The sequence below is a fragment of the Mesoplodon mirus genome, assembly GCF_964341445.2.
Source record: "Mesoplodon mirus genome assembly, chromosome: 6".
In the NCBI taxonomy this organism is placed as follows: Eukaryota; Metazoa; Chordata; class Mammalia; order Artiodactyla; family Ziphiidae; genus Mesoplodon; species Mesoplodon mirus.
In genome coordinates, this window is record NC_138982.1 from 1,221,462 (window position 1) to 1,365,640 (window position 144,179).

The following is a 144,179-nucleotide window of genomic DNA, read 5'->3' on the forward strand; positions in this document are numbered from 1 at the left end:
CTCCCTTTGCACTGTAACATGAGAGAGAAATAAACATTTATCATATTTAACCCACTCCTTGTTACAGCAGATTCTACTACTGTCAAATGTGTGGAGAACAATGCCGTAACCCATCAGGGCAGTCCCGTGTCCAGGCCTCAGCTGAAGTCCACCTGCACTTGATCCTGATCAGCTCCCCTGCAAATTTCCCCTCGTCAAAGCTTCCAACTTTCATGTTTATCAGGCCCCCATCCAACCTCTCACTCTCAACAGTCCTGTCTTATGGCACAAATGTGGAGACCACCAAGCAGGGTCTCCCACCATGTTCTACACACCCCTGCAGTCCTCTCCTCTTATCTCAGTGGTTGGTGTCCTTTTCTCTGTGCTCTGATTAGACTCCCTGGATTAAATTCACAGCTCCACTACATGCTGCCTGTGCAACCCACCTCAGCCTTCCTTCCCTCAACTGCAAAATAGAGGTGACAATACTACTTAACAGGACTGTGGGGACTAAATGAGATAATGCATGAAAAGCAACTAGCACAATACCTGACACATAGTCAGCAATGGGCACCTGCCACTAACATCAGTGAAACAAATGTGGCCACATCACTACCTGATGGAGGCCCTCCACTGAATCTCCGTCACCTACAGAACACAGTCTAAACCTCTCAGCATGTTAGGCCCTTCGTGACACATCTGCCGTTTACCCCTGGAATCTTCTCTCTTGCTACTCTCTGCCTTGAACACTATGTTCTAATACCAAACTGCCCACAGATCTAAAAAACAAAACAAAACAAAAACCCATTCACGGAGTAGACACATATATATTAAAGTGCCCACTTTTGGAGTGTTAGTGACTACTCCAATACTCTACTACTATTCCCCTTCCTGGAAAAAAAAACACCCGCCTCCCTAAAAATCACCATGAGAAAAAGCCTATTTTTCATCCTGTGTCTGGGAAATGATACTGAATTCAGTTTCCTAAAATAAAAGTTAGGTTACCCTTCTTTCAGCTTTAAAATGCGATGCTACGCTAAGATGGTTATGGGGAAAAAAGCAATCTTTATATCTACTTTTAAATCTTATTGTTTAATGCACATGAAATGTTGTATCCCATGGAAAGGGAAGGAGGTTCCTTTCAGAGGGACATTTGACACATGAGCCCGATGGTGAGGCCGGCAACAGGATGTTGAAGAGTAGGAAGACGGCCAAGGTGGCCAGCAAGGACAGTGGAGATGGGGGCAGGCCCTCAGGGCGGAGCCAGTCCCAGATTTCCACAAAGCGCGCAGCACCTGGCTGCGGCCTCCCGTCTCTTCCTCTTCCTGCCTTCCCAGAACAGGCAAGAGGGACCCTAGGGAGTACTTTCCACGAGACAGGAGTCTGCTTAGCCGACCAAGAATGCTTGGCAGGTCACATAAAGCTGCCCTCCTTTCAGTCAAGTCACCTGTGGGTCTTTCTAAGGGGAAAAAAAGAGCAAAGGCCAGAGGGACGCTGCCTAGAGATCCCAACACAACACTTAAACACAGGTTTATCAGGACACTGCACTTCCTGACGAAGAGATTACGGTCAAGTCAAACCCATTCTGGCCTGAGCAAGTCAGAGTTAGAGGAACTTTATTCAGAATATGAACTCTAGTACTTTTCTGGGGCCAGGGCCTATGACCAATTCCTCCTCAAGTCTACAAGAGTGTCCAGAATGTCCTGTTCTCTGAGTTATGTAGACAACATCTAAGGTGTTCTTTAGATATATAGTAAGTAATGCTATCACCAAATAGTTCCAATTCAAAATTAACAAACCTTATATGACTGCAAATAGTCTTTAAAAAGGCATATAAAATACAGTCCAATAGATTCATGTGATGTTTCATTAAATGAATAAACAAATGTTTAAGATCTTTTAATAAGAATTTTTATGGAGACAGATAGCTAATCTCTAGCTTACTTCCAAAGGCCCTAGGTAGTCAGACCATGAAGCTAGAGGAAAGGCACCTGGTGGGAGATACTGCAGGCCAAACACTGAGGAGAACAAAAATATCCCTGCAAGGCCAAATCTATAAAGTGGTGGCAGAATTATGGACTCGTGGAAAATAGTGGGGCCGAGGCCAAAGTAACAGCGATCACGATGGAATAGTAGGGTTTTCTGGACATAGAGGCTAAAATGTTACCTGGTAATCCCTACCAGGCTTTCTCCTCAAATAATGGCAGTACTTACCAACCTGAAAACTAGCTGACTGGGCACTCTCTACATTGGCAAACACTCCATAACCACTGCACCTCCTCTCATACTGACAATACTCTGAAGCAGTGATATACTGCTAAAGGAGGCCAGATACCAGTCCCTTACCCCATTTCTGCACAGGGGCAGACATTGCTAGCTGCCCACCAACAGCCATCCCTACTTTCCTACCAACAGAAGCCAAATTTTGTTCAAGGTAAGACTGTGCTCAACTAAAATGTTTCCTCAAATGTGCATAAACTGATGAATGAATAGTGTATATATATGTGTATATATATATATACACACATATATATATCCATTACAATGGAAAATTTGGCAATAAAAAGGAATGAAACCCTGATACATGCTACAATATGAATGAACCTCAAAAATATTATGCTAAGTGAAAGCAGCTAGACACAAAAAGTCACATATTTGTATGATACCATTTACATGAAAGGTCTCGGATAGGCAAATCTAGAGAGACAGAAAATGGATTTGTGGTTGCCGAGGGCAGGGGTGGGGATGGAATTAGGAGTGACTGCTAATGGGCATGGGGTTGCTTTCTTTTTGTGTTGGCAAAAATGAATTCAATTGTGGTGATGATTGCACAGCTCTATGAATATACTGAAACTCAGAGCTGTACACTTTAAATGGGTGACGCGTGAATCAACTCTCAATACAGCTGTTGGAAACAATCCAACCAACCCGATTCCCCAAGATGCTGGACTGCTAGGGGTGCCCACGCGCTACAGCTCCGTCCAGTAGGGTGCTGGTGGAGGTACACTATGGGAAAGTCGGCACCTTCCAAGAGACTCAAGTAACTCATGCCTTTTGCCTTTCACCGTTTTCTCATCTTCTTGCCTACTAAAAGTCTAGGCCCTGGGGGTTCCCTCACAACAAAAACATGTTAAAGATGACAGGGCAGCAAAAAGGGAGGCAGCGGGTAATGGATGATATCCTGGGATCAGTGCACGAGCCCTGGTTTGCCTCTCTCTGGAATTGTTATGGGAGACAAATAAACCTGTATTTCATTAAGTGATTATAGTTGTATTTCTATCACTTGCAGCCAAAGGCTATCCCTAATGATGCACGCCTATGTAACATCAGCCTGGGCTGATTCTTGGAGCCAAGAAGGAAAAGGAAAAGAAAAGTAGACTCAGAAAGACACAAAATAGTTGATTCCAAATGTAACATTCAGACACCATGGAGTCGGCGTTAATTTTTTTGTTTAAAGGGTAAATAGTTATTTTCAAACTATACATGTTTTTCCCAATTCTTGTATACCCCCAAGGGAGTGCTTACCCCTCTCTAAAAACAAATCGCTAAAAAATGCTTTAGTTTTAAAATACTGATGAACCAAATACGAGCAAATGGCATATTATTATTATTATTTTTGGAGGGCCTGGTTCTTTATTTCAAAAAGACAATTATCAATGTTCAGGATCAAAACAGTGACACTATTGGTTTTTCTTTCTCCCAGTCGGCCCCCAAAGAGACGACACCAAAGGAGAGTACATTTTAAGCCAGTTTTGCTGTAGGATGCACACCTAACTGACCTCACTGAAACCTCACCAAAAAGGGGGGATCGGGTAGGGAAAGAAACTTTAAAAGATCAGCACGCTGCCGGCCCAGACTGTAGAGAGCTCTCATAGCCAGGTGGGGTGACCAGTGTGCCCCAAGCCCAAAGAAGCAAAGTTTCACAATACTAGAAGATTTAAGAGCACTTTTGTCCATACGCTGTTCAAGCTTTCTCCAGCACTGACTGACACAACGTACACTGAGACGGCACTTGTACAGACAGCAGCTTCAGACCCAGAAACGGGGATGAGCTTCGTGTGGCGAAATCCGTGGAAAACAGGAGAGCAAAGGAGTGGTCACCTCAAAAGAAGGGGCACATGATCCATTCTGCGGGCGGTGGGGAAAGGCTTAGAGCTGGGACAAGGATTTGGCCTCAGAGGTCTCACCACCTTAATTTCGTTTGGTCACTTCTGATGGGAAAAAAAAAAAGTTGCCCCAAAATACTGTAAAGCTGAAAATCTGAACAGTGTTTGTTTTTGTTTTTGTTTTTGGCGAACTCCTTCTGGAATCACCTTTCTGGTTTGGCAGGGACTTTTTGCAGAGCAATGAGGTTTCCCAGAATGGAGCCCTTCTCTGGGCTGTTTGGCTCTCAGGAAGGCAGGCCCAGACCTTTTCCCTCCTCTACGGAGAGGGCAATATGCATTAAGCTGAAAAGTTACCTTCCAAAAGTGAGAAAGGGATTAGACTGCTGCTTCAGAGCTATGGAAGTATCTGGGATGTTTTACCAATGGCTGCTACATCAATAACAAAAAAGGTAATTACAAAATGTGTACATCACAGCATGCTTTTGAAGACACTTAGCATTGTGCTCACATTCCCTTAAACGTTGTTCCCAAAGGTGCTCAGCCTCTAGCCCAAATGGAATCTCTGGGGACGGGCAGAGAGTTTGGCGAAAAGGACCCAGGGGTGGGGGTGGGAGACGTGGCGAAAGGAGAAAGCAGCCTTCCAGTTAAAGATCAGCCCTCAGCTTAGAGGTCAGCTTCAGGAAGGCGGGCCTCAGAGGGGCCAGAGGGAGGGGCGGCGCAGGGCGGGACTGGGGCGCCCCGCATCTCATCCAGGCCAAGCAGTCTGGTGCAGCACCCTCTGTGTACAGAGGTGCTCCTCCTTGGTGCATATCAGTTCATCTTCCGAATCACCAACTGTCTTTTCCAGCTTGGCTACCTATCTCTCGGCAAACGCAGCACGGGTCTCTGCCTCCTTGAGTTTATCAGTAAGCTTCTCTCTCTCTTCCTCGTATGTCTTCTTTTTGAGAGCACTCTTCTTCAGCAGCGCTCAGACACTTCAGCTTCTGGTCCATCAGTCTGACCTGCTTATCCGTCTCTCGGCAACGGGACTCTGCCAGCTCAGCTCGCTCGTCTGTGCCTTCCAAGTCTCCCTCAATAACCACCAGCCTAAGAGCCACCTCTTCGTACTTCCTATCTGCTCTTCTGCAGTGTGCTTAGCTTCTTTGAGTTGGAGTTCCTGGAGCTCCAATTTTTCTTCCTCTTTTAAGGCTCAGTTTTCAGTAACCTTCATGTCTCTCTCGCTGTCATCAGCAGCTTTCTCGGCATCCTCCAGCGTATTCAGGACAGCGGCCAGGCGTTCTTGAGCGCAGTCCAGCTCTTCAACCAGCTGGACCCTATGGTTCAAGGAGGCCACCTCGGCCTGTTCCCGGGCCGCCTTTCTCCTCCACTTCCGCAGGAGGCGCTCGGCCCTCTCCCCCGCGTCCCTAGCCTGCTGCTGCGGAACCCGGGTCTTGTGCTTCACCGCCTCGGTGGTGGTGACCCCGACCATGGTGCCGCCCGGCCCCTGCTCGCCTTCAGGTTCCTGCCTCCTCTGCCCCGAGCTGCAGTTGCTTCTCCGCCAATGGCATATTATTATTTGCTCAAAGAGGAATCATTTAAACTATAATCGATTCCCAATTTTTTTTTAAAAAATACGTTTCTAACATCTGTTCTTTGAAGGTTAGAAGACATCTCCCATTAAACCCTTTAGGCCTGGTCAGCCTTAATCCTTAAAGAACAGCACTCTGAGAGAGAAAACAAAGGCCCAGAGTTTCAGTTTACTTATATATACAATGTATGTTCTCAGTACACTTACGCATGATGTTCATGTGTCCCAGAGGATTAAGTTCAATGTTATTCTGAACTATTAAGGGCAAAAATAAATGTAGAAACAAAAATTATTAACAAGCAACTGTTTATGTTTTTCTTTTCTAGCCCCATAAATTATATCACCTCCTTTTTATCGTATGGGTGGGGGTGCAGGGCATGGGAAAGTAACACCTGGAAAAGAATCTTCCACTCAAGTCAGTGAATTACTTCGAGATGATTATTTCATGTACAACTCCAAATAAAGTTGACCTTATAGAAGTATGAAACAGAATCTGCAATCAGGCTGTTTCTGTGACCAAAGAAAAAGAAGGGAAAATGAAGTATCAATGAAAAGGTGGCTGGGGTGGGGCTGGGGGGTACTTAAGCCAGCTCTGGGGTGCGATATGGTCTTCCCTACCAATCTGTCTCTTTTTATTTCATGCTTTATTGGTTTATATTGCATAAAACTTTAACCCTTTAAATTTGAATATAAATATCACATTATAATAGAACACAGTATTTTAAATGAGATGTTTTACAGAGTTACCTTTTTTTTTTTTTTTTTAAGCCTAACTGCTCTCATGTGCAAATTTAGGTGTTTTTACTTACCAATTCACTAAATATTCAACCCTACCATGTGTCAAGCACTAAGTAAGCCGTGGAGATTCAGACCTGAGTGAAACACAAGTTTCTATCCTCAAGAAATATAAACAGCCAAGTGATAAAAATAAGCCCCCATCTTAGCTTTGTCAGAATGTAAACCCAGGGAACAAGGCTGAAAAGCAACTATGGCAGAGCCTGGAGGAGCGGGGTGAGGTGTCAGGGGAGTTTCTTGGGCACCGGGCAGTCTGGAGTAGAGTGTGGCACAGGCAAAGGAAAGGACACACGAAACAGCACCACGCTCAGGCAGGAAAGTGGTAAGCTGGTGAAGCAGGAGGGGACACAGCAGAGACGAGTGGAGGCTGTGTACACCTAGGTGCTCTGAACTCCACTCTGAAGGCTCTGGGAAGGGGCTGAACGGTTCTGAGCAGGGACAGCTCAGTTTTAGGAAGCATTGCTCTGGCAGAGGCTGGTTGGGTGGGATACAGACCAAGGCCAGGCCAGCAGTTTCAGGGCAAGAGGCCAAAAGATGATGACGGTAAGCAAGACCATGGTAGGTCTCAGGTCCTAAGGAAGCAACCTCAACAAAGGCAGGTTTTCATATAATGGAAACGTTTAAAGCTCTGTGCACCACTTCCCTTCACCCTCGCATTTTCCCCCAATAAAAACATAACCTTTACCATGAGAGGCTGGTGGCTAGAGTGGAGAGGCTTTCATGCTGCAGATCAAATGACAAGAACGAAGAGTATTCCACACCCAAAGGGATGTTTCTCCCTCTGCTCGCTCATTCCCATCACCAGTGAAACATGTCCTGGAAAACAAACATGCCCCGTGCCTGCCCCCGCAACCCCCCACCCCAATACTTCTTTGATCTCCTCTAGTTCTGTTCCATTTCCCTTCAGAGCAAAACTTTCAAGTAGGGTCTCCACTGTCCCACCTAGTATTTACACTTCCACTTGCTCCCATCCCTACTGCTTCTGTCAATAACTGCATAATGCCCAATCCCACACAGGCTTCTTCTTCCACTTTGAAATACTTTTCCTTTTAGATCATTTAAAGTTGGAGTTACCAGGACCCTGTCCCAAGACCTCCTCTCCAACTACACTGGCTCCCGAAGCAAGTTCATCCAATATCATGGCTTTAAATATGGTCTGTATGTTACACTCCTACATTTATATGTTCAATGAGACCTCCTCCCTGAGCTGCAGGTTCTCATCTATCTACTCAAAATCTCCACTTAGATGACCAATTGGCATCTCGAACATGGCTTACAACAAATTACTGATTCCCCCTGCCAAAGCAAAATCCTGTTCCTCCTAGAGTTTTTTTTTTCCCATCTCAGTATATAGTTTGGCCATACAGCCAGACCATATGTTCAAGCTCCAAACCAACTAGTTATTCCTGATCACTCTCTTTCCTTCTCCACCCCACCCTCCAACAGCCAATGGATCCAGGTCCAATCTGCCCCTCCCAATCTCCTGCACTACTCAAATTAGTCCAAAACCACTAACTTTTCTCTCCTAAACTATGCAACAGTTTCTTATAGTCTCATTGCCTCCACCCTTGCCTTCCTACAATCTAATCTTCAAAAAAATGTTGGCATAATCTTCTGTAAACTGCAAATCAGATCACATCACTCCCTTATTTAAAAACTCCTTGACAGCCGCATAGCACAGGGAGATCAGCTCCAGTGCTTTGTGTCCACCTAGAGGGGTGGGATAGGGAGGGTGGGAGGGAGATGCAAGAGGGAGGGGATATGGGGATATATGCCTATGTATAGCTGATTCACTTTGTTATAAAGCAGAGACTAACACACCACTGTAAAGCAATTATACTCCAATAAAGATGTCAAAAAATAAAATTTAAAAAAAACTTAAAAAACTCCTTGGATGAATCCCACTGTACTTAGAATATAAATGTGTCCCACAGCTTACAACCACCTCCAACCCTGCTCCAATGTCTGTTCCTACATCTCCCAGACCTCTTCCCTAACTACATTCTAGCCACACTGGCCTCTGTTCTCTTCTTCCAGTGGCAGCAGCTGGTGGATGAACAGAAAGGGCTGACACTGGAGGCCAGCGCATTCCTGCTTTAATGCTTCTGCAATTATGTCCCTTCTGCCTGGATCTTCTCATAGGTGGCTTTTTGTTACTCAGATCTCAGCTCAAATGCCACCTGCTCAGAGAAGCCTGACTATAGACATGTAAAGTTATTCTCTATGATACCACTCTGTATTTGTTTTTATAGCACTTACCAAAATCTTACGTATGTTCATTATCTGCTTCTTCTAACCAGAATGTGAGACCTAGAAAGGGAGGAACATCATGTCTTGTTCCCTGCATACCTTGAAGGCCCAGATATACAGTGGGCACTCAATAAATACATAATGAATGAATAACCCAATCCTCCTTGCTTCTATAAGTAAAATTTTCTTACAATGGGGGTGTTACGAGAAAGGAGAGAATATATATAATAGAGCTCTTGGTCACTAGAGCCAGCTTATACCACATCAGTGCTTTGCTAATTTGCTTCTTTCCTATAAAAATTACATTTTCTACAAAATCTATTCAGTAATATTCACAAACCACTGGAACAAGACCAGCCATGGAAATCTCGTAACTGCTCTTTTCATTGAAGTCAGTGACTCCAAGTAGTTCTGCAAGAAAAATCTATTTAAAGTCTTAAACCACCTCTAAAACAAATATACATACATAAAAGAAAACAGCTTACAAACAGAGATATGGTTAAAGGCACCACATATCCAAGCAAACTGAGAGCACCTCTTACTGCATGCTAATTTGGGACAGAAGTCAATGACAGCACTTTTCTCTTTGAACAGATCTTGTGCACAGAACTGTGATATATAAAAAATGCACGAACCTGAACACATAAAAAAATGCACTGAATGTTGGAAGGGATGCTAGAGCAGAACCACTCACTTCATGTGCATAATAATACATAATAAATGCCATAAATAAATATTTGTTGACTGAATGCCTTCTAAGATTGCAGCTTGTCAACCAAAACTTCTGTAACTTACAAAGTTCAAAGAGCTTTGAAAAAGCTGGCCCCTTAGGGGGCTGAGTATTTCATAAAACCAAAGAACCAGTGTTAATAAACGGCATACAGAAAGACCATGCTCTTGGCCTGCTTCTGACAGAGCACGTACCATGTGAGCTATCTTCCCAGATGTGCTGCTGATTCATAAAGCTCCTTTAAGAACAGCCAAAGCCTTCAACTGCTATGCATTCTCTCCTGTGTACCTGTGAGAATGGGAGCAGAGGCAGGCCCGTGTACGCCCAGCTATTAAAGAGGTCCATTCAGCTCTGCCTTAGGCCAACTCTAGCCAAGTATAAATATATACATACCCGGAATTTAACGGCTCTGGAGAAAAGTTTCAGTGCTGTAATATTTCCTTGTAATAATCATCTCAACTTTTTATTAGAACCTGGAGGCTGAGCAGAGTCAGCTGCACTTGTGTTAGGGCTTGGGAGTCTGAGTGAGACACCCATGAAATGAAACAGGGCTATCTAGCTGTTGTGTGTTCAAAGACTTACCAGACACAACCAATCATTCATTATGAACAATTTTCAGTACTGTCATAATATAAAACAAATCCTTTAATTTCTCAGGTGTTTTTAAAAAAACATTTTATACTTAAGCCAGCCTCAAAGATAGGTACAGAATCTACCTGTTTACATTTTTTTACTCAAAACAACTCAAGCACCCATTCTGTGCATGGCACTATTCTAGGTGCAATAAAAGGAATTCCTAACCTTAGAAACAAGATTTCACTTTCTGGAATTGTGTTATCTCCTTTTCCAGAGAGTAAAAATAAATAAGATCGCCACTGTTCACTACTGACCTGCCCCAAACCCACTTCTGGCTCACAGAAATGCTAGGTTCTGCCAAAATTAAGATGTTTCAATGAACTCAGCTCCTACTTCCCCCAAAATAAAAAAGGAGAACTCCTTTTCATTAAAAAAATAAAAAACAATTCTCCATGGAAGGGCAGTTTCTGTTTCTAATAAGTATTTTTCTCTTTTTTTCCCCCTCTAGCTTTTCTTTAAGTTTTCTTCCTCCAATATTGCCTTTTCCTGTACAAGGCAAACCGACATCTTTTTCTGTTTTTCTTTTCCTAAGAAAAAGTACTGCATCTTGAAGAGAAACCATTCCCAAGACTAGTGATAAATATTAAAACAAACAAACAAAAAAAACTTTAAAGGTGAATCACCTACATTACCTTGATGAAGTAAAAAAATAAAAAGCAGTTGCACTAAGGTAGCTATTCCAAATATCTGTGTTTAAACAATTTTAGAAACTGTTTATTTATTTTGTAAGAATGTACCCCCTAGTCCAAAGTTAACTATGTTTAAAAAAATTTTTGGCCAAAAAATTTACAAAAACATTTTCAGTTCAACCTAATGAAAGTGATATCTAGAAAATATTTGACATCATTAAGTCTGCCTTAGATAGTTCCGATTCTAAAGCATTCCTAAGGCACGGTGCTCTGGAAGACAAATGTGCTTCTGCGGCGCTGCATGGCGTATGCGGCATCCGTGACTGGCTGCAAGTGAGCCCTGGCAGGCTCCTTCCTCCTGATGCTGGGGGACTGTGAGAGGAGTCAGACGTAGGCCCCCAGGGCTGCATGGAACTCTGTAAGACACTGGACCAGCTGCTGGAACTTGGGCCTCTCCTCCGGATCTAAGGCCCAGCAACAAGCCATCACAGCAAATCTGCAGAGTGACAAGACCAGAAAATTTGGCTAGTGATGATATAGTACTCCTAACCTTTTGGTCAATATGATACCAGTTATGTTGTCTATCTAAATGTGGGCGTGGAGAGGACGATATATTAAAAAAATCAATCAATATTACTATCTGTTGGCAGAGCTAAAATGAGTTATCTGGATGATATCTGTGGATTTCAATTCTAAAACATGTCAAAATATACCAGCAAATAGAGATTGTATATAACTACCTAAAACACAGTCAAAATAATAACCTGTGTTATCCTGCACAGTTGACTCTTAAACAACACAGGGGTGAGGGGTGCCAACTCTCTGCATAAAAATCTGCACATAACTTATAGTTAGCCCTCCATATCCCCAGTTCCCCCTCATCCGCATATTCAACCAGCCACGGACCATATAGTACTGTAGTATTTATCACTGAAAAAAATCCACACGTAAGTGGACCCACATAGTTCAAACCCGCATTGTTCAAGGGTCAACTGTATTTGAGTTCTGAAAGAAAGAACTTGGAAAAAGAGGAACCTTTAACTAAACTGTAAGAATCCTGGATCTATAGCAAAATCTGTGCAAAAGCTGCCACCTTGCCACAGTATAAAAACCTTCAGGGGATTCTGGAACTGAGACTCAATCACCCCTGAACAGCCTCCTGCCCACTCCGATCCCATTATATGGGAAGACTAGCTATGTGATAAAAGCAGGAAACAGGAACTATCCCACTCACCAGACCAGAACATCTTCCTTATACGTATATCAGTTCATACCAGCTGGCAAGGCACAACAGCAATGAGAAAGGCTCTTTATAACTAAGGATGTCCTTAAGGCTGTGTAGGTCCTCACTCTACACAGGAAAACCAACAGTGTTCAGTGTTTTCTCACTATGTACATAAGTCTCTTGGATTAGATTCATCACTACAAATATGAGATGCAAAAAGTCCTAATGTCAAATGCATTAAAAAGAATGAATGAGTCTGGCTGACTTTGTAGTTTCTCTACAGGAGTATAATTCAAGTCCAAAGAGGCATTATTCTCAAAAGGGAAGTCTCTGTATGAGTATGGACACCTGTTCTTTTTCTTTTATCCAAACATCATAAATGGAATGAAATCCATGTCTTCAAGCTCAGAAAAAACTTACAGTTCATCAGGACAGTTGATCGGCTGGGCTATTCGGTAACCGTCTTTCAGGTACGCGGCCATCTCAAACGGGTCGATGTCCACGTAGGGCGTTTGGCCCAGAGTCATGAGCTCCCACAGTGTCACTCCAAAGGCCCACTGAGAAGAACAGCAACACCGTGAGGGGATATTTAAAACAGCTGTCAGCGTGCTGCTGCCTGTGGCCAGGTAGGGACCAAAAATAGCAGATTGATCAACTCTTTTTTTTTTGGTGGCATGTGGGATCTTAGTTCCCAGACCAGGGATCAAACCCACACCCCCTGCATTGGAAGCGTGGAGTCCTAACCACTGGACCACCAGGGAAGTCCCAGCAGATCAATCAACTCTTAATGAAAGCAAAATGTTATTTATAAAAAGAAGTCTACCATACCCAGTTAGATTCTCTTGTTGGACAGAAAGGAACATTTTAATGAAAGCATCCTTCAATGTGAATATCATTATTGTATATTCTAAGGTAATCAGAGCCATTGGAATTATTTTTACTGTTGATTACAAGCCCCACCACCCAAAACTGTTAATTAGGTCTAAACTTTTCCTAATATGTAAATGTGTTACTTTAAATACCATAGCTAGTCTGCATAGTTGAAAAGTGGAAAATGCAAATCATGTAAAATATAATGTCATGGATTTTTACTATATTCAGATAATTTAAATTAACAGATGAAAGTATACTGAAAGAATATCTTCCAACCTTGCTTGGGTAAAATATCAGATTTATTTAAAATCAACGTGTAAACTATTGGTAGGAGCAGACATCATAGGCAGTGGCAACAGTGCTCAGTCATGGTCCAGCCAGGGCTCCTCAGTTTGCCTGGGGCTTCTGGGCAGTGTGTGGACGGCAGGACTATGTCTCCACAGAGCGGCTGCCACGAGGCAGAGCAGGACCCAGACCGGGGGCCTCCACTGACGTGCTGCCACGCATGGGCCTTGCGGTCAGGAGAGCTGAAGGTGCATGAGGAGGAAGATACCTGTGTACCACGCTATCGTGGTTATGAATACCTTCAAGTTCTAGACATTGTTTTTTCATGTTTCTTTTTTTTTCTCTTTTAACGTTCACAATGAACCTATGAGAATCACCGGTAGCCCAATTTTACAGATGAGGAAACAGGTTCAGAGAAATAACTTGCCCCCAAAAACAAAGTGAAGGGGGGAAAAAAGGAAAGGGAAAAAGAGGAAAAAAACACACGAACAGGTCTGTTTATAAATTCTAAGCACAATGCATCAAATTTTAAGTTATTTTGTTCAATAATAATGAAATACTATCTAAAGTATACAGATTTTTTAAAGCCTTATATTTGTGAACAATAGTTTTCTTATTATAATCTAGGCAAATACGGAAACAGTGGAATGATACCTTAGAATATTTTTTAAAACTGTCAGTGGAGAATTCTATACTAAGCCAAAATGTACTTGAAAAATGAAGACAAAATACAGTTTTTCAAACAAAAGCTGAGAGAATATGTCACTGGCAGACCTACACTTCAAGACACGTTAGAGCAGTTCTTTATGTGGAAAGAAAAAACACCAGTGGGAATTTGGATCTATACAAAAAATGAAGAGTGCTCAAAATATATGAACAACAACTAGGTATTTTTTCCTCATTTAAAAGTTTCCTTACTAGACTGTTTAAAGCAAAACCCCATGCACTATGGGGTTTATAACATAAATGGAAGTAAAATGTATGCCCGTAATAGCATAACGGCTGGAAGGGGATGAGTGGAAATACTGTATTGTAAGCTGCTTATATTAAACATGAAGCGGCATAATATTCGAACGTAGAAGGTGTACACTGTAAGCCCTAGGACAGGTTTCCCACCTTCAGCACTAGTGACACCGTGGACTGGATGAGTCTCTGTCGTGAGAGGCTGTCTCGTGCGTGGCAGGATGCTTAGTTCAGCAGCATCCCTGGCCTCCACCCACTGGATGTCCCAAGCTGTAATAACTGAAAATGTCTCCAGATATTGCCAAATGCCCCACACCCCCAGGAGGGAGGGTGCAAAACTGCCCCCAGTTGAGAGACCCTAAGCCAGACTGATGAAAGAAAATAAAAAGACACAAATAACCAATATGAGGAAGAAAAGAGGGAACATCACTACAGATCCTACAGACGTCAAAGAATATTATAAGCAACTCAACTCTATGCCAACAGATTCAATAACTCAGATGAAATGAACAAATTCCTTGATATATACAAGTTACAAAATAGATACAAGAACAAACAGAAAATCTATACAGCCCAATATTTCTTAGAGAAATTGAATTCGTAATTTAAAATCTTTCCACAAAGAAAACTCTGCATCCAATTTCACTGGATGAATTCTATCAAACTTGAAAGAAAAAAATACAATATCAGTTTCCTAATACAATGTTAGTTTCCTAGGGCTGCCATAACAAAGTACCACAAACTGGGTGACTTAAACAATGGAATTTGCCTCACAGCTCTGGAGGCTAGAAGTCCAAAATCAGGGTGTTGGCAGGGCTACACTCACTCTGAAACCCAGAGGGGAGAACCCTCCCTTGCCTAATCCTACCTTCTGGTAGGTGCTTTGCCAGCCATCCTTGGTGTTCCTTGGTTTGCAGCTGTAGTACTTCAATCTCTGCCTCTGTTTTCACACAACATTCTCCCCTTGCATGCCACTGTCTCTTCTTATAATGATATTGGTCATATTGGATCAAGGTCTGCCTTAATTATGACTTCATCTTAACATTATATCTCTAATGACCCTGTTTCCAAAGAAGGTCACATTCTGAGGTATAGGGGTTAGAACTTCAACCTATCTTTTGGGGGAACACAATTCAAACCACAGTACAATCCTACAGAAACTCTTTCAGAAAACAGGGGAGGATGGAACACTTCTCAACTCATTTTTAGGCCAGCATTATCCTAAATACCAAAACCAAAGAGTTTAGCTTTTTGAAACTTAATTATCTTTTTATTAATTGTTACCATTAAGGGAGAACAACGGCCATCCTTGAGGTCTGTGCTCTGGGAGGAGGGAAAAGACAGGGATCAGATGCAGATGGATGTATATTTTTAAAATCTTCATAGAGACAGAATCTACCGGAATTTCCCTAAACCTATTGGCTTAAGGGGAATCTTCTGTTCTGCTTAAAAATGGAAAAACGATTTCAAATTAATAAAAGTTAAAGGAAGGTGCCTGCTGACATACAGGTGTTTGTCTTTAAACTTTATATGAACTTTTAATAATGACAGTAATTAGTCATTGTAATGCTTAATTTTTAAAATAGTGTCCAGGGCTTCCCTGGTGGCACAGTGGTTAAGTATCCGCCTGCCAATGCAGGGGACATGGGTTCGAGCCCTGGTCCGGAAAGATCCCACATGCCGCGGAGCAACTAAGCCCGTGCGGCACAACTACTGAGCCTGCGCTCTAGAGCCCGCAAGCCACAACTACTGAAGCCCGCCTGCCTAGAGCCCGTGCTCCGCAACAAGAGAAGTCACACAATGAGAAGCCCGTGCACCTCAATAAAGAGTAGCCCCCAGGGCTTCCCTGGTGGTGCAGTGATTGAGAGTCCGCCTGCCGATGCAGGGGACACGGGTTTGTGCCCCGGTCCGGGAAGATCCCACATGCCACAGAGCGGCTGGGCCCGTGAGCCATGGCCGCTGAGCCTGCGCGTCCAGAGCCTGTGCTCTGCAACGGGAGAGGCCACGGCGGTGAGAGGCCCGCGTACCGCAAAAAAAAAAAAAAAAAAAAAAAAAAAAAAAAAAAGAGTAGGCCCCACTGGCCTAGAGAAAGCCCACGTGCAGCAATGAAGAATAAATAAAATCTTTATTTATTTATAAAGCACCCAAAAAATAAAATAAATTTAAAATTTTTTAAATAAATAAATAAAATAGTGTCCAATTGCCACAGGGAAGGTAGTTCACTACACAGATGGAACAGAGCCCAAAGAAGTGAAGCTAGTTGGAAGGGTGTTCCTACCCCTTATTTACAAGATGAGACGGGTCTGTTCTTATTCACTGATTGTGGTAGCAGCTTCGGGGAAGGAATCATCAATCCAAACTAGATTTTGGAGGAAGAAACGATAAGAATTGGTAAGAAGTGGATACTGCCACTTGATGAGTAACCCCATCCACTGACAAGGGATGTTCTACAACTTCTGACTGCAAGACTTTCATGGTAATGCTGGTGGTATCTGAGACCTGGACTGTACACAGGTACCATAACAGTACAAAATATATAAGATGACTTTTAAAAAATACTTCTTTCACATTGTTGTATCCACATTATCACTAAGCACCCATCTCAGTTTCTTATGTTACATATTGCAGCACTAAGAAACACCAAAAAAAGAACAATAAAGCCAAAGGGAAAGTTGCAGTTTCATTTCCTTACAAGCCAACAACCAAAAAAAGTGATTAATTACATGTTGGCTCACCAACCCTCTAAAAAAAATCAAGACCAAATAGCACAAGGATAATTTGTGGAAAACTTGCTCTCTAAAGTCTTCTGATAACTGAACCATTTAAAATTTAGACAGACTTATTCTTATTCTCTTGTTTGACGTCTTTGGAAAGGGGGCAATGAGAAGGTCAGCCTGTTTTTTCCAGAGTTTTATAAAACTTTTATAAAAGGCTCTTGCTACATCCATTTAAAGAACATGTAGAGAATAACAGTGTTCTTCTATTCATCTTATTTCTCTTCTCCCAACTTGTGTTATTTTACAGCTTCTTAATATATAGGATACAAAATTTTTTTTCACTAACAACATATACAGATGTGACTTGTCAAAAAGTATATAATACTCGGGACTTCCCTGGTGGTGCAGTGGTTAAGAATCCGCCTGCCAATGCAGGAGACATGGGTTCGATCCCTGGTCCGAGAAGATCCCACATGCTGTGGAGCAGCTAAGCCTGTGTACCACAACTACTGAGCCTGTGCTCTAGAGCCCGCATGCCACAACTACTGAGCCTGCGCACCTAGAGCCCCCCTGCTCTGCAGCAAGAGAAGCCACCACAATGAGAAGCCCGCACACCGCAACGAAAAGTAGCCCCCCGCTCGCTGCAACTAGAGAAAGCCCATGTGCAGCAATGAAAGACTCAACGCAGCCGAAAATAAGTGAATGAAAATTTAAAAATAAATTTATTTTAAAAAAGTATATAATAATTGTTTTTTACTCTTTGATGTAACGTTCACTAATGTTGGGACTATTCAGAGATTTCCATTCTGTTACTTCAGGCTGACCTCAATATATTACATATGATGAGAAAAAAATTTTGTCCAATTCTAAATGATCTCATCTGACCATAGCAAAAGCATAATCAAGTGTTTTATGGCTAGGCCTTTCTGTTAACACTAGAAACCTAACATCCCTTTCTCATATATGGAAATGGGTTCAGATGACCAAAGTGGAATTAACTTAATGTGGGACAAGTGCTTTCCAAGCTTGAGTAATAAGAAAAATCACCTGGAGTGTTTGTTAAAATTACAGATTCCTTAGCCCCATCCTAGTAATTCTGAGGCCTGGAACTCAATACTTTTAAGAGTCCTAGCTGGGTCTTAAGATCCTGCAAACGTAGGAACTAGTCTTAGATGTGTTAGCAGTGGTGGTCAGACAGCAAAGACAGAAGACAGTTTTTATGTATTTTTATTATAGTATGGCCAACATACAATAAACTGTCCGATTTGATATATTCTCACATATGTATACAGCTCTGAAACAACTGCCACAATCAAGATAATGAACATGTCACTTATCCATCACTTCCCAAAGATTCTTACAGCTCTAATCCTTTCCTCCCAGTCCTCCCACCACCGCCCCACTATCTCCAAATAACCATTAATCTGCTCTCTGCCACTAACATTAGTTTGCATTTTCTAAAATTTCACATAAATGGAATTATTAAAACTGTACATTCTGTCTAGCTTCTTTCACTCAGAATAACGATTCTGAGATTCATCCACGATATATCGACAGTTCATCCCTTTTCACTGCTGAACAGTAGTTCATTGTATGAATACAGCAGTTTACCCACTTACCTGTTGATGGACATTGAATTATTTCCAGGTTTAGCTACTAAAAGTAAGGCTGCTATGAACATCTATGCCCAAGTATTGGTAACGACATATGCTTTCACTTACCTAGGAGCAAAATGACTGGATATGGTATGTACGTGTTTAATGTTTTAAGAAACTGCCACACTGGGAATGGTCCCTGGTGGTCCAGTGGTTAGGAATCTGCTTTCCAATGCAGGGGGTGCAGGTTCGATCCCTGGTCAGGGAACTAAGATCCCACATGCATGGGGCAACTAAGCCCACGTGCCCCAACTGCTGAGCCCACAGGCCTCAACGCGTCACAACTTCAGAGCCCAGGTGCTGCAACAAGGAGCCCTCGTGCCACAACTAGAGAGAAGCCCATGGGCCACAATGAAGATCCTGCGTGCCACAACTAAGACCCAACGTAGCCAAAAATATATAAATTTAAAAAAAATTATTAAGGATAAAATATCTCATACTTAAAAAAAAAACAACAACTGTGAAACTGTTTTCCGAAGCGTATGTACCATATTACATTACCATCAGCAGTATAAGAGAGCTACCGTTCTTCCACATCCTTGCAAAGACTTCAGTCTTCAATTTTAGCCATAGTAATGGGTGGGGAATGGTATTTTGTTGTGGTTTTAGTTTGCATTTTCCTAATGATTAATGATGTTAATCATATTTTCATGTGCTTATTTGCCATTTATATATCTTCACTGGTGAAGTGTCTGTTCAAATATTTTGCCCATTTTTATATTGGGTTGCTTTTTTATTACAGGTTTCCCCTGCTATCTAAAAGTAGAGCATTCCTATGAAAGCTTTTGTAAACAGAAGTGCCATAAAGTGAGGCAGCAATTACTTTAGAACACATCTTACTAACACATGCACAATATAAATCGAGATAAATCACAGGTGCTCACAAGCACAGTTCGAAGCCATGGTGGCTTGATGCTGAGATGCTGAGTGTAGTGTCTGGGGAAGGAGCTTGGCGGGGCCACTCTCACTGCCTGGGGTGCAAGATGCCTCTATAATGGCTGCTACAAAACAAACACTTGAATGCTATTTTTTGCTTTTCACCTTTTTTTCTGTAAAACCAAAAATCTTCTTTGGATTCCTCTTGGTTTGTGAAAACAGGTACTAACATAGGTCTTTTGTAAAAGCGAAGTGGCATAAAGCAAACTTTTGAAAAGTGGGGAATACCTGTACTGAATTTTTAGAGTTCTTTATATATTCTGCAAATATGTCCTTTACCAGATATATGATTTGCAAATATACCCTGAGTGTGACTTGTCTTCTCATTCTCTTAACACTATTTCAAAAAGTACAAGCTTCAAATTTTGATAAAGTCTAATTTGCTCTTTTACAGATCTTGAGTTGGTGTCTTGTCTAAGAAATCTTTGCTTAAGGCAAAGCTCCAAAGATTTTCTTCTATTATTCTCTTCTAGAAGTTTTAGAGTTTTAGGTCGCGCACTTAGATCTGTGATTAATTTTGAGTTAATTTTTGTACATGGAGCAAGGTATAAATTGAAGTTCATTTGTTTTGTAGCTGGATATCCAGCTGCTCCAGGACCATTTGTTTAAAAGAGAATCCTTTCTCCATTGACTTGCCTTTGCGCTTTTGTTGCAAATTAGTTGTCCATACATATGTGGGTCAAATTTTACATACTCTATTCTGTTCCACTGATCTACCTATCTACCTTAAGGCCAAGACCACAACTGTCTTGATTACTGTAATTTGAAATCAGACCTGTAACTTTCTTTTTTCAAAGCTGTTTTGGCTATGGTTCTTTGCCTTTCCATATCAATTTTATCAATCTGTCAACTTATACAAAAAAAAAAGAAAAAGAAAATTAAAAGCCTGCACAGATTTTCTTCAGAAATGTGTTGAATCTATAGGTCAACTTGGAGAGAACTAACATCTCAATATTGAGTTTTCTGGCCAACAAACAAGGTACACCACTCATGTAGGGCTTTAATTTCTCTCAACAGTGTCTCATAGTGTTCACCATATAGGTCTTTCACAATTTTTGTCATATTTATTCCTAAGAATTTCATATTTTATGATGCTTTTGTTTTTAAAAAACTTTAATTTCTGATTTTTATTAGTATGTAGAAATACAACTGACTTTTGTACATTGATCTTATATCCTGTAATCTTTCTAAACTCATTTATTAGTTCTAGTAGCTATTCTGTATATCACATTGGATTTTCTCCATAGACAATCAAGTTGCCCACAAATAAAGAGTTACTTTTTCCTATGCAATATTTTCTTGCCTTTTATTTCCTTTTCTTGCCTTAGTGTACTGGCTAGAACCTTGAGAACAATACTGATGAGAGTGGGTGCCCTTGTCTTGTTACTGTTATTAGGTAAAAAGAATTCAGCCTTTTAGCATTAAGTATGATAACAGCTATAGGGTTTTATTTTTGTTTTTGTAGATGCCCTTTATCAGACTGCTAGGAATTTTTACTAGAAATGAATTTTGGATTTTTTTCTAATACTTTTTCTGCATCTACTGAGATGATCATATGGTTTTTCTTTACTATGTAATACAGTAAACTGCATTGCTTGATTTTTCAAATGATTGAAAAAGCTTGTATTCTTGGGATAAAGCCTATGTGGTCATAGTATCATTTTTAAATATATTCACGGGTTCTAAACTTCTGTTTAATTTTTGCATCTGTGATCATGAGTGATAATGATTTGTACATCAGCTTCAAGGTAATGTTGACTTCACAGAATGAGTTAGAAAGTATTCTCTCCTCAACTTTCTGAAATTGTATAGAATTTTTATTATTTCTTCCTTAAATGTTTGAAGGCATTCAGCAGTGCCCTAGAGTTTAATCTAGACCTAAAATTTTCTTTTGGGGTAGGTTTTTAACTAAATATTAAATTCTGGGGGAATTACCTGGCAGTCCAGTGGTTAGGACTCCACACTTTCACTGCTGAGGGCCTGGCTTTAATCCCTGGGTGGGGAACTAAGCTCCCACGAGCCGCGCAGCAAGGCCAAAAAAAAAAAAAATTTCAATTTTTATATGGCTATTCAGAGTATCTACTTCTGGAGTGACCTTTGAAAATTCTTATCTTAAGAAGAATTTGTCCACTTCACCTACGTGTCTAAATCTATTGGGAAAACGTTGTTCATAAGATTCTCTTACTATTAGTACCTGTGAGAGTCTTTAATACTATCATCTCTCATTCATTATACCGTTAATTTGCAACTTCTTTCCTGATTAGTCTGGCAAAAAATTCATCAATGATATTCTCAGAGTTAAGCATTGGTTTCACTTGATTTTTCTCTACTGTTTTTCTTTTTCATATTTCACTGACTTCCATCTAATCTTTATTATTTCCTTTCACCTACTTACCTGGGATTTAATCTGCTCTTGTTCTAGTTTCTTAAGGTGAAAACTAAGGTCACTAATTTGAGACTTTTCTTCTTTTCTAATATTGATGTTTAATAGTATACATGTCGCCCTTGAGCAGCATCCCCCAAATTTTGAAACGTGTCTTTACTTTCATTCAATTCTAAGTACTTTATAATTTCCCTTTTGATTACTTCCTTGACACATGGGTTACCTGAATGTGTATTATTTAGTTTCTAAATATTTGAGGATTTTCTAGATTCCTTTTTGTTATTGTTGTTGTTTTAATTTATTTTTATTTTTGAGTGCATTGGGTCTTCGTTGCTGCTCGCGGGCTTTCTCTAGTTGTGGTGAGTGAGGGCTACTCTTCATTGCGGTGCACGGGCTTCTCGCTGTGGTGGCTTCTCTTGTTGCAGAGCACGGGCTTCAGTAGTTGTGGCTCATGGGCTCTAGAGCACAGGCTCAGTAGTTGTGGCACACGGGCTTAGTTGCTCCATGGCATGTGGGATCTTCCCAGACCAGGAATTGAACCCGTGTCCCCTGCACTGGCAGGCGGATTCTTAACCACTCTGCCAGCAGGGAAGTACTAGATTCCTATTTTTGATTTCTAATTTAATTCCATTGTGTTCACAAAACACTACTTTGTGTGAATTAAATCCTTTTAAATTTACTGACTTGATCATGATCCAGAATGTGGTCTACCTTAGTAAATATTCCATGTGAACCTGCAGATATGCATTCTGCTGTTGTTGAAGTGTACAATGACTATATAGAAAGTGCATTTTGACTGCATTAGGTATTGAATTTAGTACATGTTGCTAACTCAACTTCAAAAATCAGCAATCTTTAGGCACAGAGTGTCCTACATGACTGAAAAGAGACCAAATCTGTCCTAGGATCTAACAGTGGATGCCTACCAAGCCATCACACATACCTCCTATATATGGTACTTTCCTCCACTGTATCAGATGCTTAGACATTGCTCTATCAGAACACTGGGGCTATTTGAAGGGGATATTAAATAGAATGATAAGGACAAGGCAGGAAAGGAAAGGAAGGACATGGTCACAAGATCTCTTAAGGAAAACATCTATTCTCAAGGAGAGCCAAATACAGAAAATAAATTGAGAGCAACTACTTGATCACAAGACAGGAACTGGTCACTCTGAAAATATATTAACTGTTCCTAAAGTAAATCCATTTATTCCTCATTCCCAGGAAATATTAGGACTATTTCATAACACTAAACAATATTTTCTTAATGTTAATAAAATTAAACTTTAAATCTTTATTTCCTAAAGTAATGTCTGAATGATTTTTTCACCTCTCCAGCTTTTTTCTAATGTTTTTTAATCAATTCATCTTAACATGAATATTTAAATAGTAAGTCTAAGATTGTTGATGTGTAAAATGTACAACCATAATGGAAACAAATTAAATAATGGGACTCTAAGTATTATTCTAAAATTAATAATGAAGAAATGGAGTAAAATAGAAAGTTTTCTATTCTTTTAAAAATAATAAGCATTCTCTGAAAACTATAGCTCTCTCTGATACCACAGTAGTTCAGAAGACCTCTCTTCATGGGCATATTATGAATGTGAGTTTCTCCTGCGCAAGTCTGTTCAGGGTTGTGGCAGTGACTTTCCATGGCACTGGGCAAAGAGGAGCAATAAGAAGCACTCTGCAGCAAACAGAGTATCTGCATAACTACAGATTTCTCTCCTTCTTCTGGAGATAATCTCTAATGTTCACAAAAGAAATAATGTCACGGAACACACTTTCATATGCCCTGCACCCTAAAAACTGTTCAAATACCTTAAAGGATCTCCTCATTGCCATAAACCACGCTGATAAGACTAACATGGAAATCATTTCCTTGACTTGTTTTTTTCCCAAGAAAATGCTTTGTAAACACAATGTAATACCATAAAGGCAAGAAAACCACCAAGAAAAAACTCTTAATTGTGTATTCCTGATTGCATTCAGTCTCTTAATAGAAGGTAGCCTCTTACAGAATTATGTTAGCTACTATAACTAGCTAAATAATTCAAAGAAGACATAAATCAAGAAATCTATTTTCAAATAAAGGAAAAGAAAGTCACCAAGAAAGATCTATGGCAGTACCACATCTGATGAAAACAGAATAAAAACAATATCCAGAAATTCTTAATAATGGCTATGATGATGTCATATCTTAGAATAATATGAGAGATTTATAACTAGTCAAATCTGGTTGTGCATATTTCCTAAGTTCAAGAGTTAAAAGCTGATATTAACATTATAATAATCTTGACATAGTAAAATATTGAATCCTTCCAGTAAAAACTGTTAAAACACAACCCAGAAATGCAATGTATTATTTTTAAGACAGAAAACAGTAATGTGTTTCCAAATAAATCAGGGAGAATTTTTAACTATAAAGGAATGCAAAAATGTTAAGAGTCTTTTAAAGGGCAGAGAAAATGTTCCCTCCAAGGCAGTAATATCATTTGTTAGATGCTACGTTAATAGCTAAAATATGTATTTTACATGTGTAGATATTCTGGGGCGAATGGGGTTACATTACTTATTTTGCATTTGACTCTGAATGAAGTTTTACAGCCCAAAAGTAGAATATTAAATGTAACTTTTTAAAACCCCAACTTTTCATAAAGGAAAAGTGGAAACACAGCATAACGATTATGTATACACATTTCAATACAAATGTTAAAAAGCAATTTAACATGTGTGCTTCAACATAAGAATTCAAAAAATACTCAATCCCACAAAACAGAAAGGCAGGATTTTTACACTAAATAGCCCCATCACAGTCATAGGAAACAGAACAGTATTCCCATTCCTTTCAATCTCAATTATCCAAGGCAAAAGATATTTAGGGGAAAAATACATTTTAAAGGAAATGAATTTATAAGAATCTAAAGAAGAAAAATCTGAACATTTTAGGAGTTGACCATGTTAAACGTGAATCAATGTGGGTATTCTCACCATCACATTCTAAGTACAGCTCAGAAGAACTTGGGTCACACAGACGTTTCAAGGAAGTTTATGCCAAGACATGCTAAAAGTGGTCATGATTTTAAAGTAATTCTCCTGTTAAGGCAAGTTCTTACACAAAATATGTGAACTGTTGCAAAGTTTGTAAAATATCATAATTGTAAGAATAACTAATTCTAAGTATGATTTTGAAATATTTGCTTAACCAATCCATATATCCTCTACATGGACTTTACCAACTAATACAGCACAGTGTACCCAGCTGAAGAGATGTAGATCACGTTGCTTAGAAATGTATTATTAACTTTAGTCTCATTAGTTGAAGTGTATCATCTAATTTCCACTCTGGAGTTCCTGTGAAATATGCGATCATAAGTGTTATAAAAAAATTCCTAAAAAAAACTTCCTATCACTGTTTAAATATACAATGGAATACTTACATAGAAATAAGCAAATACATTAAATTAAGCATGCATAGATTGGGGGCTTCCACTGTGCAAGCTAACAGTACTACTGGCCATCTTGCACACCCCTCTGAAATATTACTTATCAATATTCCTTTTTCTAAGAGAATAATCAAACAATTCCCAATCTCCTTGAAGTTACATGGCATCTTTGTATTATAGACTGCCATCTAAGAAACATCTTCTATTTCCTGCCCAATAGACTAGTTTTGGGTTCACCACAACTGCCACCTCATTTCTATAAGGCAACTATGCTATATTTCAATGAGTAATAAAATCATAAAATTTTAAAATCAACCATTAAAAAGAATATTAACATCCCAAAGAGATGAGTGAATTAATCTTTAAAATCAAATATGGAATTATATTTTCAAAGAAGATGTGAGGAAAGTGTCTTTTAGTTTTCTACATTCAAAAATGTTCAGATGCAGGCTTTTCTACTAAAGGGGTGGATTTGAAAACCATGTAGCTCTAATTCAACTGATATTATGTTTTAGAACTATGTTCTAAAACCAAAGTTAAACTCAATATTTTCCCCATGAAAACAGCTTTGCTTAATGTAGAAACTGGTAAAGAATTCCACCTACAATTCAGAACTTCTGAATAAAGATTTGGCAACCTGAAAAACAAGCACGTGAGTATAACTGGTCCTTACTGTCATTCAATACAGCAGCTGTTTGCTAGCCTAAATCAAGCTCTGCTTTCCTTTTTTTTAAACATCATTTGAGAAAAATAAACATCAAAAACAAAGAAAGCAGTCCCTCCTTCCCCCAAAAGAAGTCCAGGTTCTCTTTAGATAACTATGAGAACTATGTAAGTTGCTTGGCCTATTTGTATTGCTTTACTTGGAATTTTAACTTCTTGACATTAATGTTAGAGAAGTTTTATTTTATTATCACAGCTCTGGAAGAACAGACTAGGTCTAGTTTCCCACTGCTATACAAGCTGAACCCTCAGGGCTCTGTGTCTAAGAATCAGGATTTATTCCTCCCACCTCCACCCATTCTCCAAAAGGCCCCATGCCTCTGGCTGGGAAAGACTGTGGCAACAAGTTTCCATCCACTATTAACTTTTGCAGCTGCTCCATGAAGCAGAAAACATCCTTCGCATCATCACTCATATCTATTCTGCCTATCTCACAAGTGTCAGGTAAGTTTTTTTTCTTTTCAGAGAGTAGTTGATTTTAAATTAAGTTAAAACAAAGTATTTTGAAGATATGCATAATGAAAGACCTTCACTTACAGGAAAAAAGTTTAAAAACTATATATGTAACTTGTTCATTCACATCAAGTGAGCACATTTCATCAAAACACTTGGTATGCAGAAAGGCACAATATATCAAATAGCTAACCTAGCTCCCGAAAAAGAAAAAAAAATTAAATTAAAAGACTATAATAACAAGAGAGGGTTCCTCCCTTAACAAACCATTTCAAGGATTTTAAATTGGAAGATTAGTTTTTCAATAAGGTAATCTTAGGTAATTTCAATTACTGAGTGTAGTGGATTGAATGGTGGCCCCAAAGATATGTCCACATTCTAATCCCCGAAACCTATAGATATTACCTTATATGACAAAAGATGTGATTAAGTTAAGGACCTTGAAAGTAGAAACATATCCTGGATTATGAGATAAATCCTAAATGCAATCATATGTATCACTGTAAGAGAGAGGCAGAGGGAGTTTCGAGAGACAGACACATGGAGGATAAGGTGATATGAACATGGAGCAGAGAGATGCAGCCACAAGCCAAGGAGTGCCAAGAGCCACCAGAAGCTGGGAGAGGCAAGGACCGTTTCTCCCTTAAGGTCTCTGGAGGGAGCACGGCCCTGCCTACACCCTGATTTCAAACATGTGGCTTCCAGAATTCAACTGTGAGAGAATAAGCCTCTGCTGTTTTACCACCAAGGTTGTTGCAATCTGTTACAGCAGCCACAGAACACTAATACACTGAGGGAAATTGTGTATTAAAAGAGTAGTCCTTAACCCACACAAACTTAGTAAAAGGGAAACCCTATATTATAAATAAAATATATCACTGAGACACAAGATATAATGATATGGTAAGCCCAATTTTTATAGCTGAAACTTTGAAGCAAATTACTCTATAAAATTTTACATGTAACACTAACAGGTATTGAGTGATACAGGGGGACCTTATAAGCAGAAGTTTTACCTAATCTCTAAATATTCAGCTATAATAATAAAGTGCATTAATCAAGAGATAGGGAAATACATTAATTTTCCAAATCAAACTAAAAAAGTGGCAGAAATTAAAAACAATTAAAATGCCTACAAAATACACGCGAGTAACTGTGGCTTCTGAAACTATACATCACTAAGTGTAAAGGATCCCACTATATGATCTGCTTGAATAGACAGAACCACCCAGAAACTGACAAAAAGGAAGAGAGTGACATCTGGGGAACTGTAAGTTACACAGGCCACAAAACTCGGAAGAGGTCGTTTGAAAAAAAGAAAACAATAAATCTTTACTATCTGACAGCCACCTGGTCATTCTGAGACTTAAAAAACCCAACTTCAGTATCATCACCTTTAAAACCGGGATAGTGTCTGCCTATCTCATAGTGTTAATAGCCCCCTCACAGGTTATCGTGAGGATGGAATGAGATTACACGCAGTGATGGGCCATGGTTTGGGGCACAGCTTATCTCCACAAACTAGCTGACAGTTAGAAAGCTCACTATACTTGCTTTCTGAATAAGACATTTCAGGGAACCGTTACCAGATTTAAACAACTGAAACACGTTTTAAAAGCCTTTGGAGCCTCCTCCACTCTGCTGGTATCTGGGGGTCCCAGCACTCACCACATCACTAGCACTGGAGAACTCGTTATTAACCAGACCTTCGAGAGCCATCCAGCGAACCGGCCTGTTTTCGTTGTCTCCCAGACAATGATAGTCCATAGGGAACAAGTCTCTGGAGAGGGCACTGTCTGTGATCTTAACTTGAAGTGTGTCGTCGATGCTGAAAAGTAGACATGAACATCAAATACAATTGAATACTGAAAAAATATGAACCACTGTCACTCATAAATACAACACAGTTCCCACTGTGACTCCTGGAGAGATCCCAAATCCAGGGAACACTAAACATCAAATGACAGTGACAAGCTCATGGCACCCACACGCAGTTCCTAGCAGCCAGGTCTCTGTGGATGACTTCCCTTCTGGCCAGATAGCTCATTCCACAGGCAATCTGAATAGCCATGTGGACCAGGTCTTGTTGAGAAATTGCCTGTGGTAACAGAAAATGACAATGTTTGCAGTTAGCACAAAAACGTTGATGGTAGTTACTTTATTCCACAATCTTACTCCATCCCAAAGTACACCTACACATTAAGGTTTAAAAAGCTACTTCTTGACCAAGAACACGTTCCCATAGCTTCCTATACTTATACCTACTACAGTACTTAACACTCTGTACTGTAATTTACCGTTTCCTTCACTCTCATCTGTGAGGTGTGTCTCCCCAACATCCAGCATACACAGTAGCAGCTCAATAAACATCTGTTCAATGAATGCTGAATTCTAAGGGTACTATTACCAATGTTTATTATTCAATGACTTGTTCTTTTCTTTTACAACACTAAGCTTTTATTAGGTTATCCCCCGGGGACCATTTTCAAACTAATGCTAGTTTACAGCTCTCTCTGATGTGCTCCTCCAGAGCTAGTGTGCCAGGACTGTAGGTTGAGGAATGAAATTCTTCCCCAGGTGATGCTGGCAGGCTATGGCTGCCAACCACTTGCTGGAAACCCTGGCTGCCAAATTATCACCCACAATCTACACCTCCAGCTACCACCAGCTTTTTTTTTTTTTTGTACAACATGGACCAAATGGCTCTGTAAGGTCTATTTCCATTCCTAGAAGGGAGTTCTAGTACAAGTACCTCCAAAGAGTTATGAGGAAAATGACTGAGATGGTGTCACAGAGGGTTTGAGGTGATTATGAATAATACACAATGGTTATACATGGAAAACCTTCAGCATCAGCAGAGTGTAAGCCTCAAGACAGGAATCAGAAACCATCTCCCTCTAAACCAACAGGTTAGCAGTATCTTCTAGTTCAACTTGAGTTTCTTTTTACAGACTTCTAAACAGTTTATATATAGGAATGTTAACATCTACCTTCAAAGATATTATTAGAAGCTACTGGTAAATAATTGCTATTTGGGCAAATATTTCTCACCTGTGGATTATTGGCCTCTACTAATTTGCACTGCCGTAAAAACAATTTAAGATTCCCCCAATTCATGTAAGGCAATATCACCATGGGCTTTTCTCCTTCTTCTATACAGACATGGGTAATAGGAAGAAGATTTCTATAAAATAATAAGAAATCAGGAGAAACACAAGTGAAATCTGAAACTTCAGGGGGTTATTTTTAATAAAAAGTAATAAAATAAAGATAACCTAAAACAAAACAAGAAAATCTCAAACTTACTTAAAAACATATAACCATTAAAAATGTAAAATTATAAATGCTCTTTTAGACTAGACTTTAATGTTTTCCACATATCCACTTTCTTGATAGGGAAAAATTATAAACTCAGAACTTGTTTCCTGTGGACTAGATTCTCTTAAGACACACTCTACCCACACTAAATCTCTACCCTAAAGGGTAATCAAAGGGACCGAAAAAATGACTTGATCATGAGCATATGATAACAGCCCATTTGGTTCATTATCACACTTAAAAAAAAAACAAGGGCCCCAACGCAAGGTTGCAGAAAAGAATATGATAATCAAGAGCTTGAAACTGTCACAAAATGCCAAGAAGCTCTTAGCAGGTCACATGGGATTTCTAAATCCTAAATTTACCATTTACTGTCTGTGTGACCATCTCTCTTGGCCTTAGTTTCCATACCTCTAACATAGGGATCCCACCAGCCATACAATGTTGCTGTGATATACAAATAAGGCCAAGCACGCAGTAAAAAAAAATCTTGTTCCTTTTAAAATCTCCATGGCACACATAAATACTTTCATCCTATTGCCTAATGACACGTTTGCCATTGGTACCTGGAAATAACTTAATTTTTCCCCAGGCTATGTAACTTTTTACATAATTACCTCATTTCCCCCACTAAGCTGAAAATTCCTGGATGGCAAAAACTAAAGTGAACTCCTTTTTTACACCCAATGCTTTGTACTCTGTGCCACAGAAATAAGCATTTAATAAATATTTGATAAGTAACACCAAACAACAACCTGAAAAACATTCTTCCTCCTTAACTTGGAAAATTCTGCCTCTAAGGATATTAATAAGGAAATATTATTACACATATGAAAGCTATGCGAACAAGGATAGTTAATGCCGTATTACTAGTAAAAGCTGCAAACAACAAGATTGTCCCAAAGTAAGGAAGTACAGCCAAATAATAGGACAGTACGTAACAATTAAACAGTCACAAAGGGGTGTTACAAGAATATGAGTAAAAGCTTACTTATAGGAACGCAAGATACAAAAGTCACATATGTTTGCAGGATAATTACAAGTATGGGGGCAAATACAACTCTGCAGAGAAGTATGCCAAGAGCTGTTGTTTTTGAGTTGTGAGACTTTGGATCATTTCTACCTTGCTTTTCTGTATTTCCTAAATTGTCTCAATTGAGTATGTATCTCTTTTAAAACCACAGTCACACAATTCTGGCCTAACAGTGCAGAAGTGAAAGCTGTGGGCCCCCCTCCTGCTGTGCAGAAGTTACTAACAGGGAAAGCACTGACCCTGAGGAGCCGGGAAAATGAGGACTCAGAGATCAGTAAACCTGTATGCGGCAACTTCTCTGTAAGGCTTCTGCTTGCCTTACAGCCCAAGAGTGGCAGTGATGATTAGTCCCACTTTACAGATGAGGGAATCCATGAAGGGGGTAAGGGGTAAGGTAATCTGCCAAGGAGAAACAGCAAGCACATAGAAGGAAAAATTCAGTCTTCATCTGATTCTAAAAACCTTGTGCTTTCCACTGGATCACTGGACATTCCCTCCCAGGGGAGCAAGACAGAGCCTGTTTTCACACCAAGTCCCACACATACTAAAATGACTAGAGCAGGAGGATGGAGGGAGGGGGAACTGGAGGAAGGCAGTCAAAGGTACAAACTTCCAGTTATAAATAAGTACTAGGGATGTACTGTACAACCTGACGACTACAGCTAACACTGCTGTGTGATATACAGGAGAGTGGGTAAGAGAGTAAATCCTAAGAGCTCTCATCACAAGGAGAAAATTTTCTTTCTTCTTTCTTTCCCTTTTATTGTATCTATATGAGAAGATGGATGTTAGCTGAACCTACTATGGTAATCATTTCACAATATATGCAAATCAAACCATCCTGCTGTATGTTTTAAACTTATACAGTGAGGTATGTCAATTATTTCTCAATAAAAGTGGGAAAAAATGACTACAGCAGGTGAACCTACCATGATTTCAGGAGTAATGTGAAGAGCTGCCCCATCTCTTTAACCCTCCCAAAATTAATTCTCTGCACCCTTCCTCATGACTGAAATTCACTGGGCAAAGTTAAAGGAATCTGACCCAAACACAGGAAGTTTGCTGGATGAGATCAAATCATTTATTCTATCACCAGAGGATTAAACGCCCTCCGGGAGAAGTAACAAGCTGCATGAAAATGTTTCAAAGAACAAACGGCTGCTCTTCATTCTGCCCAGTTTATAAAGGAAAGGAAGATAAAGAGGAAGATCTGGGATCTATAGGAAGAGTGGATGAGGCAGAAGCAGGTGCTATAGAGGAAAGGCAGGTTCTGCAGGGACTTGAGGCAAGAACTGGTCCAGTTCTCAGTCTTGCCGAGCGTGCCTGCAGAGTGAGAGCCGTGAGGCGTTCAGCAAAGTGCCCATCATCAGGCACCCTTGGGCCAATGGAGAGTCAAACTACAAGCAGAAATAGCTTGAGTACTTTTTATAAAGCATGTCTGATGGAATTTAAATAGATCGACAGCTAACTTTTATTTATACAGCTATTTTAACTTATAATAAAAATTATTCTCAAAAATTCCAGTGGAAAAAGGAATGAAAAGAAAGAATTTCAAGATGCTTTAAAATATTTCAACACTTTAAAACTCTTAATCATGGAATGTTAAAACATGAAGTAAACATGATGAATTACATACCAAAACTAGTTTTTTAAAAAAGGTAAAATCAGAAACCAGGTGTCATTTCTTGCTGAGTGTACTGAGTTTGCTTGATAAATTCTATGATCACTGAAGATCATTATTTCATTTTTAACCCTCATGCCTAGCAGTGTTCCAAGTGCAAAATGGGCACTTAATGAATGAGAACGTATGCATACACAGAGCCATGGACAGTCTAGACATCAGGGGTCAAAAGAAATGTGTTATAGGCCCTAGTCCCCTTAAAAATGAAATAAATTGCTACAGTGAGTAGAAAGAACCATATACTTTCTACATACTGACAATGTGTTTTTGCTCATTAAAAACCAGGAGTCCTGGTATCACTTTATGATGAGGAAGAACAATTAACCAGGATCAAACCATAACTTGCCTTTAGAAGACATTCCCTGATCACTGAATGTACAGTAACAAATAACCCTAATTCAGTATAGGTCATCCTATTCCACCACCTAAGTGTATCCCGGGGCTAGTAATTCATCCTAGTTGGATGCTGGAAAATCCTATAGCTTAAAGCTGCCTGAGAAAATGCTGCAGATGCTTGCTCTGAACGTTTTTCAGCCAAAGCACCTTTGGGCTACTGTGGATATAAAACTGCTTCTTGAGAAAATCCTGGCTTTGTCTATATTTATCCCTGCCACCCACTTCTGTGCTGATGTGGTACAGACATTTCATCAAGGTAAGAATACTAGCTAAGTACCTAAGTACTAGGTTAACATTACATACTAGTATTAAACACTCTGGTTCTTCCCGCTAGGGTCAGCATAATAAATCAAGTACTCCCAACATTGCCAAAAAGGACATTCCCAATTGATCATTACCCAGTTCTTGCTTTGTTACTCAGAGGAAACAAAATGTGTGGGGTTTTTTTAGAAAATATAGTCTAAAGGGTAAGTTATCTATCCATTCCTCTGCAAATGAGTTCTATTCTTGGAATGAATCAGTGAATCAGGTCAATGGAAGGTAACAATCTTAAACCACATGACTTTAACCCTTCAAAAGGACATCTTTAGTCCCTCATTACTGTCTGGTCAATTTTTTTCAAATGTCTCTGGCTTTTTTATTTTCAATGAAACTAAAAAGTGTATCTGTTCATTATCTTAATCAATGTCCCAAGTATATGATAAGGCTAATGACATCTGTCTCAGAATGTGAAACCAGAAAAAGTTTTCTCCCCAAGAAACATGTACACTTCCTTCCCTTCTAATACTGAGATGTATCAAACTTTGTTTCCTTCAGCCTTGCTTGCCCAGAAGCTGAGTTGTTTTATGTTCAATCACAGTAAAAATAATTGTCTCCTTAATATTGGCTTATTTGTCTTCTTTTCCACCATCAAAATGCCAAAAAACTCAGTTTCATTTTCATTACCATTTTATTGATCTTACTATAGCTGCCTTCTTTTTAGGTTCTCAAATTCTTTTGACTATGAACCAAAGTATAAATAAAATTCAAAAATAAAACTCTGCATAGTCATCTTATTTTTTGGCAGAACTCAAGTAACTGCTCAAAGTACACAGAAAAGCACAATGCATAATGCCTTTTGCACACATCACTTTCTATCTTTTTTTTCCCGGAAGTCCATAAATATCTTCCAACAATGACGGTCACCATTCCATTTTTTAAACATATGTGATCAAATTTTCAGTAGGCACCCAAATTAAGCTGACTCTGTATAGTGCTTTAAAACAACAACAAAAACCTTGCCCAAACATTGATACTGAACATTTTGATACTATAATTACGCCCTTTTTGGCTCAGAAGATAGAATCTCGTTATAGCTCTGTGAAAAGGACCGATATAAAGCTTTTAAAAAAAGTTCTTCATATACAGAACTGTAAGTATTTTTTAAAAATCATACTGCAAACTAATGATAGGAGACTGGTTAAATAAAGTGTGGTGCATCCATTCAATGAACTACTATGCAGTCTTTTTAAATGTGGATGTGAATTTATAGTTACTTACATGAAAAGTTAGATACATTGTTTTGCCATATCAAGAAGTGTGTTAACCTTGTTAAAGATAATGGTATTGTGATTATATAGAAAAATGTCCTCAACTTTTTGGAAAATGCATGCTGGAAATGCCTTGAAAGTGCTGAGATATCCAATTTAGTTTAAAATATTTCCACACTTGCAAATATCTATCTATATCTACCTAAATAGATGATAGATACATAAACATGCACAGCAAAAATGGCAAATGTTAACCACCAATGAATTCAGGAGGTGGGCTTACTGGTGTTTATTATTCTTTTCTTCGGTGCTCTACATGTTCAACATTTCATAACAAATATTTTTTAGCATATGTATGTCATTATCCTACTTTTTAAAGGGAAAGATGCACATAAATATAAACTCCTTCCTGAAAGCTCAGCTATAATTATCCAGATGTGGGCTTACATACTCTTCTTTATATTTTACTGTGTTTTTAAATTTTGTGCAATGAGCATGCATTTCGCTTTTACATTCAGGAAAAAATAAATTATGCTATTCCAGAAATGCTTTCTATTAACAGCACATTACAACATTCTTAAAACTGTAGCATACAATGCTACCATGCTCAACACTTAAATGCTGGGTGGTTTCTCCTCTCACCTGTGATGAAGACCTCGTAGCTTACAACTTTCAGTGAGCATCATTGTCACCTGAATTTCAGAAGCTTGATCTACATAAAGAAAAGGACACTGTCATATATAGTATGATAATATTATACATATGACATCAATATTTTCTGGTATTAGTAAGTAACTATCTCAGACTGTATGGTAAATTTCATTAAAAGTTACAGGCAAATCTAAATAGGTCTAGCCTAAAATTCTATTGTAGTAGGTACAGTCTCACTGACAAAGTCAACATCTACAGATGCCATTAAGGATAAGTTTGACTACGTAAAAATCAGAAATTAGTAAGGTTCCAGAAACAAAGTAGACAAAGTAATAACAGACTGGAAAAATATCTGTAACACATAAGGCATATAAAGGGCTGATTTCGTCTTTCCCCCCCTTCTTTAAAGAACTCATACGATAAGAAAAAAAACTGAAAAAGAGGCAAAGGATATAAACATATAGTTTACTAAAAAAACAACACAAATGACCAGCAAAATTAAAAAAATGACTTTCTGCCTCATTCCTCAGTAAAGAAATGCAAATTAAACGAGGAGATGCCATTTTCCTCATCAGATTGGAAGAGACAAAAAAGTCAGCTACCTGTCAGTTTGGGCAAGAGTGTGAGGAAACAGGCTCATCCACAGTATCTTGGGTAGGTGGGGGAAACAACATCTAACAAAATTTTTAATACCTTTTACCATCATCAATCCCGCTGCTAAGAGTCTACTCACAAAAGCTCATCTATATATAACATAACAAGAATACTGTTCAATTATAACAGCAAAAAAACTCAAAACAACCGAAGACCAAAGTGCCCATCACAGAGAACTAGTTAAATTAGCACGTAAGAATAATATGTAGCTACCTTAAGAAAAAAAAGTCAGATTTACATGTACTGACAGAGGAAAATCTGCAAGACATATTAAATTTTAAAAGCAAGATGAAAAACTGTGTTTGTGCAATCAGTTATATTTCAAAATCGAATTTATTTGGAAAATTAGATATATTTGGCTGTGTTTTTCTTCTTACTCACAGAGGGAATCATAAGAAATTGTTTATGGTGGTTATTTTTAGAGATACGAGAATTTACATTTTGCACCTTTCTGTCCTGTTTAAACTTTCTAACCTTACAAACATAAAATTAGAAAAAAATGACCACAGGAGTTCTGACTGGAGATTGTGGTGCATTTTATTGTTTTCTTCTTCTTACCTCTATGTGGTTAAACAAATAAAAAGTACTATTATATTAGTAGAAAAAGATTTAAATTTTCATATAATAGCCCAAATTAGCATGATTATTCCATTTTATTTTTAGCTTCTGAACTCATGGTTTTTGGTCCAGGTAACAAACAGAACTAAAATTGGCTTTTAGTTCAATGTTTTTGAAATAAAACATGATAATGCAATTTACCAATATCTTTAGCCTGCACCTTCAAAAGAATTTGAAGCCATTAAATATCTGCACAAATCTACAAGGATGCCTCCTCTTATAGGGACCACTATTTTAATAAGTATAGAGGATTTTCTCCCCTGTCTGAAAAGAACATTTCCATTAAGTGAATAGTATATTTTCATTATAAAATTGAAAATGAGTTTTAATTTTTTTAAATGTTTTTTAAATATCAAAAACAAAATTAACAGTATACCCTTAAAAATACTTTCAAAGAAGCCAATAATAGATTTGTATGTCAACAATTTAAAAAATAGTAATAATAATTTATAGATCTTCTGATCAATGCAGTAAGAGGGAGAAGAAGATAGAAAGATGGGCAAAGCCAAGATCCACCTCCCAGCCCTACCTAATAAAATGCTAAACCAACAGTAAAGTCCAGACCACTAAACTCAGGCACCATGATTATACACTCATTCCTTAAAAGTGGAGCTGTCAAAGCTGAGAAACAGTAAATTTCATTTACTTCCAAGACTAACCCGTGGAATCACTCCCTCTCTCATTACGTGATATTAGTGTTCCCTTTCCAGACAGCTTCACTTAGTTAAAACTTTTGTAGGAATACAAAATGGGTAGACAAAAAGCCACAGACTTGGAATACTTGCTACTTCTTTGAAAAAGCACTTTACCTCAATGTCTGCTGAAATAAACTCTAGTTGTTTAAAAACTGCTTAAAATTTAGGAACATTTAGTAAATGGCAGAATATGCCTTTTTACTCTTTCTGTAATCTAAATAAGTGTTAATAAAATTATGGCCAGAACTATTTGGGGGCTGAAAGGATCTTTTTAGAACTGAAAACTAGTAATAGTTGGAGGTCTGTACCAATTTGGTAAGAGTTTACCTTCTTGTCAACTGGTACAGAGATCCAAGTAAAATGAAAGGTAATTTCAGGATGTGTCATTTTTTGCATAATTTTTTAAGTTTTTAACTTTGATAAGCATGTTCTATTAAGCAAGGGACACTTGAGCTGGATAATGAGCTAAGGAAACTTTGGAGAAAAAATAATTTTATACATTTAGTAAGAAAAAATCATTTTCCTGGATTCCTTACCCAGTCTGGTCCTAGTCTTATAACTTTAAATACTGAAAGGTCTATCTTTAAGACGTATATATTTGAAAAGAATACTATACAATAATTTACATTCTAAAGTTACAAGAACAAAATGATTTTTAAAAAACCCTACTTATTTCTAATTTGTAAAAAATTAGAAGCTATAAAAGAAAACAAAAACTTAATACAAATAACTTCAAATTAATTAATTTATTTCATGGAATTCAATTTCACAACATTCACTGTGTGAAATTCAGATTCCTAATTTCAATCTCTGGAAATTTATATTGGAATATCCATTAAGTCTCTGCGAAAAATGATAACTTTTAAGAAGCCAAACTCCAATTTCCTGCTTATGCCTAAAGGCAAAGGTAGGGACTTCCCTGGTGGTGCAGTGGTTAAGACTCCATGCTCCCAATGCACGGGGCCCAGGTTCGATCCCCGTCAGGGAACTAGATCCCACATGCATGCCACAACTAAGAGTTCACATGCCGTAACTTAGAGTTCGCATGCCGCAACTGAGGAGTTGGCGAGCTGCAACTAAGGAGCAGGTGAGCCGCAACTAAGGAGCCCACCTGCTGCATCTAAGACCTGGTGCAACCAAATAAATAAATTAAATAAATATAAAAATAAATAAATAAATAAATAAAGGTAAAGTAACTGATCTTTTAAAAAATTATTTTTGCATTTTTAGCTGTACTTCTAATTGTATAGCATGTAACAAAGCATACATATTTGTGAAAGAACTCTGTGAACTCTACGTAGCTTCAATTAAAAAATAAAAATAACATTCCAAAAGAATAAATCTCAGAGACACTCAATCATGTGGAGTGATCTAACAAGTTTAAAGCAAATACCGTGGTCAGTACACGTCCCCTGTGTTTCCCACTCAAATCATGACCATATCTTGGCTAAGGACTCACTATGCTTTCTCTTGTTTCCATCTAGCTCAGAGAGAACATTATAATTACAGTGGTAAGACACAGAAACAAGCAAGTGACTACAATTCAAAGGTACACGGAAAGAGAAATCTTATCTTGTGAAACAGTCCCAGTATCTGCATTGTGTTTTCTTATCACTATTATTTCCTTTCCCCCCCACTTCCAATCCTAAATCAACCCAATTCTATACAGAAACCTCTTTTGTTAATTCAACATTCCTTCAGAACAAATTAATAATATCCCAGTTCTAAATTATCCATAGAATATTTACAAACCACAGAAGAAATATTAGAATTAAGGGGGAATGTTCCCTTTAAAAAATGGAGAAACTGTAACAAAAGGCAGACATTATTAAACTTAGGGCTCAAATTTTACATTTACCAAGAGTAATATGTAAAGTATCCTTCAAAACTAGTCAGAAAACCTAGTGGGACCAAACCTAAAATTCAATCTTTAGAAGTGTTTTGGGGTTAGGAGAAGTGAATGAATAAATTCATTTTATTAACTGTTAACTTACTCACTTAACAGTAAGTTACACCATCTGTTTAGAAAGAAGGAAGTGTGTGTTTGTAGCATCCTTAAACAAGCAATTTTGCTAAATTAAAAGAAATTAACGAAGTTTTTTCGTTAGATTAGTACAACCCAACTTTTTAGAAACAATAAACACAAACCCTTCATACTCCTAAGAATTCCTTTAACTAAATTTAGAAACATAAGTTCTTATAAATTAACTTTGTGAACTTCACAAAATTGTTACCTCCTACTCATAAAACTGAATTTAATTTTGCCCTTAATTTCTGCATTTGGAATGCTAAATTTGTTTTTCCAAAATTAATAACTAGTTATTTCAACTTACATCAGATACTGTCAGACGTTAAGCACTCTTTAAATTACATTTTCTCTCTTAAAATGAGCAAATAGACTTACCTAAGAATTATTTAAGCGTTTACAAAGCTTAAATATACAAATCAATTATAAATCATTAAAATTCTAATATTATAAAAGGTCTTGCTAATTTACCAGTATTAGGCAATAAGCCATATAAAAACATATTCTAGTATATGTTGATAGGGAATCTCTAAGTGAAAATTTTATATAAATCAGTAAGTGAAATCAGTAAGTGAAAAATTAAGCATCACATTTCTCCAAAAGGAGAATATGTGAAAATAGGTATTCTGTTCATGAAAATATAAACTATCACTACCTTTTAGAAAACAATCTGGCAACAACTATCAATATTTTAAATGTAAACACCTTGTGGGGCAGCAATTCCAACTACAGCTATACCTGCAAAACTCTACCAAGAAATAACACACACACACACACACACACACACACACACACAGAGAGAGAGAGAGAGAGAGAGAGAGAGAGAGAGAGAGAGAGAGATTTTCTGCAAATTATCTATAACAGCAAAAAAAAGGGAGGACAGGGAGTGAGAGAAAGGCAAATAGCAGCTATTCACATAAGGTTCAGTGGGTCTGGGGGTCATTTTTTTTCTTTATAAGTCCTCAGTATTGAGGGTGGGGGCGGGTGCTGAGATGGAGGGAAAACTACTATCAATGTTTTTTAAGAAGGAAAAACCAAAGAATTTTAACCTAGGAAAAACATAATATTAGATATAGCAAAAATGAAGTCAAGTGGATGCAGTTTAATTAGAAGCCTGAGTAATATCTGATAAATATATAATGTCTTAATTTATTAGTTTCTATTTTCTATACCTTAATGAAAACAACATAAATCTCCTAAAAGGTTAGACTGTATGAGCTAAATTAACACAGACTGATTAATGATTAAGGTCTGGCACACACTGAAAATCTGAAACAATTTCGCTGTCATAAGCCACCTTAGACAGAAAAGCAGTATGGAAAACAGGATGGGAAATAAAATCCTACCTTTAACTGTTTTTACAAATGCTTGTTTTTCCTTATTTGGATCTTTTTCATCTACTAAAATCCCATGGAAAATACGCCCAAAAGTACCTAAAAGGAAAAATAATAATTATTGAGATCATATGATGACATTCATAAAATTGTAAGTACAAAACTTTCTGTCACAATACAACTTAAACATAACAAGGGAAAATGGGATCAACATTACTCCAGCCCTAGCATAAGAAGACTCAAATCTTTGTTTTTTAACGACTGTTAAAGGCTCTTTTTAACTACAAAATATCTTAACTTGCCTTTTGAAATACCAAATTTAAACTACATATGAGAATTCATTCTGAAATATCCTAAATAAACTAATGATATAGACAGGAGCACTGGAGCTCAGTAACGGGGTATCCGTAGAGACATTTACGAGTTTCTAGGCTTAGCCTCAGAGCAACGACAAAGGAGAAAAATGGACTCTCCTCACACATTCAAAAACACCAAAAACATCTGCTCCCATTAATTACTATTTGCCACTGGAGACAGTGCAAGCCCCTCCCTTGGCTGTGACTGACGTACAAGCATCTCAACCAAACAGATGAATCCAGGATGACTCACATGCGTCCAAAACATTCCAAACTGAGTTATGGAAGGGGGGAAAAGTAATTATCTATTGAACACTGGAAGAGCTCAATAAAGTAGTTTATTATTCATCTGTCTTCTTCTTTCAGCATGCTCCCCAGTCAATACCCTGAAACTCAAAAAAGCAAGCAAGGACCAGCAAGAGGGGAAGGGCAGGGTACTATCTCTCAAACACCTACCATGTGTTAGTTCATTTAATGAACATCAGTTCATCTAATCTTCGTAACTGTCTAACAGTAGACAACGGAGTCCAAATTTAGAGAAGAGGAAACTGGACATGGAAAACAGGAAATGATTTCTCCAAGGTCACATAGGTAATAAATTGTGGGACTGGGATTGGAAGTTGGGCATAACTCCAATCCCCATGCATGCGCCTTCTGCTAGAACCCATACACTTTCCATCACAGAGAGAATTACTTAGAATGTTTCAAAGAGGCCTGCTAGGTAGTGATCATCTTCAGACAAGAACTAAACAGAAAATATACTTTAAAGGTGACAAACACTAATAATCATGCCTTAATATACTTGAAAATCAACAATTGCACCAAAGCTGTCCATATTAAGGCAAATTGAAAAATCTAAAGAAAGGGAAAATAAAAATCAGTGTTATAGAGGAAACAAATTGTGCACTGCTTTCTATCCTTAAACTCAAAATGAGATGAAATTCTTAAATTCTGAAACAAAAAAACTTTTATACTACTAACATTAAATCTTCCTTGAAAACCTGATTTTGAGATAATAGATACCTTCTTGGAGTACATCTTTTAGAGTTATCCTCTCCCTGGATATTGCGATATCCTTCACCTTAGCTTTGGCCTCCAAAAGAGTGACACTTCTCAGGTCATTCTTCTCTATCCGCAAGGTAGGATAACCTGAGGAGCCAACAAAGCCAAACCAAGAAATATAAATACCCTTATTATGGCATCAGGGTCAACTAGTTCAGTTAGAACCTCAGGACTCAAGTCACAGGAATGAATGAATGCAAGAATCATAAATGGAAAAAGGCACACACACGAACAGGGAGAATTACTTATAAAGGCCATACTAAATTTTAAAGAAACACTTTCCCACCTATCCCAAAATCTTAAAATGCAGAATTAAAACAAGAAACACTAAAAATAATATTATATTACCACCACTTCAATTGCTTTTCAGCCAAATGAAACAAGCTTTGATTCATGGAATTTAATTTAATCCCTCATATGGACTGCTTTTCTCTCCAAAGATTTTCTAATATAGTCTCCTCACAAAAAAAACCTTTTCGAATGAAGAGGTGTTTGTAAAAATATCTCTTCTAAAAAAAAATATATAATTGATTTAATCATTCTGGCATCCATACAGCCTAGTCATACCACTGTGAGATTCATATTTGTTTTTCGGTTCCCTTAATTCCCATTCATTCTTTTTTTTTTTTTTTTTTTTTTTTTTTTTTTTTTTCGGTACGCGGGCCTCTCACTGTTGTGGCCTCTCCCGTCGCGGAGCACAGGCTCCGGATGCACAGGCTCAGCGGCCATGGCTCACGGGCCCAGCCACTCCGCGGCATATGGGATCCTCCCAGACGGGGGCACGAACCCGTATCCCCTGCATCGGCAGGCGGACTCTCAACCACTGCGCCACCAGGGAGGCCCCCATTCATTCTTAATATGATGAGAGCAAAACAAAATTTCTGGCCATAAATTAAAATTCTCATTGCACACAAAAAAAAGTCAGAATAAAAGTTAGTGTTAGCAAGCAGAAATTGGAATGGTATCCCCACTGGAATAGTATTTTGGGGAAGAAAAATCCCTAAAGAATGGGTGGACTTGGACAATGGTCATCAGTGGCTGCTAGAAGAACTACATGGAAGGCTTTGGAAACCTTTATAATGGATGGATTAGGCTGACAAAACCTGATTCCACTAATCAGCACTTTGACCATGATATGTCTAGGTGTGTGTGCATATGTGAGCATTTATGAGTGCATTTATGAGCGTTTAATCCTTCCTGGAGTTCTCTGAGTTTCCTCCATCTGTGGACTGTTGTGTTTTGTTATTTTGGAAAACTCTTGGCTATTTTGTCTTCAAGTATTTTTTCCGCTCCTTTCTTATTTATAGACAAATGTATTTCCATTGGGTTTTCTTAAAAGCACTATTTGTTTTTATCATACATAAGAAATGAAGTATCTATCTCCTTAAGGTAATGTCTACAAAAGAAATAAACTTCTTATTGGCAGTAAATAAAAAAATTTGTCCACAAATAAATGTATTTCCACTGACCTTTTTAAAATGCATTTTGCTTTTACTACCTACCTCTTTAAGGTTATATCCACAATCAAGAACTGACTCTAATGAGCAAATCTTGACAGCTAGACATTAAAAGCAATGATGTGTTTCTTATAAATAGTTTGGACTACTCTCACATCTATCATTATATTTCCTGAGGAACATACGTCTTTCTTTCCTTGGTGGAGATGTTAACTGCTGTTATGATTCCTCTCAGATTTCTTTTAAGCTAGAGTGCCCCCTCCTTCCCTTTCGTTTTTCTTGCCACATCTTATTAAAGAAACTGCGTCAATTATCCTGGAGAATGTCCAGCATCTGCCTCTTCTAGTGTCATCTAACTTGTTTCTCTATCCCTGTATTTCTTGTAAACTGCAAGTCAGTTTTACAGCTTTGATTAGATCCAGGTTAACTCTTGGAGGGGGAGGGGAGACAAGAATATTCCATCTGGGAGCACAAAATACTTAGCTGTCCTACTTTTAATGACGCTAAGTTTCAGTAGTGGATTCAGGCGGTGACACTCTGATCCCTCAAATGGTAAAGTTCCCTACCTCCCTTTGTTCGTATAGTTTAAAACACTGACGATCTTTTCCTGAATCAAATATTTTATTAGGGGATTCAAGTATGATTTTCTAATTCTGCCACTCCTTCCACATTTATTAGCTGGGATTCTTCTGTAAAAAAAAAACATTTTCCTTCATAAACCAGCACTATCTGGTTACTGTGAAATAGTTCAGATAGCCAGTTGTCAGAGTAAGGCATTATTGGTGCCTTAGTTAACTCCGATAATGACCGATTTTTCTAAAAAGTATCATTACGAACTTGTGGATATTTACACATTTTTACATTTCACATTTACATCAATCCACTGCAGTCATTATTCTTTCTGATGCTCAATGGTCCCAGTTTGGGGAGCTCTTGTCTTTAGTAGCTTCCTGGATTTTTGGCTCAGCAAATGTCCCAGGTTTATCTTACACATTCCCGACCCAGTCCTGGAATCATCCGTTTCTCCAAAGAATCCTGGTACTTCTTAATGAGAAACAGTACTGAAAGACCACAAGAGGGCACTGGGTGAAGAACAGATACTCTTTAATTTTAGTTTACTAGAGAATAAATGTCAGCCCAGGGGAGATAATAGTTAATTGCCTACAAGAACCTCATTAATCAATGGCAGCACTGAGTTGAGCCCTGACTTGTGGTCCACTGTCTATCCTGATGATTGTGTAGTTTCTTATTTGTATGGTGACTGAGTCCTCATTATGTCTAAATTATACTCTAAGAATGATTATTTTCCCCCAAACATCTACATGTTACAGTACAAAAACGTTCATGAAAATCCTGTTCAAAAAAAGGAAATCAGACCCCATTCTCAACTCTAACGGCAGCTAGTTTCCCATCATGATCAGAAAACAATGTAAAGCCCTAACCACAGCCCATGAGACCATCAAATAATTCATTAAAATCCAAGTCTCTGCCTTCATAGAGATCAGTGGCTTATTCTATGTAACTACCTGAAAATCCTCCTTCTGAATCTGTGTAGAAACGATTCAGCAGCCCTCTTAATACAGTCTACAGAAACCTCTCCAAAACTAATTCTAGCAATTAAACCTAAAATGTTAATACTCCAATTTTGGAATGTTTCATTCAATGCTCTAGAAAGCAAAAGTTAAAGCCTAATTCTGTACATGTTAGATACTATGTACGCAGCATGGCACGCGTCCCACAAGTAACTAACCACACAGGACCAAGGAAAGACAGAACATAGACCATCTCAGTAAACCATCTTTAGAACTCAGTTAACTCTTACTGGTGACAGGAGTTGCATTGTTGGGTGTGTCGGCTCTCAGGTACTGGGTCGTCTGGGTGGACGGCTGAGACAGCCCTTGGGAACCACTGCTGGCACTGATGCTGCAAACAAGTTTTGAGAGAGACACGTGGCGAGTCAGCTTCACTGAGAAATTTCCTTTTTCCATACATACAAAATGCATGTAGCCATTGTAACCAGCTTAAACCCTAACGGAGATCACAATAATGCATGGATCTCTATCACAAATGTTCCATATTGAAATTTTAATCTGCCTCATAACGTAGAGCTCTACTTTTTTCCTTCCTTTCTATCTCCACGACCACCAGGCAGGTTCTTCATGTCACAGTCATTCACAAATGTGATATTCCTCAGACACCATAGTTAGCAGTCCTGAACCTCACAAAATGTTATGCTAGTGAACCATCTCTTGGGAAAAGAGCTCATGCCACTCAATTAGATTGCTTTTAAGAAAAGGAGTATAAGGACAGGCCTCTTTTTAATGATGGTCCAAAATCAAATGGCCTACAGATGATGAAGTATGAAAGCAAATCAAACGTGCCAACGTGCTCAAAGCTTGGGAAGGGACTCCCTACCTGTTTCAAATCTGTTGAATCGTATACATTTTGCTTCTTCTTCTTCCCCAATCCCACATGTTTAGAATTTACGGAACTTATTAGAAATCTCTAGCACGTGAAGCATTCTATTATGCCATATTCTTTAAGTAAAGAGGAGACCCAGAAAATGGGAGGCTCAAATAAATGTGAACCCCATACTCAAGATTACTACAGATTAATGAATGTCCTTTTGTCTTGTCAGTGGATGACGACCTTATCCCAGGGTCACCCTTGCACACATTCCAATTTCACTGCCTCAGCCCTTGTACTTTTGCAGCAGTGGAGAAGTGAAGCATAGAAACTCAGCACGAAGAGTGAAATCACAGGCAGGATGTCATCCCCTCAGGAGGAAGGTCTACCTTTCCATGCCTCCCTTAGCTATAGGATCGGCAGAGTCCCATAAGAGGCTCCCAAATTTCCTAAATATGAAAATCATTTAAATGACCACACCCCACAAAATAGTTCTGTATTTTCATAACCTGATGATTAAAAAAACACACAATGATAAGAAGCTGCTACTCAAAAATTGATCTATATAGGTCTACACATAGAGCGGGTATGGGACAGTACAGTGAAGAGATGTAGAGCATAACCTTGAAATCAAAACTGCCAGCACTACCATTTATTAACTAGCTGTATGACCTTAGGCAAGATGCTTCGGGAGCCTCAAATTCCTCGTGGATAAAATAACCATAATACTACCTCCTGAAAAGGTTGCTAAAAGGATTACATGAAAAATATAATCCTTTTAGGGCAATGCCCTGCCCTCAAACATACACTTACAAATTATTATTACTAATTATGCATATTATTACCAATATTATACATCCTTAATTCCTGGAACCACCAGGCACCTGTTTTTGGAGTTCTGAGTACACACTACTCAAAGACCATGTCGGAAATCAAATCTGTTAAAAAGTCCAGGATTCAATAATGGGGAGAGAAGAGAAGCATTATCATCCCCAAAGAGGGGGGGAGTAATAGAATACAATTTACTTACCCATAAAATGGGACTAAGAAAACCTACCTCCCAGGATTTTTGTGAGGCTCAAGTTGTATAATATACGTGAAAGTACGGTTCAAATATTACCTGCAACCAACGTACAGGTTGAATAAATATGCACAGACCCCGAATTATGTACTAGTTATTGTGTTTCTCTTCAGCAAGTCAACAGCAGGTGGCACTCTTGTACCACCTCAGAATCCCTGAAAAGCCTGGGCATACAAAGACGTTATGCGCTCCTCCATATTTAGTGGTCCCTACAATGAGCACAGCACTAATGTTAAGCGATGAGAACAAACCTTTGAAAGCCCAGACTTACTGTTATGAGAGAAGCACGGAGCAGTTGGGGATCGACCCCTGATACCTATTAAATTCAATATCTACATAGCTACATCACATGAGGTAGGAAATGAAACAAAAATGTACACTTGCTAGCACTTAATAGTTTAACACCAGTCTAAATAAATTATCTCATTTGACTTTCATAAGCAAGTAAGATTAGTTATGAAGACATTAACCCTGCTTTAGCGTTCAAGTTAGAACTTAGGGCAAAGATCATCATTTTCCTTCAGAGCGCTTATTATGATTTATATTGCTCTATTTTTCTGTGTAATTCATTTATTTAATTATTCATTCAAAAACTATTTACTAAGTGTATACTAGATGCTAGATACTGTGCCAGGTGCTGGGGATACAGCAGTGAGCCTAAGAAACAAAGATCCCTACCCTCATGAAGCCTACATTCTAGCAGGGATTTCTGGTTTAATGTCTATCTTGCCCAAGCAGACTGTAAACTCCATGAGGGCAGGGAAAGTACCTATTTGTTCACTCCTCCCTTCCCAGCACTTAAGCCAGGGCCTGGCACAAGAGGCCTCAAGTGGGCCCAACTCTTAGTGAGAGCTCAATTAACACTGAATCAATCAATCAATAAACAGAGAAAAAGACCCTTCCTTGGAATAGAAAGCTATAAGCCACACAGAAGAGTTGCTGCTGACATGAGCTATTGATATATACTGAAAGAGGGAAAGAGTTACTGCTCTAACAGAATGGTTTCCTGTCTCTCTCTACTCATTCCTCATTCCACAAATTCTTCATGCAACATTCATTCAGTGATACCTGTTAGACACTGAATAAGGGGAATCCAGAAATGAATAAGGGTAAATAAAAGGGACCGTGTCACCAGTCATGGCAAGGGTGATGGGGCAATGCAGATAATGGAAAATGAAGATATTGCCAAATAACAAGTTCAAGTATCCCACAAAGGAGTGAACTCTCCTATAGTTGCAAGCTAACAGGGAAAGACTACAGTACAGACAGGGTGCAGGCCAATCCCTCTGTGGAAGGACTTTACAAAAGCTCTGCATCTCCAGAATACACTCATCTGGTAGAACACAGAGACTGAAAAGATGAGCTTACGGTGTCAGGAGAGGGAGAGTCACACACTTGGGCTCCAACTGCCCCTGGCATGAGCACACCTCAGGCAGTTGTACTCTCTGCCTCTAAATAAGCTCTGTGTGTCAGAGGACTCTGGCTCCTGAGTGTCAGGAATGGAAGAACTCCCTACCACCTCTACCGGCCATGGGTTCCCTCAAGCCTCACAGCGCTGCTGTGAGGGTGAGGAGGATTCATGGATGTACAAGCACATGGAACAGTGCCTGGCATATAACAAGTGCTCTACACAGTCACAATCCTGAGCTACTACGACGCGTCCCTCCTGATGCCCGGCCCTGGCCCTAGCAGTACAACCCTGAAAACGTTACGGAACCCCTCAAGCCTGTCTCCGTGTCTGTAGAGCAAGGACAGTACCACAGCCGTCAGTGGCTGTGGGTGTCAAAGGAGATAATACCTGTGAAGTGCTCGGTACAGTGCTGGCAAATGGCACTCACTGAAATGGCAGCCACTGTTATCTCAGTGGCCCCAGTGCAGAGGGAAGCAGCAGTGTCTCTGAAATGCTATCACATTACTGGATGGGAACTTTCTAGTCACCACCATTAGCTTGCCTGGCATGTAATAAATAACAGCTACTAGAATAGGAAAGAGCTGAAGGAGAAACTAGTCCATCACTACCAACACACTGCAACTTTCTGAAAAGAAAAATCACAATAACGGCACTTACTGTATGCCGGGCTTGTTCGAAGAGCTTACGCTTTTACTTCACTAAAACTTCGCAACATGCCTACGAAGTATGTGCCATGATCATCTCTGCTTTAGAGATGAGGAAAACTGAGACATAAAGCAGCTACAAAACTTCCTCTATCTGGGCCACAAAGCTAGTAAGTAGCACAGCTAGAATTCAGACGTGTGCTGGCTCCAGTCCATGCTCTTAACCACTAGGCTGTACTCTGAAAACAAGCGATGATGAAAGCTGCTTCTATTCAGGCAACGTCTGGAAACATCTGACTGAAAACTAGAGAACTGGAACACCAATTCATGGGCGGTAACAAATTATTGCAGCAGCAAAGGTAATAAGCCCTATGGATTCTGAAGTTCTTGCACAACTCTGATCTCTGGGTTCAGAGCGCCCCCACACAAGCACGCATGCAAGGAGAATGTGTTCATCAAGACAGACTACTAAATGCCATGCCTTCCAGTGACCTCTAACTCTGCCATATCCCCTCTCAGAGTCCCATCAAAATGTTCCTGCTACTTCACTGCCCCCTCAGTTCTTTCTCTACAAAACCCGATTCTAACTAACACAACCATATATACAAACACCCCATCCGTGAATTTCCCTTCTCACTCTGACCTCCTCTCTCTTCTTTCTCTACTCAGATAAAGAAAGTGTAACAGAGGGGACAGAGAGTACTCAGGGGCAGGAATTAATCCAGCCAGGATCCCCATCCCCTTGTGCTTTTGTTTCTGCCACACATATGCTTACCCGCTGTATGTATGGCACCACGTAGGACTGAGGAGTCAGCAGTAAGACACACTGCTCCCTAACTGGGAAAAGCTTACATTCTAGCAGGAGAGACAAGTACACAAAAACTGATTTTAGAAGGAAAAAGTAAAATAATTGCTACCAAAAAGAGAGAGACAGAGAAACGGAGAGGGAAGGAGAGAGAGACAAAGAGAGGAGGGAGAAATTGATGGTTGGGAGGCTTAAAAAAGAGTTCATGAAAGAGATGGCAATGGAGTTGAAATGTGAAGAATGGTTTGAACCAGTGGAAAATGCAGGGAGCCCTGTGCGCAAAGGAAGGCATGAACAGAAGTCCTGAAGGGCAAAAGTGGGGAACAAGTAATCATTTAACTGGAGTGTGAAGTAAGGATGAGAGACAAGGCAGGCTCACCTCCAGACTGTAAAGGAGGGTGGCCTTGAAAGCCAAGTCACGAAGCTGAGAATGTCTTCAGTCAGCAACTGGGAATCACTGAGGAGGGAAACGAGAACTGTGCACTAGGAAAATAAACCTGTCTACGATTCCATCTTTACCTCTCACCCTATCCTGGCTATAATGTCCTCCTGGTCATCTGGACTCACCCAGGCTGGGATGAGCACTTGTTTTATTCCCACACTATACTACACATACCACAGTCAAATTTACAAACTTTTGTAACACGGGTTAATGCCAAAGATTAAATACTTGAAGCCATGAAGTGTATCATTATTTTTTTTTTATTCCGAGCACTCAGCATAACATCTAACCCAGTGTATCTCAAAGCCTACACATTAGACTCACCCAGAAAGCACTAAGAAAAATACTGATGCTCAAACACCACCCTAGACCAATGACATCAGAATTTCTGGAAGGGGGTACCTAAGTGCTGATGTATTTTAAAAGCTTACCCATGACTCTAATGTGTGACCAGGTTGAGAACTAATGATTTAAATCATAGCAGGTTCTCCATAAATGTTAATAAATTGGGTGGATGGATGGATGGATAGAAGGATGGATAGTGATGGAGGGACAAACTAGGAGGAAGAAACAGGGCTATTTCAAAAAGGTACTAGGAGTCTAGAAGAGAGTCATGTCAAAGGGGATGGGGAAAGAATTGATCTCTACTACTTCTCCAGCAACTAATAAACTGATTTCTGACTTCACAGATTTTTAAAAATAAAACCAGAGAAACACAAAGACAGTATTTTTCCCCTTGGCTAGGGCTTAACCACCCTTCTTCCGCTGCACCACTGTGCACCAGTGGGCATGGGTGTGTGTGGGCTCCCATGTAAATGCAAACAACTGCTTTTATTCTTTTCCTTTCCCAGAATATATACGATACCTGTCATCCAGTTCAATCCTTTTCATACTATGAAGGTGCAAAACAGCTAATATTATTGCTACAAGAAATATTACTGCACAGCAAACCCCTACGCTGATATAAAATACACGTGTAGAAGTGGTTGGAGCTGCATGTACAGGATCATCTGAAATAAAAATGAACAGCACATTAAGCTTTTTCAACAAATATCATCAATTGCTTTGTGACCCAACATACACAATGAGTACCCTGTTCTTTGTCAAAGATTTTCACTTCATGTGTCCATTCTTTGATAGGATCCGTTACCAGTGGCATGTTGACGTAATTCACACAATTTAAAAAGTGCTTTTGTTGTAGTAAAAAAGGGATTTTAAATACAGCTTTTGGTTAATGAGTAAAACTTACAAGTGGTATACATATAATAAACCATCTATAGCAGTTCTGTGCAATAGGGGAATGCTCTATAGGGTGCATTCCAAGACAGCAGCCACTGGCCACTTGTGGCTGTTAAGCACTTGAAATGTAGCTAGTACAATGGAGGAACTGAAGTTTTAATTTTATTTCATTTCAATTAATTTAATGTTAAATAGCCACACATGGCTAGTAATTACCATACTGGACAGCAAGCTCTACAGACCCTTCCTCAACAGTGACACCTGGTACGGAGAGATCAGACATCTTTGTTGCCAATGACCACTAACTCACAGGGGGAGGGATATACAGTAGAGCGACCCACAGGTAAAACAAACAAACCAACCTTTCATCTTTTTCACTTTTGAGAGTAACAGAAATTATTTTGCTTATCTGTTTTTAAAGATAAAAGCAGGAAAACAAGACTATACTCATGAAATAAAATAACAGTCACCTTAATATTACTCAAAAAGAAAGAAAGCCTCAGCAATATGGGAAATAATTCAAAGACACAGAGACACATGTATACACATACACACAGGAGCAACTGAGAAAGAGACACAGAAACAAAGATCCACATGATAAGAGCAAGCAGAATGGAAGACAGAGAAATAGAAACAGAACTGGTGTAACTGGAGATTCATGTAAGTTTTGATGAGTACTCACATCAGAATTCTAGTGAAGAATTTGGGTTTTATCCTAAATGATATGGGAAGTCACTGCAAGGCTTCAACCAAAGGAATGATACACACGATCATACTTGAAAATAAAAGAAACAAAGATGACTCTGCATGCTGTATAAAGAACACTGTGGGGAGAAGCAAAAGCAGAAGCAGGAACAAATCAGGTTACTCCAGCAGTCCACGAAAGAGAGCAGTGGCCTGGACAAGAGTGTTATGGTGAAGGTGAGAAGTTCATGGATTGGGAAGCAGAGTCAACAGAGTTTGCTAATGGACTGAACCGGGGTAGAAAGAAAAAGAGGAAGCAAAGCTTTGGCTTAAAGAATTAGGTGGATAAGGTACCTTTACAAGGAGAAAAAAGAAGCAGGCTGGGGAAACAGAGAATCAAGAGTTTTGTTTTGTCCAAGAGTACCTAGTACACATCTACGTGGAGATGTCAAATTGACAGAAATACAAATGTGGAGTTATGGGGATAGGTCAGGACAAAAGATAAAAGTCATAGCTTTCAAAAACTTAAAAATACGATTGCTTTCTAAAAGTTAAACTTTGAGACAACAAATAATAAACCAGAACAGATCAATGCAGAGAGACCGAGTGGCTTCCAGGGCAGCTAGACTTGACAGCAGCCTGCATGAAGGTATGACTTTCCTTAAGAATGCCACAGGCCGTTCAACCTTGAAGGGGTGGGAAAGGAAGGTCCCAAAGGCTGATGTTGGCAGTATCCGTCTCAGCACACTCCAAGGCAGAGGAGAGGGTACCGCTCTTCTGGGCAGGTCCCCAAATGCGCCCCACCTGACTACCTCCAAATCCCAAGGCTTGTGTATGCACTGTTCCCATTCCCTCACTTTGACATTTCACCTGCCACCACCCAGTCACCCTTCAGGTCTCAGACGAGATGCCACCCTCCTCAGGAAGCTCACCCTCATTCCCAGAGGAGGTAACTTGCCCCTCTCCTCAGGATTTCCAAAGCCCCTTGTGCTGGCCTCGTCACAGCCTGCCATAAGATACTGTCGTCACTGGGACTGCAACTCCATTTCCTCCGCTACATTAGAAACCCGTGGGGGCGTACAGAGTGTGCTTGGTTCACAGTTTAATCCTCTGCCTCAATCATACCACCTGGCACATCACAGCCTCTCGGTAAACGTTAGATGGATGAATACACAGAAAGGGAGGGGAGGAGAGAGGGAGCAAGGAAGAGGCAGACAGAGACCAAGGATGCGCAATACTGGATTCTGCTTATCAGAAATAATAACCCCTACTAGCATAAAAGAGACGGATAAAATCACCAGAATTTTACAAGTGAAGTTGGAGAGCAGCAATAGTTTAAAAAATAGTTTTATTTTCTTCTCAAAGACAAATCCGAATGAAATATTTCTAAAAGGCAGACAAATCTCATATTATTTTACCTTCAGAAATGGTCTACTTTGAGACAACCAGATGCTCTGTGCCTCTTGAGGCGATGAAAAAGATAAAATAGGAAGCACATACTACCATCTATGAACTATTCTAGCCAAAAGAGCTGGTTCTCAACCTAACGAAGTACAAAATCTAACTACCAGTTTAGAAGAGAGAAAAACATGTTAAATGACACCACAAAAATGCAGATGTGGAAAATTCTATGAGACAAATGACTCAATTTCTTCAACAAATAAATGACAGTGAAGGGAAAGGGGTGGTTTCTGATTAATATAAAATACATGTCAACCAAATACAGTGTGTGTAGGCTTCATTTGGATCCTTATTCAGGGAAGAAACTATACAAAGACAATTTTGAGACAATCAGGTTAATTTGAACATGGACTAGCTATCAGAAGATATTAGGAGTTAATTTTGTTACATGTGATAAATCAAATACAAGTGAATAGGTGTTGGGTGATTGTGGCTTATTTTTTTAATGGCCTTTTAAAAAAGTTACCTACCCTGAAACATTTATGGGGTGAAATGATATGATGCCTAGGATGTGCTTTAAAGTACTACTCGATCCTTCCCCACCCACGCACCCAACTGAGAAAGGAGGAAGGAATCAACGGTACAGGACTGGCAAATGTTGATCATTACTGAAGCAGGGTGATGGTCACATGGGGGTTCATCAAAACATTCTCTTGACTTCTGCATACCTGAAATTCCCTCCCCCGATTTTGTTTTAGTTTACGTCCATAAAAACAATCTAGTAACATTTTAAGATACTGCTATTAAAATGATTTCAGGAAGAGTAAGAGTTAATGATGTATCCATGTCAGAAAAGGAAAAAGAAGTCTAAGTTATATGACCTTATACAACCATTATCAAAAAATAAAAACCTCCTTCAAGTTTCTGCTCTGTAGGTTTAAACAATGTGGACATTTAAGCCTGTATTTTCACCTGGATGAAACTAGCTGAGGGTTACATCCAGGCCATGAATTAGATTTTCTGTCCTTCTGTTAAACAGATGAAGATCTTACACATATTTCACGTTCATACTTTAATTATGACCATTTGAAATGATGATATAAATTCTTGCTTATAAAAGTTTTTTAGATCACATGAAATATGTACGAATTTTGCTTTACAAAATTTTCAATATTCTAATAGTTTCATCTGAACATACCAATCTACAAAACATCAGTGAAATAAGCAGCATGGCGTCATTTAATCTTTTGACAAACGGGAAACCACAAAACATCCAAGCTACACAAAACCATGTTCATTTGCAATCCATCATTTTTCATCCCTAATGATGGAAAAAGGTAATACAGCAACACTTACAAATAGTTCTGCTAGTGTTTTTGTCCAAGGATGAAGTTTTTACTTCTTCAAGTTCTGAATTAAAAAGGAGATAAAGGATGCTTTAGAAATTCTTTCTTTTCCATGAAAATCCTTAAATACCAAATTATATTTTCTGAATTTTTTCTCACATAGCTTTATGTTCTAACAGAAGTCCCTGAACTAAGTAACAAGGTATTTGTTGCAAGATAATAAATATATAGCTAGCTAGTGGGAAGCAGCCGCATAGCGCAGGGAGATCAGATCAGTGCTTTGTGACCACCTAGAGGGGTGGGATAGGGAGGGTGGGAGGGAGACGCAAGAGGGAGGGGATATGGGGATATACGTATGCATATAGCTGATTCAGTTTGTTATACAGCAGAAACTAACACAACATTGTAAAGCAATTACACTCCAATAAAGATGTTAAAAAATATATATATAATAAATGCTACATTACTATTCTGATAATCATCACTATATTCATCAATCAATAGTCTATGCCTGTATCAGCCAATGGGTATTACTTACAGATAGATGCTCAATGAAAAAGGGTTTCTGTGGTCAAGAAGTCTGGGGAAAGCTACATACTATAACCTCTGTGGAGGTTCACAGTGCACATTAGCAGAGTGCAAAGGCTCTGAGGAGTTTGAGAGTAACAAAACCTGTCTGATCCAATAATTTACACCCTCATAAAGGAAAATTTTCTTCCCAGTAACACCCATTAACATTCTATACAGTACATGTATGTTTTCTGTGGCAGACAGTTTTCAAAATGTAGTAAGCTGGAGAATCATATAAATATATTAGGATCACATATTAAAGAGTCATGACTGTAAACTGGATGATTAGGGCGGCCAGAAGTATGACCACCAAATAAAAAGGGTGGTACTATATTAAACTTAAGTCTAAAACAGAATAGAAAATTACATCAACTGTTAATTTTCATGTACATATTAAAGAACATGGAGAAGGTATGGGATTATTCTGAATATCGGCTGATCATTAACCTTAGTGGGCTCCGCAGACCCCAACACACTTGTCCAACATTCTGCCTTTAAGCACTAACAGATGAAGCGCCGTGGTATAGGCAACGCCACCTCCCTAGGGGCCAGGAACTACCTGTTCTGCATTCCTCACTGACTGCCTATGCACGCTTAGGTGACCACTCCAGGTCCCAGCCTCCTCATATTATATAACGACTAGGTTGAACTAGAGTCTCTAAAGTCTTCTTTGGCTTTAAAATTACATGAAGGTATAACTGGATATGCAAGAACTGACAAATGTATCAAAACACCAAAGCTAACAAGGGACTAACTTTTCATTATAAAAATGTCCATTCTGACGAGATCGCGCATTCAGGGTGGTGTGGCCATAGATTAAAAATGTCCATTCTGGATAAAGAAGTGCTGAAAATACATGTGCATGCACGCACACACCACACACATAATGGAATACCATTTAGCCATAAAAAATAAGGAAATCCTGCCATTTGCAACAACATGGATAGACTTTGAGGGTCTCATGCTAAGTGAAATAAGTCAGACAGAGAAAGACTATGAGATATTCTATGATGTCACTTATATGTATATAGAATCTAAAGAATCAATTTTTTTTTAAATCGTAAGAGATCAGATTTGTTATTATCAGAGGCAGGAGGGAGGAGGAACTGGAGGAGGTAGTCAAAAAGTACAAACTTCCAGTTATAAGATAAACACTAGGGATATAACGTACAGCACGTTGTACTTTATATGTTATTTAACACAATATATTAGCTGTATGATATATGTGAGAGTTGTTAAGAAAGTAAATCCTAAGAGGTCTCATCACAAGGAAAAAATTTTTTTGTTTTTTTGCTCTCTCTTTCTATTGTATCCATATGAAATGATGGATGCTAAGTAAATTTACTGTGATAATCATTTCAAAATGTATGTAAATCAAACCATTATGCTGTACACCTTAAACTTATACAGTGATGTATGTCAATTATATCTCAATAAAACTGGGAAAAATATACATGGAGAGTAACTGTTTACTTTATATTTACTCTAAGTAAAAGATTAAATTAGAGCTTAAAAAAATGCCCATTCTAATGCAGTACAGCTTTTTTACTGGCATGTTATCTGGACATTAGCCATTATAACTCATGTGCTGGCCTCAGGCATTCTCATAACACTCAGCACTAACTTTGGCTAGGAAATGTGTTAAGAGACAGTTTGCCAAAGAAGCAAGAGCACGGGTTTGCAACCCATCTCCACCACTTAGCTGTCCAGCCTTGGCAAGTTGGTTGGATTCTCTGAGCCTCAGCTTCCTCCTCAGAAAACGGAGATAATGAGAGAACCTACTGCCTAGGGCTGCTATAAGCATTAAATGGGTTTAATATGTGTAAAGCACTTGGAACACAGTAGGCACTCAGCAAGTTTAGAGGGGTTTTCTTTAGCTTTTTTTCCCCCTATCTTAGATACTAACCAGCTCTACCAATGTGACTTTGTAAATTCAGGTCACTTTAATCTCTCTGGAACTTAAAGTGAGTGGGTTGGACTAGATAACCTTTAAGGAGAATTCTAAAATTCTTTGATCTATGACCTAGTATGCTGAAGCTCTTTCATATCCACTGTAATTTCTTGAGTAACAGATTATTCAAAACCAAAAACTACCAACATGTATTAAGTACCCACATATGGTATTCCAAGTTTCAGGTTATTAGCTTCAATTAATCTAAAATCAACCAACCAACCAACCTCTTGAAACAAGTTACTATGCCATTTTACAGATGAAAAAAACTGAGACTTAGGTTAAGAAACCTGTTCCAATTATGCTGTCAAGAACAGAGCTGTAATTCTAACGCAGGTCTTTCTGGCTCCAGGGCAATTCTTCTACATAACGGTAATTCATAAAGGAAACATAGTTAACACCCCATTACTCAGGGGTCCCTATCAAAATTACCTGATTTCTTTACCTCTTCAGCCACTAGTGCTATTTCACATTCCTAAAGGAAAACATCCTTAGCAATTCTGATGAAAATTTTGAGAAAGCAGGAAATGAGTGGGGCCTGAATGAGATTCCTGGCTACAAGCTATCTCGGTGATTATTTCGGAATTTCATCAGTTAGTGCTTTCTTTTCTCACTTGCAACTATAATCAAGATTTGATCACAAATCTGTAAAAAGATGACAAAATCTATTTTTGACCTTCTCACATCTATATAAAACACATACTTTGGTAAATAAATTCCTTACTTTTGTAGCACATTTTCCTTCGTTTAAAATTTAAGACTGTGAAGTTTTTTGAAGAATTTACTGTCAAGTTGAGCTGCATTAGTATCATAACCTCAGAATCTACTTTGCCAGTACAGGAAAGCTCGACCCGAAACACTGTTTAAAAAAAGAAAAAAATATATTTTAATTTTCTAAAAATCAACATTAATGCCCATTGAATAATTTAGAAGTCATTTTTGTTGCAGTAAAACTAAAAATAATACATTTACCTAACATACTAAGCAGAAACTTTCAGAGAACTTATCTTTAGACTACACAGCTTTGGACATTAAGGACTTCATTCATTACAGATATAAAAGTTAGCATTAAAGGACACACCAAGACATAAAGGAAGAGAATTATTTTCACATTTGCTCATGATTTTTAATGTATCACTTTGTCTCGTAAGTTCTCTTATTATAATGTAGTGAAGCTACAGAATCATAAGGCAAACCCAACTACCTCATCAGTCACAGTCAACAGGAACAACAAAAAGTACTTGATACAAAAGGAAAGACAATTCACCACCAAAACGCAATGATGTATTATTCTTAATGAAGAGATTAAAAATAAACCTGTAGATGAAACTGATAAATTCTCAACTATGAATTAAAAAGAAAAAAAAAACCTTTCTAAACAGAAACTGGCTTTAATCAATGAATGTAGCAAGGGGATAACAGACTTTGGTGCACATTTTTTTTTTTTTCAATCTTTCAGTTTAAGACTCGTTTTCTACAAATTTAGAATACATCATTCTACCATCTACATCAGCGTATGAACAATATGGGCATTTTTGAATTTCTTTACTGGCCCATAAAAATTAACCAGCCTTCCCATGTTTTCTTAAAGCTTAGATTAATGAATGTCACTAATAACAGTGAGTAAGACTGTCAAAAAAGTTCCATAACACTGGGGCTTATACTGTCAAGTTTTAAAATTTTTCATTTTCTTTAAATCTCACATCTTCAGAAGCCTCTCTCAAAAGGCTGGCTCAAAAGTAGTTAAATTGGTGTAAATATGACACTTAAATGATTTACTCAGACATGTCCTGAGTGCCTATCCTGTTGCAGATGTTATGCTAGGCACCAAGGGTAGACAGCTGAAAAAGACAGCTCCTGCCCTCAGGGTGGCACACGCTAGAGGGAGAGACAAAGAATTACAAGATAATGTGATCAGTTCAAAACAGTTAAATACAGAAGAGTTAACAAATGGAGGGAGAGGAGGCAGGAAAAGGAGAGTACAGATTTTGAGTCTTGCAGGATATTTAGTATGAATAGAAATTCACAAGCAGGAAAGATGAAAAAATGGTTCTAAATACAGAGACCAGCTTGTGCAAAGGCATGGCTCTGAGAACTACATGTAGCATGGCATTGCTGGAACACTGGGGCAAATGCAGCAATAAGGTTTAGACAGGCAGGCAGGGGCAGATGGTAAACACAGCACACTGGCTGGGGAGTCTGCAATGTACTCAGCTGACTGGGGTGGCGGCGCTGAGGGGCTTGGTATCACACGGTCGGAAGTGAGTGTTCGGTGGTTATCAGGGCTGCAGTGTGGGAACTAACGGAAGAGAAACAAGACCAGACAAAGGGACCCAGCTGGGGACCAACAATGCATATACGGAGACAGAGGAGAGTTGAGTGCAGACAGTTCTGGAAAGGATGGAAAAGAGGAAATGGTTTACACAGTCCAAATAACCCCTATTTAAAAAAATTACTTTTCAAAGTACTTACGCGTCTGATACCTACGTGTGTGCGTAGAACACTACATTATCAGTAGTTTAACTGTTCTTTGAGAGTACATGGGACACAGTTAAAAACAGTATGTTAAACTCTGTCCCTGCGACTCACCTGATAAAGTGCGTGGAACTTCCCCCTGAGCAGAAATGTTGACCTGGGGCATGTCCATAGCCACGAAATTGTCTACTTGGAATCCCAGCTTATATTCAACCTGTAAAATGGAGAAATAAACAAACTGGATCCGTCATAACAGAAAAGGCACCAACAGCTTGACCTCACTGATTCAGGTCATTAACTAATGAATGCATGAGCCTTTCATAAGAACAAATAATCTAGCTATTTTTTAAAAAGTCCAAATTGTCAGAAACAGTGCTAGGAATGTTCCTTTTGTTTTAAACAGTTGAGGAAACCAAGCCAGGGAAGTTGAATATATGCAAATTAGCTAGAGTGGGAATCCAGCTCAGCTGCGTCTGATTCTAAGACTTTTCCCCACCAGACTGCATTGCCTCTTACATGACCCATTAGATTACTGTCTTGGGGGTGTGTTTATTTTTTTCTTCCAGTTTTATTGAGATGTAATTGACATATATCACTATATAAGTTTAAAAGGGTTACAGCATAATGATTTGACTTACATACATGATGAAATGCTTATCACCATAAGTTTAGGGAACATCTATCATCTCATATAGATACAAAATTAAAGAAATAGAAAAAAAAGTTTCCTTGTGATAAGAACTCTTAGAATTTACTCTCTTAACAATGTTCATATATAACATACAGCAGTGTTAATTCTATTTATAAGGTTGTACATTATATCCCTAGCACTTATTTATCTTATAACTGGAAGTTTGTAGTACCTTTTCATTGCCTTCATCCAAGTCCCCCTGCCCACCTCCTCTGGTAACCATATATCTGATCTCTTTTTCTATGTGTTTGTTTGTATGTTTGTTTGTTTTTGAAGTATAAGTGACCTACAACGCTATATTAGTTCCGTTTATGCAACACAGTGATTTTTTTCTATACATTTCAAAATGATCACCAAAATAAATCTAGTTACGTCACCACAAAGATACTGTTTAGTTACTGACTATACTCCCCACGCTGTAAATTTCATATCCTTGACTCTTATTTTGCACCTGGAAGTCTGCACCTCTTAATCTCCCTCACCTATCTCTCTCCTCACCCTCTACCTTATCTCCTCTGGTAACCCTCTGCTTGTTCTCTGTATTTATGACTCGGTTTCTGTCCTGTTATGTTTGTTCATTTGTTCCTAGGAATTTTCAATTGGATAAAAACTCAATCCAGTAAGCCACCCTCTATTTCATGCTCAGAACAGTACCACCACTCTCCTGTACAACCTGCCATCTAGGATTCAGAAATTCTCCTGACGACCACAGCCACTGACAGAGAAGCCCTGGAGAGGCAGATAGATATGAAGAGCCAAGGGGCTGAGATGTATAATTTACAGACCATGACTAGTCACCAATGTCTTCTCTATCTGATAAAAGCCAAGCTCTGAGGGCCTGCATGTGACTGGTGGATGAAGGTCTGTTCTACAGACCCACTCACCTCACAAGCAGATTCCCAGGTACAAATTTCTCATAGAATATCTAAGCCACATTCTCTAGTCCAGCTTTCACCACTGAGAAAGTTTATGTTTGGATGCCCATCTAACCTCTGGATCTGTTTCTCAAGTGATTCAGAATCAGGACAGGAAGAGGGGTGACTAGGAAGATGTCCTGGGAACACCACTATTCTCTATCAGTACCTGGCCTACATAGGTGGCTTAATAGAACCAATCAGCATCAATCAATAAATATAGTCCTGTGGCTAGAGAGATGTTCATGAAAGAAGGAGTTCAAACTGCAAAGCAATAGGTGAAATTCAGAATGGCTGCCACCTTCAAGACCTTCAATGAGGCCTTATATTTCACGTTACTCTTTGTCCTGCCCTTGGGGACTCAATAAGAATGGTACCCCTCTCCCATTCAGTGGTCACAAGGGCTTTTTGGTGCAGGTTGGGACTGGCAGAAGCCAAAGGGCAATGGGTTAGGAAAACAGTAGTAGGAAAGAGGTTCAAGAAACCATTCTTCAAGAAACTTAACTAGGAAGAATGCAATCAGGTAATGGTGGGGAGCAGGGCTGGGGGTGGGGGGTGGGGTAGATTTCAAAGCCTTTCTTCTTTTTTCAATGGAAGATACTCAAACGTGTTTATATGCTAATGAAAAAAACCAACAAAAAAAGGACTTAACAAAGAGGAAACAGGGAAAGAGTAACCTTCCAGATTATAAAAGAAAGGATGGACACCTGAGTATTAACTGGGTCAGGAGATGTTTAAACCATGGATAAGAAGGGCTCAATCCAATGACTGTAACTCCCCCTCTAGGTTTCTCTTTTCACACTCTACTTGAAAGTCCCAGCACGCCGTAGGGGGTATGCAAATATTAAAGTATTGCTTTACAGTTAAGATAGGTATACAAACAATTGTTAAAGGCTGTATTTGGTAAGTGCCATGTTCACAACAAAGGGAATGTTCTTGCTGTTGCACATCAGTGACTTAGTGGCACCTTGGCTAGAAGTGCTCCCTCTCATCTTAGCATACCGAAACACCGTCACTGCCACCAGGGGGTGCGAGAGAGCTGCAGCCCAGCAAGTCTGGGCCAAGAATGGGCAGGCTTTCCCAGCAATACTCATTGACTAACATTAAGAGAACGCATTGACTATATCCCTATATCTATGCTACCTCTAAACAGGGCAATACATGAAGGGCAAGTGCATGAAAAAAAAATCAAGCACAGTCAGCAAGAACTGGATTAGAACCATGAGACTGTGTGACCATTAGGTAAATTACTAACTTTTCCGAGTTTCAGTTTTTATAAAATGAGGCTAGTAGAACCATGTTATGAGGATCAAACAAAATAATTAAGATGACACACCTGTCAGTCTGGCACAGGTCCCCTCTGATAAACGCAGACCCCAGTGGCATCAGCAGTCATTCCAGAGTAGCTACCCTAGGCCCTGCTGCACTTCCCCGTAAGCACCAGCCTACTCCTGACCCCAGAGATTCTGACACAAGTTTTCCTATGCCCTGCCAAGAACAATACTGCAGCCCTTCTGTTTTGTCCCCCATCTTGGGAACGCCACTATTCTAAACAGCCTCCCATACTCTCAGCCTCTTCACAAGTGTCTTCCCCACCTTCTTCCCAAGCCTGGCTTTCCTAACCCTCAACCCTCAGGGCCTAGACAGCAGGGTCAGCATTCTTCCAGGATCATTAGGTCCTACACACCCCTTCCTCATGCAAAACCCCCTATACTCTGAAGCTCCCAACTTCTACTCCTAACGGCTATTTCTCACGCCAACATCATCAGTGACACACAGGGACTCTGCAGAGGCCTGGGCGCTTGGCTCACTCTGTCTCCTGCCATCTTCCTGATGGCTTCAATATTAACATTCAGTATTCCTATGCACTGAAGAATTGCCCCATAATCAAAACAAATGCAAAAATCCCACTCTATCAAAGATCCCATCATAACATCTGATTCCTATAAAACCGGTTCTTTGTCTCCAACACTCTGATTCAACCAACATTCATGAAGCACATTTGTAAGCCAAGGGCTATGCTCAGAGTTGGGATGCAATAGCCAATAAAGCTATTTCCATCCTCTCCAGCCTAGCTAGTGACCTGGTTTCAGTTTCCCATAGACTGTGCCCCAAAGACTAGTTACCGACACAGTCATATTGCCCTCAGGACCCTGACCACCTCTCACTCTACTTCTGCTACCCAGCACTGCTGGGGGAAATCACACCTGGAAGAGAAAGTTGCTCCTACACAAAGGTGACCCGCGGCTTCAGGGTAGGCCGTTAATCCTGCTCAGCAATCCCTTCCCCACTCACCCCTCTCTTCCTGGTCTTCTCACTCCAAATCTCACAGGATCCACAGCTTCACCACCTGCTGCCCTCCCCACTCCCTTCTCTCAGACAATGCTCGTCCCCTTCGGCTGGCACACAGGAGCCCCTTCTGCCTTTCTTTTCAGCTCCAGGCAGACCTGTGAGAACACTCCACCTCTGTGCACTGGTCCCAAGGAGAGACCTGTTCTCCCCTCCAAATGACAAACGCTTCTCTCCTCATATACTAGTTCTAGCCCATTTTCTCCTTGTATACTAGTTCTAGCCCACTTCACCACTGATGGGATTTTGTATCATCAACTCATCTCTCTCACTCTCCTGTATCTTCATTTTCTCCCATATGCCCAATTGCCTACTAGACATATCTACCTAATAATCTTACAGCTCTCAAATGTAGCAGATTCAAAAACCAAACTTATTATGCTTCCCCACACTTGCTGTCTCCTTTATTCTAGGTCTCAGTGATTGTAAGCAGAGGCACAGCTAGCCAGGGACCAGAACCCCTGGGGCAGCAGATAAAGCCAGAGGCAAACAGGGTCAAAGGCCTTAACTGCAGTGCTGAGGGCGGGAACAAGACTAGCTCTGGAGAGTCTCAGTGTGGCCAGGGGTTGGGGGCGGAGAAGGGCAGGAGAGAAGTAAGCTTATGAGTGGAGCTGGGGAGAGTCAGGGGCACGGGGAGAGGTGGTGAAGGGCTGAGTAAGATTTCTGAAGAGCCCATACCTTTGGCCAAGAGCAGCCTGGAACACTAAGAAGTGTGAAAGCACCATGCCTGCCCTTTGCTTCCTCCCTTTTGGATGCACTGCCTAAACATGAAAGGCATTCCAAAGCAGTTCTCTTCTCCCTCTGGAACCTTCAGAGTATAAAATTTTAAGTTGCAGTTTCTGGGGTTAGAAACTGCCAATTATTAAAGGCCAGTTTTTTCCTATTTTGGCATGTATCGCTCTATATCGAATCTCACTTGCCAATGATCCTCTGAAGAAACAGATCTGCTCTAGAGCTAACATTTATAATCTACTGGAACAAAGGAAATCTGAACAGCAGTTGTTTATCAGAAAAAAGAATGAGCCAAAATACTTCAGAAAAGAAACTAGAGAAAATATAAATATTTGAATAAGCTAAGAAATAAACATTTTTGGTAATCTTCCCTTACTTGGAAACAAATGGCAATTGCAAAGAGGCAGCTGCTGAGTAAAGCCACTTCCTTTTGGAACACAGTACAGATTTAAAGTGAATACACTTGCCTACAGCCAAATAGGCTTTTAATTTCTCTGAAATTACCAGAGGTGCTGCATTTCTCATAGAAACCCCACTCTGCAGGCGATACAGCAGGCTGAGCCCCAGGGCTGCTGTAGGAACTCTGGACAAGTTCCCTGCAGACCCTCCTGACAATGATGAATTCCTGAAACCAGATAACAGCTATGGGATGGGAGTGAGTGCGGATTGTATTCTGCTACATTTTGGTATATTTTTGCCTTTCAGCTATCTAAAATATCTACTGACACTTAACAGATGCAGTTGCATGTTTTTTCTGGATATTGGAGAATGTTCTGGAATACAGAAGAAACTAATTATTTGTTAAAGCCACCAGTAGTCTTTTTTTTTTTTTTTTGAGTGTGTGGCCTTGTGAAAGACAAGCAACACCAGAGTTCTCATCCCATCTGGAAATGCAATTAACCCATCATATTTACCAACCACTCACTAAGGCAGTGTGACACAATGTCATGAATAAGACACAGCTCCAGCCTCTGAGAAGACCACAACCTGTTTGGCAAGGTAAAAGAGAATCACGTATACACTGGAGAACACTATTATCAAAAGCTTTGATGTGTTAAAACTAATGTTAAAATATCTACAATGTGAAGTGAAATACCAAGAGGCCTGGAGATCTCTGGAAGCAAATACCTCATCTTCTGGCAATTCTTAAAAAGCAAGAACTACAAAGTGTTGGAGCCTGGGAGCCATGGCCCTCCTTCTGAAAGTTCCTGATTGCATCCCAGAGCCAACATGATCAGGTGAAGAACTCTCCAACATGTCTCTCCTGGCCCCTTGCATGATTTTCCCATTTCAAAAAAATACACACACCCACACACACACACAGATGCTTGTCTACGCACAGACTGTCTTTAGAAGGGGAGACTAGAATCAGGTAACAGTGGTTGCCAATGGAAGGGGAACTCGTGGCTAGATTGTTTGGGGATGGTACTAGGAAAGTGTAGGGGATTTATGTTTCACTGTATACCCCTGTGCCTTTTGCACTTCGTACCACATGCATAAATGAAATACTCAAAAGATTAACTTTTAAAACAGACAAACTTCAATTAAACAACTGTGCTAAATAAAATCACCGAAGAGATTATACCTAAAACTGGAATTAGGAGCTGCAATGGAGGCCGAACCTGAAATTAGATTTAATGTACAGACGTTCCTTAGTTTTTTACTATAAAACGTTTTAAGATATAAGATGATTAGCACTTTCCTCTAAATTCTTACACCTGCTACAGATGAACTGTGAAATAAGTTTAGCTATATGTTCAAACTATGAATTCCATTCATTTTTCCAAATTTACAACTTTATTCAGACTAAAATATCTGGAAAATCCCAGGTGTGCAACTAGTTTGTCAACTAGCTTGTCAAGTGTACCCAACCTATGTTTTCACACTTCTAGATACAGGAATCCACCTCTCCTAAAGCAGCACATTCTAACTTTGAAAAGCTCTAACTGTTCAGAAGTTCCCCATTTGTTGAGCTGTGCCCTGTGGCTTCTACCTGTGCATCTCTTCCACAGTCGGTTAAGGAATACCTGTAACTAACTACCAGGTGCTACACCAGGCACAAGGGACACAGAGAAGGACAAAAAGAGGTTCCTACCCTTAACATGCTCAGCACCTTGGAGGGAGACAGACAAGAAAATCAACTACTAAAATATTCTTAGAGTATGATAAGGGCTATGAGGGAGGAAAGAGAAGGTCACTGTGGGTACAGCAAAGGGCACTTGACATAGAAGAAATAGAGGTGACACCAAGTGTAAGTTTTGAGATAAAAAGAGTAATGAGGTAAAGAATGAGGAAAGGGCATTTCTAGCAGAGCAAACAGCAGCAATGTAACAGGGCACAGGGCATTCCAGAAATTGCCAGACACCCCCCCCCGAAAAAAATGGCAGTAAACAATTAGCAGGAGGGCAGGCAGAAAAAGAAAAGGCAGGGATGAGATCATGAAGGCTCCCTAAGAAATAGAACTTTATTCTGGTGGCAACCGAGAGCCCTAGGACAGCTTTGCAGGGGGTACAGCAAGAGGTCAGTCCAGAGGCAAGACCAGTTAGAAGACTATTTCTGTATCTAGTTAAGAAACAATGAAAGCCCAAACTAAGGATGAGGCATTAGTCTCGAGAGAGATAGGAAACAAATTTAAGGTGTAATTATGAGAGAGAATAATCTGGACTGGGAAGGTGAAGGAGGAGTCTAGGATCCCTTCTAGGCTTCTGGCCTTGACGTGTAAATAAATGTGATGGCCTCCAACAAGTCAGGGAGCTTCTGCCTTACGAGGACTATCATACCAGCAGGAGCAGTCCACGTGTGCGCTAATGATGGTATTTAATACCCGCCACAGAAGTCGTTTAGAAATGATGCTCTACAAGATAATGTGAAGAACATGAACGTACAACAGAGCTATGCCAAGGCTCCTCCTAATCCACATGTGCCCACGCCAACACTGCTTCCCGTTCAAACATATACATTCATCTGAGCCCCTTCTTCTATCCGCTCTCCTCCACTCCAATTTCCTCCTTGTGACAGGCTCCTAAAACTCCTCAGGCACCCACTATCAGCAGTCAGACCCCTGAAACTCACTCCAAGTTAAAAAAAAAAAAATTAGTGTATATTTTTAAAAACGAATGAAAAGAGAAGGTTTAATTCTGTTCAATTCTAACTGCCACATCCCACACTGCCTTTTTATTCATAAGTCACTACTCGTACACTTGCCCAGAAAATATTCTCATGGTATATCAGCATTTTTTTTCCCAAGTGGGCCCAGAAACAATCACATCCTATTCAAAGTCAGCAGCTTACCCAGAATAGAATCTCTACTATTTCATTAGATTTTTCACTATTTTAAAATATATGTATTATTTGTTTTCATATTCATCAACATTAAAGATAGGAAAAGTAACAAAGGACTAACCATCAATTTTTTGGAGAATATAAAAAGCTTCTCTGCCTGAAAGATTCACAGAAACAATGGATCTCAGAGTTGCAAGGGAACTTAAGATTCAAGACTGCCACTCCACAATGTTTAAATTCCTTCTACAGCACTACCACCAAATGGCTACCCAGTGCAGATCACCTCTACCAGTGAGAGGAAACAATCACACTGGCTAAAAGTGAAACCTAGTTCTAAACACAGGTGCAAAAATTAGTGGTTGAAAGGGTGTTGCGTTACGGGATTTTAATATATAGTTTCAAATTATTTCCCCACGAGTACCTGTTCATTATAAAGGAGAGAACTTTATAGTAGAGAAACCTGGCGAACTGTGTGACCACAGTTCACATCAACAGTAAGGGGACAAATTGACATCGTGTGCACTGTGGAGGACAGCAATGCTGGAGTGTCACCACCAAGGAGACATTCCGGAGTCTAACCGTAAGGAAACCTCAGACAACTCAAACTGAGGGACAGTCCACTGGCCTGTATGTTCCTAAATGTCAAAGTCAAGAAACACAAAGAAAGGGCACAGGAGAAAAAAGGGCTATAAAGAACATGATTGGGATAACGGATGAAATATGAGTTCTGTAGATTAGATAATAGTATTGTGTTAATATTAAGTTCCTAACCCTGTTCTTAGAAAATATACACTGATATATTTAGGAGTAAAGGGACACAATGCATGCAATTCACTTGCACACAGTTCAACGGGAAAAAGTATGTGTGCATGAGGGTGGGGAGAATGAGCGAATGAATGATAAAGTAAGTAAATGGAGCAAAAACCAGTGACAATTAGTGAACCTGGGTAAAGGATATTCTTTGAGAATTCTTGGTACTGTTCTTATAATTTTCTCTATGTTTGAAATTATGTCAAAATTAAAAGTTACCCGCCACAAATAATAATGTCACACAATGTTATATAAGAATACTGAAAAATGTATTAGCTGTTTCCTTGAAGAGTCCAGGTGCCTACCCATTCAAACGAACAGACCTCAGATTAAAATGTCTCAGGTGAACCTTTTCTGAATTACCTATATCATTTATGCTGGCACTTCAGTACATCCAAGTTACCATCTACTATATGTTCTTAGTTCACATGAAATTTCTCCCTCTGTTTTTGCAGATTTCACCCTAAAGAGATCTATCCACTCCTAAAAGAACACCCCCCAAAGCAATAATGTTGGACAGTTGAGGTGCTCTAGACAGCAAGGCACATATGCTTTACCCAGGATCCAAGCTAATTCAACTTTAATCACAGAATTCCTGCAGCTATGTTTTAATGCATGTATGTGTATGTGTGTACATTTCTCTAATGTACATGTGAGTATATATAATAATGTGGATATATGCATATTTATATAATCATTTTTACTTATCTGACTGGCAAACAAATATACTTAAAATATTTCGCATTAAATGGTGAATTGAAAGAAGCACTCTTATTCACTTTGTAAGGAATGTTGGCTTATTGGTACCATCTTGGGAGAGGGAAGGGAGAAAGAATATGACAATATCAATCAAAATTTTCATCATGCACAGTCTCTGACCCAGTCATTTCACTTCCTGGTCACAACGTACTACTCAGAAATAATGCCAAAAGTACACAAAAATTTCTGAACAAATTAAGATGTTCTTAATGTATGTATACATACATACTCATAAACATTCACACACCCATATTTTTTGCTTCTATATTCATCAATAATAAAGTTAGAAACAGCAACAAAAGATGAACTATTAATTGTTTTTACCATCCTTTTACCATGGATTTTGCCTGCCAAATGAAGTGAAGAAACTATTTGTAATAGTGAAAGGAAACATTGTTTGAAATAGTAAAATGCTATTAAAAATCCATGCATCAATGAGGCACTTAACAAATAACAATACATCGTACATCCATATGATATCATATTATAAAGCCATTAAAGAGACTGAGTTAAATCTGAAAGTAGAGAAATAGAAAGATGCCAAGACATAGTATCAGGTGGGGGAAAAACACTGTACAACACGTGTTAGAAAATCCCCTTTTTGTTTAAAAAGGAAAAAGAAATGAGCTTTGAAGTATACCAAATTATAAACAATGATTACTTCTTGGTACAGAGGTACAAAATCTTAACAGTTCTTAAAACAATTCTATAATAATTGATTTTCCCAATAACCATTATTGTTTTCTAAGTAGACAAAAAATGATCTATATTAAAGTGATCAAACTTAAATGACCTGCAACAAATATAAGGACAAATACCACTTTATAATAATTTTAAAATAAACTGTACAGTAGGTATTCTTATTTGTTTTCAGTAGCAAGAACTATTTTTATTTCCCAAATAAAACCCTACTCAGAAGCTTATACATAATGCTGCCAAAAGAAACTGAAGTTGATCGGGGGAGGCGGGCTCTACATTCAGCCTCTCACTCTCTGACCTAAGAGAAAACTTATCATGTTAGAGGAGCCCAGACAGTCAGAAGACATGTGAAGAATTCAGCAACAAGCAAACCAGGCAAGAGGTTCGTCATAGTTACACACAGGTGCTTATGTGTGCTGTACCTGACTTTTACCACTTCTCCATAAATGGGAGAACTATATCCAATACCTCAAACGTGTCTGAAACACCTCACTTACAAATTCCCCCACCCCTCACTCATATCACTTCACCCTAGCAGCACAGTCATTAACAGGTCCAACTGTGCCCTCTTCAAGCTAAAGCTACATCCCTATTTGAAAAGCTTGAAAAGATGTAAGTGTTCTGCCATAAGCTAGTCACATAAATGATGACTACCTTCATTTCCAAGGATTTGAGAAAGTCTAGAGGACTAGGCTCAAGATTTAAAATAGAAATCTGAAAAGATCCAGTACTGCTACAGCCCACCACCCACTGACCCCCTTGTGCGGTTGGCAGCCCATTCCTCAGATACAGTCCTTGCCTCAGCCTCTGGGCCTGGGTGGTCCTGTCTTGGCATATTTGGTTGACCGCTCTCTTACCTTGGACTTTGCATGCCAAGTGAAGTGCAGGAAATTTGTCTCGCTGGGTACTAACAGGTTAAAGGATAGGGCGTAGTGACTAATAAGATCATTTCTCACATAATAAAGTTCTGCATCAAGACCTAGAAAAAAAATAGGGAAAAAAATTAAATGCCCATAATACCCTCAAAAGCATTAACCATCAGTATTTCAAATACTGATTATTATAAAAATAACATTGATGTACAAATGCACATCACAAACATATCCCACATGTGCTGCCTTACAAAGTAGGAAGAACACGGGATTTCATCATTGCCAACAAGGATTAAGAAACTGAGACTCAGGACAATTAAGTGGTCCTCCAGCTAAGCACAGGGGTGCTGGAGCCACAACTCTGGGAGCCACACTGTCTTCCGAGAACCACCAATGTGACACACTTCCTTTTGGAAACAGACCTTCTCAGAGAAATGCCTACAAACAAAAGCCCCTTAACCCCACAAAACTGATGAGGATTTAGGAAGAGAGACAGGCGCCTGGGTGAAAATATTAGTGTGAACCAAGGCCTCAAGACCCCAGCCAGAGATGACCTCGGCTTCTGTCAGTACGACATGCTGGCTGCTTGGACGGCATGTTACTAAGGTACACTCACACCACTGCCACACAGACACACGTTCTCTTCCCAATCTGAACTACAAGGTGGAGAACACCATATTTCTCGTATTCTTGGGACAGTCCTCTGCACAAAGCAGATGCTCAGTAAACACTTGTTAGACAAGTTAGCACTGCAGATAAAAAGAGAAATAATCGAGATGCCTGAGAAATGTTGGAGATTTCAAATCTCACTCATTGCCATACCACTTTCTTGCCCAAGGTCACATCCAACCTCAAACACACATCACATTTCTCAATTAGGTGATACCCCTTCTTAAAATAAAAATTTTAAAGGCAAAATTTAATCACCATCTTGAGTGGAAAACCAGTAATTACTGTGAAAAAATACAAGGTAACCAAAAAAAAAAAATCAATTAAAAGGAAAACAAAACATTACTAAATGCTAGCTAAATACTGTGGCCTACACCAAGGCAGTGAGCCTCAGCCCAGCTCATTGTTTACAAAAAGGGAGGAAGGGGATAATAGGAAGTGTTTGAGAGAGGTTTTCTCTACGATAACCCAAAAGAACTGAAAGAATGAAAGCAGAGAGTAGCAGGGAGTAAGTTCTCTCAATTGATTGACTGTTATTTAAAGTTGGGACTAGGTGTCCCTCTGGTAATGCATGACACATATTCCACACATAGGAGGGAAAAAGGTACAGGGGAGGCCAACTGAAATGCATATTTCATACTTACTGAGCCTTATACCATGAGTCTAAAACACCTTGTGGTATGCAAAGAGGTCAAGGTGAGGCTCTCACACCTCCTAAGATACAGATACAGAAATGAATAACTCTGCTATAGGCATTTCTCCTGTAAAATTAGTTTTCTCATTTCTGAACTGAATCTAATACAATCACTAATTCAGAAATGAGATTTGAGGCTTACATAGGGGAAAGTTGCTGCACTGGTTGAGCAGCACTTCTTTATTGATCCTATAGAGGAAACCAAATGCGATGAGAGAAAGTTAGAGGTCTTCTGCAAAAGGCTCTCCCTGCCAGCAGAACAGGAAGTGCTAGCAAACAACTGGGGAGGGAGGACTGGTGGGGCTGGAGAAAGGAGGGTAGGGGAAAGAAAGTAAGAAGGTGGGAGAGAGGTGGGAGGGAAATGCAACAAGAAAGCTGGGTACAAAGAAGGCCATCAGCAAACACAATAACTGTAAATAGCTTAAATTTTGCTTGTTTTTAAAAATGTTTTTTTTTACTCTAGTCTAGATTGATGCTGTTCACAAGAGATATACAATACCTAGAACAAAATTTTAAAATATATGCCAGGTTAAAAGGGGGAGAAAAACAAAGAAGTAAATATGGCAGTACTGACATGAGACAAATTAGAACTTAAGGTAGAAAGACTTTATATTAATAAATTCATTAATAAATATGAATGTATTAGTAAGAAAAAGTTCACATTCATAAAAACATAAGATACAGTAGTACAACTAACAAACGAGCTTCAAATATAGAAAGCCAAAAAAAAAAATCAAGAAGAAATAAATACACAATCATAGTTGGAAACTAACGTCCTTCAGAAAACAAAAGATCAAAACAGATAAAAATTTAGTGTGGACATATAATTTGAACAATGTAATTATGGGACATGAAACAAGGGAGGTTAATCATAAATTAGACCCATAAACATTTTTACAAAAGGATTCTAACTTGAAACAATGCAGGCTACCTTCTCTGATCAAATACCACAATAAAGAAATTAACCATTAGGATAAAGTCAAAAGATGATTACTTTAAAAGATTAGTAGGGACTTCCCTGGTGGTCCAGTGGTTAAGAGTACAACGCGGACTTCCAACGCAGGAGATTCGGGTTTGATCCCTGGCTGGGGAACTAAGATCCCACACGCTGCAGGGCAACTAAGTCCGAGCGCCACAACTACAGAGCCCACATTCCCCAACTGCACAGCCCACGTGCTCTGGAGCCCATGCGCCACAGCTAGAGAGAAGCCCGCACACCACAACGAAGAGCCTGCACACTGCAACAAAGGATCCTGCATGCCACAACTGAGACCTGACGCAGCCATAAATAAACAAACAAACAAATAAATAAATAAGAAAAAAAGGAGACACAGACTAACAATATTTAGGAAGAGGCAACGTTACTACAAATCCTATAGATGTTAAAAAAAAGAATATTATGAACAACCTAGTGACAATTCAGTAATTTAGATAAGATTAAAAAAATCTTTGTTTTTACCAAAACTGACAAGAAGAAATTAAAAATCCAAATAATTAAAAACCTTCCCTCAAAGCTCCAGGTCCAGATGAATTCTACCAAAACATTTAAGGAAGATATAACACCAATCTTGCACAAACTTTCAGAAAATAGTCAAAGAAAGAACTTCCTAACTCATTTTATGTTACACTGATATTAAAACCTGACTAAAACATTGTAAGAAAATTAGACTGACTTCCCTCGTGAACATAGACACATTCTCTATCAAACATTAGCAAACTGAGTCCAGCAATACAGAAAACGGTTAATACATCATGACCAAGTGTTTACAAAAGGTAAACCTTTAAAAATCAATATAATTAAACACATTAATGAATAAAAGGCAAAACCCCAGATCATCTCAATAGATGCAGAAAATGCATTTGGTAAAATTCAAAGCCTAATAATGATTTAAAAAAACTGGGCAAACTAGGAAGAGAAATAAACCTTCTTAGTCTGGTAAACAGTATCTACAAAAACACTATAGCTAACATCATACTCAATGGTGAATTTAAATTCTTATTTCTAAGATCAGAAACAAGGCAAGGATGTCCACTTCCAACACTTCTATTCAACCTTGCGCTGGAGGTCATAGCCAATTTATAAGACAAAAAGTATAAAAGTTAGAGAGGATGAACTATAGCTCATTATTCACAGATGATAGGATTACATGTGCAGAGAAAACACTATGAAATATATTATTAATAAAATACTACTAAAACCAATTCATGAATTTAGCAAAGCCTCAGAATACAAGGCTGATATTCAAAAAATTACTTGTCTCTCTATATACTAGCAACAATTGGAAAATAAAATTTAAAAATCAATACCATAACATAAAAGAAAACAGTATCTAGAAATAATTCTAACTAAAGATAAGACCTCTTTACTTGGAAACTACAGAACATGACTAAGAAAAATTAGAGATGACCTAAGTAAGTGGAGAGATACCATTCTCTTAGATAAGCCTCAGCACTGTTAAGAGGTTGTTTCTTAAATTGATCTATAGCTTTAAAGTAATCCTAATCAAAATCCTAACAGATTTTCTGAAGAAACAAATTAACTTTAAAATGAAATTTAAATGCCAAAATAATCTTGAAGAAAAGAAAAGAAAAAGACAACGTTGGAAGACTCAGACTACCTCATAGGTAATGTAAGGATTCCAGTTATCATCCTATTTCACAACAGGATGAAGAACTAGAGTAATCAAGACAGTGTGGTATTGGTATAAGGATAGATATATCAATGGAACAAAACAGAATCCAAAACTAAACCCACAAGGGTCAATGGAATTTCAACAAAGGCACAATGGCCATTCAATTAAAGTGATGCTAAATCAAATGGATAAAGGTATGGGGGAAAAATTTTTGAGCCCTATCTTACATATTACACAAAACCTGACCTGAGATTGATTACAGACCTAAATGTAAAGACTAAACCTATAAAGCTTCTAGAAGAAAATGATTATCTTCACAACCTGGGTTAAGCAAACATTTCTTGGACTGGCCACATAAACCACGAACCCAAAGAGAAAAAACTGATGAATTGGTCATCATTAAAATTAAAAACTTCTGCTCCTTAAAAGATATTAAGAAAATGAAATTCAAGTCACAAACTGGGAGAAAATATTCACAACTCATACACCTAAAAGGACTTGTTTCTAGAATAAAGATCTCTTATGGACCAAAAATAAAAGACAACCCAATTAAATAAAATAGGCAAAAGATGTGAACATACATTTTGTAAGAAAAGATATGTAAATAGACAATGAGCATATGAAAAGGTGCTAAACATTATTAGTTATCAGCGAAATACAAATTAAAACCACAATGAGATACCATTTCCACTCACAAGAATGACTAAATGTTGGCAAGGATGTGGAGCAACTGCAACTCTCATACATTGCTGGGAAGGTAAAAATGTTCAACTACTTTGGAAAACAGGCAGTTTCTTATAAAGTTAAGCATATGCCTACTCAGACCCAGTAATTCCACTCCTAGGTAATTATCCAAAAGAAATGAAAACATATGATCCCACAAAAAAACTCGTATGTGAACACTGATAACACTTTTATTCAGAATAGCCAAAACTGGAAACAACACAAATGTCCATCAGCAGATGAATGAATAACCAATTGAGTATATTCATACAATGGAATACTACTCAGCAATGAAAATAAACTGTTGAGACTCTGTAACAAAAGGGATGAATCTCAGAGACAATGAGTCAAAGAAGCTGTACACAGAGTACATCCTATATAATTCCATTTATATAACGTTCTAGAGCAGGCAAAATTAATCTGTGGTGACAGAAATCAGATTAGTGTGGTTGCTTGGGAGGGGGTTGGGAGGGAGATGGCTGAACTGATTACAAAGGGAACCGCCTGGGGTGATGGAAATGTTCTGCATCTAACGGGGGTGGTGGTTACATAGGTGTATGCATTTTTCAAAACTTGACCAACTGTATCTGCACGTTTCATTGTATGTAAAGTTTACCTAAATTTTTTTTAAGAGGGAACAGAAGAGTCAACAAGTTTTTACCTCTCTTTTCCAGTCTCAAAAAGCTTACATACCATCGAATGTTACTATCACCAAGATAAAAAGTTTCAGAAAAAAAGAATTAATCTTAAGTGATCAACAACTTCCAAATTTAAATTTCAAACATCATTCACAGGGAAAGGAAGAATTCTGTTCCTAATAAATAACAGTTATAAGGTTATTACTGGTAATAACACCGATGTGTAAATATTTAAATTTTCCAGACACAGTTCAAAGTGTCAGGAACATCTAGGAGTTGCGTAAATCCAACTCCACATAAAGCTCCTTCCCAGTACCTTAGCTTCCTCATTCATTGAGGATTCTGGAACCAGTTTATGAAATTTCTACACACCCTTTTCCTGTGACTTATTATGACAGACTCCCAATGTACCTGAGACCAACCCACTCTCAACCCAACTTCAATGATCCTTTTATTCCTCCACTCCAACAACCTTCATCCATACCAAAGCAACCCATTTCTACGGACAGTGACAACATATAAATTGCTGTACCTCCAAAATCTTAAACTGTAATTGTCTCAATAGTTAGTAGCTCCTGAGCTCCTTCCCTTTATTGTTACAACAGCTGTTCTGTGGGCTCATAATACCGCCAGTGTCCATAGTCCTCTTGTTTCTCCCATTTGATTACAGCAATTATTTCCTTAGTTTCTTCTTACTGGCCTCAACGCCAATTACTGCAATTACTTTCTTACCAGTACCCTCAACTTTCTTCCACAGCCTATATCAAGACATGCATACCCTACCCTGAAAACAGCCAATCTTGAACTTGACTTGACACCCCTACTCCTTGTCTTCTCTGGTGCTATAACTGAATGCTGCATAATCCTGAATGAAGTCATTCCCACAAATGAGTCACTGCAAAACCATGACTTCTATGCTCAACAAATAAAGTAATATACATAAGCTGTTGACAGTCTGGAGCCCTGTGATCCATATCTTAATGACCACCAAAATAAACTGAAAATTTTAAATTCACTACCCTAGATTGAGGTATTGAAACTGTAATACAACCGTTAAACAGAGTTGCTGTTTCCTGACTAGATTTTGAAAGCATTTATTTTGAAATAGCCATTCTTTATTAACTCGGGTAGTTATTCCTAGTTTGGAAGGGTTTGAATTTCTTCAAAGAAGCCATTAAATTTAGGTTCAAATTTTCACCTATCAAATTAGCAAATACAGTCTGTTCTGTCATAAGACAGGTTCCTGAACACCAATTAGCTTATAAGTGGTTAGTAAATAACAATACCAGTACAACACAGAAATTGTGTCAGTTTACATTTGAATTTTCCCAGGCAAGGGGAACTGGAATAGCAGGTAAAGAATTATAACTTTCAGTGGAAAAGGAAAAGACCCTCACTCAACTCAGCTACCGCCAGGCAGGAGCCCTCTCAGCCCTATTTTAAGAAAACTAAAAATAAGCACCTGCACGCAGGGCTCTCTCCTCAGAGGACCACCACCAGCCTCTGCATGGTTCCTGGACCTAGGAAGCTGTACTTTCTCTTGTGTCCAACTCTATGGCAGCCCCAATGGCTTAGAAAGTTGCTCTCATCTGCACTATCTCAAGAACATGCAAGCCAGCGATTTCCACCCTATTATGTTTTAACATCGTTAACTCTCCTCTGAAGCAGCCTCAGCCACCCTAAGTGATTTGACCAGGCTGTCCAAGTTATCTCATAAGGTATCAATTATGCTTTTGTTAGTAATTGGTTTGAAAACTGCAGAGGTCTTGAATGGTTTGCCCTTAACCTTATTCTTCCTGTAAGTCCTGTTATTTTCAGTGACTTGGAAACCTTAAAGGTTTTGTTTTGTTTTTTTGAATGTATTTGATGTCGTAACAGAAATGCTTATGTTCTTTAAATACAATACTGAATGTTAGGCAGGGTGGCAAGCAAGCAATTTGTGAACATATATCAATGTTTTATAAATATTTATACTCTGACCCACTAAGTCCAATTCGAAAAATTCATCCTAAGGAAACCAAATATAGATCCAAATGTTTATGTATAAAGATATTAATCCAAATAAAACTTAAAATTGAAGAAAAGTAACAATATAAACTACCAGCAATAGAGCAGTAATCAATAAACTATAATATATCCATAACAGAGAACAACAGTTTTCAACAATTTACTCTAAGCCATTATACCCCTTCAGTCAAATCTCTCCTGTTCATCCATGTGACATATTGAGCTTCCCCTTTGAAGGCAGGTTTTAATGACTAAAAAAACACTGAAAAAGACTATGAAGCCATAAACAGGACTGTTACCAATAAATGTTAATGGATTGAGTTTTGCTTAGAATGTTACATTCAATAAGAACAGGCAAGGTACAAACTATATACGGCAAAATTTTAATAATGTCTGGCATCTAGAGTAGTTCCCTTGCATAAAATAGGTGTTCAGTAAATGTCTGGTGAATTAAAGTTAAATGTACATGTATACGCACCCTCAGTGTTCACTGCAGCACTATTTACAACAGCCAAGACACGGAAGCAACCTAAGTGTTCATCAACAGAGGAGTGGATACAGAAGATGTGGTACATATATACAATGGAATATTACCCAGCCATGAAAAAGAATGAAATAATGCCATTTGCAGCAACATGGATGGACCCAGAGATTATCATACTAAGTGAAGTAAGCCAGACAAAGATAAATATCATATGATATCACTTATATGTGATACAAATGAACTTATTTACAAAACAGAAAGAGACTCTCAGACATAGAAAACAAACTTATGGTTACCAAAGGGGATGGAGGGTGGAGATAAATTAAGAATTTGGGATTAACACATATACACTACTATATATAATAAGATAAATAAACAACAAGGACCTATTGTATAGCACAGCAAACTACATTCAATATCTTGTAATAACCTATAATGGAAAAAGAATCTAAAAAAGAATATATATACATTCAGAATATATATTCAGTTATATATATAACTGAATCAGTTTGCTATACACCTGAAACCAACACAACATTGTATATTAACTATACTTCAATTTATAAAAAGGTTAAAAAAAGAGGACCTGCATTAAAAAAAAAAACTGTACATGTATATGCACAATGTGTGTGTTCCATTTCTCAAAAAAGAAAGGAAATACCAAAAAATATGAACAGTGACTGATTATAAATGGTGGATATGGGTTATGCTTTTATTCTTTTCCTTAAATTTCTTATGAAAGTTAAGTTAAACTGGGAAAAATAAAAGTTAGTTTTCAAAAACATGTTTAAAGAAATATGCATACAGCTACAGCAACTCACTAAACAAAGACCCAATTACTGCCCAGAATAATCCATGAAGGCCAGTAAAAGCTAGAGAGAAAGCCCTCAAACAAAATTCAATTTTAAAAAATCACATTGGTAAAGATAATATCTTTGATATATCAAGATTAACACTAGTAATAATAATTTACTAATGACTAAAACACTTTCCTTCAACTTTCCCTTAAAATACCCAACCAAAAGGTAAAATTTGGCAAAGCACTATGAACTGAAAAGCTCATAGTGAAAAGTTCAAAGCTCAGAAAGAGCCTCACCATGCAACAGTGACAATGGGGCTGAAATGAGAAGAAAATATCTGGACTACCCATGCTCACTGTCTGAATAAGGATAACATGGGAAATCCTGAAGATGACAGGGAAGGCAATAAAGCTATAGGTTTCAGGGAAATCAGAAGCGGGCCAAGAATTACATTCCCAGACAAATTCTCATCATACGTGAAGACAACAGATTCTCAAAAAATACACCGATTATGTATCCTTCCCCAAAAAAGTTACTCCAAAACATACTGAAAGGTTAATAACGCTTTTATTTCTAACGTGAGGTAATCATTTTACACTGAGGTTTACATAATACATAATAATTCAAGTATAATCATCATGAATATAACTCTAAATGAAATGTAAGGAGTCCAAAAAATTCCCCAAATATTAGAAATGCAAAGAGAACCCAATGTAAGTACAATCTTCCCAAAATAATAGAAATATGAAGAGAACCCAATGTTAAGTATAACCATGGTACAAAACTATCAGTCTATGACTGATCTTAGCATGTTGATATGTGTATCTCCATCCATAATTAATATGGCTGAGTGGACATACAGATACACCACGACCATACTCTAAAGGAAATTCAATTCTTTCAAAGCATCAATAAGAGATTTAGAAAAAGTGATCTGCTATAATGAAAAGCACAGTCAGTTTCATAAAGTAGAAAATGTATAAGCCATAATCTGACCACAGGTAAGAAGACAGAGAGTGAGGGAAAACATAACATTATAGATTGTGAAGCACCATCTATATCAAAGAGTTACCTATGTTCTAAGATTTCAACTACATACAGAAAAATGAGAACATGGAAAAAATACTGGAAAGATATTTACCAAAGACTGCCAATGCACGGTTAAATAATATATACTTTTCTTCTTCTTTATGGTCCTGTACACTTTCCAAATGGCCTATCAGTATGTTTTTACTCTGATAATCAGGAAATAAAATTAATAAAATAAAAAGAATTTTAAACAAATTGATTTTCAGAAAAAGATGAAATCTGTAGAGACTATCATACATTTATTTCTGAACGTAATCTTTTTTCTTTCCTTCCCCATCACGCTCAAAACAATTTTTAAGTAAAAGTGAAAGACAATGAAGACAGAATCTAGATAATCTACTTCTTTCTAATTGCTTCTAATTATTAGTGTTTCAAATATGACAATAACAATTAAATGCAATCTCAAAGCAGGGGTAGCAGACAGCAAGGCTTATCATTGTCTGGGAGTGGTGTGGTAGGCTCCGCAGAGGAGAAGTGGGCAGTGAGGAATGGTTAGAGAGGCAATGAGGGAAACAGTTTATTCAGTGATGCTTTATTGAGCCAGCTGGGCACAAGACAAGAAAAGGGTAACTCTTTACGAGACCAGGAAACAGAGCCTGGTTCTAGTAGAAGGGAGTGACTGAGAAAGTAGGCTGGGGTGTCCTGATCAGAACAAGGAAGTTCCGAGGGCTGAGAAAAGGACCAAGTCCAAAGTGGCCATTTCAATGAGTGCCTTATTTAGAAAAGAGACCTGAGAACCGGGACACCAGCATGGTCAAAGGAGTAACAGCTGAGAAAAAATAATAATAATAAATCACAGGGGTTTCCCTGGTGGCGCAGTGGTTGAGAGTCCGCCTGCCGATGCAAGGGCCACGGGTTCGTGCCCTGGTCCGGGAAGATCCCACATGCCGCAGAGCGGCTGGACCCGTGAGCCACAGCTGCTGAGCCTGTGCTCCGCAGCGGGAGAGGCCACAACAGTGTGAGGCCCGTGTACCGCAAAAAAAAAAAAAAAAAAAAAAATCACAGTAGATTTTAATATCCTTTGGGATAAAGGGAGGGAAATAATGAAAGCAAGTCAGGGTATAGTCACTGAAGATCATCTTGCAACTGAGTGGCTGCAACAACCCTAATGGGTCAAAGGTCATACAAGTATCAATAAACCTCAATGATATCAAAAGAGACAAGGATGCTGAATCACTGTCCTGGGGCAAAACAATCAAAAATCAAAGTAAGAAAGAAAGGATATAATGCATGATAAAAGCTGGTCCCTTAATAAACAATCCAAAAAGGAAATTAAGAAAACAACTCCATTTATAATAGCACCCAAAAGAATAAAATACCTAACAATAAATTTAAACAAGGAGATAAAAGGTTTATCCACTGAAAACTACAAAACATTGCTAAAGTTAAGGAAGACCTAAATAAATGGAAAGACATCCCATCTTCATGGATTGGAAGACTCACTATTACTACTGTTAAGGTCGAAATACTACCCGAAGGGATATATCAGTGCAATCCCTATCAAAATTCTAACCCCTTTTTTTGCAGAAATGGAAAGGCAGATTCTCAAATTAATATGGAATTGTAAGTGGCCTCCAATAGCCAAAACGGTCTTGAAAAAGAACATAGTTGAGTCACACTTTCCAATTTCAAAACTTACCACAAAGCCACAGAAACCAAAACAGTGTGGTACTGGAATAGTGATAGCTAAATTGATGAAACAGAACTGACAGTGCAGAAATAAGCCTATATATTCCTAGCCAATTGATTTTTTAAATTATTTATTTATTTTTTTATTTGGCTGTGCTGGGTTTTACTTGTGGCACACAGGATCTTCGTTGCCACGTGTGGGATCTTTAGTTGCGGCATCTCTAGTTGAGCCGTGTGGGATTTTTTTTTTTTTTTTTTTTTTTTTAGTTGCAGCATGCGGACTCTTAGTTGCGGCATGAAGGATCTAGTTCCCTGACCAGGGATTGAACCCCTGCATTGGGAGCGTGGAGTCTTAACCACTGGACCACCAGGCAAGTCCCCAGCCAACTGATTTCTGACAAGAGCGCCAAGACCACTTAATGGGGAAAGAACAGCCTCTTCAACAAATGGTGCTGGGACAACTGGATATCCACATGCAAAAAGAATGAAAATTAGACCCCTACCTCACACCATATACAAAAACTAATTCAAAATATATCAACAGGGCTTCCCTGGTGGCGCAGTGGTTGAGAGTCCACCTGCCGATGCAGGGGACATGGGTTCGTGCCCCGGTCCGGGAAGATCCCACATGCTGTGGAGCAGCTGGGCCCATGAGTCATGGTCACTGAGCCTGCGCATCCGGAGCCTGTGCTCCACAACGGGAGAGGCCACAACAGTGAGAGGCCCGCGTACCGCCAAAAAAAAAAAAAAAAAAAAAAAAAAAAAAAAAAAAATATATATATATATATATATATATATATATATATATATCAACAACATAAATATAAGACCTAAAACTATAAAACTCTTAGAAGAAAACATAGGGATAAATTTTCATGACCTTGGATTTAGCAGTGGATCCTTCGACATATCACTAAAAGCAAGAGCAACAGAAGAAAACTAGATAAACTGGACTTCATAAAATTAGAACACTCCCTAACACCATACACAAAAATAAACTCAAAATGGATTAAAGACCTAAGTAAGGCCAGACACTATAAAACTCGTAAAGGCAAGCATAGGAAGAACACTCTGTGACATAAATCACAGCAAGATCCTTTTTGACCCACCTCCTAGAGAAATGGAAATAAAAACAAAAATAAACAAATGGGACCTAATGAAACTTAAAAGCTTTTGCACAGCAAAGGAAAACATAAACAAGACGAAAAGACAACCTTCAGAATGGGAGAAAATATTTGTAAACAAAGCAACTGACAAAGGATTAATCTCCAAAATTTACAAGCAGCTCATGCTGCTCAATATCAAAAAAAAGGAAATAACCCAATCCAAAAATGGGCAGAAGACCTAAATAGACATTTCTCCAAAGAAGATATACAGACTGCCAACAAACACATGAAAGGATGCTCAACATCACTAATCATTAGAGAAATTCAAATCTACAATGAGGTATCATCTCACACCAGTCAGAATGGCCATCATCAAAAAATCTACAAACAATAAATGCTGAAGAGGGTATGGAGAAAAGGGAACCCTCTTGCACTGTTGGTGGGAATGTAAATTGATATAGCCACTATGGAGAACAGTATAGAGGTTCCTTAAAAAACTAAAAATAGAACTACCATATGCCCCAGCAATCCCACTACTGGGCATATACCCTGAGAAAACCATAATTCAAAAAGAGTCATGTACCAAAATGTTCACTGCAGCTCTATTTACAATAGCCAGGACATGGAAGCAACCTCAGTATCCATCGACAGATGAATGGATAAAGAACATGTGGCACATATATACAATGGAATATTACTCAGCCATAAAAAGAAACGAAACTGAGTTATTTGTAGTGAGGTGGATGGACCTAGAGTCTGTCATACAGAGTGAAGTAAGTTAGAAAGAAAAAAACAAATACCACATGCTAAAACGTATATATGGAATCTTAAAAAAAAAAAAAGAAAATGGTCATGAAGAACCTAGGGGCTGGACAGGAATAAAGACGCAGACCTACTAGAGAATGGACTTGAGGACATGGGGAGGGGGAAGGGTAAGCTGGGACAAAGTGAGAGAGTGGCATGGACATATATACACTACCAAATGTAAAACCGATAGCTACTGGGAAGCAGCCACATAGCACAGGGAGATCAGCTCGGTGCTTTGTGACCACCTAGAGGGGTGGGATAGGGAGGGTGGGAGGGAGGGAGATGCAAGAGGGAAGAGAGGTGGGGATATATGTATATGTATAGATGATTCACTTTGTTATAAAGCAGAAACTAACACACCATTGTAAAGCAATTATACTCCAATAAAGATGTTAAAAAATTAAAAAAACTGCGCATTGAAAGTCATTATCAAGGTGAAGACAACCTAGAAAATGGAGGAAAATATTGCAAGATATGTATTTGACAAGGGTCTAGTATCCACAATATATAAAGAAGTCTTACAACTCAACAACAAAAAGACTATTTAAAAATGGGCAAGGGACCTGAAAAGACATTTCTCCAAAGAAGACACACAAATAGCCAACAAACACATGAACACCAGCAGTCATTAGGGAAATACAAATCAAAACCACAATGACGTGAAACTTTATACTCACTAGGATAGCATTAACTAAAAAAAAACCAAACAAACAGAAAACAGCAAGTGTTAGCAAGGACATGGAAAAATTGGAACTTCTGTACATTGCTGGTGGGACTGCAAAACGGCTCAGCCACTGTAAAAAAGTTTGGTGGTTCCTCAAAAAGTTAAACATGGAATTACCACATGAACCACAATTCCACTCCTAGGTATATATCCAAAACTGAAAACAGGTACTCAAGTACTTAACACACATGTTCATAGCAGCATTATTCACAATAGTAAAGATGTGAAAACAGCCTAAATGTCCGTCAACAGATGAATGAAGAAACAAACTGTGGTATATACATAGAAATGGAATACTATTCAGTCACAGAAAGGAGTGAAGTATTGATACATGCTACAATGTGAATGAACCCCCAAAACATTATGCTAAATAAAAGAAGCCAGATAGAAAAGGTCTCATATTGTATTAGTCCACTTATATAAAATATCCAGGATAGATAAATCCACAGAAATAGAACACAAATTGGTGGTTGCCAGAGGCTGGGGGAAGAGGGAGGTGAGGAAAAAACTGCTTAACGGGTGAGTTTTACTCTGGAGCAATGGAAATGTTTTGGAACTAGACAGGGTTGGTGGTCGCACAACATGGTATATATACTAAATGTCACTGAATAATTTGTTCACTTTACAATGGTTAATTTTATGTCATGTGAATTTCACCCAGTAAATTATTATTTTTAAAAAAGAAAAGAAAAAAAGCTGACCCCTGCCCCATAAATGGGGAGGGAGTGTACTAAAACTGACTTCCAGTGACTAGAAAGTATTATGAGGAAAATACCACTCACAGGAAGAAAGCAGGTTTCAGTTAAGCTGAAGAGATAAAGCAGCACCATGAAACAGTCAGAGGAGACCTCCAAACAAAACTGGAGCCCTACAAGATAAAACTGAAAGGACCAGCAGGACAGAGGACAGAGCTGGCGAACCAGAGTGGGTGGGAGGTGGAAAGGGGCTCTGCGGGAAGGCGGGCAGGAACAAGGGCGAACAGCCCTGGATTGAAGAGGTAGCATTTTGTTATTAGAATGTATAGAGCTTTTCTCTTCGAACCTAAGATGAACAACATTTCAGTTCTTCGCCTATAATAATCAGACTTAAATTTCTCACTGCCAATTCCAGCAAAGTAGGAATGTTACTCTATTGTTAGAAAATATGACATTTGTTCACAAGTTATTTTTAAACAACCCAAATTCCAAGCTGAAAATCCAAAGTTATTTCTGCAAAACTCTCCACATCCATCAAGGAATATTCATTTTCCCCTAAACAATATTAAAAAAAGCTCAAGCTTAGTTCAAGGCCTGTGTTCTACATGACCTGGCCTGTGTAGCTCAAGTTCAAATAACACAATAGTTTAAAAATTATTCTAAACGATTTTAAAAGTTAACTATTGGATTCCTAAGGCCACAACAATGGTCGATTAGTGTCAATGACCAAACCACCTCCCTTTAAAAAAGAGCCACCTTACAGCACATAACAAAATACATTCCAGGAGCTGTTCACATGTCTGTCTTCCCCACTACCTTGCACACCTCACAAGCAAGGCTGGGGTCTTAGGTTATTTGTAGGTACTCAAATGTTAGATGCATGAATGGCTGGCTGTAGATAAAAATCAACTACATCAAAGATAGATTTTAAGGGAGATGATGTTTTAAAGAAAACATCAGGAATCAGTTAAGGTAGAAAAACAAAAGTGATGTTGTAGAAACAGAACTAAAGCAGAGTTTTTGCTAATGAGCAGCTGAGTGACCCTTAGCAATCAATTATTTAACCACCTTCTCCAGGCATCAATTTTCTCAACTATGAAACAAGGGAGTTAAACCAGATAAAGCTAAAGTCCCTCCTCAGCCCCCAAATTCTATTATTCTGTGATATCATCCATGGTTTCCAAATGTCAGCCAGAACTCTATTATTCTATGATATCATCAATGGTTTCCAAATGCTAGTCAAAGCTTAAGTTAAAAATTTATTTAGTCAAAAGAATCTTCTAGGTTCTGAGGACAGTGTGGTATACAAGCCAGAGGAAAAAAGCCAAAATCACTTACTATGTATGAAACCACGAAATACTCTGTATTTTAATCAATGCTGAAATCAAATAAATACAGAGATCTTACTTCAAATTTTCCTGGTTTATGGAAACAAACTGAAATAAATATAATAAAGTAACAATTTGTCCATCAAAATCTCATAAACCTAGCTATAGTCAAATTATACCTAGAAAATTAGCTGAGACCTAATATTTAACTACATCATAAGAAGGGAATTTACAAATGTTAGACTACAGGAAAGGGGCATCCTATCTGCATAATTAAAAATGAAAAAGCACGTAAATCTTCAATCCCCATAGCTGTTTAAACGATATTCTTGTAGATTAAATGAGATGTTTCATGTGATCTCTGCCCATTCAGATTTTCCTCCTACATTTCTCCTGCGACCATTAAGTGTCTGGATAGAAGTGGGCTGAGAGTACACATGTACACACAGAGAGTATAAAAAGAACTAAAGTGAGCTTTTAAGAGAAAGAAGACATCAACAATGGAAGACAAAGTAAACATGCCCCTTCCCTCCACCCCCTTCCTACAGGCTGCCTCCTCGTCCCACGCCTAAAACTGGCCTCTTCCAAGGAAAGGCAAGAGGTCCATCCTTTGGTCCCTAAGAAGTGGCTAGGGGGTCAGCGTCAAGGAAGGGAACCTCCTGATCCTCTCAAGGAGAAGCCAGCATCTGCAATCACTGAGCACCTCTCCTCACTCTGCCACTTTAGGAAGAGTACATGATGTGTGATCAAAATCAACAGCTCACTTAAAACAATCCACTGGAATGGCTATTAGTTGCCACTGCTTTAACAGATCAGGCTCCAGGATACAACTGTTCCAGTACCAAGCATCTCCCCTCCCGTATCTTCCATTTCAGTACCTAACTTCGACTGTAATTCAGTGATCCCTGAAAATGGAAACCCAAAGCTCTCCATCACAAATGCTGTGCTCAGGTTTGCCTCCCTAGTACCTGTGATGATGTGACCTTTGAGAGAAGTTGTGTGGAATCAAAGGGAGACTGTGGTCACTTTTTTTTCTCTTCACGAGTATTGTCACTTTTGATTTCAAATGGATGACTCAAATAATACCGTCACCTTCCCCCTCTGAAAATACTACAGCAGATGGATACGAAATTATCAAGAGGGCTGACACTAAAACACAGGATCAGGGAACAAGATTTCACATCCAACTTGTATAGCTGTCATCTTAAAAAAAAAAATCCATAAAAGAATTCCCCCAAAGATGTGATTTGTACCACAACTGCAGAGATGTTAAAGATGCTCCCCAATTCCTATGTAAGAATAGTAAGTAACAAAAGCATAACCCATAATCTCTAGCACTATAACATAAAATATGAAGCATGCCCTGCCATAGCGTGAGAATGTTCTAGCATCTGGTAAAATGATACTCTGGAAACTAATTTATCATTGGTTCCTGCACTATTTAAAGAAAAAAATGATCTCACCAAGCTCATGCATATGCATTGCAAGTACAGCTCTAGTGTAGAGACGGAGTAATTTACTCACAGTTTGACATAACCACCATTCAATTTCTTTCAGAGCCAACTCCTAATAGGAGCACACACTCTCAGTCAGCCGTGGAGGCCATTAGTAACTTAGAGTTGGCTATTATGGCCAGGGGCTCAAAGCACAATGGAGAACTCACAAACATCGTTCCTCCCTCCCAGCAACTCCAAGTGCTACTTGGAGTCCAGTTCCAAAGCTACCTGAATTCTTTTCTAAGGCAAGTCACTTAGCTCTCTGCTACAAGTTAGTGCCATGAGACCAGGGATCTATATCCGCTTTACTCACCAAAACATGTCAAACCCCTAAAATAAGGCCTAGTGTACATTCAATAAGTAATTGCTCAGCGAGTGATAAATGTTGCTACCCAAGGCAATCAACCAGGTGATGTCTAAGTGACCTCTCTTTCTAACATTCTATGATTTGAGTTTTTATCCAAAAACATAAAAATCCCCCACCAATAACTAAAATAAATTATTTTGAGGATTATGTAGCATTTTCATATACATTATGGCAATATGATAACAGACACCCTGTTATACATCTCATACATGAGGAAACCAACACTCAGAAACATTAATTACTTGCCTACCCACATATAACAGAAGGAGGAGATGGACTTAAAACTCAAATATGCAGATTCCAAATCCAGTATTTTCCCACACCATGTTATCTACTATAAACCCACATTTGTGCACATGTGCATGCATGCGTAGCTATACAACCTTAGAGCTTTTTCTTGAAATTAGACTAAATTCTCTCCTTAAACAAATAATCTAAGGAGTTAAACAACTTTAGAAAAGATGCAAACAATCAAAAAGATAATCCTTGGCCATTTCCACTTCTGGACAAGATAGAATAACAGGACAAGATTAACCCTCTCATCTGAAATAATCAAAAAACAGACAAAATATATGAGAGCTCAGAAAGACAAAGACAGCTACAGTACGTAGGACAAAGTAACAGGGAACAGAGAGCTACACAGAGAGAGAATTTCCAAGATCTGCAGAGGGTTGCCCCTCGAGCCTTCAGCTGAGTACTGATCATGCATAAGGAAGCTACACAAGGGCAGAGAAAAAATAAAAGGTTAACAGTGCATAGCACTTCATACATTTTGGAATATCACCTATTCCCACCAGCCAGACTGGAAAACCTCGTGAGTCACAGGTCAGTGGAGAAAGTACACGGAAGGGTCTTGACTCAGTAGTGGGGAATAAGTGGACCTACACTGAGCACTGCTCCTGTCTTATCTAACAAGTCTTAAAAGCAAGACCTGAAAAGATCAAACTGCTTCCAAGTAACTTAACTGAGTCCCAGAACAAAATGTAAGAATAATTACAGGAATACAAAAATATCCAGCACCCAACAGGGTAAAATTCATAATGTCTGCCACCATCTAGTCAAAAACTACCAGGCATGTAAAAAAGCAAAATAAGTAGATAGACAGATAGATGACAGATCAACTGAAACCAACCCAGAACTGGCAGATGTTAGAGTCAGCAGACATTAAAACAACTATTGTAACAGTGCCGCACAAAAAGTGAAGCGGAGACATGGAAGATATAAAAAGACCCAAATCAGATTTCTAGACGTGAAGACCACAATGTACGAGATGAAAAAATACACCGGCTAGGATTAACAGCAGGTTAGCATTTCGGAAGAAACGATGAGAAATTCTGTTTTCCAGCTTTTAATTACTTCGCCAGAATCTCTCTTGAATATTTCATATCCTTCAACTGTAGTGTGGACCAGCAGTCTGCTGAGAGACAGCTACGTGCCAGGCCATGAGGTAGCCCTAATGCAGTAGGGAAACTATAGAACATGATGGGTACAGTGATACAGATGTGTTTGTACATGGTATAGAGCTATGGAAGCCAAGATGGGGGGCACCTTATCCGGAGGTGTTCAGGGGACAGAGACTTGGGAAAATTAGGCAACTTCAAAGGAAATAAGCTATTAAAACTAATTTATTTAAACTTACATCCATAAGTTCAATCCAATCCCCTTTTGGATAATAACTTAGCGGGCAATGGGAAATGATCAAGAGAATGATGACCCCAGTAAGGCACAAGACAGTGAATCCAAAAGAACAAAAAGAAAATATGATTCATTCATTTATTCATTCACGGAACTTTTACTGAATATCCTACTATATGCCAGGTACTGATTTAGGTGTTGGGCATACAGAGTGGAACAATATAAAAGGTCTCTACTCAAACAGAATTAGCCTTCCTACAGAGGGAGATGGGAACAACAAAAGTATCAGGTACTTAAAAGAAAACAGGGTGGGGGCTTCCCTGGTGGCACAGTGGTTAAGAATCCGCCTGCCAATGCAGGGGACACGGGTTCAAGGCCTGGTCCGGGAAGATCTCACATGCCACGCAGCAACTAAGCCCATGCGCCACAACTACTGAGCCTGCTCTCTAGAGCCCACAAGCCACAACTACTAAGCCTGTGTGCCACAACTACTGAAGCCCGTGTGCCTACAGCCCGTGCTCTGCAACAAGAGAAGCCACCTCAGTGAGCAGGTTGCGCACCGCAACGAAGAGTAGCCCGCGCACCACAATGAAGAGTAGCCCCTGCTCGCCGCAACTAGAGAAAGGCCGCACGCAACAACGAAGACCAATGTAGCCACAAATTAATTAATTAAAAAAAAAAGAAAAGAAAACAGGGTGACAGAACAGAGTGGCACTGAGGGTCAACCCTAGGAAGGCAAGGCTCTCTGAGGAAGTAACATTAAGCTAAGATCTAGAAGGCTCCAGCCATGTAAAGATCTAGGAAAAGTACATAAGGCAGAGCAACCATCGAATGCAGACCCTAGGGTGAGAAAAGCTTGGCACCAAAGGAACTAAACGGTGGTATGGTGGGGAGCAGGGACAGGGAAGAAACAGGTGGCAGACAAGAGTCTCTACATAAGCATTCATTTAGAAATCAGGAAGATCTAAGCCTAGATATTTGGTATTTATGAATTACTGTTAATTTCTTAGGTGTGATAATAGTTATTACAAAATTTTAAAGAATTCCTATCTTTTAGAGATACATACCAAAAGATTTTTTACAATATTTTATGTCTGAGTTTGCTTCAAAATAATCCAAGCAGAAGATGAGGGGGAGTAGGACCAGGGAGCAGACTGGGGAGTGGAGAGGTAATAGACCAAACAAAACTGGCCATGAGCTGATAATTGCTGAAGCAGGATGATGGATACATAGAGGTTCATTATACTATTCTGTCTACTTTTGAATGTTTGAAATTTTACATAATAAATACGTTTTTAAAAGCAAACTTATTTAAAATATAAGGAAAGGTATTAATAAATATAAATGCCCCCCTTCACAGATGACTTATTAGGGCTGCAAAATTATTCTATATGATACTATACTGGATGCATTTGTCAAAACCCATATAACTACAACAGAATAAACCTTAATGTACGCAAATTTGTTTTTAATTCAGGCGGCAGGGGGAGTTGGATGAAGGTAATCAAAAAGTACAAACTTCCAGTTATAAGATAAATAAGTATAACTAGGGATATAATGTACATGATAAAGATAATTAACACTGCTGTATGTTATATATGAACACTGTTAAGAGAGGAAATCTAAGAGTTCTCATCACAAGGAATGAAAATTTTTTTCTCTTTAATATTTTATCTATATGAGATGATGGTGTTCACTAAACCTACTGTGGTTAATTATTTCATGATGTGTGTAAGTCAAATCATCATGCCGGACACCTTAAACTTACACAGTGCTTTATGTCAATTAAATCTCAATAAAACTAGAAGGAAAGAAAATCACGTAGGAGGTCAAAGAATCCTAGGATGAAATACAGAGTGTTAATAGATGCCCCCTTCCAGAACCAGCTTTTGAGGGATTCAGATGTACCCATAAGCTTTCATCAGGGGGCCCTGTAAGGTCCCCAAAGTCTGAGAACCCCCATCACAGTGTGCAAAACTTAACGTGTGGGATCCACACCCTTGTCTAGGAAAAGGCCCTAAGGCTTTCACAAAATAAGGTTGAGAACCCCTGATATTTCTCTTGCCAGCAACTTCCTAGCTGAAAAGTGAGTTGCCATTGTTCTAAAACCTAATGGTAATATCTCACTGCCATCATCTGCCTACCCTGCAAGGACATTACTACACAGCCATTACCACAAGTAAATAATTTACCATCAGCGAATTTTACAACTCTGAAAGAAAGTTGTGACAGGTACCCAAAAAAAAGGAAAGGTGGCAAATTATGTCTGTCTCCTTCACAGCATCACCTTCTTGGGACTTCCCTGGGGGCGCAGTGGTTAAGAACCCTCCTGCCAATGCAGGGGACACAGGTTTGAGCCCTGGGCCGGGAAGATCCCACATGCCGTGGAGCAACTAAGCCCGTGCGCCACAACTACTGAGCCTGCTCTCTAGAGCACGCGAGCCACAACTACTGAGCCCGCGTGCCACAACTACTGAAGCCCATGCACCTAGAGCCCGTGCTCTGCAACAAGAGAAGCCACCGCAATGAGAAGCCTGTGCACCATAATGAAGAGTAGCCTCCGCTCGCCACAACTAGAGAAAGCCCGCACGCAGCAACGAAGACCCAACGTGGCCAAAAATAAATAAATAAATTTATTTTTAAAAAATCACCTTGTTACAATACTGTATTTCATTTAATCTAAAATGCCCCATTATTTTTTGTGCCACTAAGAAAGAAAAAAAGCTGTCAATTAACTGATGATTCACCACTGATTGTGAAATGGTTCCAATTTCAGAGATGTTCAAATGTGAAAAAGCCGTACATCTTACAATTCATGCAACGTGCCATTCACAAACCTCACTGGCTGGGCCCCATCTCAGATCTCTTAAACAAATTGCTCAGAGTAGGTATAGGAATCTGTACTTTGTTTAAGCCCCTCAGCTGATCTGGTCGGATACAGACTGCACTGTTCACCTTCAGAGGTAGCCGAGTAGAGAAGGCATGCACTGTAGAGTCATATAGCCCTGGACACCTCTGTGACCTCCAGCAAACTCTGTAAGTTCCCAGAGCCTCAGCTTTATCTATAGAAAAACGCCAATGCCCTCTATTTCCAGTGGTTGATAAAATAAAAGAAAATATGTGAAATAGTTGACACAGAGCAAGACATTTATATAAGAACATGTTCCTTATTTATGAGCAAGACACAACATATCTTGTCTTATGAACAAGAATGGGACCTATTAAATTACTTTTCAGAAATATTCTACCACTCAGCACTGTCACTTGCTGGGCACAGTTAAGAAGAATCAATTAATAAGTGTTTATTACTTAATTCAGCAATACACACATTTGTTTTGGCACACCACATTTCTAGAGGTCCTACATAAATGAAAGCTGTTTAATAACATCTTGATTAGAAAACACTGTACTTGATGTACCTCGACAGTAACACAAAAAAGCACACTTTTAAGCATAATATAATTTCAGAGTAGCTAATGGCTCTACTTCATGTCAAGTTTTGTTTTGTTTTGTTTTAGTATGTATAGCTGGCAAGTGTTTTCAGAACACTGGCATAACTGTGTTAAAACCCCAAAAGTAATGCTGTGGAACTTCTCAATGTGTGATGCTCAAAAAAATACCCACATGTTTCATTTATTTCTAAAATGATCCTTAAAATCCAAACAGTGATTCAGGCAGCACCTTCAGAACTGACTAGTCAACTCAGGATATGACTCATAGGGGACAGGTTATCCATAACTGGACAGAGTTCTCCCACACGCGTAGCATGAAGAAGGAAAAAAAACCCCTCAAAACCCACAATTGCACAATGTCTCAGTCTTGCTCTCCCAGTGAAGAACACATGGATTCAAATTCATGCTGCATCAATGCCACCAGCCCTACCCGAAGGCCCAGGACTGAGTGTGCTGCAAGGTGCTAACCACCTCCACCAGCACCCACCCCCTCAAAGTCTGGGCAGTGGCAGGATAGGCCAGACAGCAGCAGAGAGGACACCCTCACTGCCCTCCCCCAAACACTTGGCCTGAGGTTGAAGAGGAAGAGAGGCGCTGGGAGGAGAGGAACACGTGGCTCATCTCATCTTTCTTTTTCCTCGACCATTTCCCAAAAAGAGTCCTTCAGTTCAGCGGCCCAAATCTGAAACTCCGATTCCTCTGTGACTCCTCCCTCTTCTTTAGCCCTGAGGTGCCCTCTGCTAAGTCTTCTCCAAACTCCCAGAAGATTCCTCACAAATCCATCCCACCCCCCTCAACTGCCCTAGTTGATTCCTCTTACCAGCACAAGGCTGACTCTGTCCCATTTCCCAGAGCCAGCCTTTCAGTCTTCAAGCCACCCTTTTCACTGGGGCCGAAGCTGTCTTTTCGAGAACCCAGTCCTATCTGTATACTCTCCTTTCCTAAGTTAAACAGCTCCTCCTTACCTATAAAATAAACTTCAAATTCCTAACCCAATTTCAACCTACCTCCCAGCTTTATATTCTGCCACTCCCTGGTTTTGCCAAATTTTCTCACCTTGGCCTACCCCTTCAATCCACACACATCTGCTTCCATACAGCTAGGGCTTTGTTCGCGCTATTTTCTCTGCCTGACGTGAAATGCTCCTCTTTTCTGTCTTTCAAGTTCATCCTTCAAGATGAGGCTCCAGTGTCTCCTTTCCTGGAACACATTCCTGAAAGCCCCTAAGCCTCTCCACTCCCCCTCCTTCTACAGGCAAAAGTAATCATTCCCACAACAACGTATATCAATCAGCAGTATAACTCTTATCTCAGTGTTATAGTTGTAGATACAACTGTTAGTCTCCCCTACGAAATTCTGAGTTCTTCAAGAAAAGGAATTCAGTAATTTTGAATTGCCATTTTCTACCACAATATATGGTACTTGGTTGGGCTTCAAAAATTTTTACTGGACTGATTTGGGGAGCAATGATCTCAACTAGTATTGAACTGATTTTTAAAAAGATGTGAACAACGCTTAACTCTCTCAGAGGATATTTATTTTAACGGAGAGGCAAGTTATCCAAAGTGAAGTCCTAATTGGTGTGAGGCGGAGTCTATTCTCAGAAGTCTCCCTGACCCCTACAGATTCCCTATCACCACCATCACCGCCGCCATGAGCAGTTTATATCATACCCCCCACCCATCAGCATTTTGTTCCTACACCCCTAGTACCGCCCCAGCCACAGACCGATTTCAGCGGCTCTGGACTTGCAGGGAGCTCAGCTATTAGAATCATCAAGCAGAGAGAGAACAGGAGAGAACGCAGGTAACACTCAAGACCACAAATGAGCACATGTAGCAACAGGCTTGCCGATTCTACTCCTCAAGCCTTTTGGTCAATCACAGCTCCTCCAGAGCCGACAAAGAGGCAATACGGAGTCCAGACTGAGTCAAGACCTGGCCCTCGACTCACTGCCCAAAGGGCCCCAGATCAGTCTTCACCGGTAAAATGGAGAAATGGATGCCTACCCTGCAGCCTAAGCAGGGCCTGGGGACACAGGGATGCCACATAAAGCTTCTGAGGCTTTTGGAGTCTCTATACCGATCGACTTCCATCAAGACTGCATGCCCTACTACCCAAGGAATGAGCTAGTTACATACTTCCTGCAGATCTGTTTCCTCATCTATATTATGGAAGTAACAATACACACCCAAAACAGGGATTACCTTTGTACCTGACACAGGCAAAAGATTGCCACAGTCAGCCGCACTCTAAATTCAAGTGTCAACCATTTACTTCTGTGACCACCACCACTACTCTTCCTAATACTGTTAGTACCAAAAAACTACACATCACCAGCTCTTCAACAGTCAAAGCCCAACCACTTACACATTGTAGAATGACCACTTGCCTTTACCCCCATCCTCCTAGGACTCCTCTAAAATGACAGTAATGAAGTCACAGACATTAAACCACAAACACAGAAAGGGAAAGAAGACAACGCAACATGTATTTCAACAAACTTTTGCAAGATGGGGAGCAGTTGAAGGAGTGGTCACTGCCTCGCAGGACCTCTGGAGGGACTCAGCCCTGGACGCAACAAGGGCCATCAAAGGCTGGCCTGTCAAAGGGGGAGCCTCTGATGAGGGGCATTCAAAGCAGTTGGGCCCCCAGGTCCAGCAAGAGACCCGAAGTTTTTCTGAAGAAACTGAACCACAGAGGCTGGTGTACCACCAAGCACACCAGAGGCAGGAGACTGCAGGTGTCTTCTCTGCAGACACTGACCAGTCCCAAAGAAGATGTGAAGGTGCTGATATGTGTGTGCGTGGGGGGCTCCCAATGAAACGTTCACCCACATTCCAAGGGAGGCCAGTAGACCACCCACCTACCCACCCACAAGCTTGCCCTCCCCTAATCAACTTTTCAGCATCTCACTCTTAATTATAGACAGCCAAGGATCAACAGATACTATCTAAATGAACAGAAAAAGAACTCTGAAATGAACAGGCACATTGGAGGAAGCAGAAGAAATATTTTAAAAATGTTAAACATACAGAAAAAATTAAAAACAACAAACACATGCCTCAAAGATAAGTGAAGATAATACATCCATAAAATTAGAATAGAATGAAATGGAAATGGAAACAGAGAACAAAAAGTTCTAAAATTTAAAATCATCATTAAAATTTTAAAAATAAAAGAGCTTGGAAGACAAAATTGAGAAAATTTCCCCCTCTTCCCACCTCCAAACATAGAGATATAAATAAGAGGCAACATATGTTGAGTATCTGAAGATCAGTTCCAGAAGATTCAATAACCAAACCAGTAGATATCTCAGAAACAAACAAAAAAAAGTGATGGGTAGGAAATTATCAGAAGTAACAGACATTTTTGAAAACGGAAGGATATGAGTCTCTAGATTGAAAGGGCTCACTAAGACTAGAGGGACCACAAACAGAAGGAAGGACACACACAGAAGCTGATAAAATTACAGAATTTTTTTAAAGACAAAGACCCTAAGCTCAAAAAACAGAAAACAAACAAACAACAACAACCAAAAAAAAAAAAAACAAGGAAAAAAAGGAATCAGAATGATTTTGGATTTTTCATCAGAAACCCTTAAAGCCAGAAAACTGTAATAATGCCACAAAAAATCGTGAAAATATATATATTTTTTCTAATATTCTAAATTCAGCCAAATCACCTATTAAGCATGAGGATAGGATAGACACCTTCAGACATGTAAGGCTTCAAATTATTTACCTCCCATGCAACGCTTCTCAGTAAGCTACTGAGGATATACTTTAGCAAAATGAAGCAAACAAAGAAAAAGGAAGACAGAAGATCCAGGGAACTGAGGCTCCAAGACAGGAGAGAAGGGTACAGAATGTGCAGGAAAAATAATCCTACTGTCCAGATTGGAAGAAGAGGATGGAAGGCTCCGAAGCAGGGAGTCGCTAAGAGGAAACCAAATGAAGGTGACAGATGATTTGATGTGTTACCTGGAAAAAAAATATCAAAAGGCATTTAACATATTTCTTGGAGTATATGAGAGAATGCAGCCATAGATACAGAAAAGACTCAAAAAGTTTATAAGTCACTTATTTGCTCCAGGAAAAACAATAACATACAGGAGAAGAAAACATAACCATGGGTCACTATTTAACTCACAAGTGATTTTATATATGTGTGTGTGTATGTATATGTACATGTATACATATAATAATGTATAATAAAAATTTACAATATAAATATATACACAATAATCTAAATACAGACTGCTGGTTTTACCAAAAATGATGTAACGATATTGGGGGCTTTGGGCAAGAGAAGAGGGCAACTGCTCAGTTATGATACTAGGAAGTGAAATGCTTATTCTACATTGATTTCAAAATACGAAAAGTAAAAAAAAACAGGAAAAAAAGAGCTAGCTTGGGATAGTAGCTTCCACTGGAAACTAGGGCCTGGAGGATAAAAAGGCCAAAGGCAGAAGACTGCTGTTTTTTCATCTGAGGTCTTTTAGCACTATTTGATTTCTTTTTTTAACTATGTGCATATATGAATTGGATTAAAACAACTTATTCTCATGTCAAGAACAATAAGTTCAATTTATAAAGATGTCACTACCAACTTCATTTATAAGTTTCATACTTGGAATTGCAAGTTCATTGTCTTAGAAATATTATAAAGCGATGGTTAGTTTCCCAAGTCAGCTTTCAGAAGGCATTTAACCCATAATGATACAAAAACATGGTACAAAGTATTTCAAGTAGTCTTAAACACCATAAGCAGAAGAGTTCCTGTGGGAAACTGCATTCTGAGAAATCAGTATGCCTGGTATACATCTCAGCCCCACCCAACTGTTCTTCCCCAGACAGGGGCAGCCAAAAAATAAAGTCAGAATAGATGAGGAAGATGGAAGGAAGGAGAGGACCTGGATCTGGCAGGATGGAGAGTCAAGAGACCTACTGTAACAGGTCAACTCCGTTTGCATTAGAGAAAATACTGCTGAAGGCTCCCCTTGTCCCAGAGGTGGACCAAGGTTGATCAGTGAGGAACTCCTCCGTCCCCTCTTCCCAACAGCTCATTCCTGGGCACAAACTGGATGCTCATCAATCAGGTAACAAATACATCATTTCAAGTATTAATTAGCAATGACCTCTTTTCCACCATGCCATAATCAAACTTCTAAATAAATACCTTTATTTCATTCAATGAAACTTGCAACTTGAAACTTGTTGTGGTCTGTGTCAACACTATGTTTGATTATTTTTTTAAAAAGATTATTAAATGTGTGACCTTGAGCAAATTAAAGTCTCACTTTCCTCATCTCTAAAAGAGGAATAATGATATCCACCTCACTGGGTCACAAGAAAATGAGAGGAAATAATGTGTATAAAACATGTAGGAGGAAGTATATGGCAGGCACTCAATCAATGTCAGCCTCTGGTTGTGCCATGTCCCCTACCTCAATTGGTTTCTTACATGTAAACAAAGTCACAAATTATATACACGCTTTTAACCAAAAAACCTTTACAAAACCATGCATAATACATTAATATTTTTTAAATTAAGGTTATGAGTCAATTTATAAGCATTCATTATTTTTCCTAACCCTTAGTCTTGTTTCAAGTACTAATCCAATTTGCTGTTTTAACTTAGCTAAGTTAAATTCAGCTAATTCCACTAGACTAAAAAGAGGATTATAGAACGGCAGGACATTACAAAAACACAGCATTCTTTGGTTAAAGGGGACAAACCCGTATATGTAACAATGTCTAAACAGCCTGCTTAAAAGCAGTTCCATTTTAACACTGAGTGGACTTCAGTAGACCTCAAGAAAGTCTTCTAACAAAAAAAATTGAATAAAATGACAGCTAATGGATGCTTAAAAGAATAATTTTTCCCCTCAAACACTTAGATGCACCACAAATCTGAGATGAAATAAAGATGAAAAAAATGTGGTTTTCTGGCCCATAATACACAAAAGAAAGTGAACGTCTAGCTATCTGCAACTACCAAAGACTTCCCATTTGGGGCCATTTCTATCATACCTTCCTCTAAGGGGTCATTTCCAGAATCCACAAAGTCACATTTTTCAAATGAATTCCCCAATGACAAAGCTACTTAGGTAGCACAGAACCACCAACTGACCCAAAGCCAAGTTCTCCTTTTCTTACAAGGTATTCTAAGTAGAAGAGTGGCCCAGAAATTCAGAATCAGTCCAAACTCCAACATATCCAAGACAAGAACCAAAAAGGTACTGAAGAAGCTAAAAGGTCGGCTACCTGGAGATTCATTCACTATTGTAAAATACGCTTATCGGTCCCAAGATTTGGAGACTGCCACGAACATGAAGTGCCCTTATAACCAATCTCTGGCTCTCATTTAAAAACAAAACAAAACAAAACACTAAGATAACCAGAAAGTATAAGCACCGTAGTGTGGCCCCTACTGGGGCATCAAAACCACAGCAGATTTCACCTAAATAAAACGTGGATTTCGAGTATCCAAAATCCAGGGCCCTAGAGTGACACGCTGAGGAAAGGTCAAAGAAACTTGGAGCGGCAGGGAAGAAGAGTCTGCCTCCAGGGAATAAGGCGAAAGGCTAAAGAGGCTGTAAGCAGGCTGGAATGGGGTAGATCGCCGGGGGCCGAGGGGTCCCCGGGTCTCTCCGCGGCGTGCGGGGGAGGCCGGAAGGCTGGCCCAGGGCGGGGGCCGGGCAGGGACCACACCTCCCGGCCAGCAAGGCAGGCAAAGGCCGGGGCCCAGAGGCGACCCGGGGCGCTGGGGCCTGCCCGCCCGCGGTCCAGGTCGCGCGGACTGGGCCGCCGGCGGCCGGAAGCACCGGGGCCCGACCCTACCTGCCCACCCCGGCGCAGGCGGCCCCACTCACCGATAAGCCGGCGCACCTCGTCCTCGCTCAGGTAGAGGCTCACGCTGGGCCCCGCGGACGCGGGAGGCAGCGCCGGTGGCCTCGGGGCAGGGGCGGCGGCGGCGCCTGGTGCGAGCAGCAGCGGCAGCAGCGCGAGCAGGAGCAGCAGCGGCGGCGGCGGGGCCCTCAGGCCGCGGGTCCAAGGGAGGCGGCCCCGGCCCGGCGGCCCCGGCCGCGCCGTCCTGCGCATAGCCACCGCCGCCGCCGCCGCCGAGGAGAAGCGTGGGCCGTCCGCCGCGCCGCCGCCGCCCACCCCCGGCCCCGAGCCCCTCACAGCCCCGAGCCGGGGGCGGCCGCCCAGCTCATCGCGCCGCCGGCCCGTGGCAGCTTGCCGCCGCTTCAGACCGCCGGAGCGCGCCGCCGCCGCCGCCTCCTCGGCCGCATCTTCCGCTGCGGGAGGCGGGCCGCGGTGGCGCGCGCGCGCGCGCCGCCGCCGCCTCGAGAGCGCGCACGCACGCACCGCCTCCTCCGTGCGGGCCCGAACCCGGCGAGTAGCGCTTTGGGTTCCCAGGTCCTCTGAAGGCGAAGGGCTCCACGGTCACCCTGTAAAGGAGCCCGTCCCCGCCCCACGTTGTCACCAGCCTGATGTTTGCTTGTCTATTGTCTGTAACACACACACCCCCGCCCGGGATAGAGGGTCCAGGCAGGCAGGCCCGGGCCGCGCCTGCAGCCGAGTAGGCTTCCAGATTCAGGGAAATGCCTGGATGCGGCCGCTCTGATGGCAAAAGAGAAACATGCTTTTTATTTGGAGAGAAAAAGAGAAAAGACCTTTTATCCTACCAACGGAGGTCAACATTAACATTTCTGTGTCTGTTTTGATGGATGTATACTATATACTTTTATTTTCCAAGATCTTGCTGAGCAAACTTTAACCTTAATCCTCCTACCCATTACAAATTTTTATTTTTTATAATCGTTTTGCGTCTCTATAATCAACCTGAATTTGGGGCTGTCAACCCGTGGTCCATGCTGGACTTTGACAGCTCCCCCCCAATATGAAGTTGTGTGCAAAAGTGTGTGTCTATGTCTCTCAGTGTGTGCTGTGTGTAGGCTTGAGCACACACAGAGAAGTGATATGTACATCTCCTCATTTGTTCTAGGGAGTCCTTGTCCCTGAAAGGCGTTAAGAATCACGGATACACCTCGTCTCTTTTAAAGGCCGACCAGCGAGCTGGTGCACCTCATGATGTATTTATTGACGTGTCGCGGTCGAACCTGCTCCAGGTGCCGCCTCTCTTCGTGAGGTTTCCAAGCATCCCGGCCAGGCCCGGGTCACCCAGCCCCTGTGGGCAGGTCCCTGCCCTGACCCTATGCCTCCCACCAGGCCTGTGCCTCTGGGAACAGCTGCTCCCGGCCAGGCCCAGCTTCAGTGCACAGTTGCCGCCAAGAGCAGTGAGGCCCCGGGAGGCTGCTATTTTTATCCTCTGGGGTGGGTGGCGGAAGAGCCGGGCTGATGAGGCGGGAAGTCCTGGAACTTGATGTCTCCTCTACTGAGAGTGATGGATTGCGTTTAGAGATAAACCGGCCTCGATTTGTCAAGCCTCGACTCCCCAGCGCAGAATACTGTGCCCATCATTGTACAGGAGGAAGCTGAGAAGAGGGTGAGGGCTGAGGAAAAGTGCTCCACCTGAGAACGATAAAGCCACAAAGGTCAGCAAAAATACTTCTCTTGGTGCAGCCACTGCTACTTATTAGGGGACCAGGGCTCTGTCAAGAAGGGCTTGGGGGGCTTCCCTGGTGGCGCAGTGGTTGAGAGTCCGCCTGCCAATGCAGGGGACACGGGTTCGTGCCCCGGTCCGGGAGGATCCCACGTGCCGCGGAGCGGCTGGGCCCGTGAGCCATGGCCGCTGAGCCTGCGCGTCCGGAGCCTGTGCTCCGCAACGGGAGAGGCCACAGCAGTGAGAGGCCCGTGTACCACAAAAAAAAAAAAAAAAAAAAAAAAAGGGCTTGGGGCTGGTAATGTGCTGTGTCAACAGGCTCTCAATTCAGACAGTAGGTGTTTTTTTTAAAGGATGGCATCTTCCCGGCATTTTTTTAAATGACTCACAGTCCCCATGTAAGGAAGCCCCTGTCTTGAAGGCAATCTCCTCTTACCAGTGACTTCTTGAGGGAGAGTGTGGTGTCAGCAGAGCACGGAACTGTCTGGCAGTCAGGCCTGGCTGGGCTCTGGTACTTGTTAGTGGTGTGACCTTGGGAAAATTACTTAAACTCTCTGAGCCTCTGGTTTCCTCATTTATAAAATAAGGGGGATAATGCCAGATTCACAGGGCTTTTACAGGATTTAACTGGAGAAGATGTCAGTAAAACACCTAGGCAGACACCGGAACGGGTGGGTGTCACATCCATTGTTGTTATTATAATTAACCTCTTCCCTCTAATGACCACTTCCTGGAAATTTCATCACCAGTTATCTCCAACCATTCAGACCAGGGCTCCTCAAGACCTTCATTCCAGGTACCACCATGCCTGGCGCAGAGCCAAGCTCAAGACATTAATGCCAGGTATCATGGTTGGCCCTGGGACGCAGGGGTGACAAAGGAGCTTCCTTGAGGAGGTATGATAAACATCAATTGCACATTTTCATCAGTGCTAGGAAGAAAAAGCTAGTGGTTGTCAATGTTCCCAGACCAGTAGTAGTATCACCTGGGAACATGCAAAAATGCTAACTCCTAGGCCCCACCCCAGACTAACAGCAGTAACAACTTCAAGGGGTAGCAACACACAGAGAAGTGGTATGTACATTGCATCACTTGTTCTAAGGAGTCCCTGTCCCCCAAAGAGTATCACGGGCCCTCCAAGTGATGCCGGCCACTCTGTCAAGAAAATCTCAGCTCTACCATCTCTCTTTTGGACTACTTCAGTTGCCGCTTCACTGACCCCCTGCTTTCCCCTTATTCCTTTAGTCTGTTCTCAACACAGCAGCCAGGGCCATCCTGTTAAACCTTAGCTGGATCAAGTCACTCCCTGCCTCTTAGATTGCCAATGGCTCCCTAATTCATCTAGAATAAAAGGCAAAGTCCTTACCAGATGTCAAGGCAGTTCTCATTCTTCACCTTCCTCCCTTCCTGTCCACTCCAGTCTTCTTCTACTCTTCCCCTACTCACTTAGCTCCAGCCATAGTGGCTTCCTTGCTGTACTTCCCATGCATCAGACGTGATCCTACCCCAGGGCCTTTGCACTGCTGTTCCCTGTACCTGGAATGCTCTTCCTTCTGACATCCACATGGCTTCATCCTTCACCTGTTCAAATCTACACTCAAATGTTAACTTCTGAAGAGGATTAAAATTTTGACTTCCCAACAGTTTAACTCCCCAGAGGGGGAATCAGTTCCCAGTCTCTCCTATCTCTGCAGGGTACTTGGTCTCACACAACACCCAACCAATCTCTGAAGAAGGAGTCCCCTCTCCCTCCTGGGTCAGGGTACGGGTGGTAACTTTTGAAATATCCCAATAAGCCTCAGTGTGAAAATGCTGGGAAGCCCTGACCTCAGCCTTCTGAGGTTTCTTTGCCTGGAGGAAATGAAGGCCACAGTCGTCATCCTGCTCCACCCACTGCCCCCGCACTTGGTTTTGCTTGTCACTGTGGTTGACCTTACTCTCCTCCAGGAGACAAATTTCAGGCCCAGAAACTACCATCATCGGGACTTGTTTCACTGCTCCTAAAAAAGGCCAGCCTTGGGTTTGAGATGCAGCAGGGTGGGTGGGTGGAAGCACTGGGCCATCGGGGTCCAGCGGGGAAGGGGTGAAACATCCTGGTTAAGGGAAATGACTGGGGTGTTCATGCGTGGAGTCTTATGCCCACTCAGAGCCTGGCTCACTCGTGTCCACAAGGATAGACGCCCAGTTCATAGAGCCCTGAGAACAACTCCCAACCCAGACTGCGCTAGGGGAGGGATCTAGAAAGGGGTGGCTCTAAGTTCTGAAAACACCCCCTTCCTTTGCAAGTGGCAGTTGGGAACACTGCTCTGTGTGCTATGGAACAGTTTACTTTTTAAACCTTCTCCCGCTACTTGCAGTGTGAGTGAGTCAAGCAGCACCAAAGTCCTGGAAGAAAATATGAACATCCTCTTTGACACAAGTCATCATCTCTCTCCACCACCTCCCAGATTGGCGTATGTTCTTATAGCCCTTTCTCTAGACATTTACCTACACATATCACGTACGTGCAACTGTATGTGTGTGGTTTCTTTCAGTTTTACAGAAATGGGTAATTGTTGACACGATTTGTTTTTCCCCTGATTAAAATGAATTGAGGTCTTGAGGATGCTTGCATGACAGGACACACAGAGGCATTTTGGTTGGGATGGACAGTGCTAGATTTCACAGTTCTGGTGATGGACCACACATCCTTTTACGTGCACGTACGTAGATATTCAGAAGGGCAGATTCTCAGAAGTGAAGTGCTGAGTTAAAGGGAGTTAACTTTTAATGTTGATGGATTCCACTGAATCGCCCTCTGAAAGACTTTACCAATGTACCCTTCCACCAGTGGCATAAATGAAAAAGACAAGATAATATATCAGGGTTTTTTCATTTTGCTTTTGACAGTCTGATGAAAGAAAAAATAACTCTTTAATCTGGGTTTCCCTCATTACCAGTGAGGTTGAGAATCTTCCTGTAGGTATTTATTGCCCATTCAATGTACAGCTTTTGCCTATTTTTCTAGTGAGTGGTTCGCCTTTTTTTCTTGATTTGTAGATATTTTCTTTTCTGTATCCCGTGTCATTTAACTTTGCTTATGATGTCCTTTACTTAATTTAAATTTTGGATTTTCATTTTAGAGAAATCTCACAATCTATTCCTTTATGGCTTCTGCATTATGTGTCTTGCTTAAGAAAAACTCCACAATTAATAATTTTCGTGTTTTTATAATGCTTTTGTACCTTTAAAAAAATTAGCCCCTTAATCCATCTGGAATTTATGTTTATATATGGCATATGACACAATTTTATTTTTCCATATGGGGAGCCATTTGTCCCAACCGCTATTTTTTGTATTTATTGAATATTCCACTCTTTGTTAGTTACAGTTGTAACTAACTGTATTAGGGTTCTCCAGAAAAACAGAACCAATGGGATATAAATATAAATAAGTAAATAAATATATGTGGGGATGTATATACATATATATATATATATATATATAGAGAGAGAGAGAGAGAGAGAGAGAGGGAGGGAGAGAGAGGGAGAGAGGAGAGAGATAAGAGGAGATTTATTATGGGAATTGGCCGTCATGATTACGGAGGCTGAGAAGTCCCAGGATCTGCTGTCTGCAAGCTGGAGACCCAGGAAAGCCTGCAGTATAATTCAGTCTGAATCCAAAGGCCTGAGAAGGGGGTGGGGACAATGGTGTAATTTAAATCCCAGTCTGAGGCCTGAGAACCAGGAGTAAGTCAGAGGGCAGCAGAGAGGGAATTAGCCCTTCCTCCACCTTTTTGTTCTTTACAAGCCCTCATTGGACTGGATGATGGCACCCTCATTGGTGAGGGTGATCTTCCTTGCTCAGTCTACAGATTCGAATGCTAATCTCCTCCAGAGACACCCTCACAGACTTGTCCGAAATAATATGTTGCCAGCTCTCTGAGCCTCCCTTATCCCAGTCAAGCTGACACATAACATTGACCATCACAAGTCCACCCCTTGTGAACTTGGCACCCATATACATCTCCTTAAACTATATTTAATCTCTAAATGAAAACAATAATGAGATCATAACTCTGCTGACATGATACAACTCCCCTATGTACAACTGAAAACATGCTGATTTCTTCCCCAGAAGTGGAGGTAAAATCCTTGAGTGATGTTTATTCTTCTCCTGATATCCTACAACTCAAATACTATGATGTGAAATTAATAATACTGATATAAAGTCAATACATCTTATGTTACATGATAAAAGGAAATAAGAGTGGAAAGAAGACAAAGATATTTGTGTAATGTATGTGTGTATACACACAACTGTATTCATAACAGAATTAGTTTTTTTCATAATAAAATAAGCTTTGGGGACAAATGGTTCCCATATGGAAAAAATGAACGTAACAAAATTCATGATAATTACAGGCATCATTTCTGTAGCTGGACCCATGACTGTAGCTGGTATTTACTTTTTTTTTTCTTTGCGATAAGCGGGCCCCTCACTGTTGCAGCATCTCCCATTGCGGCCTCTCCCGTTGCGGAGCACAGGCTCCGGACGCACAGGCTCAGCGGCCATGGCTCACGGGCCCAGCCGCTCCACGGGATGTGGGATCTTCCCAGACTGGGGCACGAAGCCGTGTCCCCTGCATTGGCAGGTGGACTCTCAACCACTGCGCCACGAGGGAAGGAAACCCCTGTAGCTGGTATTTATAACTACCTTCTTCTACTACTCATTCTGTAGTATTCCTTTTGCCTTCGGCAAGCACTTCAGCTGGTCATAGTTCTTTATGTGGTAGGGTGACCCAAGACTTCATTCCTAAAGGGTCTGGCCATTACTAAGCCTGCCTGGATTGGGTTGTCATAGTTTTCCATTGACCCTAATCAGAGGGCAAGGTAAACTAAGGACATCCTCAGTGGTCTCCTGTATTCCTAACATACTCTTCCTTACTTACCTCTGGTTTCCATTATTGCTTTTGAAAAGTCAGTTGTAACTCTAACTGCCAGTTTGACACATTATTTGTCTTTTCTTTACGGCTGTTTAAGAGATCTTTTTTAGCGGTGTTCCAGTAGGTTATATGTAAATGTGGATATCTTTCCATTTACCTTGCTTGAAATTTATTGAGATTCCTGGATCTGGTGTCTTTAAAAAAAATTCCAGGAAATTCTCAGCTCCATTTCCTTTGTCACTCCTAGATGGATAGATTGAAATGCTTTTTATTTTTTTTCTGAACCGTATGAGAATGGGTGGGAGACATCATGAGTACTTCATTGTACATTTCCCAACAAACACATTCTCTTTCATAACTAGAGTACAATTTTCAAAATATAGACACTTAACATGGATACAATACTATTTTCTAATCCACAGTCCATATTCAAATTTTGTCAATTGTCTCAACAAAACCTTTATAACTGTTTTTTCCTGATCCAGGATCCAACCGGAATCACACATTGAGTTCACTTGTCATGTCTTTTTAGTCTCCTTAATCTGAAAGGATCCTCAACCTTTCTTTTGCCTGAATTTCTTGTATTTTGTAGGACATTCTTCAATTGGTGTTGCCTGACATTTCCTCATGATTAGATTCAGGTTACATGTTTTTGGCAGGAATATCACTGAAATGATGTATTCTTCTCAGTGCATGGTATCAGAAGACACAGGATGTTGGTTTATTGAATATCCCATTCTTTTTAAAAATATTTATTTATTTCTTTGGTTGTGCTGGGTCTTAGTTGCGGCCGGCGGGCTCCTTAGTTGTGGCTCACCAGCTCCTTCGTCGGGGCACATGGGCTCCTTAGTTGTGGCATGTGAACTCCTAGTTGCGGCATGAATGTGGGATCTAGTTCCCTGACCAGGGATCAAATCCTGGCCCCCTGCATTGGGAGTGTGGAGTATTAACCACTGCGCCACCAGGGAAGACTCCTGAATATTCCATTCTTAAGTGTTGTAACCAATTATATTAGTCAGGGTTCTCCAGAGAAACAGAACAAATAGGAAATAAATATAAATAAATAAGTAAATATATATGTTAACTTTGATCACTTGGTTAATGTGTCGTCTGATACATTTCCTTTTAGTAAAGTTACTCTTTTTCCCTTTGTAATTAATAAAAAATTAGGGGTGGTGGCAGAAATACTTTGAGATTCTTTAAATCTCTGGTTCTTCATCAAACTTTTATTCACTAATTTGATCATCCATTGATGATTTTTTAACCTTATTATTCCTTCCATATTTAGTTGGCATTCAACCATAAGGGAGACCTTTTCCTTTTCTCCTATTTATATTTAAAATTTACTTATATCAGTGTGGATTCGTGAATTCTTGTTTTATTCAGTGGATTATAATCTATTACTATCATTATATATTTTTCAGTCTCAAGACATATTTGATGATATTTGAGATTTGGCCACTTCAGTTGGTTCCTATGTCCTTTGGTATGTCTCTGGCATTGGTTGAACATTTTCTTACTTTATGGGACAACGAAATATTCTTGTCTCCTCTTGTACTTTTCTGTCCCAACCCTGGGATCAACCCATTTTTCTTAGGAGCCCCAGTTCCTTTTAATGGAGAATAGTATTCAGAAACCAAGATTGGGGAGCTAGGTATGCTTACTGCTACTGGGGTATAATTGGTTCTAGGCCCTCTGAGGAGACCGAGCAAGGAAATAAATGCATTTATGTATGTATATGCCTGTGTGTGTATATGCATGCATACGCACATGGATCTGTAAAATCCATGAGTTTGCATCAACACCTCTGGTTCCATTCTCACACCATTCCTTCCTCATCCCCCATTTGTAACTCCCTTCTATGACAGTAAGAAACCTGGCTCCATTATCCTCGCTGTATCTGCTTATTTGTTCAGTCCTTCCATAGTTAAGCAAACTCTTGGCCTTGCTTTCTAAAAACTTAGCCCCAGGAACACCCATCTCCACCCCCACTCCCCACTCTAGGTGTGCCAGCCGAAGCTCTGCCACCATGAAGGGGAAGGAAGGGAGGCCAGTTAAAGACTGGGCCCTTGACATGCCATCCCTTACCTCTTGGGCACACTGGCCAGAATGTCAGTCACTGATTCCCTTTTTATCTGTGTCCATTGTATTTTTCAGTTCATCTTTTTCATTTAAAAAATTGCCATAAATTTGATTTTAATTTACAAATTCTCAAATGGTTGCTTTTCTACCACAGCCAGTTCTTGTTTTTTTCTAAATAATAATAATAATAATAAAAGAATATCTAATATTTATTGAGCACTTATTATTACCTGCTTAACCGAGTGTTTTTACATGGATTATCTCATTTAATTTTCACAATAATCCTATGATATTGGTATTATTTAAATCCCCTTTCTATAGATTAGGAAATCGATGCACAAATTAATTACCGTGCCCAATGCCATCCACACATCTAGAAAGTGGTAGATCTAGGAATTGATTTCAGGTAGTTTGATTCCTGAGCCCATGTGCTTAGCCATTCTGGAGCAATTACTCACATGCATTTAAACTCTTCTCTTTGTGCTCACTCTTTCCCCAGACATCAGTCTTTCTTGTTTTGAGTTTGCTACTCTCTTTTAGGGTACTGGTTTTCCTCAGGTATCTCCTGACTCTTGACTGCCTTCTCCTCCTTGGGCTTGTGAACCATGTTGGTCTTTGAGGTGCAGATTCTGGGGATGAGAGTGTGCCCCTGCCTCTCCCCCCGCCCAGAGTATGGGGGGGCCTCTGCCTGCATACCTTTTGCTGTGAGGTCTTCATGTCTGTCCTGGGTGTCACTTGCTGCCTAGACATCAATCTGCTCCTGCGGCCCCAGTGCCCAGGCACTGCTTTATCCTGGGGACAATGCCACTGGTAACCCCTGCTCAGCACAACAGGAGCTGAGAGAGGATCCCACCAGCCCTGTTGCTTCAAATCAAATATCCCCATGGTTGACCCAAGGAGCCCCCCCACCACCATTCCTCAGGTCCATGGACTCTGAGCTTTGATCCGTTGAAGAACCATTCCCACCTCCAAAGCAGGACTTTTCTGGTTTTTCACTGTGGTTTTCTCTGATCTTGTTTCTTCTAATTTGATACCATCCAGTTTCTGTTTTCCAGGGGATTTCTCAATTTTTCTGATTCGTGCAAAAGAAGTCAGTATTTCTGCATGACAAAACTACCATAAGCAAAATTAAAAAGCAAAAGATAAGTTGAGGAAAAATCTTTACAATTTTTATCCCAGTCAAAAAAGCGTGCTGTATGAAGAACTTTTGCCAGCTGATGTAAACACACACACACATATCTACAATTCAACAACAACAAAAGCAGGTAAAGAAATGGACAATTTGCAGAAAAATACAAATAGTTTGGAAATATATTAAAATGCTTAAGCTCAGTCATAAATAAGAAAAATGCGAGTTAAAACTACACTGAGATACTGTATTTTAACCTGTTAGATTGACCAGTCTCTAACAGTTTGTTAACATGTCATAGCTGATGGGAATGAAAATTACAAGTCTCCAAGGAAGGCATTTTGATAATTGTCTATCAAGTCTACAAATGCAGATATTCTCTGCCCAGCATTTTCACTTCTAGTACTTTATCCTAAAGATATATTTGCATACTTAGGAAGTGATATGTGGACAAAGTTATTCACTGCATTATTTCATAATAGCAAACAATGGGAAACGTGCTCATGGATAGTGCAGTGGTTCAGTAAGCTATGGTGGGTCACCATGGTTATGTGGGTATAAAGAAAAATGAGAAGGCTCTTTATGTGTGTGTATGAGTAAGACCAGGTGCAAAGCAGTATGTGGAGCATGCTACTGTTTGTACAAAAAAGGGGCAATGGAATATAATTTATATGCTTGTACGTGCCTAATATAGATATGGGAGATTACACACACCACCATCACCATCGCCACCACCACCACATGCTGATATTGATTGCCTGGGGCAGCGATGGGAGGAAAACTGATTGTACACCCTTTGATACTTTTCAGAATTTTGAACTAGGTGAACATGCTCTCCTTTCCCTCAACAATTTGTTTTATAATTCTTCTCAAAAAACAATGTGGTTCAATGATTAGACTTATTCTCTGGTGTTACTGTGGATTCTCTTCCTCCTCCTCCCCTCCTCCCCTCCTCCCCTCCTCCCCTCCTCCTCCCCTCCTCCTCCCCTCCTCCCCTCCTCCTCCCCTCCTCCTCCCCTCCTCCCCTCCTCCCCCCTCCTCCCCTCCTCCCCTCCTCCCCTCCTCCTCCCCTCCTCCTCCCCTCCCCTCCTCCCCTCCTCCCCTCCTCCCTTCTTCCCCTCCTCCCCTCCTCCTCCCCTCCTCCCCTCCTCCTCCCCTCCTCCCTTCTTCCTCTCCTCCTCCCCCCTCCTCCCCTCCTCCCCCCTCCTCCCCTCCTCCCCCTCCTCCCCTCCTCCCCCTCCTCCCCTCCTCCTCCCCTCCTCCCCCTCCTCCCCTCCTCCCCCCTCCTCCCCTCCTCCTCACCTCCTCCCCCCTCCTCCCCTCCTCCTCCCCTCCTCCCCTCCTCCTCCCTTCTTCCTCCCCTCCTCCCCCCTCCTCCCCTCCTCCCCCCTCCTCCCCTCCTCCCCCCTCCTCCCCTCCTCCCCTCCTCCTCCCCTCCTCCCCCCTCCCCTCCTTGTCTCCCCTCCTCCTCCCCTCCTCCCCTCCTCCCCTCCTCCTCCCCCTCCTTCTCCTCCTCTTCTTCTTGCTCCATGACTTTATGAGATTTGGGAATGTGGGGATGGACAGCAGATATGTGCACCTAGTTTGCTACCTGTTTCCATTCTCATCTCTCATTATTAATCTCTAATGTATAGTATTAAGTTCAAAATAGCATAAACCAGTGTGTTATGACTGAGAGAGAGAGAGAGAGAAAAGAGCCTGATTTTAAGGAACTGGTCCTGTGATCGTGGGAGCTGGCAAGTCCAAAGTTTGTAGGGCAGACCCACAGGCTGGAAATTCAGGGAAGAGTTGATATTGGAATCCTGAGCCCAAAATGTGCAGGCTAGAAATTCAGGCAGAAGTTCTATGTTGCCGTCTGGAGGCCAAATTCCTTCTTCACGGAAACCTGGGTCTTAAGGCCTTCAACTGATTAGATTGAGGTCCACCCACATGACGGAAGGTCATCTGCTTTTTTACAAACCTATGGAGTCAAATGTTAATCACATCTAAAAACTACTTTCACAGCAGCATCTAGGCTGGAGTCTGACCAAATATCCAGGCACCACTGGGGAGCCAACTTAGCACTAAAATTAGCCACTGCAGCCAGTCTTCCTGTTGTTTCCTCTGCACTGCCCACGGCTCTGTGACTGCTCGTTGTGGTTGAGGTCGACCAATGTGCTCACAGCATGCTGACTCCTGTGCTCAGCCACGCGGTGCTCTCCAGGCACCCATGCCACCACGGAGATCATAGGGTGTCATTTTCACTCAAGTGTCAGAATTGCTCCATGGTTCTCCCAGCCTCACACAGAGGGAAGCTCCCCCGGGACTACGATTTCACTGGACCACATTTCCCTTCCCTGGCTTCATTGATTTACTGAAGCTGTCTCTAATCTTTTCCTCTCTTTTACTACAAATATAATCATAACAAATAAACATTATATTTGTGACACAATGCACTCTTGAAAAATTTCTTCTCCTTCTCCTTCTTTCAATGATGCTGTTAGGGGTACCTGCTATGGATTCATCAGCCAAAGAAAGAAAAGGCACTTTTTCTTCCCTGTTCAACAGGATCTTAGGTCATGGTAGCTTTAAATGCTTAAGGTCAGCCTGGCTCTCTTGAACCCCAAAGAGTTACCAGACCTGTGTTCTTAGGAGCTTGGTGAAAGAAACTAAATTGGATGAATTGGAAGTGGATGCGAGGGCTAGGTTAGAACTTCCAGGGAAGGAGGGATCAGTTGCCAAGTAAACCTGACGGGGGCTGTGGAGGGGGAGTGTCTCAGGTTTTGTGAGGAGGCTGGAAGTCTGTGGACATTGAGTGGTGGCCCTGGTTGCCACAGGGGCCCCTGTAACTGAGCCCTTCTGTGAGGAAGGCCCTGGGAGGGCCATTTCAGAGTCCTGCATGGAAAGGCAGTGCTGGTCCAAACTGAAGTCCAAATCTACCCAGCAGGAGAGGCTCCTCTTTCCCCACTGTTCTGGACTAGACAAACCTAGGCTTCTGATGTGACTTGAGGGAAGGGGAAAGAGACACTGAAAATGACTGGTACTTTTTGCTGACCATTATGAGTGGGCCAGGTTTGACTGAGAAAAATAAAGGTATATGTCATCCTTGCAATTTGAGTACTGAGGAGTAGTCTTTACCTGACAGGTATGTGATTTTTAGATCCGGCCTCCTTCTACTCAGATTCTTTCTGCTAGATTCTGTCCTTTCTCTCAAAGCAAAGTTCCTTCCCTTACTCAGAATAACCCTTCTCTTTGGCATCTGTCTCCATCCAATTATATTAAGAAATATATGAGACCCTGCAGGATTCTGGGGGTTCCTCATTCTTTCTGTAGAAAATATTATCTTTCTGGGTGATTAGTTTGCACTACCTAAAACCCTTGCTTAATGCAATGCCTGCATTTCCTCCAAGTAAATGCTTTTCTGCAAGGAAAGCCAGAGTTCCCAAACTCTGTCCTATGATATACTGGCTTGGTAAGTGGTTTATAGTTCCACCAAACTTTATCCAGTAAGTTTGAGGAACGTTGCATATCAATGCCTGCTTTTGGAGAATCAAATGCACATTAATGGGGGCGGGGGAGAGATGGAGTGGGAGTTTGGGGTTAGCAGATGCGAACTATTACATATAGAATGGATAAACAACAAGGTCCTACTCTATAGCACAGGGAACTATATTCAATATCCTGTGATAAACCATAATAGAAAAGAATATAAAAAAAATTGTATATATGTATGTATGTAGGTATATATATATATATATATATATATATATATATATATATATATAACTGAGTCACTTTGCTGTACAGCAGAAATTAACACAGTCATGTGCTCATGACTGAGCACATGGCATCATCAGTTCTGCAGACCATGTCTGGGAAACTGGAGCAATGGAAGGACCACTAGGCTTGGAATGAAAGGAACTTTGTCCTAATCCATGGGACCCCCTCAACGGGGTCACCGTGCCTCCTCAGAACAACCTCTTCCAATTTGCAAAATGAGATGGATAGACTTGATTTTTTATTCAGACCTGAAATTGAACCTACCTTTTTATCTGACCACTATTAGAAAATTGGGGCATACAGGAGGAGCTGAGAGTTTATCCAAGAGAAAGGAGAGAGCACTGAATGATGGTGAGGCAGATCGGGGCTCTGACCCCCTCCAGCTCTGTGACCCCAGGCAAGCTGTAGGTCCTTGGTTGTAAATGGAGTCAATAATAGCAATTCTGCAGGAGGGATGAGGAGAGGAGGGCATGAGGCTGTGCATGCAAAGCACCCAACCAATGGCCTGGCCCATAGGAAGCATAGCTGTGAAATCGTTGTCCTAGTGACGATACCACAGAAGTAGAGCTGCGGCACTCTCCAAGATTTAAGTATAATTGATTTGAAACCCCACCTTTGCTTCTACTTAGGTTCATGCACCCCCGCCAAAAAATGCCCTGTGTTCCTAGGATCCGCAGGCTCCAATGTCACCCTCCACCCCTGCTGTCAGTTCTCTGTTCCGAGCAGATCCAGACAGCACCAACCTCTTTCCTCCATTTGCAGGATCGTGGGGGGCAGTTTTACTGTAATAAACTTTGTTACAGATGTGGAGTAAAGGGAAGTGGGGTTGAGAGTAGAATGGGAAGGGTTCTAGACCAGCACAGCATGGTCCAAATCTTGAGACACTGCTGATCTTTACATGACAGTCACTCCCACCGAGACCCAATTCTCTCCAGCCACCCGCTGAGTTGGTGAGATATCCCCCCCCACCTCCCCCCACCCCCCAAGGCTGTCCTCAATTCCCTTCCCACTCGAGATGCCTTTAACTCCCCAATTCAGGCTTCTTTCCTCTGCGGAGGAGTTGAACTATCTCTCTGTTTTCTATTCTCAACTGTTCACCTTCTGTCTCCACCCAGGTGTTTTGTCAAACAAAGAGCCTTGTGCACAACAGGAATGCACGCCTGGGGGGAAGACACAGCTGCAGTGTGCTATGATTTTAAATATTAGCTTTCCGCCATCTCTGCTACAATTATAATTTTTACTGAAATATGCCTAGGAGAGACGGGACAGTCAGACTAACATGGAGATGGATCATTTTGGTGAAATATAGAGGATAGACTAGAAGTGAAATGTAAGATCAGAGGTCGGGGAGCCAGGCATCAGGGCCTTCCTGATAGAGTAGGTGAGAGAGGATTGGGCCTAAACTGGGCAGGGCAGTGAGGATGGGAACAGGGGACCTGAGGTGAGAGGTATTTACGGGATATGACCAGTAGGCTTGATGATAGAGCGAGTGAGGTGGTGGGGAGGAAGCAGAGGCCAAGGACGAACCCCAAGTGTTTGGACTGGGAACAAGTGATGATGGTGCCATTTTGGTGGAGAGAGGATAACAGCCGTATTAGTGCTCTCCTTCCTTGCCATCCTTTCCTCCTTCTGCTACGACTAATGATCAGGGCCATGTATTGAGCATGGACAGGAGGTCAGACACTGACGCGTGCTTAACACGCATGATATGTGAGACCATTTGATCCTCTCAGGAATGCAGTAGCATCCAATTTTCCAGGTGAGAATACAGGAACTTTCCCAAAGTTTCACAGATGGCAAAGTGCACTTTGAACATGTTTAGGTTCTGAAATAGCGATTTTGGTGCGGGACATGCTGAGTTTGAGGTTCCTGTGGAATATCCTGGCAGAAATGTCCCATCAGAAGATGGAAATGTAGGTCTGAGCTCAGCAGAAAAACTGAGCAAGAGACACAGCCATCCATACAGAGGTGGCAGGAGAGGCCAGGGCGAGTAGCATGGGATGGGTCAGGGAAGCCTATGTAGAGAGAGGAGGAAAGAGACGTGAGATGAACGCTGGGCATTTCAATGCAAGGGACAGGAGAGGACGAGAAACTACAGGAGAGGAGTGACCAGAGAGTGAGGAGAGCCGGCAGAGCCGCAGTGCAGTCCAGTAAAAGTTGTGTGTCCCGCCTGCTCAACGCTGCCAGGGAAGCCAAGAACGAAGCATGCCCAACGCATCTGTCAACCAAGGGGGCAAGAGGGGGTGAGACAGAAGGATCTGGGAGCAAAGTCTGCAAGAAAAGGACATTGACTTAGAGGTAAGTACATAGAAAACTAAGCAAAGGGGAAAAAGGGCAATTATTAAATCCAAGGAAAACAAAAATTGTTCAAGAAAGGAAAGGCAATTAGAGTATACTATAGGAAGTTAGTGTGTGTGGGAGTCTTCATAAAAGCTAAATCTTTTATCTCCCATGCTGGGAAATCAGTAAATAATGTCCAAAAGTCAAGAGGTAGCGATATAACTTCACTCTTTAGCAATATGGAGGAAAATATTTTAAAAAACGAGTTAAAGGTGTAAAGTGAGAATGGGGGTAGAGGACAGGAGAGAGGCCCAGAAGACCACTGGTTTTCCAACGTTTTAGAGAATTACTTGACTGTTAAAATTATATGTACACAGAACTTTGATAAAAAATTAAAATAAAAGATTGAAATGGGATAAAGAAGGGTCGATTGGAGCATGATGAAGGGTTCTGCCCACCCCGTGAGCTGAGCTGTCTGGTAGACCTCATTCCGGCTACGTAGTAAAAACCCGTGTAACTCACGAGACAGGATGGAACATGAAATCTTAATCTGTGACGGACTAATAGCTGAGACATCACATAGCAGGTTCACTCCCCTCAGCCACCACAAGAAGCCCTCTAGCAACAAGAATGGCAGATGCCTTAGCTTATCACTTCAAAGAGGTTCTGTTCTCCGGTGGACACGAGACAAAACAGTCTGGAAAGTCTGCATAAACTCGGAGAACTGGTTTCCACTGTGTCTGTGGTATGTGTTTGTGTTTATAAAAAGAGATTTGTGCCGGAGAAGGACAGAGACGGGAGACAGGGCAAGAGAGGGAGAACAAGGGTGATAAGAGGGAGAACAGTCCTCCCGCTAACATGGTTCTGACGTGGGGAGAAAGCAGGAGAGGAGCATTGCCCTGGAGGTCCAGGGGCCCCTCCGAGAAGGGGAGGCTTGTGGGCTTAGTGTCCAAGTTGCAGTTGCTCAGATGGGTCTTCTACCTTCTGATAAGGGGAAACGAGTGGGATGACAGCACAGAGACGTGAGTGGGCCCCCTGGTTTGCAGGCCCTAGAGTGGCTTAGAGGCTTCTAGGAGCTTGTAGTGAGTCACAGGTTAGTTGGGAGGGTGAGACGTGCTGGCCTGGTTGGGAAGAGACACCTACCCACGGGGGCCTGTGCCAGGAGGTAAGAGAGGGACAGGCCTGATCCTTAGCAGTGAGGGAAGGGTGAGGCTGGGCTCCATGCGATGGAGCAGGATGTGCCCCTGACCAGAGCTGCCCCACTGTCATCTCTGAGAGAGCACCACAGACCAGAGGACATCAGGAACTGACAGCAGCCTGGGTCCCAGAGCCTAGGAGACCAAAAAAGGGATCCATTTCTCCCTTTGCGTGATGACTGTGCTGATGAGCAAGGTTCTCGGATTCTGTTGGACCAGGCAGCAGTGCAGAGGAAGAGGATGAGCTGAGCTCCAACTGGATACTGATCCCAAATGTGGCTGTGAAGTCACGGGCTAGGACTGCATGTACCGGGATCAGCTCATCCTTCAAAGGCCAGGACAGAGTCACAGGGTCAGAAAATAAGGCCAGTGCGAGAAATTAATAAGTTTCTATTTTACACACTTGAATTTTGTGAATGGCCATAACTGGCTATTATTTTCATTACACTGTTAATATCCTTTGACTCGAGAGGCCACAGGGGCCTGAAAACCTACTTATCCTAACAGTCTAAGAGCTACTGTTTATTGAGTGCATCCTAAAGGCCAAGGGCTCCACACCCAGGACCTCACTTACTCCTCTTACACCCAGTGGTGTAGCCCCATTACAATCCCCATTTTACAGGTAAAGGAGCTGGGATTTACACAGGTGGTATAACTTGACCAAAGTCTGTAGTAAATGGCAGAGCCATTTACTGAATTCAGACCCAGTCTGCGCTGATTCCAAAACCTGAGCTGACACTGAAGAATGACGTGTGCAAATTGTGCTTATAGCCACAGAGCCTGGTTTCTAGAAAGCAGCTGGTGTCTGGACATTAGTGAGTGAGTGCACACATCTACTTCTGGGGGCCGGTCGGCACAGAAGGGTGTTGTCGGTGGTGTGCAAGGGCTGCCAGTGAAAGCCCTGACATGCGGTTTGGTGCTCTAACCTGTTAACAGTAGCAGAGGCAAGCATAGAACAAGAAGCCTGAAAGTCTTCAAGCTCGAGGCATCCTTTGTCCTAGTGATTTTGAAACAATTGAGGAATTTCTTAACTTTGGAAGACGTTCAATAAATTTCTATTAAGTGAGGTATTTAGTTCATGTTCTTTCAACTCGTGCCAAAGAGCTGTCAACTTAGATCACGAGAGATCATAACATAAAAAGCTCTCTGTTCTGGCAAGATTCATCAAGCCCCCTGCCTTTCCCTGTTAAATTCTTCCACATCTGTCCTCTCTCCTTCTCAGCTCCCCGCACTGGCTTACACCTTCATCACGTCCAGCCTAGGCCATGGCATCAGCTTCACCATTCAGCAGGCATGGACCAAACACACTCCTCTGGGTCAGGCAGCAGGCTCAGCGCCAGGGTCCAGAGATGAGGAAAATTTAGTGGATTAAAATAACAGTATATTTTTATTGCTCACAGTTCTGGGGTTTGACTGGGCTCAACAGGATGATTCTCACTTAGGGTCTTGCACACTATTGTGTTCAGATAGCAACTGGGGCTGGAGTCAGCTGAAGGCTTGTCTGGGCGTGTTGCTCAGGATGGCTCACTCAGGTAGCTAGAAATTGATGCTGCTGTTGCCTGGGAGCTCAGCAGGTCCTAGTAACCAGAGAGCCTACATTTGGCCTCTCTGTGTGACTTGGGCTCTCACATAATTATAGCTGGATTCCAAGAATCAGTGCCCAAGGGGATCATGCAAAAGCCTTGTGACTTAGCCTCAAAAGGTCCAGCATATCACTTCCCCCACATTCTATCGGTCAAGCAAGTCACTATGGCCAGCCCAGGCAGGGGAATTAGACTCTACATCTTGATGTGCATCAAGGAGATGAGGAATTAATGACAGCCATCTTTGGAGACTATCTCACACCATGTAATTGCGGGATATGGAGTGATGGTGACTGCCAAATCCAAACAAGGGACCATCCTGTATTTCCTCACCTACAAATCAGAGCCCCAGGGTGACGATGCTTCCCCTCCTCCCCGAGTCAATGAGAAGAATTCAACGTGATTCTGGCATTAACCTGGGGCTGGGAGAGCCATTCAAATGCCAAACTGTCCACCAAAATCTGGATGGCTCCGTGCTGTGAGCCAAGGAGGTGCCAGGAGAGGATAGAAGAAACCGTAGAACGCAAATGTCTCTGGGGAATTGGGGATAAAGTGTCTGTTCATCTGTGTTTCTTCTGAAAGTCACTGACCAGCCCCCTTGCCCACCTAAGCTGGGGGTTAAGGACAAGGATGGAGCGGAGCTGAAACGGGGAGGGGCTGCAGGAGGCTGAACTTGGAGGAACGCTTTAGCTTATCCTGAGTGGCTCAGCCTCTTAGCGCCATTTGAGTTGAGTTCAGGCCTTTGGCTAAAGGAGGAGGGGACTGTTCCCCACCATCTACCCCCAGCCACTTCGGCCTTTGAACTCTGGTAGACTGAATGATGTCCCCCCGCAAAGTGTCCATGCCCTAATCCCTAGAAACCGTGACTATGTTATGCTACATGGCAAAGGGGAATTCAGTTTGCAGTTGGCATTAATGTTGCTAATAGGCTGACTTTAAGATAGGGAGAATACCCTGGCTTATCGGGCAGGCCCAGAGTAATCAAAAGGGCCCATACATGTGGAAGATGGAGGCAGAATCAGATAAGGAGATAGGTGATGAGAGCAGAGGTCGGTATAATGTGATTGCTGGCTTTGAAGAGGGCAGGGGGCCACGGAACAAGGAATGTGGCAGCCTCCAGAAGCTGGAAAAGGCCAAAAACAGATTCCCCTCCAGAGCCTCCAGAAAGGGGCACAGCCCAGATGACACCTTGATTTTAGCCCACTGAGACCCATTTTCGACTTCTGAACTAGAGAACAGTAAGATAGTAAATCTGTGTTGTTTAAAGCCACTAAGCCTGCGTCAAGTTGCTACAGCAGCAATAGGAAATAAACTCAAAGGACCTCAGTGATTAAAATGGGAGTCCCATCACTGGGGACAGTGGGCCTGCACACCTCTTTGACCGAAAACATACAGGAGCAGGAAATATCTTGTCAGGACCGGCCAGGACTGCTGGGGTGAGGGCTGGAGAGGAAAGTGACAGAAGCTGAGAGCAGGCCAGACTCTCTGGCTGAGAAAGTGGTGGGGGGCAGGGCAGTGAGGAGCGAGGGGCCAGTGGACTGGGTAGAGGGCATTTTGTGAAAGAGATGACTTGCCCTCTTCCCAAGAGGAGGGACCAGGAGAGGCTGCCGTGGTGGGTGGCCCGATCCCCCCCTCACTGCCCCTTTTGGGAAAACATTCAGTAAAAGCTGTCTCATTCTACAAGGTTTTGGAGGTGGATTTGTGTGTGTTCTGGATATACCTCTGGGTGAAGTGTGGCCACAGAGCAACCAAACTTGCTGATTAAATGAACGTCTCTTTTCCTTGTCTAAAGGCAGAAACTTAGGCCTGTCTGAGCAGTTCCTGCCCAAGTCCACGGAGGAAATTTTAAAAGCCATAGGAGCAGGACAAGCAGGGCTCTGAGAAGGGGGCATATGTACAGGTCAGTTTGCTTGAAACGAGGAGCAGGGTCATCTAGAATCCTTCAAACCAACGAGTATCAAGGAACGTCATGCCTGGTGCCTTGGGTTTAGGATTCAAAACCCAAAGTATGTTTCCTTACCTCTCAGAGCAGCAGTTTCCCCCTTGAAGACTAGTTCAAAGTACATGGAGAAGAAAGATGAGGTTGGTGGCTTTTCAGATGGATGTTTGTGGTTTCCTCCTCTCTCTCCTGTCTCTACTGGAGAACAGGGGGAATGGGGGTGGGGAGGGAAGAGATGCCATCTCTGCTGCTTCTCAGTTTCCATCTGTTGGTGAGGGAAGGAGCACCTCAACCCCCATGGGTGTTTGGAGTGTCAGGGACAGTCCTGGCTTTGCCCTTGTGGGAAGGTGAGGGGACAACAGGGCACTGCTCACAAAATTATCAGGTGGAGAGTATTCCCGAGGCTGCTCCTCTCAGGGCAGCCTGCTCCAAGGGTTTGGCCACTCAGCTAGGGCACTCACACGTGGGTGCTGCTAGGCAGACCCCCGGTCTCCGCTGTCAGACCTCTGCCCAGGGATGGGGCTCCATACCCCTCACCCCTCACTTGCCTACACTCTCGGTCCCCTGCCTTAAGAGATGATTCTTGATTTAAAAATACTCACGCCCTGATTTAGACTTAACATTTTTAGCTAATGTCTTCCACTGCCACTGTCATAGCTGGTTAAAAGATAATATATTAAAAACATATGCAGGGGACTTCCCTGGCAGTCCAGTGGTTAAGATTCCTTGCTTCCACTGCAGGGGGCACGGGTTCGATCCCTGGTCGGGGAACTAAGATCCTGCATGCTGCACGGTGTGGCCAAAAAAAAAAAAAAAAAATGAAGTATGCAAAATGTAAAACAATTTACATTTATTTTCCTTCCTCTTCGTAATCTTCACACAAAGTAAAGAAACCATGAAACCTCCACAGCTTCCTGAACCAGAGTTGTACTCAATACAAAATGCTGCAGGTAGATAGTAGAGGTGCGGGCTGTGGATTATGCCCCAACTTGATTCTTCCCAGCTATCTCTTATTCATCATCCCTGAAGGATTTCTCAAATGCATTGTCAAATTGGCAATTCATTCCAATCCAGCTTCCATCTCCCCACTCAAGGGAAACTGCCCATGCCTTGGTCACCAGAAACTGCCAATGGCTAGCTGTCTTTTTTCCACTTACGTTACTTCTCAGCAGCATTTCACACAGTTCTTCCTCGCGAAAGGCTTTCCTTGTTTTCCTCCTGCCTGACTGATGGCCACTTCTCAGCCTCCTTCCTCCTCCTTACCCGACCTTTAAGTGTAGGGGCCCAGAGCTCAGACCTGTGCCCTCCCCATTTCTCTATTTATAGAATCTCCACAAGTGATCTCATCCAAGTTTCTATCTCTGGCTCAACTCTTTCTGCTCGGGTTCCAGATTTGCCTTTATCAATGCCTTTTCCAACTCTACTTCTGTCTTTAATAAGCAGCTTACCTTTAACATGGTTCAAAGACAAACTCAGTTTCCCTTGAGTTCTGTTCCTCCGCAGTATCGTTCACCTCTGTAAAGGTACCCCAGGTTGCCATATTCCTGAAGCTGAATCCCATCTCTTATCTTTCACTCTCCTCCTTTTGCTAAGCCATTGGCAAATCCCATCTTTTCCATCCTGAAAATATATCCTGAATTCCCTCTACTTCTCTCCAATTCCATCATCTCCTTGGAAATCTTGACCCTGACTCCCCCCTCTGCCCCCACCACCTAACATTATCCACACATACACACACCCACACACACACACTTGCTCTCAGTCTCTCTGGCTCCCACTCCCTAATGGTTCTCCAAAAAGTTGCCTTTATAGCATTCATCACATTCCGCAGTTGCATTATTTATGTGCTGACTGCCTTGTTTACATTGTCTCCTCAGGACCAGGACTAGAGTAAGCTGAGTGAGGCAATTGCCTTGAGCACTTAAGGACATGCCAGAAAAACTCAGTAATCAAGGTAAGTAATACTTTATGCAATATTTTTAAAAATCAAAATGCAAGAAAGTTCATGATGAGCAGAGCCAATTCCAGCATTGCATAATTTAATTTTATCATAAATTCTTCGGTAGACATCTCTATAGATAAGGACAATAACAACAACAAAAACCACCATCCCATTATCACACCTGACAAACTCAATAATAATTCCTTAACGTTATTGCATATCTGGTTCATGTTCCATGTTCCTTGTTGTCTCACAATGTCTTTTACAGATGGTTTGTTTGAATTGATTTCCAAATAGGGTACATGGGATGGTTAATTTTATGTGTCGACTCAACTGGGCTAAGGGGTGCCCAGATCGTTGGTAAAACATTATTTCTGGGTGTGTCTATGAGGGTGTCTCTGGAAGAGACTAGCAGTTAATTCAGCAGATTGAGTAAAGAAGATCGCTCTCACCAGTTCGGGGCAGGCACCATCCAATCCATTGTGGGCCTGAATAGAACAAAGAGATGGAGGAAGGGCAAATTTGCACTCTCTACTTGGGCTGAGATGCCTTCAGACATGTTGCTCCTGGCTTTAGGGCATTCAGATGCAGATCAGGACTTACACCGCTGCCCCCCACTTACCCCCCACCCCCACCCCCAGTTCTCAGGCCTTCAGACTCGAACTGAATGACGTCATCAACTTTCCTGTGTCTCTAGCTTGCAGACACAAATGATGGGACTTGTCAACCCCCATAACTGTCTGAACCAAAGCCTATAATAAATTTCCTCCTGTATATATCCTATTGGTTCTGTTTCTCTGGAGAACCCTGAGTCCACCCATTACTGGCTGGGTTATCTCGATTCTCTTTTTTCACTCTTTTAGGCAATTTGTTTTTTGAAGAAATCGAGTCATTTATATGTAGAGTTTTCTACATGTCCCCTGTATTTCCTATAAACTTGCAGTTGAGACTTAATTAAATTCAGGTCCAATTTTTTTTTTTTAGCAATAACATTTTACACATAGTTTTGGATACTTCTAATTGCATCACATCAGGAGGCTTATAATGTCTATTTGACTCTATTTTTGTGATGTTAAGATTGACCAGTGAGTGAAATGATATGATGTCTGGGATTTACTTTAAAGTACCCAGTTGCTTTAAAAAATTAATTACTAAGTTCAGATATTGTCAGCCTGTGGATCCATCTATTCTAAAGTTCCCCCTCAGCCTTGCACCTATGATTTTAGTAGTTATTGATGATCATTAGTCAGTACAAATCTATGGTATTCTAACTCTATCATTCCTTGTATTGGTGATCTACTGCTGCACAACAAATTATCACAAAATTTAGTAGCTTGAAACAACAAACATGTATTATCTCCTAGCTTCTGTGGGCAGCGATCTGAAAGTGGCTTAGCTGGGTGGCTCTGGTTCAGGGTCTCTCGTGTCATTGCAACCAATCTGCTGACTGGGGCTGCAGTCATTTGGGGCTGGACGATCTCCTTCAAACTCACTAACATGGGTGTTGGCAGGGCTAAGTTCCTACTGGCTCTGAATAACTCAGTTCCTCACCTAGTGAGCTTCTTTCTTCATAGACTATTTGAATGTCTCACAATATGGCAGCTGCCTCAGAGTGAGTAAGGAGAGAGAGAGAGAGAGAGAGAGAGAGAGAGAGAAAGAGAGAGAGAGAGAGAGAAAGGGAGACTGAGAGAACAAGATGGAAGCCAAAGTCTTTTCTGATCTAATCTCGGAAGTGACATGCCATCATTTCTACTATGTGCTGTTGGCCAAACAGACCAACCCTGATACAGTGTGGAAGGGGACTGCACAGGGTGTGAATACTGGGAGACGCGATCGTTGGGGGCCATTGTGGAGGCTAGTTACCACATTCCTTTGCACGTATTAGCTGGAAATCTATGATGGAAAATTCTCCATCAACTACTCAGTTACTCTAAAAGATAGTTTGTATGAAAGAGGCAAAATAAATTCTCTATTCTTTCCTTTTCTTTACCACTTTTCAAAATAATGAGTTGGTTCCCTAGCATCCACTTATCTGCCTAATAAATTATTTTTAATAGCATGAACTCATAACTTTAATATGCTTATTGTGTTTCAATCAAGTACACACGTTGTTATTTTCTCAGATATTTTTCGTTTTTATTTTTTGTTTATTTTTCATTTTCAGATTGTTCCATCTTTGGTTAGTGGGAATTCCTTCTTGTTAGCTGTTGTGTCCTTTTGGCACAAATCCAGTCGTCTCTGATAACTTCCTTGTTTTCTGGTACCACAAGACATTTCAGGCTTATCTGGTACATTTCCTGCCCTAGCAGTTTCTCCAAAGAGTCCTTTACTTTTTTGGTCTATTCTTCCATTTTTTCCTTTTTAAAATTATATCATATAATCAAATATGTATGTATACACATGGCCATATTTCTCCTGCCTCTTTCTTAAAATAAATATGGCATACTGTTCCTTTACACACTGTTCTATATGTTGCCTTTTTCACTTAACAATATATCACAGAGATCATTTTGTAGAAGAATATATCGATATTTCTGAATACATTTTACATATGCATTGTATTCCTTTGTGTGGATATACCCAGTCCCCTACTGAGGGACATTTGTGTTGTTTCAGTAATAGCATTTTCAAAGGAACAGTTGTGTGAAAAATATGATCAGAGGTTTAATTAATTTCACAAAGATTAAGTATTCAAATGAATGTACATAACTCCAGGGTTTTATGTGATGTAATCTTTTCCATTTATTCTTGAAATGTGGGGGCAATAGGATCCCAAGTTGATCCTATTTTTCAGCTAGGGAAATTCAGGTGCAAAGGGAGAAAGTTCCTTTAGATATCCTGGAATTTATTTACCCCTATATCTCATAACTACTTTTACAATAAAATTTGTATTGGTGACTAGAGAGATATATTAGCATTCTCTATTATATTAGCAGTAAGTCATTTCTCCACCTTCAATTAAAACAAAAAAATCAAAGTGAGTTTTTGTTCTTTGTAATGAACTCCTTGCCCCAACACACACTTCTTGGGCTCATCCCTACCCCATCTCCACTTTAAAAGATTTTGCTGGGGGCTGCAACTAAACAGCCTTCTCAATACAGAAACCTGAACATACCTGATGACATAAATCACAGTATTGGCCTGTGGCACAAACCCCCAAACCATTACCTGATATAGACAACCTGAGAAAAAAAGTCGCACAAGTCCTAAAATAAAAGCATCTACCCTAACCCTCCATTCCCTCCACCAACTCTCAACCCTGTAGATGTTACACTCAAAAAAAAAAAAAAAAACAAAGAAAAAAAAAAAAACCAAAGAAGGATTTTAACAATTGGAGTTTCTTCTATTCTTCTTAAGGGCCTCTGATAGAAAAGGCGTTGAACAGATGGGCAATTCCCAACCCTTGTTCATTCATCAGAAACGCAAGGGAATGGAAGGAGAGGCTAAAGAAAACTCCTATTCCCAGGCCCATCCCCAGGCCTCACATTGCCCGAGATACTTTTGGTCAACTTCTTATTTTATTTATTTATTTATTTATTTATTTGGCTTAAGGGATAGTAGAAAGACTTACAACTCCTACTTGTTGGAAAAAGAAATGGTATAGCTCTAAAGTAAGTTTCATTTGGATGAAAGATTTAAATATTTTCTCAATAACCACTTTGTTGATTTTATCAAAAATGGATGTTGAATATTGTCAAATGCTTTTTCTGCCCCTATTGAGATTATCATATGACTTTCATTCTTCATTCTGTTAATGTGGTGTATCACATGATTGATTTGTGGATGTTGAATCATCCTTGCATCCCTGGAATAAATCCCACTTGATCATGGTGTATGATACTTCTAATGGGTTGTTGAAATTGATTTGCTAATACTTTGTTGATGATTTTTGCATCTATGTTCATCAGGGATATTAGGCTGTAATTTTCTTTTTTTGTGGCATCTTTGTCTGGTTTTGATAATGAGTAATGCTGGCCTCGTAAAATGTGTTTGGAAGACATTCTATTTGGGGGGAGAGTTTGAGAAGGATTGGTGTTAATTCTTCTTTGAATGCTTGGTAGAATTCACTAGTGAAGTCATATGGTCCAGACTTATGTTTATTGGGAGAGTTTTGATTACTGATTCAACTCCTTGCTAGTAACTGATCTGTTCAAATTTTCTATTTCCTCATGATTCAGTCTTGATAGGTTGTATGTGCTTAGGAATTTATCCATTTCTTCTAGGTTATTCGATTTGTCAGCATATAATTGTTCATTGTGGTCTCTTACGATCCTTTGTATTTCTCTGGTATCAGTTGTAACAGCTCATCTTTCATTTCTGATTTTATTTATTTGAATCCTCTCTCTTTTTTTTCTTGGTGAATCTTGTTAAAGATTTGTCAATTTTGCTTATCTTTTCAAAAAACCAGCTATTAATTTCACTGATACTTTTCTGTTGTCTTTTTAGTCTCTATTTCAATTATATCTGCTCTAATCTTTATTTTCTTCCTTTTACTAACTTTGGGCTTCATTTGTTCTTCTTTTTCTGTTTCCTTATGGTATAAAGTTTAGTTGTTTATTTGAGACTTTTCTTGTAAGGTGGGTTTAGTGGTGATGAACTCCTTTAATTTTTGCTTGTCTGGAAAACTCTTTATCTCTCCTTCAATTCTGAATGAAAACTTTGGTGGGTAAAGTATTCTTGGTTAGAAGTTTTCTTCTTTCAGCACTTTGAATATATCGTGTTTCTGACCTGCAAAATTTGTGCTGAAAAATCTGCTGATAGTCTTATGGGAGTTCCCTTGTATAGAGCTAGTTGTTTTTCTTTTGCTTCTTTTAAGATTCTCTCCTTGTCTTTAACTTTTGACATTTTAATTATGTGTCTTGGTGTGGGTCTCTTTGGTAGCAGCTTTTTTGGAACTCTCATGGCTTCCTGGATCTGAATGTCTGCTTCCTTCCCCAAGTTAGGGAAGCTTTCAGCCATTACATTTTCTTTTTTTTTCCCTTAAGTTTTATTTATTATTTATTTATTTAATTTATTTTGGCTGTGAAGAGTCTTGGTTGCAGCACGCAGGATCTTTTTTGAGGCATGCGGGATCTTTCGTGGTGGCGCACAGGCTTCTCTCTAGTTGTGGCGTGCGGATTTTCTCTTCTCTAGTTGTGGCACATGGGTTTCAGAGCGCATGGGCTCTGTAGTTTGTGGCATGCAGGCTCTCAAGTTGAGGCGCTCAAACTCAGTGGTTGTGGTGCGTGGGCTTTGTTGCTCCCAGCATGTGGGATCTTAGTTCCCTGACTAGGGATCAAACCCACGTCCCCTGCATTGTAAGGTGGATTCTTTACCACTGGACCACCAGGGAAGTCCCCAGCCATTACATTTTCGAATAAGATTTCTGTCCCTTTCTCTCTTCTCCTTCTGCGAGTCCTACAAATTAAATATTAGTCTGTTTGATGTTGTTCCATAAATTCCTTAAGCCATCTTCACATTTTTTCATTCTTTTTTCTTTCTGCTCCTCCGATTGGGTAAATTCCATTGCCTTGTCCCTGAGTTGACTGATCTTTTCTTCTGCTTCATCTAGTCTGCTGTTGAACCCCTCTATTGTATTTTTCAGTTCAGTTATTGCATTCTTCAGCTCTCTGACTTCTATTTGGTACTTTCTTATATTTTTTCATCTCTTTGTTGAAGTTCTCATGTGTTCATCCATTCTTCTCCCCAGTTCAGCAAGCATCTTTATGACCATTACTTTGAACTTTTTATCAGGTAAATTACTGATCTCCATTTCATTAAGATGTTTTCTGAGGTTTATCTTGTTCTTTCATTTGGAACACATTCCTCTCTTTCTTCATTTTGCTTGACTCTCTGTTGGTTTCTGTACAGTAGATGAAACAACCACTTCTTCCAGTCTTGAAGGAGTGGCCTTGTGTAGGAGATGAACCTTGTTATTACAAGGTTATACCTTGTTATAACCCTACCTCAGCTCCTGGTTTTCTCTTAAACCTCTGTGCTTGTCCAGGCAGCCTATTATATTTTTAGTAGCTCCCAGTAGTTGAAGATGTGCCAAGACCTGCTACTGTCCCTGAGTGGAGGATCTCAGCACCTAGATTGAATCTGACTGGAAGCTAACCCTCAGACAGCAGCTTTTATGCAAATATATATAGTTCTGAGGGGCTGCAAGGGCAAGCCCCACTGGCTACCAGAGCCAAGTGATCCAGAGATGTCCACCGTGTGGGCTCCAGATGAGTGTATAAGCTCTGGTATCTGGGAGATACCAGAAAGCTGGAGTAAGGCAGAGGGAGAATGCCAAGATGGCATCCACAGCTTATCTTCCTTGAGAGCAGCTCCATAGGCCACTAAATGTGAGCCAAACTTCGAGCCGGCTCCTCAGTTTGAAGCTCCAGGACAAGCAAAGTGGCCTCCTTCACAGAAAAAATGGTGGGTGTGCCTCAGTCCACTGTCTGTGCTGTGCCCTGGGCATGGTAGTTTGTTAAGGACTGTTCCTCCAATTCCCACATTCCCACGGGACCCAGAAACACAAGCTCCTCCAGCCACCAGAGTCAGGTGATCAAGGGGTGCCTTCTGGGCATCAGCTGCATAAACCAGACACCAGACATGTGTAAGGCTTCTCTCCAGGAGACATAATAAAGGCTCTATAGGACAAGCTCACAGCTAATATCATACTCAACAGTAAAAATTGAAAATTTTTCCTCAAAGGTCAAGAACAAGAAAAGGATGTCCACTCTTGCCACTTTTATTCAAGACAGTGCTGGCAGTCCTAGACAGAGCAATTAGGCAAGGAAAAGAAATAAAAGTCATCCAAATTGCAAAGGAAGAAGTAAAACTCCCTATTTGCAGATTACATTGTATTATATATAGAAAACCCTACTCTATCAAAAAACTTTTAGAAATAAACAAATTCAGTAATGTTGCAGGATACAAAATCAACACACAAAAATTTGTCATGTTTCTTAACACTAACAACAGACTATCAGAAAGGGAAATTAAGAAAACAATCCCATTTAAAACTGCATAGAAAAGAATAAAATACCTGTCAATAAATTTAACCAAGGAGCTGAGAGATCCATATATTGAAAACCACAAGACATTAATGAAAGAAGTTGAAGAAAACACAAATAAATGGAAAGACATTCCATACTTATGGATTGGAAGAATTGATATTTTTATAGTTCAGTTTGCTTAAAACTTGGGACAGAGTTATCTCTAATCCTTCAAACCAATGAAAATCTAATGCCTGATGCCTTGGGTTTAGAATTAAGCACCCCAAATAAGTTTCCTTACCTTTCAGAGAAGGTTTTTATCCCCTCTAAGGCTAGTTAAAAATAAATGGAGAAGAAAATAAAAACAATAATTCAAAAATATATATATGCACCCCCAAGTTCATTGCAGCTTTATTTACAATAGTGAAGATATGGAAACAACCTAAGTGAATGGATAAAGAAGCTGTGGAATATATTTATATATTATATATAGATATATATAATGGAATATATTATATATATAATGGAATATTATTCAGCCATAAAAAGAATGAAATTTTGCCATATGCAGCAACAGGAATGACCCTGAGGGTATTATGCTAAGTGAAATAAGTCAGAGAAAGCAAATATACATATGATCTCTCTTATATGTGTAATCTAAAACAAAAGAAAACAAAAACCAAGCCCATAGAACAGATTGGTGGTTGCAAGATGCAAGGGATAGGGGTGTGAAGGGGTAGGAGAAATGAGGGAACTGTTTTTTTTAAGTTTAAATAAATTGAATAAACATTAAAGAAAAAAATTAAGAAGCAATCCATGTTCAAACAATTGAGTTTTCTTTACGTGCATGCCTGGGGGGAAAAAAGATTTAAATATTAAAAAACCAAATCATAGAAGACAAACTAGAAGAAAATAAAATCACATAATTGTCAAGTTTCTGGATAGGAAATACTTTTGTAAGCTTTTTTTTTTCCCCACAACTCACACACACACACTGTATTTTATTTTTACAAGAGATAAATAAACTGACACCAAGCATTGTAAATGGATGACCACAACAAAAGCAACAATGACTGCAATTACCAAACACAAAACACTCACACTATGTCATAATATTGACATTCAGTCCAGTAATCCTCCACTGTAACAGCTCCTTTACTTTGCAGTGAAAATTGATTTGTATATTTTTTGCCTCTGAGTCCTTGTGGGATTTTTTTTTTATTCAAACAGAAAGTCACAAAAATTATAATCATGCTCATCAGTTCACTCAGTCCCATGTAATTAATTTTTTTATCTTGATCTTTTGTTAGCACTTTTGTGAATTCATCAGTTTTCCATTAGAGTTCTGAAAATGCTTATTCATTCAGCTCAGCCATATAGTCAGTTACCAGAAACCTGTACTTGGCAGAGTCTTTTCCATGAATTCCTTGAAGATGAGTCCCTTTTATAGGAACATTTTTGCAAAAGCATCAGAGTACACCCAGAACTGTCTGTAAATGACAAAAGACTTAAAAATGACCACGGTTAAAGATTTGATGAAAGTTCATAATAATGCAATTGACAAGGAAATTTAGTTATTTCTGAGATACACATTTTAAAGTAATAACTAGAATTATGACTTATAACATTATGCCAGAACATATAAGATTTTTAGAAATTTCATGTAATATCTGAAACATTTCTATTAACATATTTCCATACAAATAACCCAAAGAAAGTTTAGTTGTTTTTTGTTTGTTTGTTTGTTTGTTTGTTTTATACTGCAGGTTCTTATTAGTCATCAATTTTAACTTTTGTAAGATTTGAAGTGAAAACAAAAAAGAAAAAAGAAGAAACCACAATGGAAAAGACTGACAAATTTGAATGAATTAAAATTTAAAACTTCTGCACTACAATGAAAACAATGAAAATAAAATAACCAAAATAAAAAAGCAAAGAGGCCAGAACAGGGGCAGTGGGGTGAGGCTGTAAGATATAATTACCACAGCTAGAAGACTAACATCTTTGTTATGCAAAGAACTCATAAACATTGGTTTAAGAACTTAAGGTTGAGTAAATAAATCAACACCTGCAGTGACGAATCACACAAGTGTAAACGCTGCTATAAATAAAGAAGGCAAGAGATTGAAATCGGGCCTCCCTGGTGGCGCAGTGGTTGAGAGTCCGCCTGCCGATGCGGGGGACGCGGGTTCGTGCCCCGGGCCGGGAGGATCCCACATGCCGCGGAGCGGCTGGGCCCGTGAGCCATGGCCGCGGAGCCTGCGCGTCCGGAGCCCGTGCTCCGCAACGGGAGAGGCCACAACAGTGAGAGGCCCGCGTACCGCAAAAAAAAAAAAAATAAATAAAATAAAAATAAAATCTGTGGTATTCACAGAAATACAAATTAAAACAAGGGAAAAGTATGGCTTTTTTCCACCACAGTGACAATATTTATAACAATGATAATTCCTAATCCTGGTGACAGTGCAAGAAACTGGTATTATCGTAGATAGTGCTTATCACCACACAAATCTCAGAAAACAATTTGTCAACTTGAATCAAGAGCCACAAAAAATATTTTAATACTTTGACCCAGCTATCCCACATCTGGGAATTTATCCTAGGGAAATAATGTAACGAACAAAGAAGCTCTTCTTGGTGAAGTCCATTGAGTGTTACTGGCTTCTCAGCGGCTTCTGGATGACCTGAGCCTGAGTCTACAGTGGTCCTGGTGGGTGGCATTAGGGGACACCCCTTTCCACAAGTGTGTGTTTCCATCAGTTGATGTACATGGCAGCTTTGGGATTTTGGTTGAAGAATGAGTAAGAGGTTCCCAGGGATGATAAAGATGGGGACCATGGGGGACAAGAAGGTTTGAGTCTCTGCCACCCTAGAATTGGCTACCTCACTGGTTTCGATGCTTTGTGGGAGAAACAGAAGGAAAAGAATGAACAAAGGACTATGTGAGACCCTAACGTCCAAACAGTGTAGTTTCAGGGCCTACATGGTCAAGTGCCACACGGAACAGAGAGAGAAGCATTCTCCTACCCCCTCTACTCTGTCAAGGCGCAGAGTTCTCAGCAGTGCTCCGAAAGGTGTGGGCAGAGGACAAGAGCATGAATGGAGTATGTGAGGGTGGGGACTGCATCTGTCTGATTTTCTGCTGTATCCACAAGTGTGTCAGGCACAGTGCCTCACCTCCAGCACGCACTCAATGTATATTTCTGAATGAATAGAAGAACTTGAGTGGTCTTCTCTCACCTGTGGACTCTGGGAAACAGGGCTGATCTGGATGAGTGGGGATGAGAGCCGAGGCTCTGCCTGAGGGGGTGGTGGCCTACATCTGCAAGATGGCAGTCTTAATGCTAGTGTGGTCCCACCTGTAAACACAGTGAAACTGGGGAACTCTGATTATATTTATAATATTGAAAAATTGCAAACAATCTAAAGGTCTAACTATAAATGATGGAATGTGCAATTAATGAAAAGTCATGCAAACACAAAGTTGAAAAGATGGCTCACAGGTAATCTCAGTTTCCTTCCTGGACACATGGAAGACTGCATTGTCCAGGCCTCCTCACACCCTGCCTTGCCTTAAGATACAGCTTCATGGCTAGGAAGTGATACTTGTTCTGCTGGGCTAGAGCATCTAAGATGCCACAGCCAATTCTTCATTACAGTCAAGAAGAGGACCATGTGTTCAAATGGAGGGGCCATAAGCTTTAAGGAGCTTCCATCTCTAAATCATCCCATAGAAGACCACTTCACGAGAGTCACTCGGGTCCACACAGGACATTGGGGAAATAAGGAATAAGCCTTTATTATTTTAAGCCTCTGAGATTTGGGGGTTGATACTGGAGCACAAGCTATTCTAAACCTAAGGGGCGACATAGAAAAAGTCTCAAAACACAGTATTTCGAGAATGCAAACTTACTTTTAAGTATGAACAAGGCAAGACGTTTGGGTTACCATCATGAGGCTGTGAGTGTTTCTTTGCATTTTTTTTCTTCTTTACTCCTAAACTTTAAAAAATTATTCTCTATTCTCTTTATAACTAAAAATAAAATAGTGTGAGAGAAGGAGGAAGAGAGGGCAAAAGGAAGAGGAACTGGGAAGCCCCGCCCTCCAGCTCCCTCTGTTCTTCTCTCTGAGCCTGAGGGTCCCACAGGCTTCCTGTCAACCCATTCACCAGTTCTGAACAGACACTTTTTATCAAATGACAGCTGTGTGCTGAGAACCATATAGGTTCACTTTACATTATGTCCACACAAGAGTCTATAAAGGGGATGCTCAACCATCATTGTACAACTGTGGAGATCATGATTCAGGAAGGTTGTCACTTGTTCAAGTTTATGGAGCAGGTTAGTGGCAGAGCCAGGATTCAAACCCAGGGCAACCTTCCTTGTAACCAGCCTGTTCAACTTTACAACTTAGCTCTCTGGGATACATGGAAAGAGTGTGGTTTTTGGAAAGTTCCCTCATCTTTCTGCTTTGAAAGTCCATTACACTTTTTTCCCCACCATCCACATGATAACATGCTTTCTGTTTCCTGAACAGAGCTAAATTTTACCTAATTTTTGAATCTTAACCTGTTTATAAATAACAGGGAGGCAGAAGTGATGGTTTCCCATGTATGTGGTGTGGCTGAAGAGACCTCTGTGGGACCAGCTGTGTTCTTCCCTCCCCACTGGCCAGTCCTTCAAAGGACAACTATGATGTGATGATGAGCCCTGGACCAGGTAGAGGCAAACAGAGCTGCTCAAGTCCCAATTATGCCTCTATGAGCACCTGACCTTAGGCAATGCTCTTAACCTTTCTGAGCCTCTGATTTCTCTTCGGTAAAAGGTATTAATTTCTGCCTTTTTGTGAAGCCCACATGGAAGGGAAAGCTCTTTGAAAAGTGTCAGGGCTGGGAAAATGAAAGTTAATATTATTATTTTCCATAGCAGATATGGAATCAGGAAATGGAGCCTGCATTACCCAGAAAATCATCTTATTTTCTCACTGCCATCTGGCCTGGCTCAAGTGCTTAGAGCTGGCTCACGTTTGATCTCTTCCTCTTGACTGGCCAGGGCTCATCTGAGTTCCCTGAGCTCTGGGAGGTGAAGTGAGCAAGCAGAAGAACATCTGTGTCCAAACAGGCTTCTCGCCCACGTTGCCTCTCCTCCTCTTCCCCAAGAGGGTGCCTAGGAAGAGCATCTACTCCTTACCAAGTATCTCTAGGCTCGCCCACATTTCCTAGACCCCTGCTATTATGTGGAGCCATGTGACCAATTCTGGACAAAGGGCTGTGAGTGGATGTGCTGGCCCTCACTTCTGGACTGACGTATTTAAGAACCAGGGTGGGTCCCTCCATCTCTATTTTCCTGCTCTGGACAGGGGGACCAGATGACCCAGCTACAATTCAAAACAGCCTCCATCAGTCTGGCTTCCTGAGACTTGGTACTGCAGAACCCCTGCCAGTTCACTTTGGACATGTATCGTATGTGAGGAGTAAATTTCTGTCTTATATGACTGAGATTTTGAGTCTGTTTGCTACCAGACTGAAGGCTGTCCTCTCCTAGCTAATACAGACCAGAGAACCAGTGATTCTCTGCAGGAAACCTGAGCCTGGGAAAGGGCACAAGGAAGATGTTTAGTGGCATTTGCTCTTGGCTGTCAGAGCCCCCACATCACTCTTTTTTCACGCTAGACATAAAAAAAATAAAGTCAATTTTTAGAAATATTACTCATTCATGAAAAGATATTAAAAACGTAAGTGGCAAAAAGAGATTGGGAAAGAGGGAAGGAGGGGGAAAGGGATAGAGAAAGGGAAAGAGAGAGAAAGGAAGGGAGGTGAGCTGAGCCAATCAGGTTACCCCAGTCTTGTGATGGTGCCCCCGAGAAGTCCTGGTGAGGCATGGAAATGTTGCCAAAGGGGGCCTTGAGCAAGATAAGTAAGTGGAGAAAGATTAGAGCAATCCCTCCAAGAAAGGAAAACACAGCAAAACCCCCTTGTTTTTGGACTTTCCTGGCTGTGCTTCTTGTCCTTGGGTTTCATCATTGGTTCAACAAGTATTTATTGAGTGTCTATTATGTGCTAAGCAGGATTCTGGGGCTGGATACTCAGCTTGAACAAACTGTAGTACCTGCTCTCATGAACTATGCTTTTTAGTGGGGAGAGAGAGAGCCAGCCAACACATATGTGTACTGTGGTGTGTTCGGAGCCGACACATCACCATGCGATGGAGAGAAAGCAGGGAGATGACAGAAGGTAGGCTGGCTCCAGTGTTTGTTTAAAGGATGGTCAGAGAAGACATCACTGAGAAAGCAAAGCCCTAAAGAAGGAGAAGGAGCTAGCAATGTGGCTACCTGGGAGAAGTGCGAGGCACAACAAGGAAGCCAGGGTGGCTGGGCTGGGTGGCCAAGGAAGGGAGTGGTAGGGAATGAGATACAAGAAGTACTGGGGGGCTTCCCTGGTGGCGCAGTGGTTGAGAGTCCGCCTGCCGATGCAGGGGACGCGGGTTCGTGCCCCGGTCCGGGAAGATCCCACATGCCGCGGAGCGGCTGGGTCCGTGAGCCATGGCCGCTGAGCCTGCGCGTCCGGAGCCTGTGCTCCGCAACGGGAGAGGCCACAGCAGTGAGAGGCCCGCGTATCGCCAAAAAAAAAAAAAAAAAAAGAAGTACTGGGGAAGGCAGATCATGGTAAAGACTTTGCTCAGAGATGGGAAACTCTTGGTGAATTTTGAGCAGAGGGATAATGTGAGCTAATTTACATTTTAAAAGGCTGACTCTGGTTGCTACATGGTTAGGGTTGCCAGATTTAGCAAATAAAACTTCATGATGTCCAGTTAAATTTGCATTTCAGATTAATGAATATTTTTCTTAGTAGAAGTGTATCCCAGATAATATTTGTGACATATTTATACTAAAATATTATTTTTTGTTTATCTGAAATGCAAATTTAACTCAGTGTCCTGAATTTTATCTGGCAACCCTGTACATGGAGAAGGCTTTAGGGCACGGAGGTAAAAGCAGGAAGATCAGCTAAGGTGTTGCAAGAAACCAGGTGAGAGATGAGGATGGTTCAGACTGGGGAGGTGGTTGGTCGGGGTGGGGGGGAAAGTAGCTGGTTGGATTCTGGGTCTGTGACATCCCCTGTGTATGCTCTCTCTCTCAGACCTTTTTTGTGAGCTACTTTGATTCATTTTGCAACAAAAATAGAGGAAAAGGGGTGGTGGTCATTGGGAGGATATGGCTGGGGGTCTTTTGGCATAGGGGAAGGATGTGGGTTTTACCATATGTTTCATATAGTTTTAGAGAAACCGTGAGAATAGAATTAGTCACTTGAAGTTGGAAAGGAGCCAAAGGCCTGGTGACAGCCTCCAAAGAACTCTGTCTCTCCCTGCTCGGGGGCATGCGACATGCTCCTGGAGAGGCGGGAAGACACTTTGTCTATGATACCTCCTTTTTTGTTCCTTCCCCTTAGCTTGGCGCCAGCAGGCATCTCCTGGTTGGGGGAATGTTGACTTGTCACTGGATCATTGTATTCAGATCTTTTGTCCTGAGCCAATACACTGAGGATATTTTTAGAGGACAGGGGCAATGCTTTACAGGTGGTAGGCGCTGGAGGGGGGGAAGAGAGCCCCTGAGATGTGTCCTAAGGTGTGTTACTCACAGCAAGCCAGATCCAGACATTATCACCCCCTCTCACTGTGAGGAACTGGCACAGAAAGGTATGGCGACCTCCTCAGGGTCACTCTGCGGGGCTCCCTGACTTCCCATCATCATCATGTGTCTAGTTCAACAGAAATCACTCCGGTGCTAATGAGCTGAGAGTCTGACAGGAGATAAGACAGCTGTACAGTTTTCATTCCACTAAGCGTTTACGACCAAGTGTTTGGTCAAAAGAGAGCCACGTAAACATAATTCTTACCAGCTGCCTTCCCTCCTTGCCTGCCTCCTGCCTCATTCCTTCAATTGTTCAACACGAGTGTATTGAACAGCTTCTATATGCCAGGTTCTATGCCAGGCCCCAACAGCGATCCATTGGTTGAGCAGGTAGAGGTTTGGAGGAAGAGGATAGTTAATCAGGCCAAGGGCAAGGGATGGGGATGGTGTCCCATGAGGAAAGCTCGTGCACATGCTATGTGGCAGGAGGGAGTGTGGATGATACCAGGGGTGAAAGAAGGCTGGAGGGGGCACTTGCAGATGACAGGGTGCTGTGTGAGAGTGTCTGTCAGGTCATGGTTAAGGACTTTAATTTTTATCCCAAGAGCCAGGAGATGCCACAGAAGTATGGCATGGAAGTACTTTAAGCAGGACTGCAACATTTTGAAAAGATAAAACCCAAATGTCTGTCACTAGAGGACTAGTCAGATCAATTAGGAAACACCCATATGGGGAATCCCAGGCACCTGTCCAGAAGAATGAAAAAAAAAAAAAAAAAAAAAACCCAATGTGCCCACAGAACCCAGCTACCATGCCACTTGGTTACATGGGCCCATTGAGCAAGCACTGGGTGGCTGAGAAAAGAGGCTGACGGATCTCCATAGCACATGTTTTGTTCACCTGATTGAAAAAAAAAAAAAGAATGAATAAAGAATGAATGCAAACTAATAGCATGATTTCTATGAACGTTGGTAAATATATTCATATGGTACAGAGCAGTGCATATTGTATTCTCTCATTTGTGTAGGAAACACATATATAGAAACAGTTGATTCTTGTTATTCATGGTAGTTATGTTCTATAAAGTTGCCACAAACACTGAATTAGCAGATATTGAACTATTGTTCCCAGAGGAAATACAGGGTTAGGTTCCTGCAAGCTCTGGTCACAATATTTTCATCAACAGACCAACACATACATAACTTCATTGTTTCTGTTTAAAGACATCTTATTTAATATGTATTGCTGATTCATTAACACTGAGCTCATAGCCAATAGCACTGGAACTCGTACCTGAATGAAATTCATCTAGCACGTGTATCTTCTCCATAAGGCACATCAAAGTCTTCTTGTGCGCTTAGGAACCCTAGACAGCACTTCAACACTATGAACTGGAGGCAATTTTAAGCTGCACAATTATTAACAAAAAGCATGAAAATTCAAAAAACATGGCTAAATAGACACTAAATAGACTGCAAAGAGGACACTTGTTTACAGGCTGAGAGCTGAAGCAGGGAGGGAGGGGGCCGCCTTGTTTGACCTCAGCTTGGAACGTGCATGTTGGATGACTCAGATTTGTCCCTGCTCTGCACATGCCTGTGAATGGCTGTGCAAGTGCCTGGAGTGTTGATTTGGGGCTCCAAATAAAGGTTAGTGAGTAGATGAATTTGCAAATACTTGAACCCATGAATATGAACATCAATTGTTTAGGAGAAATAACCTCAAACTTAGATATAAGTTGCAAAAATAAAAATAGTACATAGGAAGGTTGGGAGGGAGGGAGACGCAAGAGGGAAGGGATATGGGAACAGATGTGTATGTACGACTGATTCACTTTGTTATAAAGCAGAAACTAAAAAAAAAAAAAAAAACTACAAAAATATTCATCAACACTTTACCCAGATTCATCTATTGTTAACATTTACCCCATTTTCTTTATCATGTGTGTCCTTCCTCGCCTTCTTATGTACACACACACACACACACACACGTTTTTCTTCCTGAAACATATGAGGGTAAGTTGTACATCATGGCCCCTTTACTCCTGAATATGTCAGTGTTTATGTCCTAAAAAAGGGATTCTCTTACATAACCGCAGTAAAATTATCAACTTCGGTAAATTTAACATGGATACAGTGCTTTTATCTAATCTACGATTCTCCTTAATTCTGGAACACATCCACAGTCTTTCTTTGTGTTTTGTGATTTTGATGCTTTGTAAGCCACTTTAAAAAATAGAATATTCCTCATTTGTCTGAGGCTTCCTCATAGTTAGATGCAGGTTGTGGAGTCTCCTCCCCTGGAATGCTGCACAGGTGGTGATGGACAATATATTTGCTCTAAAACACATGGAATATCTATGGAAGGAAGCTAAAGAAACTGGTGACAGGGATTGTCTTTGGAGAAGACAACTGGGAGTCTGGAGGAGAGAGACTTTCCACTGTGTGTCCTTATATACCTTTTGAATTGTGTGCTAGGTATACCTAGAACCTATTCACAAATTAAATTTTTAAAAATTCTGTAAGGTCGGTGGGTCTGCTATGATTACCCCATTGTCCATATGGAGAAGCAGGCTCAGAGAGGGTAAGTGAGCAGCAGGAGGGCCCCAAGGCAAGTGCCACGCCTGCTGCCACTCACTGCTCCTCTGACACTCAGTGGCCAGGTTGCAACGAGTGCCCAGAGGGGACAGTGAGGGCGGGGTGTTAAGGACGCCTTCCTGGGGGAGATGCCTGAGCTGAGTGCAGAAAGGTGAGAAGTTAGCCAGGTGACCTGGGGTTACAGGACTAGGGGCGGACTGAGGTGGAGCAGGCAGGAGGGTATTTCAGACAGAAAGGGCCTTGGATCCAGGGTAGCTGGCTTGCAAAAGTCCACACGCCATTCCGACCTGCAAAGAAGATGAGGGTCTTACTTAGCAGTTCCACCCTACCAGGCAGGGGGAAGCCTGGGCTTGCCTCTAACACTACACCCGGCTGTCCATGTGGAATGGTCTCCCTTTGGTCTGAGTAGTCAGTCTATTTGGAGTTGAACTCCCTCGTGTGGCTGGTTTCCATAGTCTCTTGGAAAACTCACTGTCCTGAGCTCTGTGCCTCACCCTTCCTCTCCTCAAGATGCTCTCTGGGTATCTGGGTAAATAAGGACCCTTACTGTATCCACTGAAGTTTAGGGGGGCCCTCAACACACCAGGTCCTCCGGACCTCTGCTACTCTCTTTGAGGAAAGGGGCATCTGCTCCTAGCTGTCGACACGAGAATTGAGACTGGGCCCATATGACATCCTGGGCTGACATGCTGCCATGGCCAGCTACATAATTTGCAGGACCCAGTGCCCCCTTGTTCAAAAAGCAGAAAAAAAAATGTTCTGCTACAGGTACTAAAATATTAAGTTTCTCCTTTCTTCTGCAGTCTCTCTCTTGATTTGTCATGGTGTTTTATATTTGCTATTTAATGTCATTTTTAAGTAAAGAAAAATTAAAATTTTATACTCTTACTATGAATTTTACCATTCATCTTTAAATTGTACAATGCCAGTTTTAAATAAAAAACTTAAGAGCATTTAACTCATACGTAAAAATCACAGAAATTATGCAGTTTATATTTCATAGATCGTGCATGCATTTGTATTTTACTCATACCAAACAGTAGAAATGTTGCATAAAACCAACATTTTAATTTTACATCTTGGTATGCTCACATGGTACCAACATTGTCTACCTTCACCTTACCAATGATTAAAGGACTGAGCATCACAGGAACTCTGGGTTACCCTATCATTTATCTGTCATCATTTTCAAAGTGAGTGATTGACAGGGAAGTAAGTGAATACAGGAAAGTAACACAAGTAAGAAAGGATACGGTGGGCTCCTTGGTTGTTTGTGTTTCCTAAAATGCTGCTACCTTCTTTCTGTATTTGAAGCAAGTTCTGATTCCAATGGAGAGCGTGGCCTCTCAGGGCTGTGGACTCCCACTTAGTCATGGATTATAACACGACTACCTGTACTCGCTTTGAATCTTGATAAAAGCCCACAGGTGGTGAGTCCACTGAAATTCTGTGCTCCTGGCACACGTGGAAATGGAAGGCACACATACTACACATCAGCCATTGTCCTACTGGACTTCAGTCACAAAGCACAAGTTCAAAGATAGAGTTAATTACAAATTCAAAACAGGAATCCAGAGCATTAAATTAATACCTGCATGGAGGCCCTTTGATCAGAGTACAAGGTAAGCATGTCATGGAAGCTGCATGCCAGGCCTTACCTATGTTGCATGAGAATGAGGGCTGCAAGGAGGGATGACACACAGGCACATTGCATGGATCTCCTCTGCTCGTGGACATGCTCTGTTGTCCCATCAGACTCCTTTCACAAAACAGCAGTTCAAAGATAACATTACTAAGATTTCAAGACGGTGACAGTCCACCATTAAACTGAGTTGGGCCCCAAGTGACTGCACAGGTCACCTGTCCACAGAGCTGAGGGTAGGGAGGGCTGCCCCCTTCTGCTATCCTCCTCCTGCCTGCTGGATGTGAGGGGTATAATGGCGGAGCTTCAGCAGCCACCTTAGGCCATGTGGATGAGAGCTGTGCCTAGGAATGGCGGAGAGGAAAGGTCAGGCAGACACCTTTCTGTCCCTTCCCCTGGGACATGGGAACTTCTGGATCCCCTGCAAGCTACTTGGAGTCCATGGGGAGCCAGAGGTGGGACCTCTAGCTCAAATATCCAGTTACCCAGCTACCTCCAGCTGTGAGCGCTGAGCCATTTTCTCGGCCATATCTGAAGTGCCCTCCCAGGGGATTTATCTCACACCAGGGCTTGGCAAACTACATGGCCCAAGGGCTGGCCACTTAATTGTAAATAAAAGTTTTATGGGAACACAGCCATGCTCATTCATTTAGATATTGTCTATGGCTGCTTTTGAGCTGTAACAGCAGGGTTGAATAATTTTGAGATACTTCTATTTATTTGAACCTTTAAGGAAACGTTTGCTGACTCATACCTTAGAAGATTTCACTAAGAATGCCACTAGTTCCCCCATGACCCATCTAACCCTGCGGCCACCTACTTTCACCACCTTCATCTGCCTTTTTATTCTTACAATACTTCAAGCCAGACGGGTCAGGCTTTCCCATGAGTATCCTGGTAAATATTTAACAACACGCTCTCTGGGAAGAAAAAAAGCCCTCAAGTATAAAGTTTGCCATATCTGTGGTGTAAATATTCCCACTATGGCTAATTTCAAGCTAACGTCATGTCGTCAATGAGAGTTGGGAAGAGATGAAGACAATCAGCTCTAAGGAACTGTTAGGATGCCTCCAATACAGCCCTAGAGCCACTTCCTTTACATCTGGCCTGGGCTCTTCCACCAATTTTGTGATTAATAGAACCCTAAACTCTAAACAACCAGGCCTGGCTTTGATATACTAATTGCAGCTAAAGGAATTTAGAGAATTTAGCTTTCTGGCTTTCAGCAAAGTAAATTTTCCCCTTTATTTTGTCAAAGTTTCTGTTCTGTCCATTTCATTACATGTTTTGTCTACAGATTGAGTCTAAGATATCAAACCCCACACAATAACACTATTGTAACATGTAATTCTGATGTTACAATTGTGTAAATATTATTTGCTACAGATTCAAGTTGTATGACTGGAGCACTTAAGAAAAAAATAGCCTTCAATTACCAAATCTCTGTAGAGCAAAGGAGAATGTTCCAGGTATCCAAGTCCAAACTAGTATCAGTTCATTTTTTTTCTATGTTTATATTTCTTTGAGCATTCAGCTTCTATTTTTTTAAATCTCACTTACTGTTTTTTGAATTATTTGGTTTCAGTGGGACATCTTCTTGAGTGATTTCTTCATAGACCATGCTTGAATGTTAAATTTTCTGACTCCCTGGATTTCAGAAAATGTCTATATTTTGTCTTCACTTTGGGTGGTACTTTGGCTGGCTATAGAATTCCAGATTCAGATTAATTTTCCTTCAAAATCTGATGCAAAATCTGATGTCAGGCTGAATCTCATTTCTTCATAGGTAACCTGTTTTTTCTTTGAAGGTTATATGATTTTCCTCTTTATGCTTAAATTTCTGAAATTTTACCCAAGTGCATTTAAACGTGATATTTCTTTACTCAGCCTCATTGGCCCTCAGTGGGACCCTTAAAAAAAACACAAAACCAAAACAAAACATTTATTTGGTTTAATGCCATAATGTATTGTGAGGAAAACAAGGATGGTAATAATAGCAACACAGAGATAACTCCAGGTAATTTTTTAAAGCATAAAACAAAACAATATCATGGAAAAAGTTAAACAGTTCTGTACTGTTTAAAAGTGAAAGGTACAGCTCTCCTCAGGCCTTACCTGCAGTCCCTCTCCCCTTTTCCCTTGGTTCATTGGGTATCCATCCATCCAGGAAAAAATGTTTCTACTGGCAAATAGTATTCACTTTTTGGAAAGTACACACCACACACACTT

General features: G+C 40.6%; 1 protein-coding gene and 1 pseudogene across 2 annotated transcripts; both read right to left on the reverse strand.

Moving 5' to 3' along the window:
- Window positions 1–3,556: 3,556 nt before the first annotated feature.
- Window positions 3,557–9,731, reverse strand: LOC309805864 (annotated as a pseudogene). The gene is made up of 3 exons (XR_014296179.1): window positions 9,622–9,731; window positions 8,707–8,757; window positions 3,557–7,263 (listed from the first exon to the last, which is right to left on the reverse strand). The product of XR_014296179.1 is annotated as an uncharacterized misc_RNA (transcript).
- A 1,024-nt stretch (window positions 9,732–10,755) lies between these two features.
- Window positions 10,756–100,988, reverse strand: RYK (receptor like tyrosine kinase). Its single transcript, XM_082624175.1, has 15 exons — window positions 100,584–100,988; window positions 70,716–70,837; window positions 59,737–59,836; window positions 57,872–58,006; window positions 54,637–54,690; window positions 50,822–50,966; window positions 44,990–45,090; window positions 41,672–41,797; window positions 40,305–40,391; window positions 34,957–35,026; window positions 29,409–29,541; window positions 28,346–28,455; window positions 28,026–28,185; window positions 12,338–12,474; window positions 10,756–11,188 (listed from the first exon to the last, which is right to left on the reverse strand). Exons 1-15 carry the CDS (start codon window positions 100,810–100,812, stop codon window positions 11,077–11,079), a joined length of 1,821 nt encoding a protein of 606 aa, XP_082480301.1. The 5' UTR covers window positions 100,813–100,988; the 3' UTR covers window positions 10,756–11,076.
- Between the last annotated feature and the right edge of the window lie 43,191 nt (window positions 100,989–144,179).

What these genes read in the sequence shown, in the direction of transcription:
- RYK (XM_082624175.1), bottom strand. Translation starts at nt 100,812, where the DNA reads ATGCGCAGGACGGCGCGGCCGGGGCCGCCGGGCCGGGGCCGCCTCCCT. An exon ending in AAGGAAAATGTGCTACAAAA is followed by an intron (nt 54,691 to 57,871) that starts GTAAGGAATTTA and finishes TTTTTAATTCAG; the next exon opens with AACTTGAAGAAGTAAAAACT. An exon ending in CTACGAGGTCTTCATCACAG is followed by an intron (nt 29,542 to 34,956) that starts GTGAGAGGAGAA and finishes ATTATTTTATAG; the next exon opens with AAATCTTCTTCCTATTACCC.